General features: G+C 42.6%; 1 protein-coding gene and 1 pseudogene across 1 annotated transcript; both read right to left on the reverse strand.

The window, feature by feature from the left end:
• Nucleotides 1-3,397: 3,397 nt before the first annotated feature.
• On the reverse strand, nt 3,398-94,152 carry TPST1 (tyrosylprotein sulfotransferase 1). The gene is made up of 6 exons (XM_070412858.1): nt 94,000-94,152; nt 63,277-64,222; nt 32,317-32,515; nt 8,963-9,013; nt 6,626-6,671; nt 3,398-3,891 (listed from the first exon to the last, which is right to left on the reverse strand). Exons 2-5 carry the CDS (start codon nt 64,119-64,121, stop codon nt 6,654-6,656), a joined length of 1,113 nt encoding a protein of 370 aa, XP_070268959.1. The 5' UTR covers nt 64,122-64,222; nt 94,000-94,152; the 3' UTR covers nt 3,398-3,891; nt 6,626-6,653.
• LOC139008225 (PCI domain-containing protein 2-like) lies at nt 76,781-77,735 on the reverse strand (annotated as a pseudogene).
• Nucleotides 94,153-119,881: the final 25,729 nt, after the last annotated feature.

Genomic DNA, 119,881 nt, shown 5'->3' on the forward strand with positions numbered 1-119,881 from the left:
ATCTTGGAACCCGGCAAGGGCTTCAGATTATTAATGGTACTAATTTTTAAATAAAAACAATTGGCTAAAATAATGAGATTTATCATAAAATAAGTGAACTGAAAGTCAATGTTAACTAGATATGTAGCTGTGAATAAGTCACAGCATTGTTCTAGCCCCCAGTTTGTGAGTGTTTTTAAGTTATACGATTAGGAGGATTCAATCTTTTGATTTATTTTTTTTAAACAAAAACTCTCATTGTTTTCTACTTTTTATTTGCGGAAGTAATTCACATTTATTGTAGCAGGTCCAGAAAATAAGCAGAAAGAAGAAAACAAGAATCCCCACAACTCCACCAGGAAGAGATGACACTGCTAACATTGTGGCACATGTCCTTCCTGTTGTCTATCGATTTAGACAGCCTGCTTACTTTTTTAACCTACTCTTTAAATAAAAATGAAATCATAATAAACAGCTCTGTGAGCTCAGGTTTTTATTTACTGTAACAAATATTTTTGATATTTTTTTCAATTTCATATTTATGAGCTGAAGAATATTCTATTCTGTGAATGTACCATAATTCATTTAACCAATTCCCCCTTCGTTAGGTTGTTTCTAATTTTTTGCTCCTATAAACTACATCGCAATAGACATCTTTGCAGAGAAAGTTTTGCATACCCTGTGGTATATTTCCCCTTATTGCTTTCAACGTTAAACTTTTTCATATGGTTAACAGTCATTCCATGTTAGACCAATAGAGGGCATTTTAGGCTTGCCTCCTCAGGGTAAGGCCATAAAGCCATTTCTACAGCATATAACAAAAATAGTGGTTTTATTGTGAAAAATGATTCAATTTTAGATCTTCAGTAATAATCAATAAACCCCAAAGGGAGAGTCAAAGTCATTTATTTTCATGTCTAACAAGACCCCCCCCGCCCCCCCCCCCCCCACACTACTCAATGAATTGCTTTGTTAGGACTTAAACCCAAAGTGAATAAAAATGATCTCTTTTGCCCAATTCAGAATAACTAAGGAAGTGCTTTATGCGAAGGCCTAAAGTGCCTGCAGAGGACTGTGTTGAGTGGTGACAAAGGGAACTCAATGTGAAAGCACCTACCTTGCCGGAGAAAAGCCCAGAATCCATAGCTCCCTGGAAATGCAGACTTGGGGGTAACACTAAATGGAGTCTTGCCTAGGCCATTATGTGTCTATCACCTACCAGCCAGGCTTTATAGGCCTTGTTGGAGCTTGAAATAATTGTTTCATGTGCATTTTTCTTGATTTTCACCAAGACAATAAATTCCCAAGCACAGTGATCTGCCTACACTATTTGGCACACCCACTCTTAATTACACCTACCAGGTTACTAAGTACAAGGGAGGTACTTAAACAGTTGTCACTCGATGCTCGTGACAATTTTCTTTTAGAGTGTAAATACAGATGATGATTGAGAGGTAGTGGTTAAGGGTGTAGGCCCTGGAACCAGGTTGCTAGTATTTGTTTCCTGACTCTCTCACTTATTAGCTGCACTAGGCGCTTCACCTCCCTCAGCCAGTGTTTGTAAAATTATCTCATATGGTAATTATGAGAATTAAATGAGTTTAAACATGTACAGAGGTTATCACAGGGCCTGCACCATGAGACGCTCTTGATAAATGTTACCAGAATGGTTACTTGACTGGTTACTAAGATTCCCCCCTCATTTTAAAAGTCTATGATTCCCACTGGCTGATGCTCTCTCCAAGCTTCTGCCATGGCCACTAAGGACACCGGCTTCTCCCTGGCTCCCCAGGTTCACTGCTGGCTGTGGCCATGGCTATGGTGGCTCCAGGAAGCCCTCCCATAGTCACCGGTCACACGTCCACCCTGATCCTTCACCCAGGTACCTCCTTTTAAAATTTTACTCCGGCCATCTTGCATTTGTTCAACAGCAGTTCAAATTGATTCCATCAAATCACATTTCACAAATACAGGCAACTTCAGGAAGGTGGTCGAAGATGTCATGTGGCACAGATGCCTTTCTTCACAGGGCTTAAAGGAAATAAAGCTTTGTGAGAGAAGGAATGCCAATAAGGATGGGGGTACCACAGCGTGTGCTTCTCCAGGCTAGCTGTATAGTGGTGTCCTTTTCCCGAATCAACCATTCTGTGCAGTGGTTCTCTGTCCTCTTCCTGTTCCAATATACTCCCACCCGTGCAAAGTGGACAGGTGTGGGAATAAAAAGCATATGTCCCTTAGAGGCAAGTATTGGAGTCAGGCTGGGTTAGTTGAATATGTCCTTCCCTCCCATTCCGATAGGCTCTATAGGAACATGTGACTTCTCCCCTACAAAGTCGGTGACATAAGACTGACACAGGAAATAAGCAAAAGGAAAGTGAAGCTAATGCTGATTTTTATTGCTATTTGGTGGTTGGAGCAGTTGAATAGCAAGAAATGGGACTTAAGCCAGCTGAGTCCTCAATGAGGCTGGCATTTCACAGGTAGAGGGGTGAGGAGTGGCTGATAGGCATCTGGAAGAAGCAGAAAATGAAGGGTATGTGAGGAGACAGGGAGGAAGTATACTGTACCCAGGGAGTAGTGAGGCTATATTGTGGAGGCAGAATAGTTTAGATGTAACGTGCTAGCATTAGAGAATCAAAGAAGGCGTTTGAACAAAGGAGTGACAGGAGGTAGTGCTGAACAAAGAATTGATCTGGCGGCAGTATTTATTTTAAACCAAAGGGGGCAGAGAATGCTGGAGCACAAAGGCAAGGTGGAAGAGATTGGCCTGCAACTCGATGGGGAGGAGGGCAGCAGCTGGATCTCGGCAGGAGTCTGGATTCTATTCTAAATGAAATGTAAGTGGGAGGGTCATGCCTAGATGTGCATTTTATTTTACTTCACTTTATTTTATTTTTGTTAATCTTCACCAGAGGATATTTTCCCATTGATTTTTTACGGAGAGTGGAAGAGAGAGGGAAAGACAGAGAAATATCAGTGTGAGAGAAACATATCGATTGGTTACCTCCTGCATGTGCCCCAACCAGGGGCCTGGGCCAAGTAGCAGCCTGCAACCAAGGTATGTGCCCCTGACTGGAATCGAACCCGGGTCCCTTTGGGCTGCAGGGCAAGGCTCTATCCATTGAGCCAAACCACCTAGGGCTAGATGTGCATTTTAAAACTTACTCTGCCTTGTGCTGAATAGAATTTGAGGGGGCAAGAGGAGGGATAGGGTGTTGGTTAGGAGGCTGTACACAGCAATAGCCTAGGTGATAGATGGTGATAGATGAGGGTGGGGCAGTGCAGTTGAAGGGAAAAGGATGGATTCAAGAAATATTTTGAAGGTGCTGAACAATGAATTGGCCTGGCAGAAGTATTCACTTTAAACTGAATCAAAGATCTTGTAATGAAAATATGTAAACTGCCAGGATGCTTCACACTTAAAGCTTTTATTTTGAAAAATAAAATACAAAAGTCATTACATTGTAAATGTATACAGGAATCCCTCAACTTCTCAGAAACAATACAATTTAAATAATTAAGATATTTAGTATTATCCACATCAATAAACAGGTACGAGTATTCTACAAAACCAAGAGAAACTGACCAATTTTACTTACAGAATGCCAATTTTAAACCCTCCCCTTTAAAACAAAGTTTGGAATATGGTAAGAAAAGATAAGGACCAGAGCAGTTTTAACAGAAAGCGCACGTCCCTTCGGGGCTCCTAATCCGCTGGGTTGTGCATGCAATAGAATCAAGAGCGCTGTGCTCAGGGCACAGATCACTCAGGAAGGCCCAAATGTGTTCTTCATCCCACCCACTCAGTGGGAGGAGTCTGACAAATGAACAGGAGATGCGGGCCATGGTATGTACACTCCCTGGATCTCAGCAGGTGACAGCCAGTTCTAGATGAAAAGGCATCAGTCTTCCCTAGGGGAAACAAAAGGAATTCGGTTACAGGTGTTGAGTCTCAGTTCCTTCTTCCCCTGGACCACATGGCCTCCTTCCCAGTTGTGGGCCTGACATGAGCCAGGTAGATGGGCAGGAGGATCAACAATTCCGAGAACAGTTAACTTGAGGACCACGGGAGAGGCACGCTCTCCCTCCATCTGGGATGCATGGAGATGCCTGGCAGGAGCTCCCATGTGCAAAACAGGCAGATGGCAGGCAAAACAAGGGCTGCTCCTGCCTATTTCTAAATGACTGCAACTGGCATAGCAACTGAAGCTACTGCGGGGGCACTGGTAGGGCCGTCAAATGTCTAGAGGTCCAACATGCTGACTCTTCTTTTGAGAAAGTGGATGCTAAGGAAGGTTTAGATAACACAGCAACTGTCATTCAAATGACAAAGGATCCGAAAGACAAGAAGACAGACTGGTATCTGTCCTGAGATGCTCTGTTGTCTTCCTAGCTTCTCCGGAGTCCTTCCCTCAATGCATGTGGGCACTTACAGGCCTCAATTGGCAAACAAGAATGAAATGCTAGTGTCAACTTGACATGGCATTATGTCTTGTAAAACAAACACTATACTTTCAGGGATCATGTCTGTACTTTGTTACTAGAGAAGTTTGTCTGGATGTGTCTTGTGAGACAGCCGTCAATAAATAAAGCCGTATGTGGTGTGTGTGTGTGTGTGTGTGTGTGTGTGTGTGTCTGTGTGTTGGGGAGGGGATTTATAACTTTTGAAAGTATTTTGGATAAACAAAATTATCCAAGGCCTGATAACAGCTGTTGGATATGCATACCCATAGAGTATAAGTCTAACATTTAGTATTTGCTCCTTAGCAAAAGGACAAACATAAATCCTAAAACCTATTCATGTTACTGGCTCATTGCCATCCGTGATTTTGACATGGCATAGCAGTATTCATGTGCTTATACTATCTATAATCCACAAACACACCGCAAGTCATACAAATCTCCTATTCAAATTATTCAAGCTCAATTTTCTCATCAGTACAACAGGAATAATACTACCTACTTGCCAGAGTGCCTTGACACTTGAATGAACTCATTCAAATACATACATATATTTATCATAGATGTTGTTTCACATATTATATATTATACTAGAGGCCCGGTGCATGGATTTGTCCAGGGCGTGTCCAGCCTGTCTTGCCCAGTCTTGATCGGCCAGACCCCAGCAGCAAGCTAACCTACCTGCCAGAGCGTCTGCCCCCTGGTGGTCTGTGTGCATCATAGCGACTGGTTGAATGGTGGAACAAACAGTCGGACACTTAGCATATTAGGCTTTTATTATATAGGATACCATATAATATATATCATTTATATACTATATGTAAAATGCTTAGCATTTTATGCTTGGTATGGAGTATGCACTCAATACATGGCTATTATATAAAATAAAAATAAAACAGCAAGCAAAAATCAAATTTTCAAAAAGCTTTTCAAGTTCCAAATGATCTAAGGCAGTGGTTCTCAACCTTCTGGCCCTTTAAATACAGTTTCTCATGTTGTGACTCAACCATAAAATTATTTTCATTGCGCCCTAACTGGTTTGGCTCAGTGGATAGAGCGTCGGTCTGCAGACTGAAAGGTCCCAGGTTTGATTCCGGTCAACGGCATGTACCTTGGTTGCGGGCACATCCCCAGTAGGAGGTGTGCAGGAGGCAGCTGATCGATGTTTCTAACTCTCTATCCCTCTCCCTTCCTCTCTGTAAAAAATCAATAAAATATATATATTTTTAAAAATTATTTTCATTGCTACTTCATAACTGTAATGTTGCTACTGTTATGAATCGTAATGTAAATATTTGATATGAAGGATGGTCTTAGGCGACCCCTGTGAAAGGGTCGTTTGACTTCCAAAAGGGTCGCGACCTACAGGTTGAGAACCGCTGATCTAAGGCATCACCACATCATTCAGAGCAAAATAGGATCTTCAGCAAGTGTGGGAGAGGGGGATAAGCTCTGAGTGGCTCCATCAGGGGGTCTGGGTCCAGAATCCAGCTTTGCCACTAAGTGGCTGGTGACCCTGGACACGCCCCTGGTGATTACTCATTTATAAAGGGGGCGTATAAGGCCTGCTGGCCTAGCCCAAACTGCAGTCCTTGGCTACCGTGAGACAATGCAAGTTGCAAACATGAGACTCATAATACATTAAAATCAGCAAGGGCAGACTTGACAAACAAACCAACTAGCCCTCCCAAATATCAGTACAAAAGTATGTGCATGTCAGAACAGAGAGAAAGCAGGGTGGAGAGAGAAGCGCTGGGTTCTTCAGCCCTGGGTTCTCCGACCTGGGATGTGCCCTTGACAAATCACCTACTCTCTCTAGGGTCAGTTGCCTTACCAGCAAACAGATGGTTGAGGTTGATGTTCTCCAGGTTTCTTTCAGCTAAAATATCTTATTATTTATCATGTTGAATATAACAACACTGTTATTTTGCTTACTATGTATCGGGCTTTTTGCAGACATTATTATGGTTAATTCTTACTACCACTCTCTTGTTAATATTGTCATTTTACAGATGAGGAACTAAGAAACAGAGAAGTTGAGTAATTTGCTCAGTGTCACAAAGAGCCAAGATTCCAGCCCAGGCCAACCGAATCCAGAGCTGTGCTCTCCACCCTGGCCACCCTGCCCTCCTACAAGAGCCTAAGCAGGGAAACCCAAAGACCAGCCATGTCCCCCAAACCTCACCTTAGGATGTAAGAGGCTCCTGGCTCTGCTACTCCCCCTGCTCAGTCTGTCAAAAAAAGCAAAAGCTGTTTTAAAGTCCTCAGAGTTGGTCGGCATGAGTAATGACAGCTCCGGTCAAAATACCAGGTGTAGCTTGCAGGCTCTGATTAGACTTTCTACTGAACTCAGTCTGCGACTGCTGTATAATAAATAATTTCACTGGCCTTTGTCCCTGGTTCCTGATGGGGAGATTAACTCCTTGAAATTCCTGTGAAACAGAAGTGTATTTACGAGCCCCTTGGATCACACCTGAGTTTACCCTAAGAGATGAGATGACTCAGAATGGGGGCTGCTCACCAGAAACAGCAACCCTGTATTTAGAGGGCTGGGGCTTTCAGCCAGCCCAACCTCTGGATAGGGGACGTTGGCTGGGGATTGAGCTCAATCACATGGCCAAGGATCCAATCAATCATGCCTATGCGATTAGAACCCAAGATGCCAGAGTTCAGTGGAGCTTCCTGGTTGGCGAACACTCGGATGTGTGGGAGGAAGTATCCCGATTCCAAGGCGCAGAAACTGTGTTTGAGACCCTCCCTGACTCTGTCCAGTGGCTCTTCCTGTGGCTGGTCCTGATTGTATCCTTTATAAATATAAAAGTGTAATCACAAGTATAAAGCCTTCCTGAGTTCTGCGAGCCATTCTAGCTAAGTTCAAGGGTGAGGGTTCAGTGGGCTCCAGTGTTCCCATTTACCAGAAGTTAAGCAAAGTCTTTTATAGGCCCTTTTCTAAGTATGTGTGTGATGCAATAAATGAAACTATCAGAGTAAGGGGATTGAAGTGCTGGATATACCTTTAAAAGTATTTTTCTTATTGATTTGTAGAAATTATCTATATTCCACAGATAAGTCATTTGTTTCAAATATTTCTCCCACTTATTTTACTCCCTCTATGATGCTTTCTGATAAGTAAACATTCTCAATTTTAATGTAGTCCAACTTAGCCATTTTAAAATTAATGATTAGTATTTTCAATGACTTGTTTAAGAAATCCTTCCCTCTTTTTTTTCTTTATCGATTAAGGTATTAAATATGTGTCCTTATTCCCCCATTGCTCCCCCACCTCCCCCACTCATGCCCTCACCCACCCTGGTGTCTGTGTCCATTGGTTAGGCTTATATGCATGCATATAAGTCCTTTGGTTGATCTCTCCCCTTTACCCCCACCCTCCCCTACCTTCCCTCTGAGGTTTGACAGTCTGATCGATGCTTCTCTGTCTCTGGATCTGTTTTGTTGATCAGTTTATGTTGTTCATTATATTCCACAAATGACTGAGATCATGTGATATTTATCCTTCTCTGACTGGCTTATTTCACTTAGCATAATGCTCTCCAGTTCCATCCATGCTGTTGCAAATGGTAAGATTTCCTTCTTTTTTACAGCAGTGTAGTATTCCATTGTGTAGATGTACCAGTTTTTTTAAATCCTCCCCTCTTGAGGTCATAATATTCTCCTCTCTTGTCTCCTAAAAACTTTATTATTTTGCCTTTCACATTTAAGTCTATAACCCACCTAGAAATGATTTTTGTGTATGCTGTGAAGCAGGGGTGTCCCTTTAGTTTTAGTCTTAAATACCCTTTCTTGACTCCTTCAGACTTATTATGCAAAAGAGCCTTAAAATTTGACATTCCTTCAAGACTCTGAATCTTGGATTATTCTCTGGCTCCAAACGCCATAGTCTGTGAATGAGTGACAGCTTGTTCATGAATTCACCCAGGTTTCTGGGAATTCATGCCCCGCCAAGGCTCAGGGCTTGCAACTCCTTGTATGCAAAAGTCTATCAGAGTTTTTTGGATAGATCAGGAGATCCTTGAGAAGATTTAAAAATGTTTAAATGTTTTCAACTATAGTTGATATACAATATTATATTAGTGTCAGGTGTATAACATAGTGATTAGGCATTTATATAATTTACAAAGTGATCACCCCAATAAGTCTAAGTACCCATCTGACACCCTATATAGTTAATAAAAATATTGACTAAATTCCTTATGCTGTACTTTACATCTCTGTGATTGTTTTCATAATGGGCCTGGAGCAGATACACAAGGCAGGCCCCTTATATGTGGAACACTGTGTGGGCTGGAAGACCTCAAGCAATCGGATTTTAGTTACTAATAAAGTATTTCCCTAGTTTTGGAGGATAGTGAGCTCTCTGAAATTAAGACTGCATTAAATTACTGTTAAAACCAACAGTTACCAGAGGCCAATCTTTCTACTACATGCACATATTATCTTTAAAAAGATCACTTCAATGCAAGAGCCCATCTATATACATCAAGAGGGAAAACAGATACTGTACCTGAGGTTTTTCTTTAAGAAATTCAGGTAGCTGAAATTCTCCTTTATAGACCTGGAAAAAGAAAGCAAACAGGTACCGTCATCATCACTTCCGAGTGCTTGCAGTACCTGATGGTGGGTGGGCTTACTGCTTCAGTCTTGGTGAGTTTAAAATTGGAGGGAAGGAAGCCTGCCAGTTCAAGAGCAGCCAGGGTTGAAGGAGTGAGTGAAACGCATTCACTCTGATCCCACCTGCTCCACATTTGTTCCAGTGCTTCCAAAAGCGGGCTGGCTGGGAGAGGGCTCAGAGTATCGGAAGAAGAAAAAACAACATCCCAACACCCCAAGTTCTAATCATTTTAGCTGAAAGAGAAACAAGCCCTAGCGCTTCTCTCTCAAGCAACCAACACAGAATTCCCACAATCTAGGAATAGGTTCCACCTGATTTCCTTTTGAACTCTCCAACCTTAAAACCCTGGATTTAATCCAACCTTTCTTAATGTACCCAAGATTCCCATAATAATTTAAATATTAGATGATTCTTAAAATGATACTTTTAAGCTCATAAAATCTTATGATAATTATTATTTTTTAAATCCCAAACTAGTCACACAGCATTACGATGTGATTGATTGATTGACTGATTGATTTTAATCCTCACCTAAGGATAATGCTTATTGATTTTTAGAGAGAGAGGAAGGGAGAGAAATACATCAATGTGAGAGAGAAGCATCAATCAGTTGCCTTCCATACATGCCCTGACCGGGGATTGAACCCACAACCCAGGTATGTGCTCTAACTGGGCATTGAACCTGTGACCCTTTTGGTGCATGGGACGATGCTCCAACCAGCTAAACCATCCGACCAGGGCAATCTTATAACTAAAAATTTACTCTTTTCTATATGTAAAATTATGTTTCTAATGCCAGTGATTAGGAAATACTTTTTAAAAATAATACCATTTACACTAATATTAAAAAACCCCACACCAAATACCTGAGAATAAATCTAATAAAAGATGTATAAGACAAGACCAAATAAATAGAGAGACATACTATTTTCTGGGACTGGGGAAGGGGTAATTTGAAGCTGATTATAGAAGTTATATGGAAATGCATAAGACCAAAACTACTCAAGGTAATCTTAAAAAAAAGAACAAAATGGGAGGGGCTTATTCTACCAGATATTAAGACATTATTATACAGCTATAATTAAGCTATATTATCTATAATAATAAAAGTGTACTATGCTAATTAGACCGGACAGCCGAACGACCTTCTGGACGAAGCCGGGGCTGCGAGGGCTGAGCCCCTTGCACTAATTTTGTGCATCGGGCCTCTAGTATAGATATATAATTCAGACAGTTAAGTTTTGGTACTGACAAAAAGAACACTTTCTACTGACAAAGCAATTCCTATTTAGTCAAGAAACCAAGTCCTGCATTGCTTACAAAAACAGCAAAGTTAGGAATGGAATTTCCTTTGGCGACAAGAAACAGTGTTCTGGACATACTACTCCTTGGCACTAAGGACTGAAGATTTTGTCTGACAGCGATGAATTAGGTACTCAGAATCCACACCTCTCTACAGAGCCCCCGCCCACCTCAAGCACTGAAGAAGTGACAGGAAGACAAAAGTAGGCGTTTGATTTGGAGGGTGCACTGGAAATAAAAATGAAAAGAACAGCAGCTAAACTTTACTACTTTCTCTGCACCAGGTTAGTGTTAAGTAAGGGCTTCATATGTACTATCTTGTGGAACTCCACAATCTCTGGAGGGAGGTATTATCTTTTTAGGGAGAAAGGCACAGAGAAGTTAAGTAATTTGTCCAGTGCAGGGAAATGGGAAGCTACGAAGCACCATCCTCAGACTTCCGTTGCTCTGTTTACCTTAGACTGAAGTATGGAGGCTACAGCAATAATCCAGACGAGAAAGGATGGCAAGGAGGGTGGCAGTGGAGGTGGTGAGGCGTGGTAGGTTTGTGGATTTGTTTTTCTAATTACATGTAGACTTCTTAACAGACTGGATACGGGATGTGACAGAGCAGAGGAGAGTCAAGGATGACTCCAAGGTTTTTGGCCTAAGCAACTACCAACTGGAAATATGCAGCTGACATCAACTCAGGAAAGATTCTGTGTTTAGTAGATTTTTGGAAGATCATTAGTTCAGTTTTGGATACGTTAAGTTTGAGATGTCTATTAGCCAATGAATGAAAATATCAAGTAGTCAGTTGGATGTACAATTCTGGAGTTCATGGAAGAGGTCTGAGCTGGGATATATAAATTTGAGAAGCATTAACTTAGAGATGCTAGGTGAAGCCTCAATACCTGATGAGGTAACCCAGGGGGGCTCATGGTAGATAGAGAAGAGCAGAGGACTTAAGACTGACATATTGGGACATTCTAACATTTAAAAGTCAGGGAGAAGAAGAACCAACAAAGACGACTAAGAAGATATCAATGACATAGGAAAAAAAATATATTTTAAGTCGTGTCCTAGAAGCCAAGTGAAAGAAACATATCAAGGAGGGAGTAATCGCCTTAGCTGGTTTGGCTCAGTGGATAGAGCACTGGCCTGTGGACTGAAGGGTCCCAGGTTTGATTCCGGTCAAGGGCACATGCCTGGGGTTGTGGGCTCGATCCCCAGTAGGGGCTGTGCAGGAGGCAGCCGATCAATGATTCCCTCTCATCATTAATGTTTCTATCTCACTCTCACTCTCCTTTTCTTTCTGAAATCAATAAAAAAATGAAAAAATAAACTCATTAAAAAAAGGAAGGAGTAATCAATTGTATCAAAAGATACTGGGAGGTAAAAAAAAAAATGACCACTGGGTTTAATAACATGAAGGTCAGTGTGACCTTGACAATGTAAATTAAGTAGCCTGGTAGTTATGAAATTCTGAATGTATGACAGAATAAAGGAGAAGGAATTGGAGACAGGGAGTAAAGAAAACTTGAGCGTGTTTTTTTTAAAGGAGAACACTAAGAATTTTTCCCTCAAGTCTTACTCTTTTTTATTTTTATTGATTTCAGAGAGGAAAGGAGAGGGAGAGAGGGATAGAAACATCAGTGATAAGAGAGAATCACTGATTGGTTGCCTCCTGCAAACCCCAGACTGGGGATTGAGCCCATAGCCTGGGCATGTGCCCTGATCGGGAATCGAACCGTGATTTCCTGGTTCACAGGTCGACACTCAACTGCTGAGCCAAGCTGGCCAGGCTGAGTTTTGATGTAAAGGGCAGCAAAGAAATGGAATTCTGTGTGTGCATGTGTGTATATTAAGCTAAAAAAAAAAACCCCACTAAGGGCATATTTGTTTATTGATGGGAAAGATCCTACTGGAGAGCAAAATCTGATGATGCAGAAGACATGGTGAAATGGGCTTGGGGATACATGGGGGAAACATCTTCAGACTGGAGCATGGATGTTCACTTCTGTTACACAGACTTCCTATTATAATAGACTAGAGGCCTGGTGCACGAATTTGTGCATGGGTGGGGTACGGGCTGGGCCAGCTGGGGGGAGGGGCCAAGGGAGGTTGGCTAGCCAGTCCTGCCGCCTGGTAAAACTCCTGGTAGAGGGGACAATTTGCATATTAGCTTTTTATTAATAGGATGAGGATATCAGGTCTGAATCACTTCCTTTCCTCTAGCTTCTCAAAAATTACACAATAGCCCTGACCGGTGTGGCTCCGTTGGTTGGAGCATTGTCCTGTACACTGAAATGTGGGTTCGATTCCCAGTCAGGGCACATACCCAGATCCAAGTTGTATTGCTGGTTGGGGTGTGTATGGGAGGCAACTGATTGATGTTTCCCTCTCACATCAATGTTTCTCTCTCTCTCCCCCCCTCTCTCTAAAATCAATAAGCATATTTTAAGGTGAGCATTAAAAGGAAGTACACAACACTTTTTTGTTAAAAACACATTCTGTACATTTTCATTATTATTACAATATAAATATTTATATAAAGTGAAAGTATAAATATCACACATTTACTTCTTTTACACAACTTGTGTGTATTTTAGCTGGGGTTAATAATTGCCTCATACAGTTTTACATTAATAGAATATTTTTAGAGCAGTTTTAGGTTTACGAAAAAATTGAGCAGAAAGTAGAGTCCCCATATACTTCCTCTCTCTCTTCTACAGTTTCCCATATTATTAATTGCATTACTGTAGTACATATGCTACAGTTAATGAATCAGTATTAATATGCTGCAATTAATAAAAGTCTTTAGTTTGCACTAGTGTTCGCTATTTGTGCTGTACTTTCTGTGTACTCACCATGACAGTAGAATACAGAATAGTTCCACTGGCATAAATCTCTCCTGTGTACCACCACCTGTTCATCTCCTCTGGTCTCAACTTTTTTACTGTCTCCATAGTTTTGCCTTTTTTATAATGTCATACAGTTGGAATCATACAGTATGCAGCCTTTTCAGATTGGCTTTTTTCACTTAGCAATTTTTTATTAGTGCTATCATGGTATATCTTTATTTACCCCTATATTTATATTTATATTTATATTTATATTTATATTTATTAATTTTAGAGAAAGAGAGGAAGGGAGAAGGAGAGAGAAACATCAAAAGGTTGCCTCCCGTTCACACCCCAACGGGGGACCAAACCTGCAACCCAGGCATGAGCCTCCCTCCTAGGAAGATCCTTGTGAGTACACTGGGCCCACCCAGATAATACTGGATCATTTCATTTTAAATTTCTTAATCACATCTGTAAAGTCCCCTCTGCCATTTAATGTAACGAATTCACAGATTCCAGAGATTAGGACATGGAAATCTTTAGGGGGCATTACTCAGTCTGCCACGTGTAAGCAATGTATGACTAATGCATTATACTTAGAATTTTTATAGTTTACAAACAGAAACATAGGGATGAACAAAGTGCTACAGAAATGAAAGTTGTATAGCCTTATACACAATCAAAAAGCTGACGAAGCATAATATTTACAACCTTCAAAAAATTCGACAGCAGCAGCAGCAACAAAACATCTGTGCATGCATGTTCATACAGAGAGATAGATGAAGAGATGAAGCAAACATGGCAAAATTTTAACAACTAATGAATCATGTTAAAGGTATACAGATGTTCTTCAGATTTTTCTATAAATATGAAAAAGATGGGGAAAATCAGGGAGATAAAAACATTTTCAACACTACAAACATATTAATCTTACAAAGCTCACTGGAGTATATTATAAGAACTACATAATCTGTGAATGGGCTGAAATTTAGGATTAAACTCAGGGGTTGGCAGCCTAACTCTGTAAAAGACCAGAGAGTAAATATTTTAGGCTTTGTGGGTCCTACAGTCACTTTTCCAACTACTCAGCTCTGTAGTACAAAATCTGACATTAAGAAAATGTAAATAAATAAGCAGAGTATATTCTAATAAAACTTTATTTACAAAAACAAGTGGCAGGCCAGATTTGGCCTGCAGGGTATAAGTGCCAATCCTTAATTTAACTCAAAACATTCTTTCAAAATAAGAGAATTTTAAACAATCTCCAGAAACATGTACTAATGATTATACTATGTATTAAGGATTCATTCCAAAGGTTAAAAGATTAGTCTCATAACGCCTAGTTGTAAATTCAAATTCCACTGTAAACTCAAATCTAACTTATTCCTCCTTCTTCTTTCTGTAAACTCACTATAAACTCTATAATATACTCCTCCCTCCCTCCCTTCCTTCTTCTTTCCAATTGTACTCAACTGCACAAAAATGGATTAATCATAATTCTTAGTTCATGACAAACTTTCACCACTGACCCATGCTTGGCCTGCTGCAGTTTGTTTTGTAATGTAATTCGTTATTTTTAATAAAGTATTAATCATTCCCCCTTAAGAAATTATGACTTGATAGTTTCACATGCAGAGAAAGCACATGATATGATAACACAGCAAGGAATCTAGGTTTTGAAATTTACATCTTCAGTCCCACTTGGCTCTTGTGGCCCACTGGAGACTCATTATCTCTAAAGCACAAGTATGAAATAGCTGATAACATGTATGTTTACATATTCACATTTGTCTAAAAATATTTTGGCAGCTTTGCAAATCTCCACCCGGGTTCTTGGAGAGTTCAATAGTCTTGTGCTGTCCAGAAACAACTGGGCGAATGTTACATTTCCTATATTAAGAAGAAAAATATTAATCAACTCAGAAGCATGGTAGTGTACTGAAACAATGTTTTCTTAAAAAAGAAATGTTTCAGTGTGTTGACTTTTGGGTGAAGTTGGATAAGATGGACTGGAATGTGAGTTGAATTGGGAACGTGTAGAAGCTGTGAACTAGAAACAGTTAACCGCACTCTATGTTCACCAAACTTCTTAAGGGGAGGGTCGGAGGATTCATCATTCTTGTATCTTGGACACAGGAAGAATAGACAATTGGCTGAAAAAAGAAATAAATGGGTGAGATCCTTCCATAATGGTCTCCATCAGTGAAGAGTTACTACTTTTCATCTTACTCACTCTTTTCTTTTTCTATAAAATAATTATTTCCAAGAGACTGCTAGAGACTCCATAATAAATCTTAATATATGCCATCAAGTTTCTGCTCAAAAGTACTATAAATTGAAATGCATGCTTAAAAAATTTTAAGAATTCTGAAATCTGTATCTTTTTCAACCCAATTTGGAAAAAGTATAAAACAGTAGAAAATGCTCTTGGGGAATAGTAATGTCGTGGCTGTGTTAAACAGAAATTCTACTAAGAAATAGTTAATTGATTATGAGGTCACTGGTCATTGAGTTCTAGTTAATGGCAACTATCTTTCCTCACTATAGCAACAACATTGCACTTAAAATTGTACACTGTGTTATAAACGTTTGAGATTATCTGTAATAAAGTGTTATAATTATGACATGCAAACAGATAAGATGAATTATTCAAATAGTTTAATTAAATCACTCACTCAACAATGAAGCCTTTTTTAAATTTTTATTTTTTAATTGTCATCCGAGAATATTTTTTTCCATTGATTTCTAGAGACAGTGGTAGGGAGGGAGGTCTGTGTGTATGTATGGGGGAGGGGGGAGAGAGAGAGAGACATTGATGTGAGAGAGACACATGGATTGATTGCCTCCTGCATGCACACCTACGAGGGCTGGGGAACTTGAAACCAAGGTATGTGCCCTTGACTGGGAATCGAACCTGCAACTTTTCGGTCTGCAGGCCCATGCTCTGACTACCGGGCCAAACCGCCCAGGGCAATGGAGACATTGTTTGATGCGCAGGCCCTGTGTCCAGAATTACAGGTCTCAACGAATATGTAAAGGAGTCATCTCTCAATCCAAATGATGAGGAATCCATTCCAGTCCAAGCCAAATGCCAGCCTGGTACCAGGACAGAGAAAATGAACAGGCACCATTAATGTATCCATTTATTTCTGTGTTTTCAAAGGAACTTCTTATTGCTTCGCTTAAAAAAACATTTTCGCTCAGCCAGTGTGGCTTAGCGGTTAAATATCGACCTAGGAATCAAGAGGTTGCCAGTTCAGCCCTGGCCGGCTTGGCTCAGTGGATAGAGCAACAGCCTGTGGACTGAAGGGTCCCAGGTTCGATTCCGGCCAAGGGCACATGCCTGGGTTGCAGGCTTGATCCCCAGTAAGGGGTGTGCAGGAGGCAGTCGATCAATGATTCTCTCTCATCATTGATGTTTCTATCTCCCTCTCCTTCTCCCTTCCTCTCTGAAATCAATAAAGAAATATATATATATATAACTTAAAAAAAAAAAAAGAGGTTGCTAGTTCGTTTCCCAGACAGGGCAAATGCCTGGGTTGCGGCCTTGATCCTCATGGGGGGGCAGGGGGCGCGGGCATGCAGGAGGCAGCCAATCAATGATTCTCTCTCATCATTGATATTTTTCTCTCTCTCCCTCTCCCTTCTTCTCTGAAATCAATAAAAATATATATATATTAAAAATTGGTAAGGTTATTGAAGATTATTATAACACAGTTAACCACCTTGACCTAATGTCATTATATAGCAATTGTAAGCAAAAAACTGCAGAATAAATATTCCTTTAAAGTAAATGAAAAAGACTTTTTGAAATTAACAATTTGTTGGGCCAAAGTTAATAAATTTAGCAAGTGTTTAACAATTTATTAGCAAGTGTTAACAAATTTCAAAAACCTAAAAAAAAACTAGCAATAGATTCTCTGGTACGGTGGTATGAAGGTAGAAATTAATTACAAAAAGATAACCAGAACATTCCTAAATGTTTGAAAATGAAGGAATAAACTAAATAGTCCATGGGAGCAAAAAAAAAAAAAAAAAAGAATGGAAATTACCACATATTTTTAACTAAAAACCAAAAAACATTACATATAAAAACATCTAAGATGTTAATACAGCCTTGGTAAAAGGGAATTTTATACCTTAAGTGAACATTTAAGAACAAAATAAGGGTGGGAACCAATGATCTAAGCATCCATCTCTGGAAGTTAAGATTAAGAGTAGCATATTAAACCCAAAACCATAAAAAAGAAGAAACAAGGTAGAAAACAGAAAAAATAGATAAAATCAACAAAGCCAAAAGATGATTTTAAAAATATAAAAAACTTTATAAACCTCAGGCAAAACTGATAAAAACAAACAAACAGTACATTAAAATAACCAATATAAGTGAAACAGGAATCATCATCACAGGCATTTAAAAGGTAATCTAGCCCTGGCCAGTTTGGCTCAGTGGTTGGAGTGTTGGCCCTCAGCCCTCGGACCAAAGGGTCGTGGATTTGATACCTGGTCAAGAGCAAGTACCTCGATTGCAGGTTCAATCCTGGGGTGTGAGCCGGAGGCCACCAATGAATGTGTCTCTTTCAAGTCAATGTTTCTCTCTCTCTCTCTCTCTTTCTCTCTCCCTCTCCCTCCCTCGACTCTCTCTAAAAATCAGTGGGAAAAATATCTTCACTCCTTGGGTGAGAATTTAAAAAATAATAAAAATAAAAGGTAATCTAGCAAATGATTTTTCAGATTTGCTCATCATCCTAAATAACCTATTTTAGTTTTGTTGATTCTATTTTTTCTATTATCTATTTCATTAATTCCTGCTCTAATCTTTATTATTTCCTTTCTTCTGCTCGCTTTGTGTATAGTTTTGTTCTTTTCCCAGTTCTTCAAGGTGTTACATTTTAGATCTTTCATTTTTTATAGAGATAAATGTACCTTTTACGCAGCTTTTTTTGCATCCTATATATTTTGGTATGTTGTGTTTTTGTTTTCATTCATCTTAAAGTATTTTCTAATTTCCCTAATGATTTCTTCTTTGGTTAAGAGTGTATTGTTTAATTTTCACATATTGAAAATTATCCAGTTTTCCTTCTGTTATTAATTTCTAACTTCATCCTGTTGTGGTTGGAGAAGATATTTTGTATGATTTAAATAATTTAAAATGTACTGAACATTATTTATGGCCTAACATATGGTCCATGCTGGAAAATGTTCCATGTGCTCTTGAGAAGAATGTGCTGTTATGGGGTGGAGTATTCTGTATAAGTCTGTTAGGTCTCAGTAGTTTATAGTGTTGTTCAAGTCCTGTTTTTCCTTATTGATGTGTCTAGATGGTTTATCTGAAATTGAAATCATGTCAGTGTTGCCCCGTATGTTTCGAGGGCTCTGCTCCTCGTATCTGCTCATTGGTTCAGAGATTATGTAAATACAGATGAGCACAGCCTTATCCCACCCCTACTCTACTTTCCTACTACTTAGCTTCTGCTATCAGGGAACAAGTTTGGACCGTAAGTTCAATTTTGGACATTGTTTGAGGTCCTCATGAACAGCTAGGTGGAGATATACAGAAGGTAGTTGGAAATTATGAGCCCGGGGCTCAGGAAAGAGACCCACTGAGAAATACAGATTTATGATCATCAGCAAATAGGCTGCCATCAAACTGAGTGGATCAGCTTGACTGAGGAGACTATAAAACAGAAGCCCTTTATCTGATGGGCTTCAGGGGCACCGATGAATCCACTGAAATTTTGTGTAAATTTTGTGTATATATGTGTCTATATTTCTGAGGTAGAGATCCATAGGTTTTATTGGATTCTCAAATAGGCCTATAAACCTAAAAATATTAAAAACCTAAGGAGGAGGGAGAAGACTAAAGATGCAATCTAAAGGGCACTATTTACCAAAATGTGCTACAATTAGAGACTGTGACGGGAAAGAGCATGGAATGTGTTAGCGTTTCATTTCCAATTTACCATCTGAGTCACAGTACCCATGAGCACATGATTTTTACTCAAAGCTGGGGAATATGTCCCCAAAATATGCTGTCTTAGACACCAGTACTTCTAGACTTGTACAAAATTGTACAAAAACCAGCACATATAGGTCTGGGGCTTTGGATCCTATATTCCCACACACAAAAAAAGGAATTTATTCCCACTTTCTACCCTATAAAGCGAACAATCTCGTCAGCTACTTTCTTTCTTTGGAGCCTATCTCATGTCATAGGTGACAATCAAAGATCACTTTTTAAGCATTACTTTATAAAACTTCATGATCATCAATGCTTTATATTTAAACATCTGTGTTTTTACAAGCAAAAAAAATTTTGAAAGCACACAGGATTTGGATTGCAAGAAGGCTATGAGATCCAAACCCACGAAACAAGAATGTCAGCTTGTATGCATTATCACAAAGTGCTCAAAAATGCAATTATAGTTCACACTTTATCTGTTTTCCCTCAAAATCATTTGTCACGTTAGAGATAGGAGGGCATGGGAAGGTTTTTCTTTTCAGTGTGCATTTTGAAGCCCTTTCAAAAGCCACAAATGTGTCTGAAACAAATTCTCTAGTCACATGGATTCAAGTCATAGCATTCTTCTCAAACTACCACTCAAGCAAGCCAAGAATAATCTAGCCAGCCAACTTGAATGTAGGAAAACTATAATGTCTACTGCCTGGGAAACCTCTAAATATCATTTACACATGCACATTGGTTTATAAAAACCATTTCAGTATTGTATAAAGGAAAAAGCTATGAATTACCAATTACTAAGAGATTATCAAGCACTATGATGAGAGATACTAGATTGATATGTAACTCATCTTTAGCAGAATGTAGTTCCCAAAACTTTAACGCATATAAAACTTTTTAAAAAACGTAAGAGATAGTTCATAAAAAGATATATACATATAGGTTAAATTAGAAAATGTTCAATTACATTAATAAGTGAAACCTATTAAAATTAGAAAAAATCTAAAATAAAATGATGTATATTATGCTGGTAGTTCAAAAGGTTTTTAAAAAATTATCAACATATATCAAACACCTTAAAAATATCAAGTACTTTGATCTGGTTTAATTCTACTCTCATTAGTCTCACCTAAAAAAACACACACAAAAAACTAAAATGTAGTATGTGTAAAGATGTTCATTGTAGCATGATTTGCCAAAGAGAAATTGTAAACAACAAAAGAAAAGTGGTAAAATGAATTCTAGAACATTCACCAGAGAAACATTTTATTTGCTCATTCATTTATTTACTATGTTTCAGAAAGGACTTAAGGTGGCTCATTGTAATGATATATTACATAACCATGAAAATTTATGTTTAAAAAGCATGTGCACAATGGGAAAATACTAATAAATATTAAGTGGAAAGGCTTGAATACAAAATCATGTGTATGCAAAGGTAAGCCTGCAAAATATGTAATCTTATCTCTGTTTACCAACATGTAGAGAAGGAAGGGAATCCATCAAAACAATAAGAACGGTATGTGTATGAGTGGTAATATAGCAGGATAATAATAAGATAGGAATATTCCTGAGCAAGTGAATGGAGAAACTGAGACAAAATTAAACAAGGCCAAACAGTTTGGGCAACTTGCAGCCAGCTTGTAAAGTGGAAGATCTTATCTTCTCCAACCAAAGACAGTTGAGAGCAAATGGTCAATACCTCTCCTCCCTAACCAGAGAATACATAGCTTAAGTCAACCTGGTCTGAGAAAACAGAGAACAAAGATTGAATTAATACCATTTGTGCCAACTAAACTCAAGAACAAATATCACTTGGGGGATGTTAGGGCAGGAGGAGGGGAGGGAAGAAAAAGGGGATTTTATTTCACCCACTGAATGAAGAAGGCAGCAGTCTTGGGACTTGCCAAGATAAAACTACTAAATGTTCTTAGAAATTCTGGGAAAAGTCACAACAAAGTAAAAGGGGGGCCTTGAAATCTAGTCTGTTGCCCAAGATATCTGGCAGAGGAACCTTGGAACCTGTAGACAGAAAAGTATAAAACGCTTAAACCTCCACCGGGGGCACTCAGACCAGCTGGGTTGCCCACTTGTGCTTTTGACAAGTGTATTTTTAAAATTTGCTTGCTTTGCTACAACATTGTGGACTGTCACTCATCTTAAATCTTTCTTATGAGACTGACTAGAGCTGAGGAGGGAACAGCCCTCCTCTGACTCAGGGGGCCATCCAGTAACAGTAACATTATAGGTGAATTTTATTCTCTTATCTTTTATAAGTTTTATACACTGAGCTTATATTTTTATAGAAAAATGTTCATATATATGAAAAGTATAAAAAGAACAAAGACTATTTTACAAATAAAAAAGTTGTCTGTATATATGATGGGTTACAAGAAGATAGCTCTTCCTACATAGCCATTGATGAACTGAAAAAGGAAAATGAAAATAATACTTAAGAGAAAAAAATCCACATTGGGAATTAACCTCATAAGATATAAATTTGTGCCCAGCTGGTGTTGCTCAGTGGTTGAGCATTGACTTATAAACCAAGAGGTCATGGTTTGAGTCCCAGTCAGGGCACATGCCCAGGTGGTCAGCTCAATCCCCAGAGGGGGTGTGTAGGAGGCAGCCGATCAATGATTCTCTCTCATCATTGATGTTTCTTTTTTCTTCTTTAATCATTGTTTCTATCTCTCCCTTCTTCTCTGAAATCAATAAAAATATTTAATATAAATTATATATATATATAAATTTGTCAATTAAAGGTATCAAAAGAAAGAGAGAATAAATTATAGGTTGTGGGAAGGGGAGAGCATTGACGTAAACAAAAGAATGCCAGAAAAAGGCGAGAAAGTTTAATCTTGAAATCAAATAATTTATCAGTGAACTTATGCTAACATGGTTTTCTCGTTTAAATTATAGTTTCAAATACATCTGAGACTGAAAGTAGAACTGTGATTGCCAGGGGCTGGAGGGAGGGAGAATAGGTAATGAGTATGTAGTTTCAGTTTGGAAAGATGAAAACAGTTCTGGAGATGGATAGTGAGGATATTGCACAACAATGCAAATGGATGCTTTTCAGAGTCGCCACCAGGCCCTGGGAAGCCTCCCAGGTCCCATTTCCTGGAGGTTGGAGCGTGGCTGCGGACAGCCCCCTGGATCAGGCCTGATTTTCAGTGGCGCCCATGACACCAGCTTGTCAGTCACCGGAGCAGAGGCCTACCTGGTCCAACAGTCTTTTCAGGGCTGGGAGTTCCCAGAGCATCAAGAAAGAAAGCCCCTGATGCCTCCCCCACCGCGGGGGCTGCTGTGATTCGTGCCCCGCCAGCGGCTTGCTGGGTGACCTTAGGCAAACCCCTGGGCTTTACTGAGCTCACTATATCTAGGTGGCAAATGAACGGGGTTGGGTGAACATCTTTGAGATCCCAACCAATTCTGGCTTCCCAACTGCATCTTCCATTCAATTGCCAGGCTCCCCAAAAGCTTTTTGCACTGGGGCTTGGGACGTACTGCAAACTTCCCACAAAAGTAACGCCTCAGCGTGGGGGGTGAGTGGTTAGAAGAGGTTGGGAGGTCTCCCAGGGGAATGGGAAGAGGGCCCAAGGCCCAGCTGGCTCCATCTCTGAGAAGCCAGGAGAGGACAATAGGGCATCAATTCTGAGCCTTGTTGTCCAGAGGGAATTTGAATGTGGTTCTGTCAGGGGCAGTCATTCCTATCCTCAGGCCTAAATCCAGCGATTGGTCTCTCTCCAGGGCCATTTCAAGTGGATTCCAACCTTTCCGCCCTCCCACACTGGAGGTTTTCATTAACTGATTTTGTAGAAAGCAGAAAGAAAACCGCCTTCTCTCAAGCTCACACGCTTCCATCCCCAGCCCCAGCCCCAGATTTAAGGCCTACGCAGATGGTTTGGAACCCTGGTATCCAAGAAAAAAGAAAGAAAAACTCATTTGAACCCTGTAAGACACAATTGCCAGGCTGCAAAGCCACCCAGAGTTCTTAGTAGGACTAGTGTATTAATGCCACTGAACTATCCTAATAAAAGAGAAACATGGTAATTAGCCATACGGCCGCTACCCTTCCCATTGGCTAATCAGTGAGATATGCAAATTAACTGCCAACCAAGATGGCGGCTGGCAGCCAGGCAGCTGAAACGAACAGGGAGGCTTGCTTGCTTCAGTGACGGAGAAAGCCAAGCTTCCCCGCCTGCCTTGCAGGCCTCTCAGCTGCACTCTAAGCAACATTGTAACAAATATAGAAGCTAAACAAAACCCTGGGCTTCAGCTAGCAGGACCGCAACATTGTTTCAAATACAGAAGGTAAACAGAGGCCAGAAACCTGCTTTCAGCAGCGGAGGTCTCATAGCTGGAGCCGAGCCTCAGAGCTAAAGCTGGCCCAGAATAAAAAAAAAAAAAGGAAAAAAGGACAGGTTGGGAGCTTCAGTCACCCGCCAGCCTGAAAAAGGCCCTCAGCCCCTCACCCAAGCTGGCCAGGCACCCCAGTGGGGACCCCCACCCTGAAGGGTGTGTGACCAGATGCAAACAGCAATCATCCCCTCACCCAGGCTGGCCAGGCACCCAAGTGGGACCCCCACCCTGAAGGGGGTATGACCAGATGCAAACAGCCATCATCCCCTCACCCAGGCTGGCCAGGCACCCAAGCGGGACCCCCACCCTGAAGGGGGTGTGACCAGATGCAATCAGCCATCATCCCCTCACCCAGGCTGGCCAGGCACCCAAGCGGGACCCCCGCCCTGATCCAGGACACCCTTCAGGGTAAACCAGCCGGCCCCACCCGTGCACCAGGCTTCTATCCTATACAGTAAAAGGGTAATATGCCTCCCAGCACCGGGATCAGCGGAGCAGCGAGGCCTCCCGGCACCGGGATCAGCGTGACAGGGGGCAGTGACCAAACCCCCTGATTGCCCTGCGGCTCTGTGTGTGACAGGGGGCGGGGCCACAACCTCCCTATCTGCCCTGCTCTGTTCGTGACGGAGGGAGCTCCTCAACCCCCTGATTGGCCCTGCTCTGTGCGTGACAGGGGGGAGCTCCCCAACCCCCTGATCACCCTGCGGCTCTGTGTGTGACAGGGGGCGGGGCCACAACCTCCCTATCTGCCCTGCTCTGTTCGTGACGGGGGGAGCTCCTCAACCCCCTGATTGGCCCTGCTCTGTGCGTGACAGGGGGGAGCTCCCCAACCCCCTGATCACCCTGCGGCTCTGTGTGTGACAGGGGGCGGGGCCACAACCCCCGCCCCCCCATCGGCCCTGCCCTGAGTGTGACAGTGGCGGTGCCCCAACCCCCTGATCCACCCTGCTCTGTGTGTGACAGGGGGCGGTGCCCCAACTCCCCTATTGGCCCTGCTCTGTGAGTGACAGGGGGGAGCTCCTCAACCCCCTGATCGGCCCTGCTCTGTGTGTGACAGGGTACAGAGCCCCAACCCCCCTGATGGGCCCTGCTCTGTGCGTGATAGGGGGCAGCGCCCCAACCCCCTGATCGGCCCTGCTCTGTGCGTGACAGGGGGTGGCGCTGCAACCTCCCTATCGACCCTGCCTTGAGTGTGAGAGGGGGCAGTGCCCCAACCCCCCAATCGGCCCCACCCTGAGCATGACTAGGGGTGGCATCGCAAACTCCCAATCCGCCCTGCTCTGTGCATGACAGGGGGCGGTGCTCCAACTCCCCAATAGGCCCTGCTCTGAGCCCGACCAGGGGCTGCACCTAGGAATTGGGCCTGCCCTCTGCCACCCAGGAGCAGGCCTAAGCCAGCAGGTCATTATTTCCCGAGCGGTCCCAGACTGCAAGAGGGCACAAGCCGGGCTGAGAGACCCCCTCTCTCCCCCAAGTGCACAAATTTTTGTGCACCGGGCCTCTAGTCCTATATAATAAGGAGGTAATATGCAAATTGACTATCACGCCCTCACAAGATGGCTGCCTATGACCAGGCCAGCAGGGGGGTTAGTGAGGGATGATCAAACAACTGAACAGCAGGCTGCATGGGGTGGACCAGACCGGCGGGGGGCCTTGAGGGGCGACCAGGCCGGCAGGGGGAGTGACAAGGCCAGCAGAGGGGGTAGTTGGGGGTGACCAGGATGGCGGGGGGGTAGTTGGGGGCGACTAGGCTGGCAGGAGGGCAGTTGGGGGCAACCAGGCTGGCAGGGAGGGGGCAGTTAGGGGTGACCTGGCCGGAAGCAGGGGGCAGTTAGGGGTTATCAGGCCAGCACACAGAGGCAGTGAGGGGTGATCAGGCCAGCCGGGAGGGGGGGGCAGTTAGGGGCGACCAGGCAGGCAGGCAGGTGAGTGATTAGGATCCAGCAGTCTGGGATTGTGAGAGGGATGTCCAACTGCTGATCGGGCCTAAACCAGCAGTTGGACATCCCCTGAGGGGTCGGATTGGAGAAGGTGCAGGCTGGGCTGAGGGGACCCTGGCCCTTGTGCATGAATTTCGTGCACCGGGCCTTTAGTCCTATATAATAAAAGCCTAATATGCAAATCGACTGATCGGCAGAATGACTGGTGGAACGACCGGTTGCTATGACATGCATTGACCACCAAGAGGCAGACGCTCCATGCAGAAGCTGCCCCCAGCCTGCAGGCCCGAGATCAGCCAAGGCAGGTGCCAGCAGGGCCCCCCTTTCACCCTGCCGGTCACCCCACAGAGGGAGGTGACCATGCTAGCAGCCAGAGGCAGGACCAGCGAGTGGGCAGCGCCAGGCCAGCTAAGGCGGGTGCCACCAGGGGCTCCCCTGATCACCCCACTGGTCGCCCCACAGATTGGTCCTGATTGCCGGCCAGGCCTAAGGACCCTACCCATGCACCGGGCCTCTAGTACACTTATAATGTTTAATGGTAAAGTTAATGTTATGTGCAACATTTTGGTTTATAAGATATACATATTCAGATGACCAAAATATATTTCTCAGATATATTTGGTCTTCATCCACAGTTCCTGGCTCAGAGCTCTCCAACTCCTTGGAATGTCCTAAGTGATGAGAGAGCAACCATGGTGTCTCTTGTTTTTTTTTTTTTTTTTTTTTTTTTTTTTTTTTTTTTTTTAATTTTTATTTCTTAAAGTATTACAAAGAGTATTACATATGTCTCCTTTTTCCCCCCCATGACATTCCCCCGGCCCCTACCCCCCGCCCCCCCCCGCCCCGTGTCTTGTGTCCATTGGTTAATCTTATATGCATGCATATAAGTCCTTCAGTTGGTCTCTTAATCCCCCCCCCCCAACCCTCCCCAGGCTCCCCATTGTAGTTTAACATTCTGTTCAATGTTGCTCTGCTTCTGTATCTACACCTGTTCATCAGTCCATACTGGTCCCCTTTATTTGTCCCAACCTCACTGGAGTAGTCTCAACCTCACCAGGGCCGTCTGAGCCTCACCGGGGCCATTTCAACCTCACCGGGGTCGTCTCTACCTCACGGGGGCCGTTTCAACCTCACCGGGGTCGTCCCTACCACACCAGGGCCGTTTCAACCTGACTGGGGTTGTCTCTACCACACCGGGGCTGTTTCAACCTGACCGGGGTTGTCCCTACCACACCGGGGCCGTTTCGACCTGACTGGGGTCGTCCCTACCTCACGGGGGCCGTTTCAACCTGACCGGGGTTGTCCCTACCACGCCGGGGCCGTTTCGACCTGACTGGGGTCTTCCCTACCTCACGGGGGCCGTTTCAACCTGACCGGGGTTGTCCCTACCACGCCGGGGCCGTTTCGACCTGACTGGGGTCGTCCCTACCTCACGGGGGCTGTTTCAACCTCACCGGGGTCGTCCCTACCTCACGGGGGCCATTTCAACCTGACCCGGGTTGTCCCTACCACGCCGGGGCCGTTTCGACCTGACTGGGGTCGTCCCTACCTCACGGGGGCCGTTTCAACCTGACCGGGGTTGTCCCTACCACGCCGGGGCCGTTTCGACCTGACTGGGGTCGTCCCTACCTCGCGGGGGCTGTTTCAACCTCACCGGGGTCGTCCCTACCTCACGGGGGCCGTTTCAACCTGACCGGGGTTGTCCCTACCACGCCGGGGCCGTTTCGACCTGACTGGGGTCGTCCCTACCTCTCGGGGGCCGTTTCAACCTCACCGGGGTTGTCCCTACCACGCCGGGGCCGTTTCGACCTGACTGGGGTCGTCCCTACCTCACGGGGGCTGTTTCAACCTCACCGGGGTCGTCCCTACCACACCGGGGCCGTTTCGACCTGACTGGGGTCGTCCCTACCTCACGGGGGCCGTTTCAACCTCACCGGGGTTGTCCCTACCACACCGGGGCTGTTTCAACCTGACCGGGGTTGTCCCTACCACGCCGGGGCCGTTTCGACCTGACTGGGGTCGTCCCTACCTCACGGGGGCTGTTTCAACCTCACCGGGGTCGTCCCTACCTCACGGGGGCCGTTTCAACCTGACCGGGGTTGTCCCTACCACGCCGGGGCCGTTTCGACCTGACTGGGGTCGTCCCTACCTCACGGGGGCCGTTTCAACCTGACCGGGGTTGTCCCTACCACACCGGGGCCGTTTCAACCTGACTGGGGTCGTCCCTACCTCACGGGGGCCGTTTCAACCTCACCGGGGTTGTCCCTACCACACCGGGGCTGTTTCAACCTGACCGGGGTTGTCCCTACCACACCGGGGCCGTTTCAACCTGACCGGGGTTGTCCCTACCACGCCGGGGCCGTTTCGACCTGACTGGGGTCGTCCCTACCTCACGGGGGCTGTTTCAACCTCGCCGGGGTCGTCCCTACCTCACGGGGGCCGTTTCAACCTGACCGGGGTTGTCCCTACCACGCCGGGGCCGTTTCGACCTGACTGGGGTCGTCCCTACCTCACGGGGGCCGTTTCGACCTGACCGGGGTTGTCCCTACCACGCCGGGGCCGTTTCGACCTGACTGGGGTCGTCCCTACCTCTCGGGGGCCGTTTCAACCTGACCGGGGTTGTCCCTACCACGCCGGGGCCGTTTCAACCTGACTGGGGTCGTCCCTACCTCTCGGGGGCCGTTTCAACCTGACCGGGGTTGTCCCTACCACGCCGGGGCCGTTTCGACCTGACTGGGGTCGTCCCTACCTCACGGGGGCTGTTTCAACCTCACCGGGGTCGTCCCTACCACACCGGGGCCGTTTCGACCTGACTGGGGTCGTCCCTACCTCACGGGGGCCGTTTCAACCTCACCGGGGTTGTCCCTACCACACCGGGGCTGTTTCAACCTGACCGGGGTTGTCCCTACCACGCCGGGGCCGTTTCGACCTGACTGGGGTCGTCCCTACCTCACGGGGGCTGTTTCAACCTCACCGGGGTCGTCCCTACCTCACGGGGGCCGTTTCAACCTGACCGGGGTTGTCCCTACCACGCCGGGGCCGTTTCGACCTGACTGGGGTCGTCCCTACCTCACGGGGGCCGTTTCAACCTGACCGGGGTTGTCCCTACCACACCGGGGCCGTTTCGACCTGACTGGGGTCGTCCCTACCTCACGGGGGCCGTTTCAACCTCACCGGGGTTGTCCCTACCACACCGGGGCTGTTTCAACCTGACCGGGGTTGTCCCTACCACACCGGGGCCGTTTCAACCTGACCGGGGTTGTCCCTACCACGCCGGGGCCGTTTCGACCTGACTGGGGTCGTCCCTACCTCACGGGGGCTGTTTCAACCTCGCCGGGGTCGTCCCTACCTCACGGGGGCCGTTTCAACCTGACCGGGGTTGTCCCTACCACGCCGGGGCCGTTTCGACCTGACTGGGGTCGTCCCTACCTCACGGGGGCCGTTTCAACCTGACCGGGGTTGTCCCTACCACACCGGGGCCGTTTCGACCTGACTGGGGTCGTCCCTACCTCATGGGGGCCGTTTCAACCTCACCGGGGTTGTCCCTACCACACCGGGGCTGTTTCAACCTGACCGGGGTTGTCCCTACCACACCGGGGCCGTTTCAACCTGACCGGGGTTGTCCCTACCACGCCGGGGCCGTTTCGACCTGACTGGGGTCGTCCCTACCTCACGGGGGCTGTTTCAACCTTGCCGGGGTCGTCCCTACCACACCGGGACCGTTTCAACCTCACCGGGGCCATCCCAGCCTTACCAGGGAAACAGGATGTTTGGTCCTCTGTCCCCTGCCGGCGGCTCCCCACTAGACAAAATCTCCAGGCATTCCTGGTGGTTGCACATCCAGCGCTCCTGCCCTCCACCAAGTGCACAGACTGCCTGTCTGCTGTCCCGCAGTGCCCCACCAGAGACTGGGACCAGTGGGCATGTTTGTGCGCTTGCTGGTACAGCAGTTCCACAGTGCCAGTCGAGTCAGGCCCAGCCCTGGCCGGCCCCGGACCCGACTCTGCCCCCCCGATTGCATCCCTCCCAGATGCAAGGAGCTGAAATCTGCAGCCTGCTGGGATGGGCTCTGTACTTGGTGCTTCAGCACATCCTACTCAGTCTCTATGCGCTTCTTTCTATGCGAGGAGTTGAAATCTGCAGTTTGTTGGGTTGGGCTCTGTACTTGGTGTCACATCCTACTCAGTCTCAATGTTCTTTCTCTCCTTCCAGTTGTAGAGCTACCACTGGGCCAAGTTTCCCATGGTTCTGTATGATAGGTGTTTGTCTGATGTTTGGTAGTTTCGATGTTGTTGTGCGAGGTAGCACGCACAGGTCTCTTCCTTATGCCGCCATCCTGGTTCTCCTGGGTCTGCTTCTTGAGTGTGTCTCTCATGGCTGCGAGCAGTTGAAGTCTGCAATTTGTTGGGACAGGCTGCAAAAGCGCATGTGGGTCTTTTTGTGCACCTGGCACAGCTTGGATGGGGATGTAAATTGATTAGGGCTGAGACTCAGGGAGTCGCCATGGCGGAGCAAATAGCACTGGCTGAGTCTCTGCGGCCCCTTGACTCTCTGCCAGGGCTTTGTGTCCCCCAGTGCCGGCGAGCAGCTGTGCAACAGAGTCTCCCTCGCTTTCTGATGGCTGCAAGGCCGTGCTGCCTCTCCCCGTAGGGTCTGGTGCTTCATGATCCCGCCTGAACCAGCTCAGTGGATTTGAAAGTTTGCAGAAGAAAAGGCGCTTCTACTTGTGGGTCTGGCACAGCCCAAATGGGAATGTAAATTGCGTAGGGCGGGGTCACAGGGAGTCGCCGGGGCGGAGACTCAGCGGCCCCTTGCCTATCCAGGACTCCAGGACTTTGTGTCCCCCAGTGCCGGCGAGCAGCCGAACGCCAGAGCCTCCCTCGCTTCCTGACCGCTGGAAGGCCGTGCCGTCTCTCGCCTTGGGGCCTGGGGCCTCAGAGACCCGCCCAAACCAGCTCAGTGGATTTGAGAGTTTGTAAAAGCACAGTCATTCCCTCTTGTGCCTCTGGCATAGCCCTGAGGGTAGGGCGGGGTCACAGGGAGTCACCAGCATGGATGAAATAGCGATGGCGGCGTCTCCGCGCCCCTCGCCTCCCCGGGACACCAGGACTTCTTGTCCCTCGGTGCCGGTGAGCAGCCGCGTATCAGAGCTTCCCTCGCTCTCCGACCACTGCAAGGCCGTGGCCGCCTCTCCCTGTGGGATCTGGGGCCTCAGAGACCCGCCCCGAGCAAGCCCAGAGGATTCGAGGGTTCGTAAAAAACCGAGAATCCATTTGCAGCCCGCGTGGCGTGTGACTGCGTACCTCTGGTTTTGGTGCCTCCGTAGCTCCCACTCAGTCTCACTGCGCTTCTTTCTTTTCCTCCAGTTGTAGATCTCCCACTGGGCCAACTTCCCCATGGTTCTGAGTGGCGGTTGTTTACTTCATAGTTGATAGTTTCAATGATGCTGTGAGAGAGTAGCACACACAGGTCCGCTCCCTACGCCGCCATCTTGGTTCTCCTCTGTCTCTTGTTATATTAATGAGGTGACTTCTGGAAACAACCCCAGGGTAGGGGCTGGTTGTCACTGGAAACCAACCATGTGGTTTGAGGTTTAGAACATTCAGTCCCACCCCAGTTTTCAGGGAGGGGAGAAGGGCTTGAGGCTGAATCAATGGACAGTGGTCAAAGACTTAGTCAATCATGACTATGTAATGACGCCTTCGTAAAAACCTGAAAGGACAGCTCTCCTTTTTGGAGAGCTTCCACCTACAGGAACCAGAATGCTACCATGTGCTGGGTATCAGCCCCATAAGGCTAGAAGCTCTTTTATTCGGGACCCCCCACTACATACCTCTTTGTCTCACTATTGATTCCTATCCTTTAATGTCCTCAGTAATAAATCCATAATTTAAGTGAGTAAACGAGTTTTCTTGAGTTTTGTGAGCCATTCTACCAAATTAATTAAACCCAAGGAGGAGGGTCATGGGAACCTCTGATTTGTAGCTGTTCCGGTACAACCTGGGCTGCAACTGGTATCTGAAGTGGAGGGTGGTCTTGTGGGAATGAGCCCTTTCCCTGTGGAATCTGATCTGTCTCTGGGTAAATGGTGCCAGAATTTAGTTGCATTCTTGGATACCCTGCTGGCGTCAGAGAATTGCTTGGTGGTGTGGGGAAGCCTGTACACACAAGATGGAATTTGGTCTAAGAATCCTTTCATTATGTATATTTTACCACAATTTTAAAAAAGAATACATTAAGGTCTGATTTGAAGTAGATTCAATTGATAAGGTATATATTCAGATTACCTCTTGAGTTTTCAGCTTTTCTGAAACAATATTTCATAAAGTTGTGAGCATAATTTTTTAATAGGAAAATTTATAATTATACTTTAACAGCAACTTTTTCTCAATCAGAGGGTAATTTATTGCATGATTAATAATTCTTCTAATGTAGCCTATGTTTAGTTTTCAAGTATGAAGAAATCATGCCTCATCTACACAAAGGTTTAAAAGTAAAGTAGTCATTAGATTCAAAGAAAAAAGAAACTAGAATTAAGTGAGGTAGCTAGTAATTTTGGTATTTATGCAAATTTGTGGTAAATCAGCTATGAGTATAAATCTCCCCAACAGTAAGCACCATCCTAGAAATTGTGCAAAATATATTTAAAAATTGTCCCCATAGTTCCTGGGAAGAGCCACAGTTTTCCTTAAAATGCAGTGGAAGACATATGGTAATAAAGCATTCTACAAATAGAATTTTTCTACTTTAAAATAATTTTCTAATCACAAAAAGCAAGAAAAAAAAATAAAACTTTTCAGGATTCAAATACCATATCCAGTTTTCTCAATTCACTTTAAAAATCTCACTTACCCTTCTAGTGTTTTCAAGGATTTTGGGATCAGGTTTTCCGTAGTTGGGTGGATTGGCATATGGGTCATATCCAAGTTTGGCAAGCATGGGTGCAATCACTGCCATATCTTGTAAAACGTCTGGAGGTATTTTCCCAACCCATTTCGATAGAGCTGCTACATTGACTGGCTTGATGACTTGGTCTGTTGATCTCTCCACTCTGGAAACAATAGAATATGAATAAATATTTATTTAAAATACAAAAAAACAGTATTCAAAGACCACTGAAAATTATTTTTGATAACTTTAAAAATGTTAAGTGTCTTCATTATAATGCGGGCACTGAACAGGCTTAACAGTATTTACCAGAAATTGTTTAATATGCTAAATTTGACAGTAATTATTGGCAATCTCAGATTTCTAGAAATAGGAAAAAGGATGAGCTGATACCATCTGCACAAAATGTGCAGACATTTTAATTACAATGTTCAGAAAAAAATACAATTGCTTAGAAAAACAGCTAGTCGACTTACTCGAAATGCACCAAAAAGAAAAAAGACAGGACTGATGAATGACTAGATGGACAGACATGTGATAAAGCAAATATAGCAAAATCTTAATTGTATAAATGTAAAATCTTAATTGTCTAAGATAGTGGGTATAATTCTTTCCATTCTTTGTACATTTGAAAATTTTCATAATAAAATAGTGGAGAGAACCATGATTCACTAAGAATACATAATATTCATGTGTTCTATTTTTCTGTTGACTTCCTGAAGAACTCTACTTTCCAAGGAAGAAAAAGAGGTGCTGTTTCTGACTTTTAATATTACAAAATAAATGTGTTCTACCTCTTAACCTAGAAACCTACTTTAAGCTTGTATTGACTATATTCACAATATTTTACTAAAGAACTCATAATCTAAGGAAAAATATAATATAAAATGACATCTAGATACAAATTGGTTCTGAATTAGCAGATTTTGGCCAAATGACTAAAACAAAAGTGCTTAAGAGAGTTACATATCATAAGTCATTCAAACATGGTATTCAAACAAAGGTAACAACCCTTTTTCTTTAAGTATGTGGCCTTTCACTGCAGATAATCACTATCTGATGAGGAATCCCTCAAAGGGGCTCCCTGCCTAAAAAGACAAGAGAAAATGAAATTATTCTTCCCTGGTGTAGGGAGTGGCTATAGGGTTAAGCCTTGGACTGACCTGTTGGCAAAGCCACAAACAAGTCCCAGCTTAGAGGGCACAGCTCTCTCAGCATAATTAGGCTTGATCTTATGATGCTCCCTAGATCTTATCTGGGAAGCTAATGGGCTGTGGGAGATGCAGCAAGTGCTGCCAAAACAAGTGAAACTCACAAGAACAGTGTAACTATGGTGACCACTACCTTGTTTACCTCTGGCTATAAAATAAAGGCTCAGCTTGCCTCTGGATCTCTCTCTGTGGCCTCAGCCAGGCACAGGAAGATCCACCTAGACCCAGCTTATTCTCTTTGTCTTTTCTACATCCTTCACCGCTCCCCCTCAGGCTCACTGAACCCTTGACTGTGCTGGCATGGCACACCCTGGGATTCTGTGAGGCCACTAGCTCCAGGTTTTTTTCCTGCCTCAATAACCAATTCTTTTTTCCTCACTTAAAAATTTATCCCCGACTCCACTTAACCCACAGCTCTCTTCACTCTACACATTTCTCCTAGATGGGTTCACCTCTAATAATACTTGCTTGATCCTTTTCTCTCCTTTTTTTTTTTCTTTTTTTGAGAGAGGAAGTGGAGGGAGGTGAAAAAGAGAGAGAGAGAGAATTGATGTGAGAGAGAAATATCAATCAGTTGCCTCCCCCATGTGGCCTGACCAGTAATCTAACCCATCACCTTTTGGTGTTCAAGACAACTCTCCAATCAACTGAGCCAGGGCATTTGCTTGACTTTCTTTACCTGCATGGAGAACATCCTGGCACTAACCAGTTTGGCTCAGTTGGTTGGGCGCAGTCCCATGCACCAAAGGGTTGCTGCTTGGATTTTTGGTCAGGCTCATGCCTGGATTACTACAAAAGCCTCGTAATTTCCCTGCATTTAAATAGTTGGCTTTCAGGCCCAACTACCTAACAGTCCACCAGAATATAAGGAAAGTCTATGTCTTATTAATCTCTCTATCACCAGCACTAGCACATGAACATAAAATAGGTACTCAAAAAATATTTGTTAAATAAATAACAAAAAAACTTTTCATGGAATAAAAAACCTACAAATTTAGTTTGTACAAACATGATCAAGAGAAGTCAAGGATCATACCTTTATAAGGAGATCAACTGACACAAGATGAAATAACTAGAGAATATTCAGGTACAAACTGCATATTTATTGTGGATGCATTAAGAATGTTAGAGAATGAGAGCCATGTCTGCAGAAATAAACATCTCCAGCATAAAAAAAGTTTTATAGTAAACAAAGAAAAACATTTTCTGTTCATTCTATGTCAGGTACTTTGCATATGATATCTCATTTAAACCTTAACACTACGGTGTCGGGTGAATTTCCCGCCAAAATATAAGATGGCGGTTCGCATACGCAGGTAGGTATCTTTGTGAACGGCAAACAAACAAATATTTGGTAATACGCAGTTACAATCGGCCCGAGTTTACACGTTTCCCGCACTCCACCGCAAATATATATGAACCGAGTTAAGCCGGCTCCCGCGGAGTACGCGCAATTCACGCGAGCCGACTTAACTCGTTTCCCGCAATCCAAGTGTTAAAACAACCTTAAGAGAAAGATATTATCAGTCCTCAGTTTTCAAATGTGTAAACTGAGACCTACAGACAGTTAAATGAGTTGCCCAGAATCACAGTTTAGAAATAATGAAGTTAGAATTGGAATCCATATCTATCTGACTCCAAAGTCCCCAGTTTCTCTATTGCCATATTATTGATTATCTTAATTTTTACATTTTATGCCTCCCTGAAAATCTTGGCCTTTTGCCCTGAGTAGAGTGAGCAAGTTGGCTTGCCACAATGGCAGGATCATACAGATGAACTATACATATAATCCGTATATATCGTGCTGTGCTGATACTATTTAACAGCCTGCTCTCCATGGAAGAAAAGGCCAGGATCTGTTGCATTTACTGATGACTATAGTGGAAAAACTCCCACCAAATGGCTGATTCCAACCTACCAACATGAAGTCACCAACTGCAGAGTTCGGAATAGATGCACAAAATGAGGTTTCTGCAGCTGGGGCAAGCCAGCTCCAGCAGACCACTGGATATCTACAGGGCCACAGTCTCTTGTTCTAATTTTTGAAACTCAAAAAGCTCTAAGAACTAAACATATTCCTGTAACTCATTTAGTAGCAAAACAGGACTTGAACTTATCAGAATCTATGTATAGGCCTTATTCTACTTGATATAAACACTCACACTCTTTGATGAAATATTAATGTGTTTGATTACAGAGTGTTGAGCCAAAACCAACAAAATCCTATATAATAAAAGGGTAACATGCAAATTGACCCTAACGGTGGAATGACTGGGAATAACGGGCTGCTATGATGTGCACTGACCACCAGGGGGCAGATGCTCAATGCAGGAGCTGCCCCCTGGTGGTCAGTGCACTCCCACAGTGGGAGCTCTGCTCAGCCACAAGCCAGGCTGATGGCTGTGAGCGCAGCAGCAGTGGCAGAAGCCCCTCCCACCTCCACGGCAGCTCTAAGGCTATCTGTGGGGAGCAAGCCTAAGCTGCAGTCGAACATCCCCCAAGGACTCCTGGGCTGCCAGAGGGATGTCTGACTGCCAGCTTAGAACTGATACCCTGGGGAGCAGGTCTAAGCTGGCAGGTGGACACCCCTGAGGGCTCCCTGACTGCGAGAGGGCATAGGCTGGGCTGAGGCACCCCCCTCCAATTGCACAAATTTTCGTGCACCGGGCCTCTAGTATCTATAATAATAAAAGTGTAATATGCTAATTAGACCAGACAGCCAAATGACCTTCCAGACAACCTTCTGGATGAAGCCAGGGCTGTGAGGGCTGAGGCAAGCCACTGCAGCTGCGAGGGCCAAGCCCCTTGCATGAATTTTGTGCATCAGGCCTCCAGTGTTATATAATGTGTTATGTAAACACAAGAGGCCCAGTGCACAAAATTCGTGCATTCCGGGGGGTGAGGGTCCCTCAGTCTGGCCTGCACCCTCTCACAGTCCAAGAGCCCTCAGGGGATGTCCAACTGACGGCTTAGGCCCGTTCCCCGGATATTCTTAGCACTGCTGCGGAGGCGGAGAGGCTCCCGCCACCACCGCTAAACTTGCCAGCTGTGAGCCTGGCTTCTGGCTGACTGGCACTCCCCCTGTGCGAGCGCACTGACCACCAGGGGCAGCTCCTGCGTTGAGCATCTGCCCCCCTGGTGGTCAGTGCATGTCATAGCAACTGGTCAACCAGTCAACTGTCTGCCCCTGGTGGTCAGTGCACATCATAGTGAGAGGTTGAGCAGCCTTAGCATATCATTAGCATATTATACTTTGATTGGTTGAACGGCCAACCGGACACTTAGCATATTAGGCTTTTATTATATAGGATATGATCTTTCTAAAATCCAGAACTTTCTGAATTCTGAAACATATCTGTGTTAGGCAATGGAGCCACACATAAGGTCTTGTATGCCATGACTGGGAAGTTGGCTTTATCTTGACAATGTTGGGGGATGATAGAAGGGTTTAATTATAAGAGTGATGTGGTAGAATATCAGCATTCAGTGCTAATAATTATGGGAAGAGTCCATTGAAAGATGGGACAACCAGGATCAGGAAAAACAATACAGATGTTCAAGTATATATTGGATGAGTTGAGAAATTATTAAAGTTTCAACTAGAGCAAATGAAACAGGGCTGGAAGAAAGAAAATCTCTATAAATTTTTAAAAGAGATATTTATAAGACTTACTGGCCAATTAGATATGGGGGGAAGTAGGGAAAGGAGTCTAGATGAATTCAGATTTGACTTTAAGGACTGAATGGATGGTGTTATCATTCATTTATAATAGAGAACATGGAGGAAAAACATAACGTTGCTTTGTTTGTTTCAGGTGTAGGGAACAAAAAAAAGAGGTAAATTGATAGTAGTCAGAAAGTTATCAAAGGTGTAAAGAAAAATCAGAGACTGGAATGTAGCATGTGCTCAGTAATAAATAGCTATTATTATTTTTTCATCCAGATTATAGCACTGGCTCATAAGTAAAGTGAAAGCCACTATTTACCATTAGGATTGAAGAAATGATTTAAAATAAAGTCATCTCTTGTCTGAAAGAGATAGAACTCTAAAATAAAAGAATTTGGAAAGCTTTGTTATATAACCAGAGTCACAAGATCCACTCGCAGCAAATGTAGTTACTATGGACTCCTTAGGGGAAGAACTTGGAAGCCTACTGCATATCAGTCAGGTGCTTCTCATTAAGACAGTAGTAATGACATTTTATATTTATTGAGCATAAAAATCAAATTAATCATTTTTTGAATACCCACTATGTGTCAGATACTAAAGATGCAAAGATGACTGACTAGGCCACAGCCCTCCTCTCAAGAAGATCAGAATCCAGTACGAGAGATAACATAGAAGCATGATTAATATACAGCATGATAAATGTAATGACAAAGGTTAGAAACCATATCATTGGAATGCAGGTGACAGAAGTAGGCTAATTCTTCTGTTGGGTGAGGACACATGAGTCAGGGTAAATTACCAAGTAGTTAATGCAAGAGTTAGCATTGTATGGGTTACAGGCCAAATCTAGTCCCACTGCCTGTCTGGCCTTTGAGCTAAGAATGGCCTTTACATTTTTAAGTAGTTTTTTTTTAATAAAAAGAATAATATTTCATAACACATGAATCACATAATATCAAATTTCAATGTCATAAAGTTTTATTGGAACACAGTCACGCTCATTTGTTTACATACTGCCTATGGCTGCTCTTGTCTGCAATGACAGAGTTGAGTAGCTGAGAGAAGGACTTTATGGTTCCCAAAACCTAAAAGATTTACTATTTAGCCTTGTACAGAAAAAAGGTGTCAATCCTGATCTAAGACTGTATCTTAAGGGCATGTAGGATCTAGTGAAGGGGAGAAGAGTCTCAGGAGATGTCCTTCCTCACAGAAGAACCCAATCAACTTTTGCATACATGAGGGAACCTGTGAGTTTAGAGAATGGCACATGAGGAGAGTAAAGGATGTACTGAGGCTACTTGGTGAGGAGTGTGAGGGGGGAAAGTGTTTACTTTGCACTTAACAGGTTCAAGAAAGGTATCTGTTGGTCTATAAGGATGGATAAGTAAAATAAAATGAAATAGAAAATAAAAAGCAATCCTCCAGGAGGTCATTGTTGGTGAACCACAGGAACTTTCCCACTCTTTTTAAAAGATATGTTTTTATTGATTTTAGAGAGAGAGGGAGAGAAATAGAGGGATAGAAACATCACTCTTCCATCGGCTGCCTCCCGCATGCCCCTAGTGGGGATCAAGCCCACAACCCTAGGCTTGTGTGCCCTGACTGGGAATAGAACTGTAGACCTCTTGCCCTGACTGGTTTGGCTCAGTGCATAAAACGTCGGCCTGCCAAAACCGGTTTGGCTCAGTGGATAGAGCGTCGGCCTGCGGACTGAAGGGTCCCAGGTTCGATTCCGGTCAAGGGCATGTACCGTGGTTGCGGGCACATCCCCAGTGGGGGGTGTGCAGGAGGCAGCTGATCGATGTTTCTCTCTCATCGATGTTTCTAACTCTCTATCTCTCTCCCTTCCTCTCTGTAAAAAATCAATAAAATATATTTTTTAAAAAAAACAAAAACAAAAAACGTCGGCCTGCGGACTGAAGGGTCCCAGGTTCGATTCTGGTCAGGGGCATGTACCTTGGTTGCGGGCACATCCCCAGTGGGGGGTGTGCAGGAGGCAGCTAATCGATGTCGTTGATGTTTCTAACTCTCTATCCCTCTCCCTTCCTCTCTGTAAAAAATCAATAAAATATATATATTTAAAAAAAAAAAAGAACTGTAGACCTCTTGGTTCATGGGTTGACACTTAACCACTGAGCTACACGGCTGGACCAAACTTTCTACTCTTAAGAGCTGAGTTCCAAATCAACTCGTTGGGCTCACCTTTCCTCTCTTCCCATGGGTTCTAGTTATTTAGCTTGGCTTTTTCTAAGATGAAGCAAGGTGTAGCAGGGATAATACAGACCTGGAAGTTGGGCCTGTGTGATCTCACTTTGTGATCTAAGAAAACCTATCCTCAGAGACTGGGAATAATGACCACTAGCAGGTAGAGACACAGTTTCAAAAAGATTGTTCAAATGCAGAGATTGGGAAACTATGGCTCAAATCTGGTCTGCTGCCTGATTTATAAAGTAAGATTTACAGGAACACAGCCACACCCAATTGTTTCTGCACTGTCTACAATATCAGAACTGAACAGTTACTACAGAAATCATGGGGCCCTTAAAGCCAAAAATATCTGACCCTTTACAGAACAAGTTTGCCATTCTGTATTCAAAAGGGTACAGTGATTAGAAAGAAATGAGCCTGGTCCAGAGAGCCTGATTTTCTTTTTTTTCTTTTTTTCTGATTTTCTTTTTCAGACAACAACCTGCAGGCTGGATGGAGCTCATCAAATCTCTCTTACTCTTTTGGTCCTTCCAGAAATTAACCAACAGTTAGGTTGAAGTGTACTAGGGTATAAACTAGTTACCATTCCAGTATCTTCGAGGCTCCCTGGGACCTTAAAACATGACAGACTGGTATATTTCAAAATCTCCCACCCAGGCACAGCGCTGCAGGCAAGACACCTGGGAATCTGTAGGTTCTCCCCCATTGTAAGTGCCCAGGCTTCCTTCCCACTGTAGCATTCATAGCAGAAGACACTCCTCCTCGGAGTATGGGGACAATGCCAAGGTCTTGAATGACTGAGATGAATATAATCCTCCAAGACACTCATTTTAAAAGCATGGATCGTTCATGAGTCTTCATTGAACACTTACAGCTAGGCCGGCTGCCAAACCACAGGTGTGAATCATAATACACAGTAACTACAGGAAACCAAATCCTCTGCACTAAAGCATCAGGACTAGAATGGACATGCAAAAAGGCATGAGTAAAAGAGGACATAATCTATATGGCTAGAGTTATTATAGTAAAACTAAAGATGAAATACCATTAACTCATGTTTTCAAAGATTATTTCACTTCTAGAAAATGCTCTTGTAATGTCTTGTGAAAAAAGATCTAAAAATGTACACACAACAGAAATTCAATTTTGTAAAAATAGGTTATATATGAATGTTATATATATATGTATATATATATGTATATATATGTATATGTGTGTATATATATGTATATGTATATATATATGCATAGAATTATACAAAAATGCTAACAATGACAGTGACATGATTAACACTTGGATTGCGGGAAACGAGTTAAGTCGGCTCGCGTGAATTGCGCGTACTCCGCGGGAGCCGTCTTAACTCGGTTCATATAGATTTGCGGTGGAGTGCGGGAAACGTGTAAACTCGGGCCGATTGTAACTGTGTATTACCAAATATTTGTTTGTTTGCCGTTCACAAAGATACCTACCTGCGTATGCGAACCGTTTCATACCCATTGGGGTAATAGGTATCATAAAAATCCCTTGTAAGTAGAGAACACTTTATGGCGCTGGTCGAGTACAATACCGTTAGGGTACCAATGTATTGTTTTCTCATTTTATAACCGATATCCCTGGATATCTCACCATGCAAAGAGAATAGTTATTGAGAAATACTTCTTGTGTCCGGACGTCTTTAGTTTTGAGTTTTGTGAATATTATTACGTGTTTAAATATTTAAATATATTGTGATAAAGACATTCATATAGAATTTTTTAACCAAATAAAATAAAATCGTTCCGCAAAGTGTTCGCATAATAATTATTTTTTTATATCAGATATCTATCGGAGTACCGCTATTTTCAGTTAGTATTATTTTTATTTGCTTTAACCTAGAATGTCGCAGCATTCAGACTATAGTGATGATGAGTTTTGTGCAGACAAGTTGTCCAATTATTCTTGTGATAGCGATCTTGAAAATGCGAGTACAAGTGATGAAGATTCTAGTGATGATGAAGTAATGGTGCGTCCCAGGACATTGAGGCGACGAAGAATTTCGAGCTCCAGCTCTGACTCAGAGTCAGATATAGAAGGCGGGAGAGAAGAATGGTCGCATGTTGATAATCCACCGGTCTTAGAAGATTTTTTAGGGCATCAAGGATTAAACACAGATGCTGTTATAAATAATATAGAAGATGCCGTGAAATTATTTATTGGAGATGATTTTTTTGAATTTCTTGTAGAGGAGTCAAACAGGTATTATAATCAAAATAGGAATAATTTCAAACTTTCAAAAAAAAGCCTAAAGTGGAAAGATATAACCCCTCAAGAGATGAAGAAGTTTTTAGGGTTAATTGTTCTCATGGGACAGGTGCGCAAAGATAGAAGAGATGACTATTGGACCACGGAGCCATGGACGGAGACGCCATATTTTGGTAAAACGATGACGAGAGACAGGTTCCGACAGATATGGAAAGCTTGGCGCTTCAATAATAATGTGGATATCGTAAATGAATCAGATAGACTTTGCAAAGTGAGACCAGTACTAGATTATTTTGTGCCTAAATTTATAAATATTTACAAACCTCATCAGCAATTATCACTAGATGAAGGGATCGTACCTTGGAGGGGAAGATTATTCTTTAGGGTATATAATGCTGGCAAGATCGTTAAATATGGAATATTGGTTCGTTTGTTGTGCGAAAGTGATACAGGATATATCTGTAACATGGAAATTTATTGCGGCGAAGGAAAGCGATTATTGGAAACGATACAAACAGTAGTGTCTCCATACACTGATTCGTGGTACCATATATATATGGACAATTATTATAATAGCGTCGCAAATTGTGAAGCACTTATGAAAAACAAATTCAGAATATGTGGAACAATCCGGAAAAATCGAGGTATACCTAAAGATTTTCAAACAATTTCTTTGAAAAAAGGTGAAACAAAATTTATAAGGAAAAATGATATATTGTTACAAGTGTGGCAATAAAAAAAGCCTGTATACCTGATTTCTTCGATTCATTCTGCGGAGATGGAAGACAGTCAGAATATTGACAGAACATCAAAAAAGAAAATTGTCAAACCGAATGCACTCATTGACTACAATAAACATATGAAAGGTGTTGACCGGGCCGACCAATACCTTTCATATTATTCGATATTGCGGAGGACGGTCAAATGGACAAAAAGGTTGGCAATGTATATGATAAATTGCGCATTATTTAATTCTTATGCAGTTTACAAATCAGTGAGGCAAAGAAAAATGGGTTTTAAAATGTTTTTGAAACAAACAGCTATCCACTGGTTGACGGATGATATTCCAGAGGACATGGACATTGTTCCAGACCTTCAACCAGTACCGTCTACTTCTGGAATGCGGGCTAAACCACCTACATCTGATCCACCATGCAGGCTATCGATGGACATGAGAAAGCATACGTTACAGGCAATTGTCGGAAGTGGAAAAAAGAAAAACATTTTGAGAAGGTGTCGCGTATGTTCTGTTCATAAATTGCGCAGTGAGACACGCTACATGTGCAAATTTTGCAATATACCTCTACATAAAGGGGCGTGTTTTGAAAAATATCATACGCTAAAAAACTATTAATTTCTATTTGTTTTGATTTATTATGAAAATTTTATTTTAAACTTTAAAAATATGTGTATATTTTTAGGTAATAAGTATTTTTTGGGTTTTTCGTATTTAGTTTATATATATCGAATTATTTATGTACTGAATAGATAAAAAAATGTCTGTGATTGAATAAATTTTCATTTTTTACACAAGAAACCGAAAATTTCATTTCAATCGAACCCATACTTCAAAAGATATAGGCATTTTAAACTAACTCTGATTTTGCGCGGGAAACCTAAATAATTGCCCGCGCCATCTTATATTTTGGCGGGAAATTCACCCGACACCGTAGTGTTAAGTATGATTTTTCTTTTCTTTCTTTTTTTTTTATTGCTTAAAGTATTACAAAGGGTATTACATATGTGTCCTTTTTATTTTTATTTTCTTAGAGTCACTCAGAAGTCCAATAACTATGTCTGAAGCTCAACATAGTCCAACTAAACTCCTGATCTTCCCCCAAAATCTACTATTTTCGTAGCCCTTCACATCTCAGTTGAAAGCAACTTCATTCTTCATGTGCAGGATTAAACAAAATAAAACTGAAATTGTCTTTTGACTACTCTTTTTCTCATACTCCACATCCAATCCATCAAAAATCTTATCAACTATACCTCAAAATATATCCAAATAGCATCTCTTCCCATGAACTCCACTGCCATTCCCCTGGTCCAAGCCAGTATTATCTCTTGCCTTGATTTCTACCATGTTCTTCTAAACAGTCTCCCCGCTTCTTCCTTGATATCTTTGTGGTCTACTCTCAGTATGTGAGCCAGATAGAGCCTTTAAAAACACAAGTCTTATCATGTCTCTTGGGAAGATATGATAAGGAACCAACTCATTATTTTGAAAACTACCAAGTAAAGAATAAGAATCAAGTATTTATCATTCGTTTTTCCTATCCAGTAAATCTGGGTATCAAATAGTAGATGCAGGGAGTATCACTTTATAAAAGTTTTCCAACTAATACATAGAAAGGAAAATCAGATTAGAATATCAAAATGTTGTAGGATCCAACACATTGATGAATCTAGGCACCAAGAATCATGGCTGCCAAAATCACAGCCTTGCCAAGTCGAATCTTGAGTCTGATTAATCCTCTGGATTCAGATGCCAATTTGCATGAAGTACACAATTCAAAAGAATACGTTGGACAGTCAGCAGTTAGATTGCAAAAATTTTGCAATCAGCTAAATTAAGATTGTAAATAACTTTACAGGCTAAATGACCCAGACTCTTCTAAAACTAAAGAATCTGATAGCCCTGGCTGGTTTGGCTCAGTGGATAGAGAGTCGGCCTGTGACTGAAGGGTGGTCATGGGTTCAGTTCTGGTCAAGACCATGTACCTCTGTTGCATGCCCTACTCCTGGCTCCGGTCGGGGTGAGTGTGGGAGGCAATCACTCAATGTATCTCTCTCACATTGATGTTTCTCTCTGTGTCTCTCCCCCTCCCTTCCACTCTCTCTAAAAATCAATGGGAAAATGTCCTCGGGTGAGGATTAACAACAACAAAAAGAACATGATAAAGAAAAAAATTGATTAAAAGAAATTCAAGACATCAAATTATTTTTAATAGGTAAGACTATAGTATATAGGTATACACAACTGGGTGATAAAACTATAAAGAAATATAAGGAAGTGATCCTGACAGTGCCAGAATAGTGGATAGGCGATACAGTCTGAGAGAGCATACATGGAAAGGCTTCCAGATTGACTGGCAAAGTTTGATTTCTTGACATAGCTAATAGTTACAAGGGTGTTTGACTTATTAAAAATCATTAAACTATTTCTAAATTGTCCTTACAATGGTCTTCAAGGTGCTACACAACATAACCTGAATTCCACAAACTCCCATGTCCATGTGGCTAATACTCTCACCTTCTTCAAGACCTTCCTCAGATCTCAGCTTCTCCATGAGGAATATCCTGACCACTCTACTTAATATTACAACCTGTCCCTCAAAATCCCCTGGGAATTGGTTCCCTTTACTCTCCTGATTTTTCTCTTTTTCCATAGCACTTAAAACCTCCTAATATACTATAGGCTTTTTTTTATTTAGTGTGATTTTTGTTTTTTGCCTTTTCCCACTAGATTGTAGGCTCCATGAGGGCAGGAATTTTTGTTTTGTTCACCTGCTCTTGCTCTCCCATAGGTCTCTGCTAGAAATGTCTACCTTATCAATGAGGACAGGACTTCCCTACTATCCCTATGCCTCCGCTCTTGGCAATTGCCTATTTTCTGCTTTATTTCTCTCTACAGTACTTATTACCATCTGATAAATGAGACATTTAACTTATTTTTTTATGGATGACTCCCAAATACTAATGTAAGGTCAGTGAAGAAAGGGTTTATTTTGTTTTGTCTTTGTTAACTGCTTTCACCCCAGTATTTAGAACATTACCTGGCATATAATGGGTGCTCAGTAAAAACATGTTTAGTAAACAAATAGTTTACTTACTTAACAGTTATTTATGAATGACAACTGAATTTTACCAAGAGCCTTTTCAGCATTGAAGTGACATGCTCATATGGTTCTCTTTAACTTACTAATGAAGTGAATTATATTAAAAGATTTTTCTGGGTCATAATAGTGTATTAATCTTTGATATACTGGTGAATTCTGTTTACTAATATTTTATTTATGACTTTAGCATCTGTATGCATAAGAAAATTGATCTGAGGTTTTCTTTTCTGTTAATTTCTACAGGGTTCTATCATTAAGTCACGGTTTCATAAGATGAACTGGGGAGTTTTCCATCTTTTTCTATGACCTAAAATAGTTTAAACAGCATTGGACTCAGCTGTTCTCTAAAGGTTAGAAACAATTCAATTGTTAATCATCTATGATTTTTTTAAATGGACTCTCTTAATTACCTTTTCAATCTCTGATGCTAATAAACCTATGTAAGTTTGCCATCTACCTTGAAAAATCAGCGATTGTCTCTAGGCTTTCAATTTATTACAAATGTACTTTCATGCAGTATTATCATAGAATTATTTTAATTTCTATCTGTGACTAACACTATTATATATGTGATATGTATTACCTTTTTATTGATCATCTTAAATCATCAACTTTGGTTTTTATTTATCCTTTCTACTATTTTTACCTATTTTATTAATTTCAGCTTTTAACTGCATTGACTTTAGAATCCTACTATTCTTGGCCCTGGCTGGGTAGCTCAGTTGATTAGAACACCGTCCTAATACATCAAGGTTGTAGGTTCAATCCCCATTCAAGAACCAATTCAAGAACCAATCAATGAATGCATAACTAAGTGGAACAACAAATTGATGTTTCTCTCTGTAATCAATTAATTTTTTAAAATTTATAAAAGAATCCTAGTACTCCTTTGTGTAAGATTCCATACCATTGTCCTAATTTTTTTTTTTATTTGGGCCTATTTCTTATTCCGTTCTTTACCATTTATCAAGACAGATCAATCTTGATTCACATGCAAGGAGAATTTATTATTAAAGGACTGAGAAGGGTCTCATTAGAAAGGGTAACGGAGCTTCATTAGCAGCATTAAACTGGAGGTCCCAGAAGGTATGGGCAGTGAAGGCTAAAGTATGGCTAAACAAGAAAAGTAGCTACTTAATGTAAACTCACTGCAACATGTATAATGTGTGTGCACATTCCTGCTCCACTCCCATCTTTAGTATTTGTTCCACGAAGGCAGGAATTTTTGTCTCTTTTGTTCACTGCTGTATCACGAGTGCCTACAATGGTGCCAAGCACATAGCAGAAGCTCAATAAATACTTGTTGAGTAAGTGAAGAAACTGGAGAAATCTGTTTCTAATTCTTCAGATAAAAACCAGAATTTCTAGCTTTAGATTAATAGCTAGTACAAAGTCAAGAAAAAAATCCCTGTCCTCCCTGATTAACCTTCCTCTCCTCTGTGCCCTGGTCATGTCCCAGTCCTTATTCTTCAGTTCCTTGAACATTCTGGGATGAAAGCAGCTCTGTTGTGGTTTTGTCTCTTCTTGTTTTATTTTCTCTGTGTAGCAACATCTTGGCGTTTGACCAGCCCTTGCATTCTTTGTGAGGAACAGATTTCATTTGTTTTTTATGGCCTACAAGTAGTTGTAAAAACACTGGCACTTCTATTTTTCAAAAGTTCTCTCACTTGCTCATTCTGCCTTGATCCTCCAGTGGGAAATAACAGAACCAAGCTGCTTTAATGTTGCTAATAATTGCCCTTAGTCCATTATGGACTTCAAAAATAACATTTGTGACAAAATATTTAAATATTACCTAAAATCAAATAGTGTAATCAGCAGATTCATCATCAGACCTAATTATGTTTTTTCTCAAAGGTAAATCATTTTAACATGTTATATCTGAAGGCTTTTAGCAGTTACAAATAATGAAACTTGGCTGAATTTCCTTCCAGAATGACTGCATAGTATTATTTATTTCTGATTTAAACAACATTGATAGAGCAATCTATCTATATAAAAGCCTAAGTGACCAAACAACCTAACCACCAGTTGACATTCAACTCAGGAGCTGCCCCCTGGTGGTCAGTGCGCTCCCATAGCCAACCTCCTGTGGCCAGCCAAACTCCCATGATCCCAACTGGCCCCGATCACCGGCCAGGCCGAGGGACCCCACCTGTGCACGAATTAGTGCACTGGGCCTCTAGTAAAGATATACACTGAGTGGCCAGATTATTATGACCGGCCAGATTATTATGACCACCCCATTAGTACTTCATTGACACTTCCAAAAATACTGAAAACTTCCTAAGCAAATACTCTCAAGGTTTGATTATTATTATTATTATTTGCATAACTATTTCACTTCACTGTACTGATGCGGTGGTCATAATAATCTGGCCAGTCATAATAATCTGGCTACTCAGTGTATATTTCTTTGAGATCTTAACCTATCTTTCATAATATGGAGTACAGAAGACCTTCAAGAGCAGCAACTTTTTTTTAAGTATTTAACTCAAAGTTTTATGTCTACACCCATGTAACCACCACCCAGAAGACAGAGAACATTTCCAGCCTCCAAAGTGGCTCCTTTGTGTTGCATCCCAGTCAGTACCCCAAAGATAACCACTATTCTAACTACTACTAGATCAGTTTTACCTACTTTTGAACTTCATATAAATGGAAACTAGATTATATACTCATTTGTGTCTGGATTTTTATGCAAAGGATAATATTTGTGAGATTCAACCATGTTGTATCAGTAGTTTGTCCCCTTTTTTTTGCTGAGTAGTATCTCATCATATGAATATACTACATTATCCATTCCCATGTTGGTGAGCATTTGGATTTGTTTCCTGCTTTTGGCTATTATAAATAGTACCGCTATAAATATTTTTTGTATAAGTCTTTTGGTATAATTTCATCGTGTGTATAACTTCTTTCTGTTGCATATATACATACCCAGGAGTATATTGGATTGGTCATAAGATAGGCATATGTTTTTGCCACGTAGCTATAACAAGTAGTTTCCCCAAGTAGCTATACTAGTTTACACTCCCACCAACATTAAGAGTGCTACTTGCTTATATCCCTGCCAACACTGTTTGTCCATCCATTCAATATTAACCATTTTGGTGGAAATGTAGGGGTATCTCACTATAATGTGTTTTTAAAAAATATTTTTATTGATTTCAGAGAGGAAGGGAGAGGGAGAGAGAGATTAAAACATCAATTATGAGAATCATTGATTGGCTGCCTCCTACATGTCCCCTACTGGGGATTGAGCCCACAATCCAGGCATGTGCCCTGACCAGGAATCGAACCATGACCTCCTGGTTTATAGGTTGATGCTCGACCACTGAGCCAAGCTGGCCAGGCAAGCCTACTCTTTTATTTATTTACTTATTTACTTACTCAGAATTAGAATGGTGAAAAGATCCCACCCCATTAACCTATTCAAAAATTATATACTGAATGAAGGAAAGGGGCAAGACTCCTCTCAAATGTAGAGAAGAGAGAAGTGTGGTTCTATCATTACCTTCTTAAAGCAAGTGATCTTTGGAAGCCCTCCTTTTTCTAGGGACCAACTAAGCAGGTCCTGAGTCAACCTATATCACTGACTTTGCCCATTAAAAACATATTTTTATATGGATTAGAATCTAGTGTTCTTCCACTTCAGCCTGAAGGACTCCTGTTAGCATCTGTTGGAGGCTGCTGTTGAATTCTCTCCATTTTTATGAGGATCATCTCATTTTCTTTTATTTCTGAAGGATAGTTTTGGCAGATATAGAATCCTTAGTTGAGTTTTTTCCCTATTAGCACTGTGAATATGTCATCCTGCAGCCTTCCAGAATCCATGGTTTCCAATGAAAAGGCAGCTGTTACTCTTACTGAAGGTCCCTTGAATGTCACTTATTGCTTTTCTCTTACTGCTTTAAAGCTTCGTCATCTTTCTACAGTTTGATCATGATGTGTCTAGATGTGGATCTCTTTGGTTTTATCATACTTGAAGTTCACTGAACTTCTGAAATATGTCAATATGTTTTTCATTAAAACTAGGGTTTTAATTTCTTTTTTTTAAAAGGTGGGTTTGCTTGCTTTATTTATTTATTTATTTATTTATTTATTTTTTGGTTGTTGTTAATCCTCCCCTGAGGATATTTTCCCACTGATTTTTAGGGAGAGAGAAAAACATTGATGTGAGAGAGACACATCAATTGGTTGCGTCCTGCATGAGCCCAGACCAGGGCCCAGGCTGGGGAGGAGCCTACAATTGAGGTACGTGCCCTTGACTGGGAACCCCTTTGGTCCGCAGGCCAATGCTCTAACCACTGAGGGAAACTGGCTAGGGCTTAACCATTATTTCTTCAAATAGTCCTTCTGTCCCATTCAATATCTCCTCCTCTCCTTGTAGAATTCCCATTATGTGTATACTAGATTCCCATTCACAAAATTCATGCAAGAGTAGGCCTTCCTAGGTACAGAGGCGCATGCGGAGAGGGCTGGCGGCTGAGGACACGGTTGTCTTTTTCAATCGGGAGGGAGTCTCAAGCTCTGAGCTCCAGTTCCGGCGAGTCTCTGGGGACCCAGACTCATACGGGAGAAACTGGACTGTCTGGCATCAGTCGGAACTCAAGGGCAGCTTTCTCTCGGGGTGCTTGCAGCGACTGCCGGTACACTGAGAAGCAGGGCCTCTGAGGGCAGGACTGAGAGCAGCCATAACTGCTCACTCCGCCCTATTGATCCCCTGGGACCCCGCCCCGCCCAAACCCTGCACGGAGGCTTTTGCATATGAAAGGCCTGGCCCTTTGCAATTTGATAATTTCCTAACAAACTGCAGCTGGCCCAAGGCCCCAGGGCAACTTGCATTGTGTCACAGCTGGCTCCTGCTGGATAGCCTCAGGTAGAGACTAGATTAGCACCTCCTTAGAGATCCAGGAGCCAGTGTGCCCCGTGGTCAGAGTGGGACCATCCAGATTGCAGCTCCTTGGATCCATAAAGGACACACTCAGGGGGCAGACTCAGTGAGCACCAAAGCCCCATTGAAGCAAGTCTTGCCCCGGAGAGGTGTCTCCAGCACAGAAGTTCTCCCACTGCAGACACAGCTGATTCTCACAGCCAATTGGCCTGGAGGTCAATCCCTCCCAGTGTTACCTACAACAATCAAGGCTTAACTACAACTAGACTGTGCACAAAACCCACAAGGGGGTGCACCAAGAGTGTCCACTGCAGGTAATTGGGGAGGCTGAGCCACAGGGACCTATAGGACACCTAGCAGAGAAAGCCACTCTATCGACACAGTGAAGCATAAAAAAATGTGGAGACAAAGAAACAGGACACAAATGACAGAAATGGAGGAAAGCAAAATACTGGATATAGAGTTCAAAACCACACTTTTAAAGTTTTTCAAGAATTTTCTAGAAACCGCCGATAAACTTAATGAGACCCTCAAGAAATCTAGTGAGACCCTCGAGGTTGTGATAAAGGACCAACTAGAAATTAAGCATACACTGACTGAAATAAAGAATATTATACAGACTCCCAACAGCAGACTAGAGGATCGCAAGTTAAAGATGTGAAATACGAAGAAGCAAAAAACACCCAACCGGAAAAGCAAAATGAAAAAAGAATCCAAAAATACGAAGAGAGTGTAAGGAGCCTCTGGGACAGCTTCAAGCGTACCAACATCCGAATTATAGGGGTGCCAGAAGAAGAGAGAGAGCAAGATATTGAAAACCTATTGGAAGAAATAATGACAGAAAACTTCCCCTACCTGGTGAAAGAAATAGACTTCCAAGTACAGGAAGCGCACAGAACCCCAAACAAAAGGAATCCAAAGAGGACCACACCAAGACACATCATAATTAAAATGCCAAGAGCAAAAGACAAAGAGAGAGTCTTAAAAGCAGCAAGAGAAAGACAGTCAGTTACCTACAAGGGAGTACCCATACGACTGTCAGCTGATTTCTCAACAGAAACTTTGCAGGCCAGAAGGGAGTGGCAAGAAATATTCAAAGTGATGAATAGCAAGAACCTACAACCAAGAGTACTTTATCCAGCAAAGCTATCATTCAGAATTGAAGGTCAGATAAAGAGCTTCACAGATAAGGAAAAGCTAAAGGGGTTCATCACCACTAAACCAGTATTATATGAAATGCTGAAAGGTATCCTTTAAGAAGAGGAAGAAGAAGAAAAAGGTAAAGATACAAATTATGAACAACAAATACACATCTATCAACAAGTGAATCTAAAAATCAAGTGAATAAATAATCTGATGAACAGAATAAACTGGTGATTATAATAGAATCAGGGGCATAGAAAGGGAGTGGACTGACTATTCTTGGGGGGGAAAGGGATGTGGGGGATACGGGTAGAGACTGAACAAAAATTGTGCACCTATGGATGAGGACAGTGGAGGGGGGTGAGGGCGGAGGGTGGGGTGGGAACTGGGTGGAGGGGAGCTATGGAGGGAAAAAGAGGAACAACTGTAATAATCTGAACAATAAAGATTTAATTAAAAAAAAAAAGAGTAGGCCTTCCTTCCCCCAAGCTGCCAGCACCGGCTTCCCTCTGGCACCCGGGCTTCCCTCTGGCCGCCAGCAGGCACCCAGGACCCAGGCTTCCCTCACAGCCCCTTCTTCGTCCGGAAGGACGTCTGGTCTAATTAGCATATTACTCTTTTATTATTATAGATTAGTATACTTGATGAAGTCCCACACATCTCAGAAGTTCTGTACGCTTTTTCCACCCTGTTCCTCAGATTGGATAATAGCAATTGACCTATCTATATCTGTTTCCTTTCTTTCTTCTTCCAGTTCAAATCTCCTCTTGGACCTAATGAATTTTTCATTTCAGTTGTTGTACTTTTCAACTCCAGAATTTCCATCTAGTTTGTTATTATAGTTCTATCTTGATATTGATATTCTCTATTGGTAGGACATTGTTCTCATACTTTGCTTTATTTTTTATTTTTAAAAAATGTATATATTTAAGGTATACAATGTGTTTAAATATACAGAACATTGTGAAATGATAACTACAGTAAGGCTAACAAACATTTACATCCCCCTTTTTTTTGTATGTGGTGAGAACACTGAAGATCTACTCTTTAGCAAATGTGAAGTATTATTAACTACAATCACCATGTTGTACATTAGATCTCAAGAACTTATCCATTTTACATAATGAAAGCTTTCTGCCCTTTGACTACCATTTACTGGGGAGATGTTGGTCAAAGGGTAGAAAATTTCATTTATTATTCAATCTGAGGAACAGGGATGAAGAAAAGTTGTACATAATCTATGATACCATTGAGACATCATATCCCCCAACTCCCTGGCCCTGGTAAGCACCATTCTACTTTCTACTTCTGTTTATTTGACTTTTTAAGATTCCATGTACATGTGGGATCATGAAATAATTTTATTTGTCTTTGTCTAGCTCCCTTCACTTAACAATGTATTCCAGGTTCATACATTGTTTTCACAAATGACAGGATTTCCTCCTTTTTAAGGCTGAATAATATCCCATTGTGCATATATACCACATCTTCCGTATCCATTCATCTGTCAACAATGCTTAGGTTGTTTCTACATTTTGGCTATTGTGAATAAAGCTTCAGTGAATATGGGAGAACAGATCTCTTTGAAAGACTGATTTAATTTCCTTTAAATATATACCCAGAATGGGATTGCTGAATTATATAACTCTATTTTTAATTTTTTGAGGAAAAATTCCATACTATTTTAGATAATGGCTATACCAATTTACATTCCCATCAGCAGTGTACAAAGGTTCCCTTTTCTTCACATTCTCAACACTTTTATCTCTGGTCTTTTTTATCTTAACTGGTATGAGATTTTATCTCACTGACTTCTGATTTGCATTCCCCTGATTAGTGATGTTGAGCACATTTTCATATACCTGTTGGGCATTTATAAGTTTTCTTTGGAAAAATGTCTATTCAAATCCATTGCCATTTTAACTGGGTTACTTGGGTTTTTTGCTCTATAATTGTATGAGTTCCTTATATAGCCTGGGTCTTAACCACTTATTACACACACGGTTTGCAAATGATTTTTCCCACTTTGTAGGGTGCCTTTTCATTTTGTTGATTATTTCCTATGCTATGCACAAGCTTATAAATATATTTTTATTGATTTCAGAGAGGAAGGAAGAGGGAAAGACAGAAGCATCTGTCTTTATTGATCGAGAATTATTGATCGGCTGCTTCCTGCATGACCCCTATTGGGGATCAAGCCCGAAACAGGGGCATGTGTCCTGAATGGGAATCGAACCATGAACTGCTGGTTCAAAGGTTGACACTCAACCACTGAGCCACACCAGCAAGGCCTATGAACAAGCTTTTAGTCTTATGTAGTCCACTATGGCTATTTTTGCTTTTACTGCCTGTGCTTCTGGTGTCATATATAAAAATCATTGCCAAGACCAATGTCAAGAAGTTTTCCCCTATGTATTCTTCTATGAGTTTTATGGTTTCAGGTCTTATGGTTAAGTTTAATTCACTTCAGGTTTTTGTGTATAGTGTAAGATTAGGGTTCAATTTCATTCTTTTGTATATGGATATCCAGGTTTCCCAGCACCATTTATTCAAGAGACTATCCTTTTTCCATTGTATATACTTACTGTCAAAGATTAGTTGACTGTATATGCATAAAGATATTTATGGGCTCTCTATTCTGTCCCATGGTCTGTGTGTCTGTTTTATGCAAGTACCATACTCTTGTTATTACTATAATTTTGTGGACCCTAAAATAATCTATTTTTTAAAATATATTTTATTGATTTTTTACAGAGAGGAAGGGAGAAGGATAGAGAGTTAGAAACATCGATTAGAGAGAAACATCGATCAGCTGCCTCTTGCACACCCCCTCCTGGGGATGTGCCTGCAACCAAGGTACATGCCCTTGACTGGAATCGAACCTGGGACCCTTCAGTCCTCAGGCCGACACTCTATCCACTGAGCCAAACCGGTTAGGGCTGAAATCATCTATTAATGTAACTATTAATGTATTAGTAGCCTAAGGGAGAAAAAAAATCATATGACTACTTCAATTAGATAAAAGTTAATCTTTGTGGTAGACTGCTTCTAAAATGGCTCCCAATAATTCAGTCATACAAAGAATCCTTTAAACAAATTAAGGGTATGCCTCCCAGGTCTTCTCAATTGCACCAGAAGGCCTCTAGGAAGTTTAAGCACATTATCCTTTGGCCAACTCAGCAGAAGCCCAAAGTAAGAAAGAGTTTATTTCAAAGAGATTTGTGGGTATAAACTATTATCCATTCCAATGAATCCCAATGAGATTTAGAGAACCTACACAGTTTTTGAGAAAAGTTTATCATCGGCAACACTGTCATCTTGGACTGAAAGAGAAAGAAATAGTATAAAATGTAGATGTACTTGTCACTGGGTTGTGCCACCACATCATTAGTTCATCTTTAAACTTCCACTGACTTCCTTGTATTCTCTCCAAAATAACCCATGACAAAAGCAGGTAGAAATTCCAGGGATAGCTAAACCTGCTGGAAGGAATCAAGAACCATAACTAAGAAACTGGTTTGCACCAGAAAGATCCAAAATGGCATCTGAAACCCCCTCCCAAGCATCCTTTTGAAAAACTTTTCTTCATTAGCATACTAAAAAACATGCCCAAGAGTAGAGATTTAAAATTAAAATAAGACAAGCAATGTATGGCTAGGCATGTTCTAAGCATGTCTGAGAACAGTGCATGCTCCCTTGGAAACCACACATTCCACCCCTAAACCTGCCTGCCTCCCCCCCTTCACCAACCCCCCCCCCCACCCCCACCACACACACACACACACACACACCCTTTAAGACTTTCCTAATTCCTCAGAATAGGGCAGAAGGGATTTTTATAGCGTGAGCTCATCCTTCTCCATTCCTTGGCCAAAGATTAGTGCTTCTGACCTGTTTTACAGAATGCAGTCTCATCCTATTGGTGTGAGCTACACTAGGTAGAATAACCACGATTTGGGGTCTGTGACCCACAGGGGTCGGTGACACTTTCATAACAAAAAAAGGATCACTTAAGAGCTAGAGGGTAGAACTGAGATTCATGAAGAGTAATTCCTAGAATTACTCTTAATTGACAGCACCAAAGGAAATTTCTTTCTTCCATTTGTGTAACTATTTCCCTTCCTTTTTCTCATAGAAACTCATTGCCTTAACCCTGAAATTGGGACACAATTTGGGTTTCTGCCTTGATCTGTGCCCCTAGACTGCAAGCCTTGTTACCTTTCACTTCGCTTTTTAGGTTAACATTTTACACACTAAAAGGTCAAACATATGCCTATTAAAACTACATGTCTTTTAAAAAACCATTATAATCCCAACCTCTTAACATTTTTATTATTTCTATAAATTTTAAGAGGATATTATAATCGGTTTTTTTCTTTTGAAAACAAAATAGAAGTTTTATAATTCCATGAGTTTCACTTCAGTTTTGTTAGATCCAAGCAAAATTAAGTTGCCTCAACCAGAGCCACCTCAAGTCTAAGCATTTTTAATACCAAGATTTCTTATGAAATTTCATTTGAAAAAAGTGTCCCACTAATAAGAGAAGTATGAAGCAACCAGTCTACAGGATAAAATTCAAGGTCTTTAGCATAAAATATAAGGTCTTTCAAAGCCTGGTCCCCATCAACTCTCTCAGGTCTTATTTCCCACTACTTCCTGACTGAAAATAAATTCTCTAGCAACACCAAACTGCCTATAGATCCTCATAAATACCACGATGTTCTCATCTTTGTAAATTTGTCCATATTGTAACTTCCAAATGATTACTGCCAGGTTTTATTTTATTTAATGTTTAAAAAATAGATTAAGCTATGAGAAACAAATGCCACATTAGGAGCCCAGGTGGGACTAAGCTTGGGTGAATTCCACTACATATTGGGAGGATAGGGTTCCCAGGTCAGGTATTGTTCCCTAGGTCTTTTTGCGCCCCTAGGTTGGGCCAGGAGTCACACCACAAGAAGTCCTCCATCTCACCCCTTCTCTTTGCACAGTTGTAGGACTAGACCAAGACACAGGCTACTCCCAGGAGTAATATTTCTTGATGGCTCATTAGATGAAGAAGAGAAAGACATTCTGGACATTCAAGAAAGAACTACTGCACTCCAACCATGGGTAACCCAAGGAGCACAATATCCTGTTGATCAAAACTGAAATGTTCTCTTTTATCTGTTAAAGTTCCAGGGGTGGGCAAACTTTTTGACTCGAGGGCCGCAATGGGTTCTTAAACTGGACCGGAGGGCCGGAACAAAAGCATGGATGGAGTGTTTGTGTGAACTAATATAAATTCAAAGTAAACATCATTACATAAAAGGGTACGGTCTTTTTTTTTTTTTAGTTTTATTCATTGCAAATGGGCCAGATCCCTCCGGCGGCCGTAGTTTGCCCATGGCTGTTTAAACTATTCTTCCTTTAGGTCAATGGTTCTCAATAGGAATGGGGAGGGAGAATATCCCCCGACCCCCTGAGGGCATTTGGCAATGTCTAGAAACATTTTTGGTTGTCACACTTGGGAGTGGGAGCTGTTACTAGCATCTGTTGAGTTAGGCCAGGGATGTGCTAAACATCCCATAATGTACAAGACGGCCCCCACAACAAAGAATTACTGCCCCAAATGTCAACAGTGCCAAGGTTGATAAATGCTACTTTATTTCTCAGTTTGAGACCACATTGTTCAGGAAAGCCTTCCTGAATAAACCAGACTGAATTAGGTATGTCTTCTTGGATTCCCATAGTACTTAGTGTTGTGTTTTACAGTCATGTGTCACTTAATGACAGGGATAAGTTGTTAGGAAATTTTGTCATTGTGCAAATATTATAGAGTGTACTTCCATAAACCTAGATGGACTACCACATACCTAGGATTATGGTATATCATATTGCTCCTAGGCTACAAACCTATACAGCATGTTACTGTGCTAAATACTGTATCTGTGACACAATGGTGAGTATTTATGTATCTAAACATGTCTAAACATAGAAAAGGAACAGTAAAACTATGGTATAAAACATTTTTAAAAATGGTACAACTATACAGGGCACTGACCATGAATGGAGCTTGCAGGACTGGAAGTTACTCTGGGTGAATCAGTGAATGGGTGATGAGTGAATGTGAAGGCCCAGGACATTACTGTACACTTTATAAACACTGTACGCTTAGGTTATACTAAATTTATTTTTTAAAGTATTTTTCTTTCTTCATTAAGAAATTAACCTTAGCTGTAACATTTTTACTTTATAAACTTTTTAATTTTTTTTTTTACTTTCGACTCCTTTGTGATAATACTTAACTTAAAACACAAGCACAACAATGACATTAGGAGGCAATAGGAACTTTTCAGCTCCATTACAATTTTATGGGACCACTGTCATAAATGCAGTCCATCAATGACCAAAATGTCGTTATGTGGTGTATGACTACATATGAATCTGCTTCTTCCATTAGATCACATGTAACTTTCAACCAGGCACCTTAACATTGCTCCTAGCACATAGTAAGTACTCAGTAGAGTAGCAGAGACTGCTATCTGCCTACCCTAATAACCAATCTATTCCTCTTAGTTAAAAGAACACCAACTCTCAGTTGGGAGCACGATCACTTGGAATAAAGACTACATTTCCCCTTATATGGTCATAAAACTTAGTTATGGCCAATGGAATGCAAGAAGAGCTACCTGCAAGCTACTAGGAAATATCCTAAGTACTAAATGCCCCTTCTTATTTGCCCACTCTACTCCAACCCTGCTGTTTAAGGCATAGATGATATGACTCGAGCTCCAACTTGGACCATTAGGATGACGGAGCCAAAGGCTGAAGCAGCCTTGGTATGTCTTCTTTTATAATTAGCCACTATTTTGTTTAAAACCACTGTTATTTTGGATCTCTATTTTTTGCAAAGACACCTAAGCTAAATTAATAAGTAATCCAATACCCAACTTCTACTTTTTGTCATCAATTGCCATATTCTTCAATAAAAGTACAAATTGTGCTTTATTAATTTACGTTCTTATTCTACTTCTCACTCTTCACTGACATATTCTTAAATATATATTTTTTCTCTGCTGTTTTCCTTTTGCAACCTGTTGTCAATTATAGTCCCTGTTTATTCAATCACCCTTCTCCAGCTGAGTTCTCAGCTTCTTACTTTGATTTGCAAAAGAAGCACAGTGATTTCCACAACTCCAAAGGCATTCCTCTTAGATGGTATTTGATTAACAACTAGTTTTATAAAGATAGATTTACTCCCTTCACAAAGGATAAGTAATCCAAAGTAAATAGGCTTGTTCTCTGATAATTTAATGGAAAAAATGTAATATTTATAAAATTCTTCTGGGATATTTTAATCTGAGCTAGTCGAGCTCAGGTAATCCCAATTTGCATGCTATTAATTTTACATGCTGTAGAAGTGATCATAATTTATAGGAATATAGCCTGTCTTTGTCTTAATTTGCTCATAATATTCTTGTTATTCTTAAATCTCTATTCTTTGTACGTCCTCAAAAATATCTCCATTTTTGCTCTAACCGGTTTGGCTCAGTGGATAGAGCATCAGCCTGCAGACTCAAGGGTCCCAGGTTTGATTCCAGTCAAGGGCATGTACCTTGGTTGCAGGCACATCCCCAGTAGGGAGTGTGCAGGAGGCAGCTGATCGATGTTTCTCTCTCATCGCTGTTTCTAACTTTCTATCCCTCTCCCTTCCTCCCTGTAAAAAATCAATAAAATATAAAAAAATAAAATGTTTTAAAAAAAATCTCCATTTTTAAAAACTTCTTTGTATTGTTTTCACTTACTTATTTAATCTTCCCTTGCTATGGATCTGATTTCTAGTTGTTTTTTCTTATTAGAAGCTTCAGAGTTGTCAGTTATCAAGTTCTTATTCTCTTGTTTTTACCCTGCTATTATATTTGTCATTCTAACCTATTTGTGCTTAAGAGTTATATATTCCTTTTTGTTCTGAGTGGACACACTTCTCTCTGAATTATAGTTGTGATTCATGTACTTGTTCTGTTTAAGCATTATCATTACACTAGAGGCCCGGCTACACGACATTTGTGCACTTGTGGGGGGCGGGGGGGGGGGGGGGGCCTCCCTTAGCCCGGCCTGCTCCATTTCACAGTCCGGAAGTCCCAGGAGCGGACCTAAGCCACAGTTGGACATCCTTGAACATCCTTAGCACTGCTGGGGAGGCGGGCTGCTTCGCTCGCCAGCCATCAGCCTGGCTTCTGGCTGAGCAGCACTCACCCTGTGGGAATGCACTGACCACCAGGGGGCAGCTCCTGTGTTGTACGTCTGCCCCCTGGTAGTCAGTACGCTCATAGCAACTGGTTGTCCCCCGTTTGGTCTATTTGCATATCACCCTTTTATTATATAGAATTGTTTTGTTTTTCTAGCTTTGTTCTTTGACCTCGTAAATTTGTTGGCTAATCCTTTCTCTCATCCTTGAGTATACCTTGGTGGGCTTTTTTGTTATTGTTACTGATTTTTATTTGTTCCAGGTAATTTTATAGTACCTTAATGAGTTTAATAGTAGAAATAACTGTACATTCTAGAAACTTCTTGAGTATTCCCAGATGGAAATAGCTGAAATTCCACAAAAATTCCACAATTCATATGAAAAGAGAGCAATGTAAGTAGCTTACTGAAAGTTGAACATGGTGGTGGATGGCCCTAACACTTACTTCTATTTCTTACTCAAAATATTTGAGAAGCAGATCTCAGCAGTAGATACCATTCACAAATCAGCAAGATCCTCTTCCATATTCAATCACTGGGAGAATTCTAATGCAATACATCTACTGCATAAAGTATTTTCCTTATACTGTACTCCCCCTGCCTTTCTAGACAAACATTCATTTTCTTTAAAAAAATATATTTTCATTGATTTCAGAGAGGAATGATGAGAGAAAATTATCAATCGGCTGACTCCTGCATGCCCCCTACTTGGTTCTAAGCCCATAACCTGGGCATGTGCCCTTGACTGGAATCGAACCCAGGACCCTTCAGTCCACAGGCCGAAATTCTACCCACTGAGCCAAACTGGCTACACAAATATTTTTTGAAAGATAAAGGCAAAAACACATTTTAAAATGTCTTATGTTTTTTTTTCTTTTTCTACTCTCTATTAATTTGGAAGAATGAACTACTACTATCTATCCCAGCAGTTCTCAACCTGTGGGTCATGAACCCTTTGGGGGTCAAACGACCCTTTCACAGGGGTCACCTAAGACCATCGAAAAACACATATATAATTACATAATTTTTTTTGTGATTAATCACTATGCTTTCATTATGTTCAATTTGTAACAATGAAAATACATCCTGCATATCAGATATTTACATTACAATTCATAACAGTAGCAAAATTACAGTTATGAAGTAGCAACAAAAATAATTTTACGGTTGGGGGTCACCACAACATGAGGAACTGTATTAAAGGGTCGTGGTGCCAAAACCGGTTTGGCTCAGTGGATAGAGCATCGGCCTGCGGACTGAAGGGTCCCAGGTTCGATTCCGGTCAAGGGCATGTACCTGGGTTGCGGGCACATCCCCAGTGGAAGATGTGCAGGAGGCAGCTGATCAATGTTTCTCTCTCATCGATGTTTCTAACTCTCTATTTCTCTCTCCCTTCCTCTCTGTAAAAAATCAATAAAATAGATTTTAAAAAAATAAAATAAAGGGTCGCGGCATTAGGAAGGTTGAGAACCACTGGTCTATCCTATCTAATAAAAGGGTAATATGCAAATTAACCATCACTCCGTCGCAAATATGGCGGCGCCCAGGCCTCTCAGCCCCGCTGGAGTCCCCCAGTCCTGGGGGGGCAGCCACTGAGAGCGGGCAGCGTGAGCAGCCTGGTGGAATGCTTGCTTTGTAACCGCAGCGATGAGGCAAGCGTTCCACCCTGGCCACGGAGGGCCTCTGGGCTGCGAAGAGCCTCTGGGCAGCGGGCGCAGAGTGGCCAGGCCCCACAGAAAGCTATTGGTGCATGGATTCGTGCACAGGGCTACTAGTATATATATAAAAGCCTAATATACAAAGTGCCCCCTTGGGAGTTCGACCAACTGGGAATTCGATCGTTCGCTATGACGTGTGCTGACCATCAGGGGGAGGCACAGAACAAAGGAAGGCTCCGGCCTGCAGCCAGCATCTGCTAGGGACCCTACCTGTGCACAAATTTTGTGCACTGGACCTCTAGTCTACTATATTATGGGTGAATCTCATGTTAAATAAAAGAAGCCAGGCACAAAATAATAGTTACAATTGCATTTATATGAAGTTCAAAAACAAGCAAGAATAATTGTTTTTGAACTTCGCATACAACCTCATATCACCGCTAGATGCTAGTAATTTTCTATATGTTGATATGGATGTTGATTATACAAATGTATACAGATGTAAACATTCATCAAATTGTACACTGAATATTTACATATTTATTATCTGTTATACCTTAATTTTTACAAACTCTTATGGTGGCAAAAGTCTTGGGAATAAGCATTGGAAGTTCTACTCGTGGTTCTGCCATTTTTGACTCTTGACAAAGCATAGGACCTCACTGGGTGTTTATTCCATACACTAAATGCTAAGGTCTCTTTCCCTACTGAAATCCATTCATTCAAAATGTCTATGAATTTCCTTAGTCTTCACGTTTGACTTAAACATAGTAAACCTATATGCAAAATTATATTTTCCTGATTTCCACCACATATAACTTGAGCATATCTCTTTAATCCCTATTTGGAAAGACTGGGGAGTCTAATAGGCTTATTTTATATTAACAGAAGGAACTAGCATCAGAATCTCTGGGTCAACATACAAGCACACAAAGTGAAAGGCTTACCTAAGATTACAGGTGATTAGAAATTAGTTATAGTCTATATCTGGGGTGGGGAGGAGACAATAAACTGTGATAACAGTAGCTAGAGCTGTAATTTATCTGAATCAATAAAAATAAACTATAGCCACTAGAGTGACGATACCTAATAATTTGTAATCAATAACTAGAACTATCTGCAGAAAGGCAGCTGTTCCTTTCAAATTATCTACATGAAGAATCAATATTGACTATACAAGTTCTATAAACATTGAAAACAAATCAAGATATTCCTCTGGCCCTGACCGGTTTGGCTCAGTGAATAGAGCATTGGCCTGTGGACTGAAGGGTCCCAGGTTCGATTCCGGTCAAGGGCATGTACCTTGGTTGCGGGCACATCCCCAGTAGGGGGTGTGCAGGAGGCAGCTGATCGATGTTTCTCTCTCATTGATGTTTCTAACTCTCTATCCCTCTCCCTTCCTCTCTGTAAAAAATCAATAAAATATATATATATTAAAAAAAAAAGATATTTCTCTGTCAGGGCAAGCAAGTTACACAAGGGAAGTACACTGTTTGTTTTTACAAGCCTAGTATGCAAATTTTCCCCTCAGAGGTTCAACTGGGAGACCAGGAGTTCGATCACTCGCTATGATGTGTGCTGACCACCAGGGTGTGGTGCGGAACATGGTGGGCGACCAGTGGCGGCAGGGTGCTGAGGGAGCGAGGGAAGGAAAAGGAGGGGAGGCCAGGAGGTGGGGAACTTGATCGACCCTGATTGCCAGCCAGGCCTAGGGACCCTACCCATGCACGAATTTTGTGCACTGAGCCTCTAGTATATACACATACACAAATACATCTCTATTAGCTGAATATAGGGTCAAAATAAAAACATAACATCTACTTACTTTGACAGAGATACTCCCCCAGCTTTCCCAATCATCTCTTCATGGTGTAATACTGAGTGGTTCCACGGAACATGGAGGAACTTTAAGAGTGTTCGCATCCACCGTTCAGGATGTAAGACCAGTTGTTCATAGTGAACTAACATGCATTTTTTATAGCCAACCTCCATACACTGGTTATACATGGTTTCTATGGCACGATTCCACTTGGTCAAACAGTCCCTATAGCTGTTCAGGTCAAACCCAGCTATAGTAACTTTTCGAGAAATCATTGAATGTACTGATGCCCGGCCATCTCGGACCATCAGGAGAAATTTGGCATTGGGAAATAATCTAGCAAGGTAAGTTAAGGACTTCAGGGCAAAAGGATCTTTATTACATAAATAAGGAGCTGGCTCCCCGTGCTTAACAATGATTTCTAGCAAGAAGGCTTGCATGGCAGAATCCAGCACTTCATCGGTGACACCAGCCTCATCCAAGCGTATTTTCTCTTTACTCGACCGTGACCACATCTGCTTCAGGGCCAGGATTCGGGGAATGACCCTGGTTTCCTCTCCACAGCGAATATCAGGATGTGCATCTAACATGGCCCTCATGAGTGTAGTTCCACTCCGAGGCACACCTCCAATAAAAATCAAAGGCATATCTTTGTGATAGGCAAAGGTTTTGTTGGCTTTGATGTCCAGGCCAGTTCGCACAGTCGTCTTTGTGCTTTCCAATTTAAGAGGCTGACTACGTTCCTCTATTCGGTGATGGCATTCCATGGCGTGTTGGCCCAAGTAAAACACAGTCACAGAACTAATCACCAGACATGCCAATAGTAAGTTCTGCTTCAGTTTTCCAACCATCTTGATGTGGTTATCTTTCTATTAAACAGATATTTTGCTCAAAATTATTTCCAGAAAATGTTCAGGCCATGGAGATTCTTTTTCAGAAAGATGGTCAACATCTAATAGGAAAAGGAAACAGTTATATTATTAAGATTGTTTATAAATTAGTCATCAGTTACAATTATAACATTTTAGCTAGAAAGAAGCCAAAGCTGTCTTAGATCCTTTATAATATTCTTAGAACACAAATATACAAAAGTGTGAGCAAAAATAAATCAAAATTCCCAATCAGAAATAGCTTCTTAATATAACAATTCTAAAACTATGCACAAAATGGAAAATCTAATAAAACTATTTCCATCAGTGAATCAAGTGAATATTTAGTATGCCCAAGTATATCTGGAGTCTAACCCAAGGCTCATGTCTGGTATTTAGTTTGATTCATCCCCCAAAAGTCATTATCTCCACATTCTACGATGAAGAGAAATTATAGAAAAATATACAACTTCTAAATCTTTAACACACATTCAGTTTATTCACCCCACAAATTATTTATTTAGGTACTACAGGACAGACACTTGAGCTTGACTGAGGATAAACTTTGAAAAGCATAGCAGTACAGTGACCCATGCTCTCAGGAAACAAAGTCTTATGAACAGACAGATATGCAAACAATGACAATAAAATGCAATCAGGGCCTTAGTAGAAATAAGCACAGTGGACAAATGGAAGTAGAATTAAAAGCAACAAATTAAGTCTACCTGAGGAAGCTATAACAGACTTATAGAAAATAAGAGGTACAGCTACTCTAAGCAATAGGAACTTGTGTGCAAAAGCACAACCACATGGCAGAATACGGCATAAGTAGGTAACAAGTAGCAGGAGGGCTGATGTATCGGGTGCGAAGAAAATATGTGTGTGTGCACGCGCATGTGTGTGTGTGAGTGTGTTTGTGCGTGTGTGTGTGTGTGTGTGCGTGAGAGAGAGAGAGAGAGAGAAAGAGAGAGAGAGAGATCTAGCCTTTAGAAGGACAGATAAGATAGGGACACACACAGCATTCTAAGCTGAGGATGACCAAAGAAGTGGACATACGGAAGTAGAGCATGTGTGTAAATCATACATACTACATAAAATATACATGCTATGGAACTGCTAGTTTAACTGGAACAAGAAGACATGCTACAAAGCAGATAGCAATCAGACTATACAGAGACAGCTTTTGATCAAAGGGAAATCACAATCTGGAGTGCTGTGCTGCCAGTGTAAGTGATGTTCCAGGTGGCAGGTGAGCAAGGAGGGTGAACAGCTCTAGTAGGCTAAGATGGGAGTCATGGTTGCAAGCTTGTGGCCAAACCTGAGGCTGCACATCGGCAGAAAGGAGACCTGAAGGGATTGAGTGGAAAGTGAATGTCAGGGCAGATTTGAAAATGGTCTGAACTTTGAATGTGCTCATCCAACCATACACAGATCCTCTGTCAGAGGACAAGTCTTACTGGCTCAAGATATTTGAGCATAACCACTGTCCTCTAAACTACACAGACAAGGGGGTAACCCGTAGAAAGCCATGTTTAAAAAATTCAAAACAATTGTGTGTGTGTATCTGAGCAGCTACGTCAGTTTACATTTATATAAAACTAGAGGCCCAGTGCACGAAATTCGTGCACAGGGGAGTCCCCCTCAGCCCAGCCTGCACCCTCTCCAATCCGGGACCCTTTGGGGGATGTCCGACTGCCGGTCTAGACCGGCAGTCAGACATCCCTCTCACAATCCTGGACTGCTGGCTCCTAATCGCTCACCTGCCTGCCCGCCTGGTTGCCCCTAACTGCCCAGCCCGCCCCCCACCCCCGCCCTGGCCTGATCACCACTCACTGCCTCTGCATGCTGGCCTGATCGCCCCTAACTGCCCCCCCCCCCCGCCGGCCTGGTTGCCCCTAACTGCCCCCCGCTGCTGGCCTGGTCACCTTTAACTGTCCCCCCCGCTGGCCTGGTCACCCCCAGCTATCCCCCTCTGCCAGCCTGGTGGCCCCTAACTGCCCCCCCCCTCCGCCAGCCTCGTTGCTCCCAACTTCACCCCCACTGGCATAGTCACTCCTCACTGCCCCCCCCACCAGCCTAATCGCCCCCAACTGTCCCCCCTGCCAGCTTGACTACCCCCAACTGCACCTCCCCTGCTAGCCTGACTACCCCCAACTTCCACCCTCCCCTCGCCGGCCTGATCGCCCCCAACAGCCCCCCCGCTGGCCTGGTTTCCCCCAAATGACCCCCTGCCATCTCGGTCGCTCCACGCAGCCTGCTGTTCAGTCGTTTGGTCATCCCTCACTAACCCCCCTGCAAGCCTGGTCACCCCCAACTGCCCCCCCTGCCACCTTGGTTGCCTCCAACAGCCCCCCCTGCTGGCCTGATTGCCCCCAACTACCCCCCCTGCCAGCCTGACTACCCCCAACTTCCACCCCCCCACCAGCCTGGTCGCCCCCAACAGCCCCCCCTGCTGGCCTGGTTGCCCCCAACTGCCCCCCCTGCCAACTCGGTCGCCCCACGTAGCCTGCTGTTCAGTCATTTGGTCGTCCCTCACTAACCCCCCTGCCAGCCTGGTCGCCCCCAACAGCCCCCCTGCTGGCCTGGTTGCCCCCAATTGCCCCCCCTGCCAGCCTGGTCACCCCTCACGGCCCCCCTGCCGGCCTGGTCGCCCCACACAGCCTGCTGTTCAGTTGTTTGGTCATCCCTCACTAAGCCCCTGCTAGCCTGGTTCCCCCACACAGCCTGCTGTTCAGTCGTTTTGTCATCCCTCACTAACTGCCCTGCTGGCCTGGCCGCCCCACGCAGCCTGCTTGTTCAGTCGTTTGGTTGTCTCTCGGGCCGGCCCTGGGTGGCTGGGCAGCTTACATCCGAGGCTTGCCTGCACCTTGGGCTGGCCCTGGGTGGCTGTGGGCTGAGGGGACTGGGTGTCACTCAGTGGCTGTGGGTGCTGCCATCTTTGAGGGTGTGGCAGTCAATTAGCATATTCCCTCCTTATTGGCTGTGGGTGGCGCCATCTTTGAGGGTGGAGCAGTAAATTAGAATATTCCCTCCTTATTGGCTGTGGATGCCATCTTTGCAATGGTGTGAGGGTCAATTAGCATATTCCCTCTTTATTAGATAGGATGCCCATTCAAGGTAGATTTTCAGAGACAGAAAGCAGGGCATGGAAGCAGGAATTCAATGACAAATAGGCATGAGGGGACTCTGAAGTGATGGAAATGTTCTAAACCTGGACTGCTGTGATAGCTGCCAAACTCTCTAAAATCTACTGAAGCTGAAACCGGTTTGGCTCAGTGGATAGAGCGTCGGCCTGCGGACTGAAAGGTCCCAGGTTCGATTCCGGTCAAGGGCATGTACCTGGGTTGCAGGCACACCCCCAGTGGGGGATGTGCAGGAGGCAGCTGATCGATGTTTCTCTCTCATCGATGTTTCTAACTCTCTATCTCTCTCTCTTTCTCTCTGTAAAAAATCAATAAAATATATTTAAAAATAAATAAATAAAAAATAAAATAAAATCTACTGAAAATCACTGGACTGAACCTGCACGATGGGTAAGTTTTATGGTATTTAAGTTGTACCTCAATACGGCTGTGTGTGTTTTTAAAGAATACACTCCTAGAAAAATATTTTGATAGTCTCAGTAGGATACACCAGCCAAGATCTGGTTTCTGTTTACTTATGTATTCATTCCTTTACTCACATATTTGAACACATATTATTGTGCCAGGCACTGTACTTTATTATAAAGCTGCAACAAAGAACCACAAAGTGATAATAGGTTGAGATGAAAACATCAGCTTAATAAGAAAAGACTGTAAAGAAAAAAGCATTAAGATAATTGGTAGCAACATAGCACCAAAATATCTATGCAGAAAACTGTATCCATGATATAGAAGACACACTTAAGATATTATATACCATATACAAAATATTCAGTCAACTATAGCAGCAACCAATAGTACCTGATAACAACTTCCCATTAAAATACCCCCAAATTCCCAGTAAAATACATAAAATACAAAAACTGGAAATATATGATCAATGTGTTTCCTTGTCCAGAAACATACTTGTAAATCAGTTTAATGCATAATACTTTACTGATAGGACATACCAATGCTTATTTGGCCAATTCTCTATTGTTATTTACTTGTTTTTAAATTTTCATGACTATAAATAACACTATGAGAAATATCTGTGTATATATAAACATTTTTGCACACATGATTATTTTCTTAAACTAAATTTTTAGAAGAGGAGCTGCTAGGTGAACAGGTATGGGATGTACTTGATTACAAAGCATCTATATGTATAAAAGCCTAATATGCAAATTGTCCCCATGTGAGTTTGACTGGGAGACTGATCGCTCGCTATGATGTGCGCTGACCACCAGGGGGCAACGTGGAATGAAGGAAGGCCCCAACTGGCAGCTGGAAGGCCCCAATTGGCCTTAATTGCTGGCCAGGCCTAGGAACCTTACCTGTGCACGAATTTCGTACACCGGGCCTCTAGTTCAGTGGTTCTCAACCTTCCTAATGCTGTGACCCTTTAATACAGTTCCTCACGTGTGGTGACCGCCAACCATAAAATTACTTTCGTTGATGCTTCATAACTGTAATTTTGCTACTGTTATGAATCGTAATGTAAATATCTGATATGCAGGATGTATTTTCATTGTTACAAATTGAACATAATTAAAGCATAGTGATTAATCACAAAAACAATATGTAATTATATATGTGTTTTCTGATGGTCTTAGGTGACCCCTGTGAAAGGGTCATTCGACCCCCAAAGGGGTCGCAACCCACAGGTTGAGAACCGCTACTCTAGTTTAATATATATTTATTTCATCTCTTTCTCACACCCAACATTCAAATCTGACCAAAAAAAATCTATTGGCTCTACTTTCAAAATTACTTCTCAACACTTCCACTCGCTATGCCAGCATTTCTCAGAAGGATTACTAAATGAATCCTTACTTCTATTCCTGCCCTCCTAAAATCTATTCTCAAATTCAACATCCAGTGGGATCTTTTAAAAATGTAAGTCAGAAAATATCATTTCTTTGCTCAAAACCTGGTACTGTTTTTCAAGGTGGTCTTGAAAGAGCTTATTTTAAGATATCCAACACTAAATCTGTATTAAATTTCTGTGTCTTTTTCTTGAGTTTCTTTATCTGTCAAGAAGTCTTTATTAGGCATCAAAAGTAGTACTGAGGTCAGGCTAATATATCATCATTCCAAGACAGTGTTGTGCAAAGTAAAGTAATTGAGAGGTATCTCTTAACACTATAGGTTTCATAAGGATTCAATGAAGGCAGCTCCCTCTTTACTAAAGGATAATCTAGGGGGAAAGAACACCTTACTATATTTCCAAGCATACTAGATAGTTGTATCAACACAATTTTGGGATATTTTTTACAGTTTTAATATCAGTTGTATTTTAAACACTGTCTCCCCCAACACACATGAGCAGGGAGCATATTTCTATAGCTCTTCAGGATGTTTGAAAGTAAGTATGACAGTGGTCAAAGGCCTTGTAAGGGATATTAAAAAGAAAAGAAAGGATTTTTTGCTTCCCCAGAAACATTCACATTACTTTGCACTAAGCTTATAAAGCCTAGTGTTCTCTCTTTGGATGTTTCTAAACTTGGAGAATCACAGAATTATAGATCATCAGTGCTAATGGGACTTCTAAATCATCTGGTCCAATGTTCTCATTTTATAGATATACAAACTGAGGTTCTCAACACCACCCTAAATCTTACCTGTTCTTCAAAGGTCACTGTTCTTTTTATTATGTACTAGAGGCCCGGTGCACAAAAATTTGTGCACTTGGGGGGTCCCTCAGTCCGGCCTGTGCCCTCTCGCAGTCTGGAACCCCTCTGAGGATGACCACCTGCTGGCTTAGGCCTGCTCCCCAGGGGATTGGGCCTAAGCTGGCAGTCAGACATCACTCTGGCAGCCCAGGAACCCTCGGGGGATGTCCACTTGCCAGCAGGGAGCAGGCCTAAGCTGCAGTTGGACATCCTTAGAGCTGCTGAGGAGGCGGGAGAGGCTCCCACCACCACCGCTGTACTGGCAGCCGTCAGCCTGGCTTGTGGCTGAGCAAGCTCCCCCTGTGGGAGCGCACTGACCACCAGGGGGCAGCTTCTGCATTGAGCATCTGCCCCCTGGTGGTCAGTGTGTGTCATAGTGACCAGTCATTCCCAGTGGTTCTGCTGTTAGAGTCAATTTGCATATTATCCTTTTATTATATAGGATAGAGGCCTGGTGCATGGGTGGGGGCCGGCTGTTTGCCCTGAAAGGTGTCCTGGATCAGTGTGGGGGTCCCCACTGGAGTGCCTGGCCAGCCTGGGTGAGTGGCTGATGGCCGTTGCAGGCTGGCCAAGCCCCCCCCCCCCCCCCCAGCAGGGACCCTCACCCCATGAGGGTGTGGCCAGCCTGGGTAAGGGGCTGATGGCTGTTTGCAGGCTGGCCACAGCCTCTTCAGGGTGGGGGTCCCCGCTGGGGTGCCTGGACAGCCTGGGTGAGGGGCTGATGGCTGCAGGCTGGCCAAGCCCCCCAGCAGGGACCCTCACCCCATGAGGGTGTGGCCAGCCTGGGTGAGGGGCTGATGGCTGTTTGCAGGCTGGCCATGGCCCCCAGCCACCCAAGCTCCCAGTGGAGGCTGGCTGGAAGCAGGTATCTGGGATTTATTTATCTTCTATAATTGAAACTTTGTTGCCTGGAGCAGAGGCTACAGCCGACCAGGGCAGGTGAGAAGCTTGGCTTCCTCCATCGCCAGGGCAACCAAGCCTCCTGCTTGCTCCAGCTCTGTGGCTGCCGGTGGCCATCTTGGTTGGGTTAATTTGCATATAGTCGCTCTGATTGGCTGGTAGGCGTGGCTTGGGGGCATAACAGAGGTGCGGTCAAATTTGCATGTTTCTCTTTTATTAGATTAGATATTTTCCTTACTCCAAAAATATTTTAAGTTCCTGAGGCTCACAGATCTTGTCCATGTCCTACCACAGCATATGTCCAGGGGTTCATTTGAAAGATAGCTTTGCTGGCACAGCATGCTTAACAGAACATCAGGTCCACTGAGCCTTCAAAGAGCATCAGTAAACTAACCAAACTGGGAAGTACATTTCTCTAGAAGAGAGATGCTGTGTAGCTTGTGGACTGACTCTATTCACACCTTGATACTAATTTCTCAAAATCTTGAAAAAATTAGCCCTATTATTTAAGAAGTACTGTACAGGAAAAGCTGGTCTAACCATTACCCTTAAATATTCAATCACTATGCACACGCATTGCATATATGTGAGCACACACAACATACACACAGGGGCCTCTTTCCATTACTTTAAACTCCATTTCACTGTATTTTCAGACAAGCAGTATAAATATTTTCTCAACTGGGACATTTAAAGAGCTGAGGCTGAGCCAGAAGGGAATACTATAAGTTTAGTCTCATTTTTATCTCCAGGGGGAAGAAAAAGCATTGAAACACTATTAACAAACATATCTGAGAAATCACTATTAATAGCACTGCCCTTTCCCAGCAAGCTAAATGGAAGACTCCCAGAAATACTGCTCTACGGAATGAGAGAGTGCTGACATTATACTTCTATACTTACATATTTGCAAATTTTACAAACATTTTTAATAAAAAAACAGCATCACTCAACAAAAGTAGAGGTACAGAGTCTGGTAGTCAGCAAGACCATGTCCAACACTCAGTGCATACACACAGGTCCAAGCACATGCATGGAAGTGGCCATGTGCTAGGTTCAACGAGATGCTGGGTAAATGTTCCAGCAAAAGACAAATTATAGGAATGCAATGATCTCTTAAAAACTTTTTTTGTTAATCATTAGCTCCTTGCTTCCCATGCCTATTTATGATGCCAACTAATGTCGCAAATAGCAACAGCCAATGCCATTTTGCTTGCTGTCTAAAGTTCAATCTACAGGATATGGCAAAAGTAGGTTTACAGTTATTTGTATGGAAAATAATACAATAATTAATAAGTAATACTACAAGAATAAACTCTGTGTTTCATGTACTCACAACTGTAAACCTACTTTTACCTCACCCTGTATAGCTGGTTTCTCTATTCCCTTCTAGCTCTTGAACTTGCCAACTAATGTTTCCAGGAGTTAATCTGAATAACTTTGCCAATCAACAAATAAACCCATGTTGCAAGATCAATCCTTATGTCAGCTCATGGTCAGAGCACAAACATGAGAACACGTTTTTCTAGCCACACATTGGAGGCCAGCACTAGAACCACTGAAAATAAATGGCAAATAGTAAGAAGACCATGTTATACACAGCTGATGATCTCTGGGAATCTTCTGGGACACATCTTCTTAAAGAAGCAGTATACTAGGCTTTTGTTTTCAATAAGCACCATGGTCAGGAAGAAAAAGAGCTGGTCAAATACTAAGAACTAGACCTAAGGCCTAGGACACAAACAGAGATAAGAGCACAAGTTAAACTCGAGCATAACTTTATTAACAGTTCAAGTTAGTGAAATTGTCTCAGAAATATCTGAGGGCAGATGTGTGTATGAGGAGAGGGTTATATGTGAAATTAGATGGCTATGAGTTAATAAATGTTGAAGCTGAATGATAAGTACTTACGGGTTCAATGTAATTTTCTATTTTTAGATATGTTAGAAAATTTTCATTATAAAGAGCTAAATTGAAATAAAACAAAATAAAGTTACCAAGTTCTAACCTTCTCAGACCTGCAAATCAGAGGATCACTGTAGGCTAACCATTTTTCTTCTAGATTCTTCACTAATGTTTATTGTCTATCGAAACCACCCATGAGAGAAAACACAAAGATAGCAAATTTGCTCAAATTATATCCTCTCATTCAGTAATTCAATTATGCAATTTACTACCAACCTCCTAACTTTCAGAATTAAAAGTAACTAGAATAGAAAAAGGAGAAAAGAGGATGGCGTTGAATTCATGTAAAAGAAGTCTAGCACATTAGTCAGAAGACTTAGGCTCTAGTATGAAATCAGTTTTTTCTTAGCCATATGGATCTAGTTCAGCGGTTTTCAACGGGTGTGCCACAAGAATTTTTAAAACATGCAATACCTGACTATTTAGTCAGGGGAAGTGACCTCTTTTCCCTTAGACCAGTGGTTCTCAACCTGTGGGTCGTGACCCCTTTGGGGGTTGAACGACCCTTTCACAGGGGTCGCCTAAGACCATCCTGCATATCAGATATTTACATTACGATTCATAACAGTAGCAAAATTACAGTTATGAAGTAGAAACGAAAATAATTTTATGGTTGGGGGTCACAACATGAGGAACTGTATTTAAAGGGCCAGAAGGTTGAGAACCACTGCCTTAGATTGTCAAATAAAAAAATGACAACAGCCAACACAACAATAGCCATCCAGTGTGAGTGAATCAAAATTATACCTATTTTTTTGTCAGATTGACAAAAAATCTATTTTTTGGTGTGCCACAGAATTTTAGAAATTTTAGTGTGCCACAAGATGAAAAGATTGAAAATCGCTGACCTAGATAAATCACTGAGCATTAGTTCCCTTGTCCATAAAATAGGAATAATGATAAACTTTTTTTCACATGTAATTAGAGTAGAAATTATGAAAAGAAGGAAGAGCGAAAGTGCAAAAGGTAAAGAAACACCTGCACGTTCTCCTTCCTTTCACAGAGCTGCTATGACAATCAAGGGGGTAACATGTGAAAAGACTGAAAGAACAGGGGCCTGCGGCACCCTTCACACACTGGCTCCTGCTCATCCTCCAACTTCACCTCTCAGCACTCCTCCCAAGCAGCCTGCCCCTGCAGGGCCACTCCCCATCCACACCAGGCACCTCCACACCTGGCCTTGGCTCATGCTGCTGCCTCCTGTGTCATGACCCTTCCTCCCTGTTATACATGCCTCCTCAGTGCTCTTTTCCCATCTCTCTCACCCCAGAAATCAATTGTTCTCTCTTCTGTAACCTCAAACATTTGGCAAAAACACAATGGTTTGCACACTCATGCACTGTATTGTGGTTAGTTTACCCCACTAGACTATAAACTCCTTTAAAGCACCGATTAACCCATTCATCAGCCATGCAGTCAGTACATGAATATCAGATAAAATATAAAGCAAGGGATTTACAGATGAATAAGCACCTAGTGAAATCTTCTCTCCTAAATCTCCTTAAAATACCTATAGAGTCATCTGAAACAAAGCAAATGTTTAACAGAAAAATGTCAAATGAAACAAGGAACTACCAATAAACAAAAATGAAGTAATCTGGAGGCCATGAAAAAAAATGCAAACCCAATCCTTATCCCAATAGGATTTTTAAAATCAGTCTAAAGTGGGGTAGGTAGAGGTCGACGAGGGCATAGAGGGCATAAATGATGATGGAAAAAAGGCAAAAAAAATTTTAAATAAATAAATTGAATCTACAAAATTTATAACAGGTGGGAAAAATAGTTTTGACTAGACTTTGCAAAAAGAGCCATACAGATATTAAGGTATTAACAAAAATATTTCTACTGTTATGATACTAATAGTAGAAAGTCCAGGAAAAAAAAAGAACAGCTTTAACTATGTATACAAATTTAATAGGTTTCAAAAGCAAACATCACAAAAGAGTGACAAATGAATACTGAGTTTAAGGTTCCCTCATTCACACTCCTACACTCACCCTGCTTCATCTATAGTCACCTTGGTTATATTCTGATGCCTCTCTAGTCTATCAACAACCAGACTTCTGTCCCAAATCTTAGACCTGACCAATGGCCAAGGGATAACTCTATCTGGATGTCCCATTGGCATGTCAAATCCAAAGAACAAATGGGAAAATCTTTCTTCCTCTTCTACTTCCTGGCAAATGAACCACTTTCTCCAAGATGTCCAAGCTAAAATATCTGAGAGACTTTATGTACTTCTCCCTTGACTTCTCCATAAGTAATTGGTGAAGTCCTGTCCATGCTTCCTCCTTCAATTGAATCTATTCTCCCTCTTCTTCCCCTGCTGGCATGGCTTTAATCCTCACCCTCATCCTTTCTCATAAGAATAACTCCCAGCCTCCTAACTGGTACTCTCTGACTTCCTTCAATAAGTTCGTGCACTATCCTGTTTCAACAGTGATCTTTCTAAAATGTAAATATACTTAAGGCACTCCCCTGCTTAAACCCCTGCAATGACTATTTACTTCTTTCAGAAACGAATCCTCCCCATAACATATAAGGTCCTTCATGATCCAGCCTTTGCCTGCCCGAGACTCTTCTTTCATCATTCCACATCACCAACACCGCGTAGACACACATTCTCACACATGCTGCCTTCATCTTGAACAACCTGTAGCATCTCTTACTCATTAACTCCCACTCATCCGTCAACAGTCAGCTTCAATGCGGTCTCTTCTAGGAACCTTTCCTGAAGCTCTCTGCCGTGTATGACATAGATATCTTTTCTAGTGCCCTATACTTCCCATGTCGTATTTCTTCTTACATTATAGGGTTAATTTGCTTTCTCCACAGATTGTGAAGTCCTTGAAAGTAGGGGCTCTTGAATGAGTTAATGGATTCTTGATTACCAGTAAGTTAACGTAACTAGGTTCTATGAGTGTAATTAGTTGTGAGTTTTGGGGAGGTACTGACTACATCTTATTCATTTCAGCTTTCCACATAGCATATAACATAAATGCTACATGCATTTTGAGCACTCAATAAATATGCATTAAGTGACCACAGTAAAAGTTTCTTGCTAAAACCTCAGACAACTAACACTTTCCTATTGTTGGAATAATGGTCTTTCCTCCTGCTTCCAGTGTTAAAATATGAGTTGACTATATTTAGAAATACTAAAGTACAAAGTTCACTTCCTGTTTTTCTCCCTCTGCTCTTCTAATCCACTCTTTATTGATCAGTCTATTTCATCTGCCTCTGTCATTTCACACTCTTGTTGACAAATGAATCAGAATTTTTTTTGTAATCCCTTGCTCTCGTCGCACTGATTCTGTCCTAGAATCATTTTACAAATGAGGAAACTAAAGTTCAGAAAGGATAAGTAGCTTACTTAAGGTATCAATATTTGGCAAATTGTTGACCAAGTAGGAACCTAAAACTGACTCTAAAATTGTGATGACTACTCCATGGTACTTCCCAGACAGGGGGTCTGGCATGAACCAAAAGCCATGTATGCAACAAGTATGGTGCAAATTAAAGTGAATCTGACATTGTTATAAGGCTTTCATTACATATGAATTTAAAAATATACCTAATTTTTGTTTTTAATTCAGAATGACATCTTATAAAAAGATTTATATAAAAAGTTACAAAGATGCTTAACTATGTACAACATTTGTAAACAACATTTGTAAGAAGTAAACTATAGCTGCCTTGGAGACAGCCCCCTTTACAGAAGTTCCAGAGCCAAAGGAGGGGTGTACAATGTCTGAAAAAGGAATTCCAGGTGTCCAAGAGGCTCACATTAGTTATGCGTGAGGACAGAGATTTTAAGATATCCATGTGTGCTTGCAAACTCAGTCTCAACATCCCTGGGGACAAAAAAAAGCCCCAAAAAGATTCCAGCTGCAGAGAATAATATCACAGCAAATGACTGATTGCATCTGCACGATAAAAACGTACAGGAACACACTCCTTCTCAGGAATGTTCATATATTCAACACATTGTAGACAGTGGAGGAAATGGGTTTGCTGGCTAACAACTAGCTTCTGATGCTGATGCGATATATAGCCTTCAATGTGACCCACGTACATCAGGTTGGCCAGAATACACTGGGCTTCATCGATGTCCATGTTTTCCACTGAATTTCCATGAATTTCAAAGCAACTAGAAAAGCATCCAGAAATAACTGGTGTGTTTAACAAGTACACTTCCTTAAAAAGATTCCTACTGGTGATTATCTTCAACTTTTCAAGGTTAAGGAAGACACCACGGGGGGGTGGGGGGGGGAGCTTGAGCTTCATCAGAGCCTCATTCAATGGGAGATTGCCTTCACTTACAGCTTCAGTTACTTCAACAAAGTTCATGAGATGATACTTTTTCAAATGCTCAATGGTTGGCATATGACCCAATAGCATTTTTACTGGAAATAAATATATCAGAATCATCCTTTTGTTCTTCTGATTTAAATGGTGACAGTGCTCAAAGGCACAGGATAGGTACTCCTTGGTTTGCTTAAAGCCACCATGGAACATGGCCTTTCATCCAACATAGTACCTGTATGTCACCCTCTGCGCTGTGCTATAATCATCTTTCAGGTTTGAGCTGTCCATAGCTCAGATGAGCGGTTTACACAAATGGAGTTTGTTGATTTATTATTATTATTAAATCCTCACCCTAGGAGTGAGGATATTTCCCATTGTTTTTAGAGAGAGTGGGGAGAAGGAGAGAGAAACAACAATTGAGAGAGACAGATCAACTGGTTGTCTCCCACATGCACTCCGACCGGGGGCAGGATCCAACCTGCAACCCAGGTATGTGCCCTTGACAGGAATTGAACCCACAACCCTGCAGTGCACAGGTCATTGCTCTACCCACTCAGCCTGCCAGCCAGGGCAGGTTTGTTGATCTTAAAGTAAAACTTGAATAACTGATTCACCAGAAATAGCATCCCCCACTTCCTCTATACCAGCACGAGTGTCACTGGCACAGACAGGAAAACAGCTCATCAACAATTCAGCTGCTTTTACCAACATTTCCCTGACTTTGCTTTTTTCTTTCTTTTCCAACTGCTGATCTGCATTACTGGCAAATACTTAAAGGTCAAGCGTTATTGCATACATGCCAGGCACAGCCCAGTTTTCGTTTTATCCTTTGGTGAGGCCAACTGAAGCCGTGGATTGGCAACATGAGGATGCTTGAAAGACACCAGCTCCACACAGGACGCCCAGTCTCTGGTGTCGATTGCTTCATAAACCAACTATAGGTAGTGATGTGCGCCATGACAATACCCATCGCTGGGACCAAGTGGAGCCAAAAATATATGAATTATCCTATTATGATCATCTCAGGTCTAATTAGACAGATAGGAAAAAATTCTAAATCTATGTATACATTGTGCTTTGGTTGCATAAATGAGCAGCATGCATATTTGCATACTTTCTCCAAATCCCGGAAGCTGTCATCTAGATGAGATTAAGAATATAGAACTAGCCTTGGCTGGTGTGCTCAGTGGTTAGAACATCAGCCAGCACACTGAAGGGTCATGGGTTCAATACCCAGTTAAGGGCATGTACTGGGTTGCATGTTCGATTCCAACCCTGGTCGAGGCACAAGTGAGAGGCAACCAATCAGTGTGTCTCTCTCACATCAATTTTTCTCTCTTTGCCTCTCTCCCTCCCTTCCACTCTCTTTAAAAAAAAAAATCAATGAAAAAAATATCCTCGGATGAGGATTAATAACAACAACAAAAAAGAATGAAGAACTATATCTGGTCCCAAGAGATAATAGATATATACAGAAGCTAGAAATTAGCATGTTCTTTATCAGTTTAATTTTACTTTAGCATAGACACTCTCACATATAAGTAAGTTCCCACTTTATGAGAAATTATGCCTCTCACACAGTTACTCAGAGCTGAAATTCTGTGATCTCTTTCAAAAGCTGGACATAAAGAGGAGAGGGAACCAAGATGGCAGTGTAGGTGAACACCGGTACTTGCTGCCTCCCACAATCACATCAAAATTACAACTAAAATATAGAACAACCATTATTCAAAACTGCCTGAAATCTCACTGAATGGAAGTCTTACAACTAGAGAAGTAAGAAGAAGAAAGTACATTGAGACTGGTAGGAGGGCACAGAACAGGCTAGTCCAACACCTACATGTGGCGTGTTTTTAATTGGGAGGGATATCTTGGCTGCAGAGGCCTCCTGTGAGAACAAAGGGCTCCCAACCCCACACCAGACCCTCAGCCCAGAGTTCAAGAGCTTGGAAGAGAAGTACCCATAACTTGGGGCTGTAAAAACCAACAGGGATTGTGGCTGAGTAACACGGAGGCTGCTGGAGCCCAGGAAGTTCTTACATGTCCCGCTTCCTCTGAGCTCCAGCACTGGGCAGTGGCTTTGGGGGATCCAGGGACGTACAGGGAGGAATGGGGCTGTCTGGCACTGGGGCAGAAACTTGGGGGTGGCTTTCTCCCACACAAGGGTGCTCGCAGGAGTCATTGTTCCTGTGCTGTGACCTTCCCCGTTGCAGAGCTGACTAGTAGCCATATCTGAGTTTACACCAGCATGGCTCACATTGTTTGCTCCACCCTAGTGATTCCCTGAGACCCTGCCCCATTCAATTTGCAGCCCCACCCAAGTTGTTGGCAGTGGCTTTTCCACATGAACAGCCTGTCCTGGCTCAGGTTTCAGACTTTGCTAAAATTTCTCAAACAAGCAGCAACTAGCATCAGCATGCCCCAAACCTATCAGTAAAAGGCCCAAGACCCAGCACTAGCACCAGCCTGCCTTGCTTCACAGCTGGGCCTTGCCAGAGCACTTCCAAGCTCAATACAAGTAGCAGCCATCTGCAGATCTCTCTGTAGCTCCTGCTGGGTAGCCTCAGGCAGTGGCTGACTTTACACCTCCCAGGAGTCCCCAGAGCCAGTGCACCCAGTGGACAGCTTCAGACCATATTACATACCAGATTACAACTCTACATTTCCACAAGTCACACACTCAAGGGGAGACTCAGTGAGCAACAAAGTCCCACTGAAACAAGTCCTGCTCCATAGGGGTGTCTTCTGCACAGCAACTCCTCCACTGTAGTCATAGCTGGTCCTCACAGCCAATTGACCTAGAAGTCAATCCCTTCCAGTGATGTCAACAGCAATCAGGGTTCAACTACAATAAGAACTGTGCACACAGCCCACACAGGGATGCACCTAGAGTGCCCAGCTCAGGTAAGTGGGGAGGCTAAGCTACTGGGCCCTACAGGACACCTACTACACAAGACCACTCTACCAATTCCAGGAAACATAGCAGCTCTACCTAATACATAGAAACAAACACAGGGAAGCAGCCAAAATGTGGAGACAAAGAAAACATGTCACAAATGAAAGAAATGGGAGCAAGCAAACTACTGGATAGAGAGTTCAAACCCATGGTTATAAGGTCACTCAAGGATCTTAATGAGAGCTTCAAGGGACTCAAAAAGAGCTTTAAGGGACTTAGTAAGACTTTCAAGAATCTTAGTGAGAACGTCAAAGACATGAAAAAGGACCAGTCAGAAGTTAAGCCTATACTAACTGATAAAGAATAATTTACAGGGATTCAACAGTAGAGTAGAGGATTTTGAGAATCAAATCAATGACTTGGAATATGAAGAAGCAAAAAACACCCAATCAGAAGAGCAAAAAGAAAAAAGGATCCAAAAATATGACAATAGTTTAAAGAGCCTCTGAAACAACTTCAAGCATAACAACATTCACATTATGGGGGTGCCAGAAGAAGAGAGAGAGCAAGATACTGAAAACCTACTTAAAGAAATAATGACAGAAAACTTCCCCTAATTGGTGAAAGAAATAGACTTACAAGTTCTGGAAGCCCAAAGAGTCCCAAACAAGAACTAAAGAGGCCTAGACCAAGACACATCAAAATTAAAATGCCAAGAGCTAAAGACAAAGAGAGAATCTTAAAAGCAGTTAGTTACCTACAAAAGAGAACCCATAAGACTATCAGCTGATTTCTCAACAGAAACTTTGCAGACTAGAAGGGAGTGGCAAAAAACACTCAAAGTGATGAATAGCAAGGACCTATAACCAAGATTACTCTACTCAGCAAAGCTATCATTTACAATTGAAGGTCAGATAAAGAGCTTCATAGACAAGAAAAAGCTAAAGGAGTTCATCACCACCAAACCAGTATTACATGAAATGTTGAAGAGTATTCTTTAAGAAGAGGAAGAAGAAGAAGAAAAAAAAAGATAAAAAATATGAACAATCGCCGAAGCCGGTTTGGCTCAGTGGATGGAGCGTCGGCCTGCGGACTGAAGGGTCCCAGGTTCGATTCCGGTCAGGGGCATGTACCTGGGTTGCGGGCACATCCCCAGTAGGAGATGTGCAGGAGGCAGCTGATCGATGTTTCTCTCTCATCGATGTTTCTAACTCTCTATCTCTCTCCCTTCCTCTCTGTAAAAAATCAATAAAATATAAAAAAAAAAATATGAACAATCAAATGGCAATAAATACATATCTATCAACAAATGAATCTGAAAATCAAAGTAAACAAACAAGAAACCTAATGAACAAAATAAACTGATGAATAAAATAGAATCAGAGGCATGGAAACATGGAACAGACTGACGACTCTCAGAGGGAAGGGGGATGGGTGGGAAGAGATGAACCAAAGATCTTATATGCATACTAGAAGCCCAGCACGTGAAATCGCACGACCCTGCCCACCTATGCCGGTCTTTGGTCATTATGGTGATAGGGACACAGGCCTTTTATAATATAGATAGATATGCATTACCTATGGACACAGACAATAGGGTGGTGAAGGCCTGGGGCGGGGCAGGAACCAGGTAGAGAGGAGCATTGGGGGGATATGAGGATGACATCTGCAATACTCTCAACAATAAAGATTTTTTAAAATAAAAATAAAAAGCTGGACATCAAATCTTTGATCAGAAACCACTATTGTAACAATCTGTATTGGAGGTTTTTTTCTTCCTGTATCTTTCTAAGGATTATATAATGTAGTGTGTGGACAACCATGTATTGTTATTTAATTTTTCCAGCGTATACAATTTTCTCCAATTCAATAATAGATGAATAAAAAGCAAACCCAGTCACAATACCTACTAGTAAAATGTTAAACATTCTCTCAGTGAACCTTACTCCTACACTTCAATTAACAAATGTATATTGAGCATATAAATAGGTATGATTCATCATATGCCTTCAAAGAACTAGCAACTTAGCTGGGGTAGAAGACAAGAAACTATGTGATGAAATAATACGATGGTAATACAAAAGGTATGAAAAATGGCATGCAGGATTACATCCATGGGCTACAGAGAAAGAAAATTATGTCAGAATGAATTTGAAAAGATAAGCAGGACTCCCATTGTGAGAGTGAGGGAAATAAATAGAACCTTGAGCAGAGAAAATAAGATAACAGGAAGCCTCAAGGTTGAAAAGAATAGCACGTATTCAGAAAATATTAAGCAATAAACATAGCCAGAGTGTGGGAAAATAATAGCACATAAAACATAAAGACGTAATCGTATAACGTCAGAGTTCTCAGTAATTAAAACAATCTGCTAAAATTTAATGCATGAACCCCTCAAACTACATGAATAAAAGCCTGGAGGAAGCATATCCAGCATGGGAAAGTAAGGCACTCCAAAAGTCTGATCCTCCGTAAAAGTAATGAGAAGACTGGCAAAATGCAAACTCAACTTTTTCAGAAATCTGAAAATTAACCAAAGGCTTGCACAATCCAAGAAACATTTATCCAAGAAAAACAGCTGACTTTCAGTAAGTAGAACAAGATTTATGGCATTTTAATTCTCCCAATTCCCTTTACCCAGCTCGTGGAAGACTTGGAAACCAATAACCTATAAGCATGATAGCTGTGAACAGCAGCAGCCCAGAAACCATTTAAGAACAGGTTAGGAGCTCCCCCAAACCCACATCTCCAAAGAACTGTCACTACTTACCCTATCTGGAAAAGCTACATTCTCAGAGCTTATCTTTATTGGACCTGAATCAGAGCACCCTCAATGTGACATTCCTATGACCAGGGCATTTGTTAAAAATATTGAGACAATTTATTTTTATTATTTTCTTTTCTTTGTAAGTTGTGTTTATTTGTATTTCTGTAACCCAAATATATGTATATTTTATTTTTATTGAATTTCTTGGGATGACCTTGGTTAATAAAATAGTTTTGGGGGGCATAATTCTATCATTCATCACCTGTATTTTGTATTGTGTGTTCACCACTCCAAGTCAAGTTTCCTTCCATCACCATTTATCCCCCTTTACCCTCTTCTACCTCCCCTACTCCCCTTTCCCTCTGGCAATCACCATACTGTTACCTGAGACAAACTTTAACTGAATTTTGTTGTTTATTTTTAAGATTTTTCAATTGCAATTGACATTGAATATTACTTTAGTATCAGATGTATAACATAGTGGTTACACATTTATATAACTTACAAAATGATCCCCCAATAAGTCTAGTACCCCCGGACACCATCGTTATTACAATATTGTTGATTACATTCCATGTGCTGTACTTTACATCCCCAAGACCATTTGTAACTGCCAATTTGTACTTCTTAATCCCTTCATCTTTTTCACACATCTCCCCAAGCCCCTCCCACCTGGCAACCATCCGTTTGTACCCTGTATCTATGAGTTTCTCTTTTGTTTGTTCACTTTGGGTTTTTTAGATTCCATATATAAGTGAAATCATATGGTATTTGTTTTTCTGTTTGACTTTTTTCAATACCCACAAAGGTTCATCCTTTTTGTTGCAAATGGTAAGATTTCATTCTTTTATGGCCAAGTAATATTCTATTGGATATGTATCATATCTTCTTTATCCAATCATCTATTGATGAACACTTAGGTTGCTTCCATATCTTGGCTATTGTAAATAATGCTGCAGTGAACATAGGAATGCATATATACTTCTTAATAAGGGTTTTGGATTTCTTCAAATAAATACCAGGAAGTGGAACTGAGTCACAAGGTACTTCTATTTTTAATTTTTTGAGGAACCTCTATAATGTTTTCCATAATAGGTGTATCAATTTACAATCCCACTCACAGTGCAGGAGGGTTCCCTTTTCTCCTCAACCAACACTTGTTGTTTGTTGATGTATTGATAATAGCCATTGTGACAGGTATGAGGTGATACCTCATTGTGGTTCCATTTCTCTGATGATTAGTGACACTGAGAATCTTTTCATATGTCTATTGGCCATCTGTATGTCCTCTTTGGGAAAATGTCTATTTAGGTCCTCTGCCCATTTCTAAAATGGAATGTTTGTCTTTTTTGGTGTTACCTGTATGAGTCCCTTACATATTTTGAATACTAACTCCTTATTGGATGTATCATTGCCAAATATCTTCTCCCATTTATTAGGTTATCTTTTCATTTTGTAGATGGTTTCCTTTGCTATGCAAAAACTTTTTAGTTTGATTTCATATGTATGGGTCTTGATTTTTTATTCATTCAGCCACACCACGTCTTTTAATTGGAGCATTTAATGCATTTACAGTTAAAGTGATTATTGATAAGTATGTAGTTACTGTCACTTTATTATGCATATTTTGTATCTTTTTTTTTCTTCTTCAAGAAATCCCTTTAACATTTCTTGTAATACTGGTTTGGTGGTGGTGAATGTCTTTAGTTTTTTGATTGTCTGGGAAGCTCTTTATCTCTCCTTCAATTCTAAATGATAGCCTTGTTTGGTAGAGTAGTCTTGGTTATAGTTTCCTTGCTTTTTGTAACTTTGAATATTTTCCCCCCAATCAGCTGACAGTCTTATCAGGCTCACTGGTATGCAGCTAACTGCTTTTCTCTTGCTGCTTTTAAGATTCTGTCGTTGTCTTTAACTTTTGGCATTTTAATTATGATGTGTCTTGGTGTGGGCCTCTTTGGATTCATCTTTTTTGGAACTCTTTGGGCTTCCTGTACTAGTATGCCTATTTCCTTTGCCGGGATAGAGAAATGTTTAGTTATTCTTCAAATAGGTTTTTTAATCCCTTGCTCTCTCTCTTCTCCTTCTGGTATTCCTATGATGTGAATGTTGGTATGCTTGAAATTGACACCGAGGACTCTTATACTATCCTCATTTTTTGGATTTCTTCTTTTTGCTGTTCTAATTGAATGTTTTCTGGTACCTCTTCTTCTAAATCACTGATTTTGATCCTCTGCTTCATCTGCTTTACTGTTCATCTCATATAGTCCTCATTTTAGTTATTGTATTCTTCACTTCTATCCTATCTAATAAAGATGGAATATACAAATTGACTGTCACTTCGCAATAAAGATGGCGGCGCCCACAGCCAATAAGGAGGGACTATGCAAATTGATGTGACAAAGATGGCGACAGCTGGGCTGTGACGCTTGCGTCATTGCCATGGTGATGACACAGGCATTCTGCCCCGCCCTAGTTGCTCTGGGCATCTGAGCAGCACGCGAAGGCAGAAGGCAGCTCTGGGCCGGAGCGAAGGTGGAAAGGCAGCTCCAGGCCGGAGTGAAGGCAGTACTGGCAGCCAGGGGAAGGAAGGCCTATTCTTGCATGAATTTTCATGCATCGAGCCTCTAGTTTTTTAATAATCTCTATGTCCTTTTTATGTTATACCTCTTAGTTGAAATTCTCACTGAGTTCATCTATTCTTCCCCTAAGTTCACATTAACCAGTGTTTTGAACTCTGCATCTGGTAGACTGCTTGCCTCCATTTTGTTTAGTTCTTTTTCTAGATTTTTTTTCCCTCCTGTCATTACATGTGGGACATGTTTCTTTGTCTTTCTATTTTGGCTGCCTGGGTTTGTTTCTACATATTAGATAGATCTGATAAGTCTCCCAGCGTTAGGAGGGTGGCTTTATGTACTAGGTGTCCTGAGGAGCCCAGTGGCACAGCTCTCTGGTCACCTGAGCCGGGTGTTCCAGGGATGTCCCTTGTGTGAGTTACGTATGCCTTCCTGTTGTGGTTGAGCCTTGACTGCTATTGGCATCCCAGTGTGTGGAATTGATCCTCAGGCTGACTGGTTATGAGGATTGGCCATTACTGCAATGGATGAGCTCTTTTGTGGAGGGCTGATCCCCCAAAGTGGGATTCACTGCTGCAGGGCTCTGGTGCCTACTGAATCCACCCTTTAGGCATGTTGTTTGTGGAGTTAATTGGGTAGTGCCCTTGTGTAGTCTGAACCTGGCCACCAAGTTTGTTGATTCTGGGGCCTCTTGCAAGAGGCTCTGATGCAGACCCAGATAAGCTGTAGCTTGTGGCTGGCCTGAGGCCACCTGGTAGGAGCTACAAAGTGATTTGCAATTGGTAGCTGTCTGTGCTGGGCTTGGAGGTGCCTGGGAAAGGCTATGCTGCCAAATGTGGCCAGCCGCCACTAGTGCCAGACTGTGAGTCACTTAGCAAGAGGTATAGTGCATGCTGAGTCCAGGTGCTGCTTGGGGTTTGTGAACCTTTGAGAGATAGTAGGCAAGTCCAAGACATAGGCTGAGGCCACCACTTGTAACAGCCACTGAGGGAGATACAGCCTATGCATGAGTTGGGTGGGACAGGTTCTCAGGAAATTAAGAGTGTGAGGAGTTTGATGGACACTCAGATTTGGAGCCCACCTGCACCTGCCTGCTCTGTGAGGGGAGGGTTCCACAAAGTAACAAAATGGCTGAGAGAGCTGCCCCTCCAGCCCTTGTCCTGAAGTCAGACAATGAAGTTCCTCCCTGGTACTTTTTGAGCTGCTGCCCAGTGCTAGAACTCAAAGTGAATGTGTCTATCACCAACTAAGTCCATGTGAGGGCCCTTTAAGAGGAACACCTAGGCCCTAGCTGGTTTGGCTCAGGGGATAGAACGTCAGCCTGTGGACTGAAGGGTCCTGGGTTTGATTCTGGTCAAGGGCACATGCCTGGATTTGGGCTCGATCCCCAGAAGGGGTCGTGCAGGAGGCAGCTGATCAATGATTCTCTCTGAGATCAATAAAAATATTTTTTTTTTTTAAAAAAGAGGAACACCTGGGACTCCAGCAGCCCTCCATCTCAGCCAGATGGAATCCTTGCTGATTTTCACAGCCAGATGCTGTGGGGACTTCTGTTCCCAGCACTGGTGCTCTGAACTGGGGATCCAGGTGTGGAGATTACACCCCAGCTCCTCAGGGGTACCTCCAAAGCCAAGATATCCTTCCCAATTCTTAAATGCCACATGTGGGTATGGGGCCAGCCTATTTCACATCTCCACCCCTCCAACCAGGCTAGACTTAGCTTCTTTATATCCTTAGTTATAAGAGTTCTGTTGAGTTAGTCTTCAGGTGGTTCTCAATAGTGGTTGTCTATAATTTAGTTGTAATTCTGATGTGGTTATGGGAGGAGGCGAGCACCGTGTTTACTTACTCTGCCATCTTGACCAGAAGCTGAGATAATTGTTTAATTAGCTGTCTGCAGTGACAATAACAATTGAGGCAAACAAGACATTGATCAAACACTTAAAAAACTGAGGAATGAGTTGTACATATAGGGCTTAGAAAAGCTCCAATATATTCTTGGGAACCTAGAAAGCATGCACATGCCCAGGAAAGACTTGGGAAGGCTCTCACCTCTAACTGACCTTGATGTTCTGCACAAGCAGGAAGTACAGGCTAAGGCATAGTGTAAACTGCATGATGGGAGTCAAAATACACACACACACACACACACACACACGCACGCGCGTGCAAGGCTGGGAGACTAATAGTTTCAAGACATTTAAGGAAATCTGTCCAATCAGTAGATGACCACTAGGCTAACCAAGCAGAGACTTCAGTGATTATACAGGACAAAGAATACAACAAACTTTGGGGGAGAAGGGTTTAATTTCCAGGGTAGCCACATTATATTATTTAAAGTGTCAATTTTCAGCCCTGGCTGGCATGGCTTGGTGGTTGGGCATTGACTTATGAACCAGGAGATCACAGTTCAATTTCTGATCAGGGTACATGCCCAGGTTGTGGGCTCCATCCCCAGTGTGAGGCGTGCTGGAGGCAGCCGATCAATAATTCTTTCTCATTGTTGATGTTTCTGTCTCTCTCTCCCTCTCCCTTCCTCTCTGAAATCAGTAAAAATATATTTTAAAAATAAAGTGTCAATTTTCAACAACAACAAAAAAAAAACTATGACATACATAAAGAAATAAGAAAGTATTGTCTATACACAGGTGGAAAGGTGAAGTCAATAGAAACTATCCCTGAGGAAGCCCAGATGTTGGACTTACTAGACAAAAACTTTAAATCAAATCAGCTATTGTAAATATGTTCAAAAAAACAAAGAAGACCATATCTAAATAATTAAAGAAAATTATGAGAATTATTTCTCACTAGTAGAGAATGTCAATAGAAATACTTCGTTTTAAAAGAGCCAAAGAGACATTCTAGAGTTGAAAAGTACAATAATTGAAACAAAAAATTCACTACAGGGGCTCGACAGCAGATTTAAGCTAGCAGAAAGATCAGGTCGCTTAATAGATCAATTTTCTAGTCTGAAGAACAGAAAGAAAAAAAATGAAGAAAAATGAACTGAGCCTCATACCTGTGAGATATCATCAAGCATACCAAAATATGCATAAAGCCCCAAAGACAAAAAGATGGGGAAAATCAAATTTATATAAATAAATGGCTGAAAACATCCTAAATTCAATGAAATACATTAAACACCCAAGGAACTAGATGAAACACCAAATAGGATATACTCAAAGAGATGTGCACATAGACACATTATAATCAAACTGACAAAAGCCAAAGACAGGATCTTGAAGGCACCAAAAGAAAAGTGACTCATCTATATATATAGAAGCCTAAGTGACCAGCCGACTGGTATTAATCCAAAGTAAATTGTTTTAAAATATTAATTGTAATCACTAGGAAAATAAAGAAAAGTTGTAAAAGAAATAGTAAGCTAATTAAAGTATACACTGGAAAATCCTATATAATAAAAGCCTAATATGTTAAGTGTCCGGTCATCCAGTCAACCAATCAAAGCACAATATGCTAATGATATGCTAAGGCCACTCAACCACTGACCACCAGTGGGAAGACACTCTGACCGGTAGGTGAGCTGGCTGCTGGGATCCGGTCGATCGGGACTGAGTGAGATGGGCCAGACACTCCCTGGAGCCCTCCCACAGTCCCTCCTGGGTTGGCCAACCTCCCACACTCCTCCCCAGCCCCGACGTGCACTGGTGGGGTCCCTCGGGGGATGTCGGAGAGACAGTTTCAGCCTGATCCTGCAGGCTGAAGGATCCCGGCCTCTACTATTTAATAAAGAAGGCAGTAATGAAGGAATAGAGAAACTAAAAAGACAAGTCATATAGAAAACAAATAGCAAAATGGCAAGACATACAGAAAACAAATAGCAAAATATAAATCTGAATGGACTGATAATTACATTAAGTGTAAATGGATTAAACACTCAAGAGGTAAGAATGACAACGCAAGTATGAATAACCTGTCAGCAGCCAAGAAACAGCTGGTCAGCTAGCAAAACTGTGAGTTCATGATGTTTTACATTATTTACCAAAGTAATTCATTCAACCAATTTTCATCAAGTTTCTAAAATATATCCAGCACTAGGTAAGGCAGTGATAAAAAGATAAATAAGGCAGCGTGATACTGTGATATAATAATTATTATAGAACAAAATATAATATATTAGGCCTTCATCCCTGGTTCCTAGCACAGTGCTCTATAATCCTTGGAATTTCTTATTATACACAATAAGTCGCTTTCAACCATATCTTGGAGGGTGAAAGGTTGCCAAAGGAACCATCCCCTAACTTTCAAGGAGAAAGGGGCTGTAGATTAAGTTAATTACCTATGGTCAACTATTTAATCATTTAGGTCTGTGTGATAAAGCCTCCATAAAAACCCTAACTGAAGAGTTCTGGAGAGGTTCTGGACTGGTGAACACAAGATACTGGGAGGGTGACATGGCCAGAGAAGGCATGGAAACTCCATACCCCTTCCCACATATCTTGCCCTACACATCTCTTCCATTTGCCTGTTGCTAAGTGACAGCCTTTATAATAAACAAGTAATGACAAGTAAAGACCTTTTTTTCCTTCCCTTTTTAAAATATACTTTTATTGATTTCAGAGAGGAAGGAAGAGGGACAGAGATGGAAACATCAATGATGAGAGAGAATCATTGATTGGCTGCCTCCTGCATGCCCCGCACTGGGGATGGAGCCTGCAAACTGGGCATGTGCCCTTGACCGGAATTGAACCTGGGACCCTTCAGTCTGCAGGCTGGCGCTCTATCCACTGAGCCAAACCAGCTAGGGCTAAAGACCTTTTTTTATTTCTGTGAGCCATTCTAGCAAATTACCAACCTGAGGAGGAAGTTGCAGAAAGCCCCAATTTACAGCCAGTTGGTATAAATTAAAGTACAGGTCACAACCTGAAACTTGCTACTGGCATCTGAAGCGAGGTGACTGAGTTCCTCCTGGTCTATGCAGTCTGCAACTAACTCCAGATAGTTAGTGTCATAATTGAGTTAAATTATAGGACACCTAGTTGGTGTCTAGAGAGTTGGAGAAATGTTTAATGTAAGGGGAAAACCCACATATTTAGTATCAGAAGTGTTGTGTGTAATGTAGAAGAAACAGTAGTTCATTTTTAGGCATGGTCCCAGACCTCAAGAAATTCCTAGTCTTGAGAAAAAATGGACCCATGAGAAATAAGTTAGAGAAAATGTGACCATAGGTACATGTACTTTAATATGGTACATGTACAAAGTACCACGAAAATAAGCAAGTAATCCTGCCAGTAAAAATGACATTCACCCTGAATTTTAAAGGATGAGTTAAATATTGTAATTCCTTGGGGTTCTATCACTCCCTCTTTGAGCTCTCAGCCCAGTTCTCAGCATGAGCTGCATATTATCTACCATCACATGGGAAGCGTTTTTTTAAATGACAAGGTCTGGCCCCACACCAGACCAAGTGAATCAGAATCTCTAGAGATACTTTGATCCCCTCATCCTTACACTTTAAGAGCTCCCAAGGTGGCTTTAAATTAGTGCCGGGGTTGAAAATGGCTGACACTGACTCTATTTAGAAGAAACATAGCACAGGCCTCAACCAATCTCCTGGCAATGAGGAGGGAAAGAAAAGGATTACAGGTGGAGCAATAGGATCTACAACAGACTTAATGTCTGGAAAGAAGAGGGTTCTAAGCTCCTTAGGATAAAGACCTTAAAATAGGAGTGTCTGTGTATGTGTCTGAGGTGACGAGGAGTAGAGGGAAGGGAAAGGAAAAGATAACCAAGTTTAAAGTACCAAGTATCCAGTATATTTTTATCCAACAGACACTCCTATTTTAAGGTCTTTAAAAAGAAACACACGAAGTTCAAGAAAAATGGGGACTGGATATACATCTTTGAAAACCATAAATATACTTGTGCTATTTGAAGCCATAAGAAAAAGTGTAACACACAAGGAAATTAGAGAGAACAGAGAAAAGAACTAAAAATGAAATTCTAAAGAACACCACGTTAACCTGAGAAAAAAAGAGGGAAGCATCAAGGAAAGGTTTTTGTTTTAGTTTTGGATGTGGGCTGAGAGAAAAAGGAGAATAAAGTGGGAGGTCAGAGATGTTATTCTTAGGAGGACTTCCTCTGATAAAAGAAAAGATCAGGAATCAGATAGGTACAGGCACACAGAAAAAAATGAGACCCTTGCCCTAACCAGTTTGGCTCAGTGGATAGAGTGTCAACCTGCGGACTGAAGGGTCCCAGGTTCGATTCTGGTCAAGGGCATGTACCTTGGTTGCGGGCACATCCCCAGTAGGGAGTGTGCAGGAGGCAACTGATCAATGTTTCTCTCTCATCGATGTTTCTAACTCTCTATCCCTCTCCCTTCCTCTCTGTAAAAAAAAATCAATAAAATATATATATATATATATTTTAAAATGAGATCCTTAAGAGTTCAGGGCTCATGCCCACCAATTTATTCTGTGAGGTTGGAGGCAAAATAAGCAATGAAAGGAACTCAAGAGTAGGACAAATGGTTAGAGGAGAATGGTAAAAATCTATAGACAGCCATTTAGGCTTTTAGTACATAAGAGGAACCTAAAGGGCAAGTCAAAGCATACCTAGGCAGTGAGAGTAAACTTGGAATCCAGTTTAGAACAGCACCAGCAGCTCGCTTACATGATTGTCTCCAGCCTGCTCTGGAGATCCCCGGAGTAGGAAAAAAGCCAAGTGTTTGATTCATCCAAACTTGGAGACCATCACAGCAAATGTGGCAAGAATGGCTTGAGGCCAGTAACATTGCTCTTACAATTTTAAAAAGTCAAATTTATATTACTCTTTGAAAAATGGACTGCAGCTCTTTCCTCTGATAGCCAGAAAGTGTGTTCGGGGCCAGTGCCGAAGGGGGGGGGCAGTTGAGGGGGGGGGGGCAGCTGAGTAGGGGGGCACAGTTGAGTGTTGGAGGGGGGGAGTGGGCATGTTAATTACTTTTACTTTTAGAGAACTTGTCAGAACCGTCACTCCTAAGCATTTTTTTAAAAACTGACTTTAGAGCCAAAACCGGTTTAGCTCAGTGGACAGAGCGTCGGCCTGCGGACTGAAGGGTCCCAGGTTCGATTCCGGTCAAGGGCATGTACCTTGGTTGCGGGCACATCCCCAGTGGGAGATGTGCAGGAGGCAGCTGATGGATGTTTCTCTCTCATCGATGTTTCTAACTCTCTATCTCTCTCCCTTCCTCTCTGTAAAAAATCAATAAAATATATTTAAAAAAAAAAAAAAAAAAAAAAAAAAAAAAAACTGACTTTAGAGAGAGAGGGAGAAAGGGAGGGAGAGAGAGAGAGAAACAGGGATGTGCCATCGGTTGCCTCCCATATGTGCTCTCACCACCGGGACAGAACAGACAACATGGGCATATGCCCTGACCAGGAATCAAATCCCTCACAGGACTAGCTCCAATCAACGGAGCCACACTGGCCAGCGCACTCCTAAGCAGTTCTGATCCCTTCAGCAATGGACTCCAAGAAATCTAAACCTGATTCCTCCAAATTCTTCAAGAATGAAAATTCACCGCAGGACTGGACTAGCAGAGAGATAAACACACTAAACACTTCTTACACACAATGCTAATTTCAGCTCCGAGGTAGGGGCTCTTTCCTCCTAAAAATAGATGGGGACGGGGAGGAGGGGAATTATATTGCAAAGCTCACTAAGAATTGCTGACACCACCAATTAATGCAAAATAGTCTAAAACAATAAATATAAACTATAAAACGATCGATAACATAAAGATCACACTTGGAGTTCACGAATGCATCCTGCCATCACCCACACCACGCTTCAGGTAGTGGGTTATCTCTATGGATACTGGACCTCTTGCTACCACCATCTGGAGAGCAAGCACAAAGGCCTGGAAAGGGTCTAAAAGACTAACGCGTGAGCGTCCACCATGCGCCAGACCTACTGTGTGCCAGGCTCCGGGCAAGGCACTTTACATGCTATGGTTGCAGCACGCTTAAAGACGAATCGAGATGTCAAAACTACAGACCTGACGTACCGGAGAGTATGAAAGCGACTGGAGGTTTAAAGTGTAAAGGAAGAAGTGCTGGCTAGGGTGGTTGGTGGAAAGTGAGGGGAGAAGAGGGGGGCGTGGAAAGGAAGGCATCGGGGAGCAAATGGCAAGACCCAGGACACCTGGGGGGCGGGGGGTGTGAAATGTAGGCAGTACGCGGTCTGAGGACAGGACAGGGGGAGCCTGCAGGAGCGAAGCCCGGGTGGAGGTAAGGGCACAAGTCCGATGCCGGCGGGATGGCGGGGAGAGAAGGGGTCTCATCCCTCGAAGGCGCACGAAGCAACGCGGGGAAGCGGGGGCCGGGAAGCGGTGTCAGCCCGGCGAAGAGGAAGGGGAGAAGCGGGAGGCCCACCCCGGCGGGGGCCAGCGGGCGACCCAGAAGCCGAGACCCGGAAACCCTGCCCCTGGGGGAAGGGGAGTGCATGCAGGGGCGGCCCGGTCACGGCGTGGGGGGCCGCGCTGGGAGGGGGGGGCGGGACTGGACAACTGCCCCGGGGCAAACCGGGAGAGGGACGGGCAGAGGCGACGTGGGGCAGAGGGATGCCCGGCCGGAGTCGGCCGGGATTGCGCGCCAGGTGGGCGGCGGCGGGCGGGTAGCGGGCCGCGGCGAGCGCGGCGTCCCCCTTACCTGGGATGAGTGAGGAGCCGCCGCGCCGCCTCCCCAGCATCCTGGGCTCAGCCGCGTCTCCCGCCGCCCTAGGCGGGGGCCATTCCGCCCGCCCGGAGCCCGCCCTCACGGCCAGGCGCCAGCAGCGGCCAGCCCGGCCCGGCCCCTCGGAGCAACGCGACGCGACCCGCGCTCGCGGCCGCCTCAACAGCGACTCCCGCAGTCGCTGCCTGGGTGCCGGCCGCCGAGCCCCGGGGCGGGCGCGGGATCACACGCCCGCGGGGATTGGCTGCCTGGGCGATGTGTCCGTCTCTCTGATTCGTGGGCTTCCCAGGCTCCCCACCGAGGAGGCGGGGCTGCGAGTTGCGCCGAGTCCCGCAGGCGCTGAGGGGCGGGGTGGGTCTGACGTGGTGGTCGGGCGGGTGCCCCTGCGTCTCTGCGAGTGCGCGCTCCTCGCGGGGACTCCCGGGGCGCCACCTGCTCGGGCTGATTGTTGCTGGAGCAACGGTGTGCGTGGCCTGGCTGCAGGGGAGCGGGGCGGAGGTGGTTGTCCGCGAGCAGCTCCGGCCCTTTACGTGGGTGGCCCTTCGTCCGTGAAACCCCGGGACGGAGCTAGGAAACCATCTTTTTCGGGAAGCCCCCCTCTCTGTCCACTGCTTCACATACCGACCATGTACCCGCTACTAGCAGAGGAGCTTTCATCTCATAGGACGTAACTCACACATGCAAACAGATTCCAACTACATTCCGTGCCACACAAACGTGTACATGAGGAAGCAAATTCTGCCCCTGTTACAGGGGAGAGGAACTGATCCCTGGAAGGAAGAACTGAAAGCCAGGAAAGGAGAAAAGGGCAGAGAGGGAAGGGGGAGGTAGGGGAAAGGGCTGAAATTTCACAACGGAAAATTAACTGTTCACGTTTATGATTCCTTCTGTGAAAATGAATAAAGGAGCCTTGGCCATAGCTCAGTTGGTTAGAGCATTGTCACCACCATATGCCAAGGTTGTGGGCTTCATCCCCATTCAGGGCACATACAAGAATCAACCAATAAATGCATAAATAAGTGGACATCATCAAATGTCTCTCTCTCTCTCTCTCTCTCTCTCTCATTTAAAATGAAGTAGGGAGACCCTGAAGAAGGAGTGCTCAGGCACTAACCACTCACTGCACCTTGCAGACTCCCAGAGGAAGAAGCTAATGGTTCTCACAAGGAAGAAGCATACTTTATTACTCCAACCAGCGGGAGGAAGATTTTCCCCTTGCCCAGCAACAGCCCAGCCAATGAACAGCCATCACCACCCTGAACTCTGGCTCTCTTCTCATGGACTTTCCTTCACAACATTCTCTCCTAACTTCCTTTTCTTTGTAAGGGTCTTCTCCTTCGTTCTCTTGCCTGTGGTTTGCCATAGCTTGCATGTCCTGAATTGCAGTTCCTCTACTATTTCTGAATAAACCCACTTTGCTGGTAAAATAACATTTTTATTTTTAAGGTTGAGACTTCCTACAGTCATATCCATACCAGGTTCTGTCAAAGCAATTATTTCAACTCTATGAACATAGATTGGAGAAAGCATGCACTTAGGACAGCTGTGTTCCAACTTGCTGCCTACCATCCTGGAAGTTCTGTTATCTATGGAATGAGGTCTATAAAATATGTACCTTAGAGAGTTACTATAAAGATCCAATGAGGTCCATACAAAGACTTGTGCAGAAATGTTCATAGCAGCATTCTTCATAATAACCAATAAAATGGAAACAAACCAGATGTCCATCAACTGATTAATGGATAAACAAAATGACTTATACCCATACAATGAAATATTATTTAGCCATGAAAAGGAATAAAGTTTTGATACAAGCTACCATGTGGATGAATCTTGAAAATATTATGCTAAGTGAAATAAGCTAGTCACAAAAGACCACGTATTATATGAGTCCATTCATGTGAAATGTCCAAAATAGGCAAATCCATACAGACAGAACGTAGATTAGTGGATGCCTTAGGCTGAGGGGATTGGAGAGAAATGGGAAGTGACTGCTAATGGGTATGGGGTTTCTGTGGGGTGATTGATGAAAATATTCTAAAACTGATTGGGGTGATGACTACACAATTGTATTAATATACTAAAGCCACTGAATTGTGTACGTTAAGTAGGTGAGTTATATGGTGTGTGAATTATATCTCAATAAAGCTGAAATTTAAGAAAAAATCAGATGAGATAACAAACCGCTGAAAGCCCCTGCCTTGAGTGCCTCTCTAAGAACAAGGGTTCAAGATATCAAACTTTGTCTTTTTCTCTTTCAATTGGAAAATCTTATAAGCAATTTGATCTGAGGAAATTTAAAGAAATACCACCATGATATTTTTCTTTGGAACACCTAGATCAAATGAAGATGATTTGATACATGCTGTTTTGGGAATACAAGCTCATCAAAAGAATATGAGCAAGGTCAGAGGCAGAGAGCAAGGGAAAGAAAGGGAAGGAAGGAGGTAGCATTCTCTAAGGTAATTGTGGAGAGACCCAAAGTCATTCAACCAGCTTTAAACATCAAGGGCTATGCCCCATTCCACCTCCTGTATTCCAGACCCTTCAAGAAAAGAGCTCACCATGGCCTGAGTAAGCTGAAGCCACTGCCAGCACCACTGGCCATTAATCCCTTCAACACAGCCCCTGCCAGGCTCTCTCCACAAACCAGAAATGCAGCTCTGAGGTGACCGCCGCACTGCTCAGAAAAGTCCTCACCACCTACAGGACCGCAGAAAAGAACTGAGTAGCCATAGCCAGGTTTGGGGGTGCAGGGGAGCGCTAGCACTTGTATCTCACATATTAAACTCTGAGAACAAATTCCAGGCAAGGGCAAGAACAGGACACATCCCTTCAGTGACATCTGGCAGAGAGGTTGGCTCCCTGTCTGGCACATGGCAGGTTGTCTCCCGGAGCAAGACAGCTTCCGGTGGCCCCAGGGCCACACTGTCTGTGGCGAGCAGCCAGAAGCTCCATCTTCAGATGCCCAGGGGCACTTGGAAACAAGCTTTCTCTGCTTTCTGAATCTACCCCCAACTCATGTAGGATAGGTACTGAGGGGAGCAGAGCTTTGCCACTACAAAACATGCCTTTTGGGGGGATATGGATTATTTTAAGCTGGCTATTTTTAAGAAGCAAAGACTCAGGAAGGACCTTTGACCTTCCCGCTAACTGCCTAAAAGAATTTAGATAACTCCAGAAAAAGAGCTGTCATCATTGATAACTATAGTTTAATATGAACTGGTGTGTAATGGACAGGGAGGGAGCTTTGCTCAAAGTCCTCGCTGTGTGCCTTTGTGTAAAGATGGCCCAGCAAACATTTGTTTACCAAACATTTGAATTGCCTTTTTCCCCTTTGAAGTCCTAAACCAACCCCTTCCCCCACCCCCACCCCCACCCCCCCCGCCCTCACCCGCCATCACCACCATCAGCTAACTCAAGATGGCAAATTAGCCTCAACTGCCCAGTTTGTCCTCAGGCCCTATGTTCTTATGGAAGCCCTCGTATGTATATACATAATTAAATTTGATTATTTTCTCTTGTTAATCTGTCTCATGTCTCCCTCACAGAACTAATAAGAAAAAAAGACTCCAGCCCTTGACAGTGTGGCTCAGGTGGTTGGGTGTTGTCCTGTGCACTTGATGCCGGGATTGCAGGCTCCATCCCAGTAGGGGGTGTGCAGGAGGCAGCCAATTGGTGTTTTGCTTTCACATCATTGTTTCTCTCTCTCCCCCCTTTCCCTCGCTCTCTAAAAATCAATTTTAAAAGCTTTTTAAAATAGACGCCAAAATATACTCTTACGTGAAAAGAACAAAGTTAAAAACAGCCTATATAATATGCCCATTGTGTTTTTGTGATTTTCATAGACCATCTCCAGAAGGGTGCACAGTGAGCTAGCAACAGGGCTTGTGTCTGGGAGGAAAATGGAGGGACTTGGGCACAAGACTGGGGAAGAGACTTGTTTTTCACTCTATAGCATGAAATTTTGTGCTAGGTGCTTGGATTACCTATTCAAAATGAATACATTTGTAACTTTTTAAGAAAAGAACTCTCTCCAGGTTAACTCACTGTTTTAGCACATATGGACGTATGATTCACATGACATTTCTATGTTTCTGTGTAATTTAATGAGCCTCATGTTGAATACACATATTCTGAACATGCTGCATCTATTTTTCCTCCCAGGCTTACCTCTTCCAGGTGATAGAGCTCAGATTCGGAAAACCTCCCATGAGGGCACAGACACTTTACCTCCTGACCAATAGGCCATCCATTCTAAGGGCTCAGAGCTTGTTTCTCCCAAACAGCCCGGGCAGCCCAGGAAGGCCAAGGAAAGAGAGGAAGTGGACACATGCTGACACCCTAGTGAGAGTCCAGAAGCCACTGCCCTCTCCCCAGCCTTTGCATAGCTTCTGCCTCAGGGATTCATCCCCCAGGACAAAGGCCCAGCCAAGGGTAAGCAGGGACCCCTCCCGGCAGTAACCTCACCTCCTGGAGGGAAAGTTTGTGCAACACACCTGGGAATTTTCAGGCTTTGAGGAGAACTAAAGAGGCAGCACAGCCCTCCACACTTGCAATTTGAGGGGTTGTTGGCTGCGCTTTGGGTTTTGGAAGGACAGAAGTGTAGCACATCTCACTTTGCTTTGCTTCATGGCATTTCCATTCCCAGATTTGGCCTGGAGAGAGGCTGGTGCGGAGATGGGAGGTGGATGGGACAGGGGTGACCTCAGAAAAAGAAAATTGGGGAAGAGAACCATGCCAGGTTCTACTTTTTTATTCTCTACTAGAGGCCCGGTGCACAAAAATTTGTGCACTGGCACGGGAGGGGGGGTGGGGGGTGAGCCTCAGCCCCACTTGTGCCCTCTCACAGTCTGGGACCCCTCGGGAGATAACCACCTGCTGGCTTAGGCCCGCTCCCCAGGTGGGAGATGGCAGGCCCGATTCCTTGGTGCCTGCTCTGCCTCCCCGGGTCTCGCACACAGCAGGCCCGATCCTGGGGTTGGGGCACCGCCCCGGGTCGGGTCACACACAAGACACCCGGACAGTGGCCGGGCGGGCCGGCGGATCGCTACTGCCCTGCCCGGCTATCCCGGGTCGGGTCCCACATGGACGCCCGCCACCCCGGGTCGCAGATAGCAGGCCTGGATGATGGCAGGGCAGGCGGGATGGCGCTGTCCCGCCCTGCCTGCAGTATGCAAATTAGCCAATGGGAGGGGTAGTGAAGGTACGGTCAATTACCATGTTTGTCTATTATTAGATAGGATTCCAGACCCAAGGAGGGTCTGGAAATGGTTAGAAGGAAGGGGTTTGAACACAGAAAAAGGAGAGGACAGGCTACCTTTGAAATGCAAGTGCAGGAGCAGAGATCTCTCAGAGAGCACAGACATGGCTGTGGGAGGAAGTGGAAAAGTGGGGACAAAGGAGGTTCTTAGGGAAGGGCGGAAATGATGAGGATAATCCTGGCCGGTTCGGCTCAGTGGATGGAAAGTTGGCCTGGGGACTGAAGGGTCCCGGGTTCGATTCTGGCCAAGGGCACATGCCTGGGTTGTGGGCTCGATCCCCTGTAGGGGGTGTGCGGGAGGCAGCCAATCAATGATTCTCATCATTGATGTTTCTATCTCTCTATCCCTCTCTCTTCCTCTTTGAAATCAATAAAAATATATTTAAAAAAAAAAAAGAAATGATGAGGACAGAAGGTAGTTTGGCTGCCCCAGACCCCACCCTGTTCCCTGCATAGGGCGTGGCACTAAATGAATGAATGGATGGGAGAATGAATGGATAGATGGTTAGCAAAAGCTGTGGTTATCAATGAAGGCCACCAGAGCAAAGCAGAGGGGGACACAGGAAAGAGAAGAGGGAGCTCAGGGTCCTACCTGGAAGGGAGGGAGACAGACTCCAGGTAAGGGCTGCAGGGCCAAAGATCCTTGATAGGGAATTGAGGGTAAACTTTCGCTTGACTTAAAAAGACCCCAAAGCCCTGGCTTACTTGGGACAAGTTAAACACTTACCTACAGACAGCATCAAAGAGCCAACGAGCTGCAGGAGACACCTCACAATTCTCTTGAAGCTTGTGGGACAGAGGGAGTTGAGACAAAAATAAAATGGGGATACAATTCAAAGAAAAGGGAGAAAAAGGGAGCATGCCTCCTCACTTTCCCCACCCCTAGATCCAGGAAAACTGGCTAGGTCAGGCCCCTCAGCCACATCAGCATTTTTAAACGAGAATCCAGCCGAGCCTATGAGCAGGCATTTTCCAAATGGCTACGGAATTCCTGCACCTTCCAAAAATACCTCTTCATGCAACTTCTGCCAGGGAGAGAGGGCCACATGCCCAGGCTGGAACCAACCAATTGGCTTCCTGAGCCCAGGAGCTGCGCTCACATGCTCTGCAGACCCCAGCTACAGGAAATGCCCACTGCTCGGTGGGTAAACACAGCCAGGCAGCTACTGGTGCTGAGTGGAAGACTGGCAGCAAAGCATCCTCTAGTTCCACCTCTGACGAAAGAGATCCTATGACTGCAGGGAGTGGTTTCCAAGCCTCGCTGTGCGTATCAACCACCTGTGCAGCTCTGCAAAGCACCAGGCCTCTGGTCAGTTTTATGAAGCAGAAGCTCTGTGGGGACAGGGAGGTGGCATGAAAGGGACTCCAGAGAGGCCAGTTGGTGATATTCTGTGTCCTGACCTGGGAGTTACCTGGTTTGTTCACTTTGTGAGAATTCATCACGCTATTTACCCATGTGCACTTTTCTGTGTTTGTTATACTTTACGTAAAAAAAAAAAAAAAAAAAAAAAAAATATATATATATATATATATATATATATATCCCGGATGAATTCTGCCCCCCTGCTGTGCTTTAGAACCACTGAGTCAGAGGTCCCAGATGAGAGCCTTGGGTTGTTACACAAGTGATGCTGGGTGCTTTGAGTATGGGCTGGACTTGCCACCGGTGTTTGCCTCCCTTCCCGGGCAAGTGGCTGACCTACAAGGGGAAAAGCTCCAGGGAGGGAAGGATGGAGAAGGGAGGTACTCCAGGGAGCCCTTCTCTGCCCGCAGATGCTGACTAGTGACCAGTGTAAACCAAAAACAGCCGCCACGCCTGTGACTTGTCCTGTACCCCATGCACGGTGTGGACGGAGCTTATTCAGACCCCGTGTTACCTGATTCAAAAAGGCGATTTCCTCCTGTGGCTTGGCTTCCCTCCCCGGTTAAAGAGACCACAGAGGCTACCAGATTCTAGCCACCCTTCCGGGTCCCTTTCCTAGGGCAAGCAGCTTCTATGCTACTCCCAGCAGGATCTGTGTGACTCCAGCACATGAGATTTCCCAACATCCTGAACTAGGCACTCGCTGTTCTAGGCACTAAGGATGCATCAGTGAACAAGTCAGTCCCTGCTGCAATGATGGGTTTACTAGTATATCTTCATGTAGAGCCTGACATCCAAGTACATCTGAAGGAGATTAGAATTCCCCGCCTCAAAATATGCCTTTGTGGTATATAGGGATTCTTTTGAGCTGAAGGCAATTAAGAAACAGAAAACACAGGAGTTCTTTGTCCTTTTTTTCTGCCTGAAGCAAGGCATAGATTTCTCTTTTGTAAAAGACGTGTTTCCGTTTGAAAATTGGTGACAGAAATACCAGGCACTTAGATATGCCGATGGCACCATCTGCCTGGCAGAAAGTAGCCATGATTTGAAACAGCTTCTGATGAAAGTGAAAGAAGAAAGTGTCATACGGGACTGCATTTGAACACCAAGAAGACAAAACTCATGACTACAGGAGAAATACACAACTCTAACATAGACAGTGAAGGCTCTGACATTGTTGGAGATTTTGCTTACCTTGGCTCAGTCCATTCAAATGGAGACTGCAGCCAAGAAATCCAGAGAAGGCTGAGGTTTGGAAGAATTAGCAAAGATGTGTCCTTAGATGCCAAGGCTGAGACCATCCACACCCTCATATTCCCAGTTTACTATGAACAGATGCAAAAGTTTGACAGTGAGGAGAACTGATAAGAAAATATAAAAGATTCATTTGAAATATGGTGTTGGAAGGGAGCTCTATGGATACCCTGGACCAGCAGAAAGACGAGTCCTAGAGCAAATTAAGCCTGAAACGCCACTGCAGACAAAAATGACAAAACTGTTGTTATTTTACTTGAGGCCTATCATAAGAAGGCAGGGTTCTTTGGAAAAGACAATAATGCTGGGGGGAAATAGGAGGTAGCAGGAAAAGAGGAAGACCAAATATGAGAAGGGTAGACTCCATCGAACAGTGGTTCTCAACCTGTGGGTCGCGACCCCTTTGGAGGTCGAACGACCCTTTCACAGGGGTCGCCTAAGACCATCGAAAAACACATATATAATTACATGTTGTTTTTGTGATTAATCACTATGCTTTAATTATGTTCAATTTGTAACAATGAAATTGGGGGTCACCACAACATGAGGAACTGTATTAAAGGGTCGCGGCATTAGGAAGGTTGAGAACCACTGCTATAGAGGAAGCTCTAGTACTTAACGCTCTAGGGCCAAAGTACTCCTATTTTAAGACTTAGGCTAGAATCTTCCCTGACAAAAATCAATCTTTACCTTAATTGAGCCTGTTTATTGTCTTTTTGGAACGTCAGAGTACTGTAATTCCTTTTTTCCAGAGCCCTCAGAGCATAATCTCCCACCAGAACGAGACCATGAACCCCTTATTGTTATCTTGTTCTTCCAAATACCATCTCTATGTGCTGTGTATGTTAATTGTTAACTATTCTATACCCACCAATATAAAAGAAGTGTCTATCCATTTTACTTTTTATCTAATCTGAGAGATTTCCCCAGTTTTGCTTTCTCCCACCTCCCTAATCTATCACCAATGGATTTTATGTAACTGGCTTACGTCTTGCCCTTTGATTCTGATGTATAAAACAAGTGGCAAAAATGCCATTTTTCCAGAGCATTTTCTGAATCTGTTGAGATTTTGCTTCCTGGCAATTGTCATCAATTTGACTAAAATAAACTCAAAAATTCTCTGCGGGTTTGGATGTTTCTTATACCTACAAAACCTTACCAAATAACCTTTATCTTCCATTAGTTGCCCACATATATTTAATTTACCAACTTTACCACTCCTAGAAGCCCAAAACCTTCCCCTCCCTTTCTTCTATTAAGTCAGGAATATAAATTTTTAACTCTAACCTTAAGTAGGAGCCAGCTACTTCCTTTATTGGCTCCTTCCTGTGTGCCTGGGCAGTAAACCTTTGTCTGCGAATCTGTTGTTTGTTTCTCAGGCCCCGGACACTGAGTCTGAGGGTAGAAGACAGGTGTTGCCTTCCCTACCTGTACTTAACAAAAGCGCTCAAGGCAATAAGACTTGCTCACACTCTGAGTGCCCAGGTTTCCACTTCTGTTCCTCTACCAGTGGTCGGCAAACTCATTAGTCAACAGAGCCAAATATCAACAGTACAACGATTGAAATTTCTTTTGAGAGCCAAATTTTTTAAACTTAAACTATATAGGTAGGTACAGTGTTATTAACTTAATTAGGGTACTCCTAAGGCTTAGGAAGAGCCACACTCAAGGGGCCAAAGAGCCGCATGTGGCTCGCGAGCCGCAGTTTGCCGACCACGGCTCTAGGCTTTCCACCTACCAACTTTCACATCACACTGCAAATGCCAGGTTCACTCAGAAGGGTCTCATCTCTGTGACGCTTATGGCCTGTGCTGTGCCCCAGTTCACACCTTTCTTGAGGCACTTCTCCCACTATGCTTTGTGTTCTTGTTCTTAGTGTATTCATCTGTTTCTCCTCCCTCACCCGCAGCAGACAGAGAGCAGAGAAAGCAGCTGCAGAGAGCAGGGAAGTCCGTCTGAATGTCACGCTGGGAGTTGAGCTATTGCTGAGTTGTGGGTGGCAGAAACCCCACGCCCTTTCAGTGCCACCAGGCCCCTGCACACCCTCCTTGCTTAGGTGGGGAAGGGCATTTTACTCCCTGCACATTCCTTGCAGCACCCAACACTAATCTGGGCCCATAAGAGGCTTTTGAATGTTTGTTCAGATGGATTAATTTGAATGATGGGGAAAAAAATCATTAATTCATTTTGTTCTACATCTCTGTAATCCACAGAAAGCAAAAAACCCTATGGGTTTTTTAATTTTTAATTTTGAAATATTTTAAACATAGAAAAAAATTGGTGAGAATAGTACAATTAACTTCAATATATGTACCTGTCACCAAGTGTCCAACCATTGATTCAACAATTGTTAACATTTGCTTAATCTTCTGATAGACAGAATTATCATTATTGTTATTGAACCATTTGAGAATAAATTACAGACCCTGCATCTTTTGTCCCTTTACCCCTAAATATTTCATTGGTTTCTCCTAAAAACAAAGATACTATATATAAATAGATATTTCAGAGAGAGAAAAGGAGAGGGAAAGAAAAATAGAAACATCAATGAGGGAGAAACATCTATTGGCTGCCTCCTGCACGCCCCCTACTGGGGATGGAGTCCACAACTCAGGGCATGTGCCCTGACCAGGAATCGAACTGGTTCATGGGACCATGCTTAACCAACTGAGCCACACCAGCAGGCTACAAGTACACTCTTTTATATGATGATACAATGAAGGCAATTTAACATTGATATGATACTATTATCTAATACTAGAGGCCCAGTGCAGAAAATTCATGCACAAGTAGGGTCCCTGGGCCTTGCCAGCAATCAGGAACAATCAGGGCCTTCCAGCTGCCTCCCTTCCCCAGCTGCCAGCTGTGGGCCAGGACCTCCCTTCATTCTTCACCGCCCCCTGGTGGTCAGCGCACATCATAGCGAGTAATTGAACTCCAGGTCTCCTGGTCGAACTCCTGAGGGGACAATTTGCATGTTAGGCTCTTATATTTACAGATACAGTCCATACTCAAATATCCCCAATTGTCTCAATTGTTCTTTATACTATTTTTTCCTTTAAAACTATATTTTTCATTTAGTTATATTATATCATATCACTTTAGTCTCCTTTAATCTGGAATACTTCCTCAGTCTTTCTTTGTCTTTCATTCTTGAGGCACACTTATTTGTAAAATGGCCTTCAACTTGAGTTTGCTATCTCAGGTTATGCATTTGGGAGGCAGTCATGTCCCCAAAGTGATGTTTGCCTTTCTCAGTACCTCACAGCAGGGGGCACACAGGTCAATTCCACCCATCAGCAAGAGATGATAATTTTGATCATCTAGTTAGAGTGGTGTCTACCAGCTTTCTCCACGGTGAAGTTACCATTTTTCCCTTTGTAACTTTTAAGTAATCTGCTAAAATTACTTAGTCTTTTCAGCAGATCACTTGTAAGACTGTGGAAATATCCTGTTCCCTGTCTGATGATGATTCCTGCCTGGTCCTGCTGTGCTTGCCAGTCATGCGAGGGAAGTGGAGCTGACCTGCATCTAGGGGCTGAGGCACTGGAGATCACAGAGCCAGGTTGGACAGAGAAGAAAAAGCAGCTGCAGAGAGCAGGGAAGTCCGTCTGAATGCCACGCCGGGAGCTGAGCTAGAGCTGAGTTGTGGGTGGCAGGAACCCCACCCCCCTTCAGTGCCACCAGCCCCCTCAGGGCTGCCAGGAGGGCTAGCCCTTCCCCATGATCATGCTCTGGAGAAGAACCAGTTTGCAGGAAACAGGAGGACTTTCCTTTTCTCCTTATTCCCTGGTTGCCTCTGATGATTAGAGAGGGAAGGACAGTGGTGGGAATGGAGGAATGCTCCAGAGAATCTGAAGGGTTCCGGACCTCGGGGCCTGGCCTAGCCCTTCTAGCCAGGCTCCCCCACACGCCTCCAACCTGTTTGCTCTGCCCCTTGCAAATATTTCCTGTGTTGTTGGACACAACCCTGGGATAGCAGTCAAGGTGGAATGTAGAAGGTGCATGCCCACAGGCCACACATAGCCCTGGGCAAATTGACCATGAGTTCTTGAATGCCTGACACAGGTATTTTAGGTTCCTATGGCTGCCATGACAAATGATCACAAACTGGGTGGCTTGAAATAACATGAATTTATTCTCTGACAGTTGTGGAGGTCAGAGTCTGAAATCAAGGTGTCAGCAGGGCTGTGCTCCTTCTGCAGGCTCTAGGGCAGCGGTTCTCAACCTGTGGGTCTCGACCCCTTTAGGGGCCGAACGACTCTTTCACAGGAGTGGCCTAAGACCATCAGAAAACACATATATAATTACATATTGTTTTTGTGATTAATCACTATGCTTTAATTATGTTCAATTTGCAACAATGAAATTGGGGGTCACCACAACATGAGGAACTGTATTAAAGGGTCGCGGCATTAGGAAGGTTGAGAACCACTACTCTAGAGAGAATCCTTTCTCACCTCTTTCTCACCAGCTTTTGGTGGCTACGGAATTCACGGGCAGCACCTTCAATTTCTCTGAATGAATTCTATATGGATGGTTAGAAGTTATTAAAGTAGTTCATGATGGCCGTTTGTCCCTATCCAAATATTTTTGTCTGCCCCTGCCATACACACACAAAATACATCTACACACTACAGAAATGTGCATGTATTCATTCATCCAACACATATTTATTGAGTGCCCACCATATAATATCATGGTATTATCTACCAAAACTGGCATTCACACTAGTGAGCTAGGTGTGTGATGTGGTAACCTGGCTAGACTACAGACCCCAGAACTTCCTTTCTAGTTTGATTCTGTTGGCAGGGAAAGGAATGGCACCAGGCATTAGAGCGGTGGGGTCAGACTGGACCTGGGTTCTGCAACCTTGGTACTTGAGTTCTGGCTAGGAAAGAATTCAGAGCCAAGACTCACACTATAAGAGAACATTTATTTAGAAAATCACAGAGGTGGAAGAAGTAATTTGTAGGAGAAATGAGCTTAGGAAATAAGTTATAGAGTCAGAACGTGTAAGGATGGCAGCAGCATTCTGTAGCAGAGCACAGCTTCTGCCAGGGATTCATACAATCGTTCTCTCATCCCTCTGGGTCTCCTTTCCTGAGTGACTGTGAACAAGCTTCCACCTGTACTTGTGGGGCTCCAGTCTGCTTGTGACCTTTGAGCCTGACTCCCAGCCCTTCTGTGGACTGTTTAGCCACCCCCCACCATTGCACAAGACAATCCCTAATAAGTATATTATTTTTAAATAATAAAAATAATAAATATATATTTAAGAACAATATAAACATATAAAATTTTTTAGAGAGAGGCTGAACTATGACTAATACAACTAGTATTTTACAAGCTATTAGGAAATCAGTTTTTAAAAATCAAACTACATAAATACATTTCAAATACAGAATTTGTAATTACATTACAAAACATCAAATAAAATACCAATAGTAATTATGCATTATATTTATACTACAGGCCCGATGCACGAAATTTGTGCAAGGGGCTCGGCCCCCGCCACAGCTGCCAGGGGGCCTCTGCCACCTCTGCCTCCTCTGCCTCCTCTGCCTCGGGCCCCACCACCGCAGCTTCATTCTGGACGTAAGGTCTAATTAGCATATTACACTTTATTATTATAGGTGATAAATTATTAGCAAATTAATGTAATGAAAATTAACTATTATCTTAAACTAATCAATTTGGTACAATACACAAGATAGAAGCTTAATCATGAACCACTGACCACAAAATAACATTATTTGTTTTTTAATATTTTAAATTAATTTTTAGAGAGAGAGGAATGGAGAGGAAGAGAGAAACTTTGAAGTGAGAGTAAAGCATTGATCGGCTGCCTCCTGCACGCCCACTACCACGGATCAAGTCCAAAACCCAGGCATGTGCCTTGACAGAGAATCTAACCATCAACATTTCGATGTTCAGGTTGATGCCCAACCAACTAAGCCACACTTACCAGGGCTCTTTCTAACTTTTTAAAAATTACATCTTGAGTGAGTAAGAAGTGGGTCATCTCATAGACCAGAGTTTCCAGTGTAGACCAGTATCTTGGCTATTCTTGGCCCTTTGCACTTTCATATAAATTTAGAATCAGCTTGTCAAGATCTATTAAGAAACACGTTGAGATTTTAATAAGAATTATGTGTAACCTATAAATCAATTTGGGGAGAATTAATCTGTATAATAAAGAGTTTTCCAATCCATGAGCATAGCATATTTCTCCAGGCTCATACTTAGATTCATGAATAAAAAAGAAGGCATTAAAAAGGTGGGATTGTTGGTTCCGTGGACACCCACGGGAATGACTGGCTGGCACTACTCACCTTCTAGTTGCTGCTCCTGGACCTTGCTCCCTGCCTCCAAGCTGCCAGGTTATCATGTGACCTTGGCCCCTGCCCACAGCTAATTGATTTAAGGGAAGACCCCCAAGCTGATCCAATGAGAGCTTCTCATTGATTTTTGGACCAGAGACTGAAAAAGAGTTGTAACAGTCTCTCTTTGGTACCTGAATTTGTTAACCATATAAAATATAGGAGCTCTCTACAACCATGTTTCAAATCATATGGACTGGAGGATTGGAAGAAGATGCGTTGCTGAAAAAAAGGGGTTAAGCTCAGAGAGGCAGAGACAAGACAGAGAGGCTGGTGGTATTTGAGTCTCTAACTCCATATAATTTCTGAGGCCCAATTCATATTCTTGTTCATGAGTCCCAAGAGACCCATGATCCAAGAGCTACATGGGTTCCAAGAGTCCACTGTTTTTTATAATAAATCCATGTTTAGACTTAAACTAGTTTGAGTTAGATTTCTATCATTCCCAACTAAGAGTCTGCAGTTGAGTAGATTTAAAACCAGTATCCTCAAATAGATTTCAGGTGAACCAGCCTGGACACCTGGCTTTACCTGGCTCACAGTTTGGATTATACTACTTTTGGTGCCCCTAGACAGGGCCTTCCCTAACACAGGCCAGCAGCTGGCAGATAATCTTTGTTCCCTTTCTCTGCAGGAATTTTATCTGCTTGGGATACATAATGTGAAGTGGTCTCCCTTGTCCTTTTTAAAATGCAGGATTTATCCAATGTAAATACTTGTCTTATTTTTATGTCTGGGTTCAAAACTTTGGTTAGAATTTAATGACCATATTTGTCATTAAAATTGCCCAAATGATCATTCTAAAGCTGTTAGATAGGCCTCATTGGCAAGTGCTACCTATGTCAAGAGCTCCTCGAAATAAGATGCAAGCACAAGATGGTACTTCAAGAGAAATACTAAAAATCTCCACCACTTCTGCTTCTCTTTATAAATGCCATGAAGCAGGGGGTGGTATATAGGAGAGTAATATTCTGAATTTTGAGAATAGAAGGAAGATTTTTAAAGACATAAAATCGTGTGTTTGTGTGTTTTTTAGTAATTGATTTCTAGTTTCATACCATTGTGATAAGAGAAGATGCTTGATATGATTTCAGTCTTCCTACATTTATTAAGACTTGTTTTGGGCCCTAAAATGTGGTCTATCCTGAAAAATGTTTAATGTGTACTTGAAAAGAATGTATATTCTATTGCTTTTGAGTGAAATGTTCTAAAAATATCAACTAAATCCATCTAGTCTAAAGTGTCATTTAAGGCCACTCTTTCCTTGCTGATTTTCTGTCTGGATGATCTATTCATTGATGTCAAAGGGATGTTAAAGTCCCCTACTATAACTGTATCACTGTTGATACCTCCTTTTATGTAAGTCAATATTTGCTTTATATATTTTAGGTGCTCCTACGTTGGGTGTGTAAATATTTACAAGGGTTATATCCTCTTGTTGGACTAATCCCTTTATCATTATGTGATGCCCTTCTTTGTCTCTTATTATAGTCTTTGTTTTAAAGTCTATTTTGTCTGGCCCTGGCCAGTGTGGCTCAGTTGGTTGGGGCATCATCCCATACACCAAAAATTGGTGGGCCCAATTACCAGTCAGGGCACATACCCAAGCTTTGGGTTCAATCCTGGATTGGGGTGAGTGCGGGAGACAACCAATGGATGTTTCTCTCTCACATTGATGTTTCTCTCTCTCCCTTCCTCTTTCTAAAATCAATTTAAAAATAAATCTTAAAAAAGTCTATTTTGTCTGATATAAGTATTGCTACCCCAGCTTTTGTTTTGGTTTCCATTAGCATGAAATATTCTTTTCCATCCCTCCACTTTCCCAATGCATTTTTCAAAGGCTGAATTTGAACTTTTTTTTTTTTTTTTAATATATTTTATTGATTTTTTACAGAGAGGAAGGGAGAGAGATAGTTAGAAACATCGATGGAGAGAGAAACATCGATCAGCTGCCTCCTGCACATCTCCCACTGGGGATGTGCCCGCAACCCAGGTACATGCCCTTTGACCGGAATCGAACCCGGGACCCTTGAGTCCGCAGGCCGATGCTCTATCCACTGAGCCAAACCGGTTTCGGCTGAATTTGAACTTTTAACTCTCAGCAGACTCCGGATGATTTCAAGATAACTCATGGGGGTGCTGTGTAGCTGCCAACAGTCCCACTTTAGTAATCATCAATTGTCATTATCAATGTAGCAATTGATGTCATTATATAAATATTTAATTGAATAGAATATATGCAAGTGAAGATACTGATCGGTGATAAGAAACAAAGGTCTCATAAACCTAACAAAGTTGACACATAAGTGGGAATGATTAGCTGTGCTCAAATTGGTGAATCTTTGCCTTTAAGTTAAATTCTCATCACATTGAAACTAGTTAATTTTGTAGTTACTTGTGAAGGGGAAAAATCAACTTATGTAGGACAATGGAGGCCCCTGTAGATTCTAGGAAAATGCATTCCTTTGGACTGGACCTGAAATGTCTTATGGCCTGCCTCCATGACCCTGAGTGCGTAATAGAGCCAGTCAGGTTTCCTAAGATTCCCCAAGGCAGTCTGCTCTTGGCCTTTTCTATGTTACCCTGACAACTTCAAGAATATCCTAGCCACTAAACTTTAACAGGATTGTAAAAGCTTTATTATGTTTCAAACTTTCTAGATCAAGGTTATATTTCTTTGTAATATAAATATCTCTACAACTATCTATATCTAGATGATGATAGAGATAATGATGATAGATAAATGAGATGATAGATAGATAGATAGATAGATAGATAGATAGATAGATAGATATTCTATAGGACTTATAGAATCCTTTAATCAGTGGTGTCTGGGTCTGATTCTTCAGGGGGAAAAGGATTTAAAGCTTGAGAACTGAGTAAAGGAACTCTAGAATTTCTGAACGTTGAGTTAGAACAGCTTAGGAATGTGCTGTCCGTTGGGGAATAGGCACATGAGGACACATTTTAATCATTAATGCTGATGCAGGCCAGATTGCTTTCCAAGAAACCCTGCCCTGTCATTTTTTCCATCCATTCTTGTTTGAGGCCCGAGGAAAATAAACAAGCCTGGGTATTCTTGAAAGGAAAGCTTTCTTTCCTTTCTGTGTCTGAGCTTGGTGGAGTCTGTGCAATGCAGAGTGTGATGAGAGAGAGAGCAGCTCCAGGCAAGAGAGGGGATTCAGCAACTGGCCACTCCCAGAGGCCACACTCTTCCAGGTTTGGAGGCCACAGAATAGAATCCGCCGCCAAAATCCAAATATGACCCATTTCCCCTTGCTTCTGAAATAGGGCCAGGCCTCACTTCTTATCCAATTACTCTATCCGGAGATTTTACAATTTGAATAATTGATCTGGTGTGAGGCAGCAAAGTACCCAGTACTGTGAGATCAAGGGTTCTCAACTGGGGGTACATCACCTGGAGAGACAGTTCAAAATTCATAGACCCTAGACCCTTATTCTGGACCCATAGAATCAGAAAGTCTGAGGCCTAGACTCATGTGGGGTTGAGAAAGTTTATGGAGATTCTAGTGCAAGCCCTGAGCTAAGGGACAGTGGGAAAGAACATGGTGTCAATAAGATCAAGACCATGGCCTTAATATGTTTTCTTTTTGTGTTAAAAATGTCAGTTTCGCCTGAGTCACCAAAATACATTAGAGCAGCGGTTCTCAACCTGTGGGTCGCGACCCCTTTGGGGGTCGAACGACCCTTTCACAGGGATCGCCTAAGACCATCGGAAAACACATATATAATTACATATTGTTTTTGTGATTAATCACTATGCTTTAATTATGTTCAATTTGTAACAATGAAATTGGGGGTCACCACAACATGAGGAACTGTATTAACAGCGCCCTAGCGGGTTTGGCTCAGTGGATAGACTGTCGGCCTGTGGACTAAAGGGTCCCAGGTTCGATTCTGGCCAAGGGCACATGCCCAGGTTGCGGGCTCAATCCCCAGTGGGGGGCACGCAGGAGGCAGCCGATCAATGATTCTCTCTCATCATTGATGTTTCTATTTCTCCCTCTCTGAAATCAATAAAAATATATTAAAAATTAATTAACTAATTAATTTTTCTTAAAGAAAGAAAATAGCTGCTCTATCCAACCTACTGCCTAATGCCCTCCCTTACCGACTCTGGGCTTGGTCTGCTAGACTTGCTTTGGCCAATGGGACATTAGTAAATTGAGACAAGCATGAGCTTGACAAGTGCTTGCACCTTGATGCTTGCTCTTGCTGCTCTTTGGAACCATGAAATTGCTATGAGAAGCCTGGGCTAGCCTTTTGAAGATGTGAGATCACAGGAAACAGAAATGGACTTTCCCCGATGAGGCCCCCTTATCCCAATTAGCCTGGCAACCACCAGACTTGTGAGGGAGGCCATCCTGGACTATCTACACCCAGACACAAAACACCCAGACACACAGAACAAGGGAAATAGTAAGTGCTTATTGCTTAACTCACTACATTTGAAGTGGTTAGTTACACAGCAAAAGCTGACTTATATATAAATTTACATAAAATCCTGTGGCCTATTTTTTTGCACTTGATATTTTAGCATAAGCACTTTGTCATATGATCTGTGTTTAACAGCCATGTTATAATCCCATGAGGAATATAGTTTACAAAATTGTTTCCCTACTTATATTGTTCTTAATTTTGGCACTCATAATATTGCTGGAATCTTTATGCTTAAAGATTTTTCTACATTTTAGATTATTTTCTAAGAATGCACCCTTGGGAGTAGAATTACAGAGTCAAAGCTAATTTTATTTAGCTTCTTAATATAAAAACTTAAACGAACAAAACATCTAAGAGTGGAATGCATCCTATGTGCCAGCACCCAGCCTCAACAATTATCATATTTTGCCATTCTTATTTCCTGTATCTATTCCCCACCCCCCTTTCTTCCTGAAGTATTTTAATCTGTTATTTAATCTAGGCATTTTTAGTATGTATTTCTAACTGATTAAGATTAAAAAACAACATAAGCACAATTTCGCTATTACACCTAACAGCATTAACAATAATACATTCATGACTACCACCTTTTAGTCCATATCAATTTTCCCTGATTGTCTGAAATTATACTGATCTGTTCAAATCAGGATGAAAAGTAGGTTTTGGTTGACATATGTCTTAACGTTTTGCTCCTATAAATTTCCCATAAACTGGATTTGGTTGATTGATCCCTATGGCGACATTTAACACAGTTCTCTAGTCCCCATATCTCCTGATGTTCCAAGAAGATGCTTGATTAAATTAGTGGCAATCACTAGACAGGTGAGGGAGGCCATCCTGGACTATCCACACCCAGCCACAAAACACCCAGACACACAGAACAAGGGAAATAGTAAGTGCTTACTGCTTAACTCACTACATTTGGAGTGGTTAGTTACACGGCAAAAGCTGACTTATATACAAATTTATATAAAACCTAATATAAGAATATTTCATTGGAGCCCCCACCAGTTGGTTGGGTATTGTCCTGTGCACCGGAAGGTTGCCAGTTAGATTCCCAGTTAGGGCACATTTGCCTTTCCTGTGCAGAAGTGTGTCCTGATGTTTGTAACCAGGCAAAACTATAGGGGAAGACGGGTATTGTATCAGAATGAATTGTAGGTGTTTTCTGGGGTCTAGACTGACCCTTGATCCAGTGTGGTCCATGCAGGCCAGCAGCACCTGCAGCAGCTGGGAACTTGTTAGAAATGCTTAATCTCAGCTTCACCCCAGTTCTGCTGAATCCAAATTGCACTTTAACAAGATCCCCAGAGGATGTGTAAACAAATTGAGATGCACTGGTCCAGGGAATCCCAACCCTGGCTGTACTTTAAAATCACTTGGGGACCATTTAAAAAAAAATTGATGTTCATTTACATCCTCCATGAAAACAATTGATTCAGAAAAGAAACATTAGTGAAGCCTAAAACCTCAGAATTTCCCCACAGATCACTTATGAGTTACAAAAGGGGTAAGTGACCTTTACAGCAGAGAAATTTGGCAGAGACCACATAAACAAATGAGAAAACATCGCAAATAATTGGGCAAAGTGACTTCATGAGCCTCCTGATAATCAGAATACAATATCACCTATGTATAATTTTTGCCAAAAATGATTAATCTGAATCTAATACTGAAGGACAAAACACAGACAAGTCCAAACTGAAAGGCTGCTCTGGACTCTTCAAAAATGTTTTTTCATGAGAGTCTTAAAAGATGAAGAACTGTGTTAAATGAAAGGCAACTGAAGAGACATGATAACTAAATGCATTTAAAGCTTTAATTACATACTAATTGAGAGGGAAAGGCTATGAAGGGACTTTTCAGAACAATTTTGGGGAAACTTGATCTTTAGTTAATGAATTGTATTAATGTTAAATGCTTTGGGTGTGATCATGATAATGTGATTTATGAAGAAGAGTACACATTCTTAGGCAATACATGCTGAAATACAAGGTGTCCCCCCAAAAATGTATACACACTTTAACAGATGATAGCTCAATTTTGAAAAGGATATGTATTTTACTAAACACTGCCTTTGTAATTATTCAAAGTGTGTGTATACATTTTTGGGACACCCTATAGAGAGAGATAAAAGTGTCATGATGTCTATATTTTATTTGAAATAGTATAGAAAAAATCCATATATATAAAAGAGAGGGAAATAAAATTTGGCAGAGACCACAAAAAACAAGTGAGAAAACATCACAAATAATTGGGCAAAGTGACATCAAGAGCCTCCTGATAATCAGAACACAGTATCACCTCTGCATAATTTTATATTACAAAATCTCCAAATGTTAACATTTAGAGACCTCCATCAAGGGTCAGCAAACTCTTGAGCCAGAGAGTAAATACAGTAAGCAGTACAGTCTGTTGCAATACTCAACCCCTGTGTTAGTGTGACAGCATCCGTCAACAATAAGTACACAACAGGCCTGCCTGTGTTTCAATAAAGCTGTGTTTATGAAAAATTATGTACTAATTTTATTACATTAAAATTAGAAAACAGTTATTTCGACAATTTCCATCTCTGAAAGTTTATGCACCAAAATGTTATCAATGATGATGACTCCTGAGGAGCAGGCAGTTGCTCAGGGAGAACGTTATGTTTTGCTTTATATACTTCTGTACTGATTAAATGTTCGAAAGAGTGTTTGACGGTTTTGTTTGTTTCATTAAGTTGCTTCTTAAATTAGTCAGCTTTTGGTGCAGTAACAAACAAGCCCAAATCTCAGTGGCTCATAACAACAAATATTTGTTTCTCGTGTTACGTGAGGGCTGAGGGTAGGCTGCATTTTGGCTCGTGTATTTTCTCACTCTGAGACGCAGGTCAAAGGACCAGTCCTATTTGGAGCACTGGCAGAGGGCAGAATTTCTAGAGATCAGGCCAAACCATATAATTGCACTTAAGCTTTCTGCTCCGATCTAATTGGGCCATGCCTGTTCACATGCTAGAGGCCAAAGAAGTCACATAGCTAAGCCTCATAAGGGAAGACTTAGTGACAGGGGTATGCATAACCAGCCTATAGGGAAGGGAATGAGTAATTGTAAAACAGTGATATACTTTACTACACTTTTGTTGAATTAAGTAAATTCATTTGAAAAAATATTTCTTTACTTTTATATAATTTGTTCTTATTGACTCACTTTTTTTCTTTTCAGTCTTTGATTCCCTGTTTAAATGTAGAGACACAAGTCTTCAGCAGTACTTTTCAAATATGGGTGGTAACTTAGTGAGTCATGAAATTAATTTAGTGGAGACACAACCAGCATGTTTGTTGAAAAGAAACTGAATACAATAAAATAGAATACAATAGAAGAGAAAATTATAAGCCCAGCCGGTATAGCTCAGTGGTTGAGTGTCAACCTATGAACCAGGAGGTCACGGTTCGATTCCTGGTCAGGGCACATGCCCTGGTTGCAGATTCAATGCTTAGTGTGGGGCGTGCAGAAGGCAGTCACTCAATGATACTCTCTCATCATTGATGTTTCTATCTCTCTCTCCCTCTCTGAAATCAATAAAAATATATATTTTTAAAAGCATTGCACATGGTAAAGATAAGATTTGTTTCATGAAACTTGTGCTTCAATTACATATATATTATATACTGATGTCAACTGTAGTTTTTGCTATGAGTTTCAGTAAAAAACATTTTTTTAAACCTTGATCTAGAGGACAGGCTAGATTGAGGGGATGACTGCTCCCAGTTCCCAGTTGGACTCAAGGATGCTGGCGCCCAGGATGAAGGGAAGCTGGTTATAGAATCTAATCACTAAGACATGGCTGCATGCTGAGACCCCACGGTGCATACAGCAGGTTGACTGCCTCATCCTCCTTCCAGTGTCCCATCTTCCTTATTGCTGCAGAGACTAAAAACCTAAAATTACATTTCCCAGACCTCATTGCAGCGGGGTTCCAGGTGGGATTTTGCTTCCACTCATCAGATGCTGTTGTTGATTAAAGATTGAACATATTCTTTGCTACTCCTCCCATTGAATGGTAGAATCTAATTCCCTCCCCTAGAAATTGATCTGGCTTTGTAAATAATTGAAGTTAAGTAATTTCAAGGTCTCACAGCCTATAAATGGCAGCGCTGGACTCATCTGACCTAGAGCTTGTGCTCCTACCAGCTACTCACACTGGTGTGGCTGGTATGGCTCAGTGGTTGAGCATTGGCCTATGAACCAGGAGGTCATTGTTTGATTCCCAGTCAGGTTACATGCCCGGGTTATGGGCTCAATCCCCAGTAGGGGTCATGCAGGAGGCAGGTAATCAATGATTCTCTCTCATCATTGATGTTTCTCTTTCTCCCTCTCTTCCTCTCTGAAATCAATAAAAAATATATGTATTTTTTTAAAAAAGGATGCAGAAATGATGTTCTCCAACTTTGAGCATAGTCCATAAGAAGCCTTGCAGCTTCAACCTGGGCCTCTTGGAATGCTCACTCTGAGGGAAGCCAGCTCCCATGTGAGAAGTCTGACAGCCATGCTGTGAGAAGCCCAAGCATCCTGAAGGCCCAGAAGGATGAGACAGCACACAGAGGTGCTCTCCCTGGGAGTGAAGAAGCTATCTTGCAGGTGGACCCTCCAGCCCCGCTGCCCCAGCATGGGTTGGGGATGCACCACCCAACCAAGCCCTCTCCTGCCTCACAAAAGCATGAGTAAAATAAAATGCTTATTTTAGCCACCAAGTTTTGAAGTGCTTTGTTACATGATAATAGATAAACAGAAGAGATACCTTTTCTTGAGACTTGCATTTTGAACCGAATTAAGCAGAAAAACAGTGTCATGCAAGGCTCCTGAGGGGTAGAAGGTTGTTTCTTGTTTGGGTATCTTGAGGCAGATGTCTGATATGCAGGGCACATTCTTCTTAGGCTTCTACCCTTAGCAGGTGTAAGAGTAGGGCAAGCTCCAGGACAGGACTCTTGGGAACCAAGAGCCATTGCGCTGAGAGAATCCAGAGACTAACACTAAGGACCACCAAAAAGCCAAGAAGAACTTGGGGTACAGAGCCAGAGATGAGCAAGACAAAGTGATACCTTCAGACAGCTAATATTTGTTGGACACTGACTATGTGCTGGGAAAGCATTAGCACTCTATGAACATGCTTTCATTTGATTCCCCCAGCTATCATGGGAGGTAGCTACTATTATTCACATCTTGTAAATGAAGAAATAATTCAAGATACAAAGAAGTTAAGTAAGTTTAAGGATCCACAGCCTATAAGTGGCAGAGCCTGGACTCATCTGTCCTAGAGTTTGTGCTCCTATCAACCACTTGCACTGATGTGGCTTCCAAAAGCAAGGGCCAAGTCAATCAAATGAGGTTGAAACCAGAGCAAGCAGTAAAGGGCAGGTGAGGGGGGTGCATGTTCTTGCACAAAAGCACAGACAGGATTCGGCCACACGGAACAGCCCTATTGCAGTTGTTCTTTACTCCAGTTAACTCAAGGGGGTGCTGCTACCCTTCCTTCTCCAAGATGTATTTAGCCTCCATCACTGTTCCCACACTATGAGTGCCAAGAAAGTTCCTGTTGGGACCCTAAGGCTCCTCCCATTCGTGGTGACCAGAGACTTGAGTTAGCCTTGCCATTGCTCAGAGCCCCCAACAGTTCAGACTGCTTATCCTGGGCTGGCCAGGACAATTGCTAGGAGGGCTGGGACTTTTAAGTTGGCCCCTATAACCTTAGTCCCCTCGTGTTACTCCCATGATTATGCTGTTATATGGCAAAAGGGAAACTATCCAGGTGGGTCTAGCCACACTTCTCTGAGCCTCTTATCAACCAGGCATTAATCTTGGCCTATAAAGACTTGAACAAACAGTAACATAACTTCTAACTGCTCAAGGCCACGTTTGTAGGATTCCCCTAGCCCCCTAAAAGTACCTGCCCAAGAAAGCTCCAGACTGCCAAGGAATTAACTATTTGTTCCTGTCAATACCAGAGAGCAGGGCCTCTTTCTCCCAGTCTTTCTGGGAGGATAGAATCTTAACTTCAATAATTGCTGGCTAGCAAACAGAGCTGGCCTAATTGCATTTACATTAACTGACCCTTTACAATTTTTCACTTCCCTGACTCTACTTGAACCCCACTTACCCCCTCCCCGCCCATCACTCCACCTCATTCTCCCTTTAAAAACCCAGTCATCTCTGTGCAAATCGAAGTTGAGTTCAGTTCACGTTGGACTCTTTTCTCTATTGCAATAGTTGTTACTGATTAAACTCTGTCCTTAAAACTTCAACTAGTGTCTACCTCTATTTATCTTTGACAGAAGTTGGAGAGATTCCAGGCGAGAATGCTTTCACCCACTGTGGCTGTTTTGAAGATGGAGGGGGCCATGTAGCAAGGAATAGGGGGCAGACACTAGAACAGTGATGGCGAACCTTTTGAGCTCGGCGTGTCAGCATTTTGAAAAACCCTAACTTAATTCTGGTGCCGTGTCACATATAGAAATTTTTTTATATTTGCAACCATAGTAAAACAAAGATGTATATTTTTGATATTTATTTTATATATTTAAATGCCATTTAACAAAGAAAAATCAACCCAAAAAATGAGTTCGCGTGTCACCTCTGACACGCGTGTCATAGGTTCGCCATCACTGCACTAGAAGCTGAGAGCCCACAACAAAATGGGGACCTCAGTTCTAGGGACTGAATTCTGCCATTGAATTTCCTTGAAAGTTAATTCTTTCCAGAGCCTCCAGGTAAGAGCTCAGCCAAAATCTTAATTTTGGCCTTGTGATAATTTCAGCAGAGAACTTGATCTCTATCCTTCACCACTAAAAGGAAGCAGGCTCCTTAGAGGAATGACTGAGTCCAGGGCTGGTGCAAGATATGCTTGGAATCCCTTGTTATACCAGAAAGTAAGGAAGTGCTAAAAATAATAATAATGCCCTGGCCAGTTTGGCTCAGAGGATAGGGTGTCAGCCTGCGAACTGAAGGGTCCTGGGTTTGATTCTGGTCAAGGGCACATACCTTGGTTGCAGGCTCAATCCCTGGCACATGCGGGAGGCAACCAATTGATGTGTCTTTCTCACATCAATGTTTCTCTCTCTGTCTCTCCCCCACCCTTCCATTCTCTCTAAAAATCAA

This window comes from Myotis yumanensis, unplaced genomic scaffold (genome assembly GCF_028538775.1).
Source record: "Myotis yumanensis isolate MYYU_CA2020_CCGP unplaced genomic scaffold, mMyoYum1.0.hap1 SCAF_4, whole genome shotgun sequence".
NCBI lineage: Eukaryota > Metazoa > Chordata > Mammalia > Chiroptera > Vespertilionidae > Myotis > Myotis yumanensis.

Coding starts and splice junctions, on each gene's coding strand:
- TPST1 (XM_070412858.1), bottom strand. CDS start 64,121: ATGGTTGGAAAACTGAAGCAGAACTTACTATTGGCATGTCTGGTGATT. Junction 32,516..63,276: donor GGGGGAGTATCTCTGTCAAA/GTAAGTAGATGT, acceptor TATTGTTTCCAG/AGTGGAGAGATCAACAGACC. Junction 9,014..32,316: donor TCCTTGAAAACACTAGAAGG/GTAAGTGAGATT, acceptor TTCTTTTTCCAG/GTCTATAAAGGAGAATTTCA.